The sequence below is a fragment of the Vigna unguiculata genome, chromosome 7 (assembly GCF_004118075.2).
Source record: "Vigna unguiculata cultivar IT97K-499-35 chromosome 7, ASM411807v1, whole genome shotgun sequence".
Taxonomy (NCBI): domain Eukaryota; kingdom Viridiplantae; phylum Streptophyta; class Magnoliopsida; order Fabales; family Fabaceae; genus Vigna; species Vigna unguiculata.
In genome coordinates this window covers 27,690,083-27,828,782 of record NC_040285.1, presented here as the reverse complement: position 1 = coordinate 27,828,782, position 138,700 = coordinate 27,690,083, and the positions used below count along the sequence as shown (strand labels likewise).

The 138,700-nt window shown below is 34.2% G+C and overlaps 12 protein-coding genes and 1 pseudogene across 20 annotated transcripts; 9 read left to right on the top strand and 4 right to left on the bottom strand.

Moving 5' to 3' along the window:
* Positions 1–11,975: 11,975 nt before the first annotated feature.
* Positions 11,976–12,335, top strand: LOC114191353 (glutamyl endopeptidase-like). Its single transcript, XM_028080522.1, has one exon. It carries the CDS (start codon positions 11,976–11,978, stop codon positions 12,333–12,335), a length of 360 nt encoding a protein of 119 aa, XP_027936323.1.
* A 5,060-nt stretch (positions 12,336–17,395) lies between these two features.
* LOC114192238 lies at positions 17,396–24,606 on the bottom strand (annotated as a pseudogene).
* Positions 24,607–41,793: 17,187 nt separating this feature from the next.
* On the bottom strand, positions 41,794–44,865 carry LOC114190008 (probable mitochondrial import inner membrane translocase subunit TIM21). The gene is made up of 6 exons (XM_028078745.1): positions 44,540–44,865; positions 44,294–44,475; positions 44,131–44,179; positions 43,756–43,875; positions 42,925–43,113; positions 41,794–42,268 (listed from the first exon to the last, which is right to left on the bottom strand). Exons 1-5 carry the CDS (start codon positions 44,705–44,707, stop codon positions 42,940–42,942), a joined length of 693 nt encoding a protein of 230 aa, XP_027934546.1. The 5' UTR covers positions 44,708–44,865; the 3' UTR covers positions 41,794–42,268; positions 42,925–42,939.
* Positions 44,866–51,939: 7,074 nt separating this feature from the next.
* Positions 51,940–56,325, top strand: LOC114192411. 2 transcript variants are annotated; one of them, XM_028082123.1, is made up of 7 exons: positions 51,940–52,207; positions 52,477–52,616; positions 54,397–54,614; positions 54,698–54,926; positions 55,040–55,125; positions 55,426–55,511; positions 55,833–56,325. In XM_028082123.1, the coding sequence occupies exons 2-7, from the start codon at positions 52,515–52,517 to the stop codon at positions 56,111–56,113; spliced, it is 1,002 nt and encodes a 333-aa protein (XP_027937924.1). In that variant the 5' UTR covers positions 51,940–52,207; positions 52,477–52,514; the 3' UTR covers positions 56,114–56,325. The 2 variants fall into 2 exon arrangements, with proteins under 2 accessions (XP_027937924.1, XP_027937923.1); XM_028082122.1 differs by lacking the exon at positions 51,940–52,207 and adding an exon at positions 52,231–52,306.
* A 445-nt stretch (positions 56,326–56,770) lies between these two features.
* LOC114190757 (testis-expressed protein 2-like) lies at positions 56,771–64,831 on the top strand. Of its 2 annotated transcripts, none has more exons than XM_028079763.1 (7): positions 56,771–57,080; positions 57,577–57,794; positions 58,282–58,891; positions 59,745–60,096; positions 60,636–60,730; positions 62,895–63,089; positions 63,806–64,831. In XM_028079763.1, the coding sequence occupies exons 1-7, from the start codon at positions 56,877–56,879 to the stop codon at positions 64,478–64,480; spliced, it is 2,349 nt and encodes a 782-aa protein (XP_027935564.1). In that variant the 5' UTR covers positions 56,771–56,876; the 3' UTR covers positions 64,481–64,831. The 2 variants fall into 2 exon arrangements, with proteins under 2 accessions (XP_027935564.1, XP_027935563.1); XM_028079762.1 differs by having other exon boundaries at positions 56,772–57,080; positions 59,745–60,111.
* An 824-nt stretch (positions 64,832–65,655) lies between these two features.
* Positions 65,656–67,274, bottom strand: LOC114190364 (probable aquaporin TIP-type alpha). The gene is made up of 3 exons (XM_028079213.1): positions 66,997–67,274; positions 66,599–66,849; positions 65,656–66,333 (listed from the first exon to the last, which is right to left on the bottom strand). Exons 1-3 carry the CDS (start codon positions 67,127–67,129, stop codon positions 65,953–65,955), a joined length of 765 nt encoding a protein of 254 aa, XP_027935014.1. The 5' UTR covers positions 67,130–67,274; the 3' UTR covers positions 65,656–65,952.
* Positions 67,275–73,253: 5,979 nt separating this feature from the next.
* LOC114192807 (UPF0426 protein At1g28150, chloroplastic) lies at positions 73,254–75,449 on the top strand. The gene is made up of 3 exons (XM_028082628.1): positions 73,254–73,447; positions 73,525–73,683; positions 75,091–75,449. Exons 1-3 carry the CDS (start codon positions 73,403–73,405, stop codon positions 75,265–75,267), a joined length of 381 nt encoding a protein of 126 aa, XP_027938429.1. The 5' UTR covers positions 73,254–73,402; the 3' UTR covers positions 75,268–75,449.
* A 169-nt stretch (positions 75,450–75,618) lies between these two features.
* On the top strand, positions 75,619–77,476 carry LOC114192806 (NDR1/HIN1-like protein 6). 2 transcript variants are annotated; one of them, XM_028082627.1, is made up of 2 exons: positions 75,619–76,293; positions 76,488–77,476. In XM_028082627.1, exons 1-2 carry the CDS (start codon positions 76,281–76,283, stop codon positions 77,228–77,230), a joined length of 756 nt encoding a protein of 251 aa, XP_027938428.1. In that variant the 5' UTR covers positions 75,619–76,280; the 3' UTR covers positions 77,231–77,476. The 2 variants fall into 2 exon arrangements, with proteins under 2 accessions (XP_027938428.1, XP_027938427.1); XM_028082626.1 differs by having other exon boundaries at positions 75,619–76,302.
* Positions 77,477–78,937: 1,461 nt separating this feature from the next.
* On the top strand, positions 78,938–82,343 carry LOC114190389 (coiled-coil domain-containing protein 12). The gene is made up of 4 exons (XM_028079247.1): positions 78,938–79,279; positions 79,359–79,482; positions 79,585–79,699; positions 81,932–82,343. The coding sequence occupies exons 1-4, from the start codon at positions 79,134–79,136 to the stop codon at positions 81,991–81,993; spliced, it is 447 nt and encodes a 148-aa protein (XP_027935048.1). The 5' UTR covers positions 78,938–79,133; the 3' UTR covers positions 81,994–82,343.
* Positions 82,344–83,160: 817 nt separating this feature from the next.
* Positions 83,161–91,975, bottom strand: LOC114190388. 2 transcript variants are annotated; one of them, XM_028079246.1, is made up of 13 exons: positions 91,606–91,975; positions 90,688–90,746; positions 89,950–90,296; positions 89,793–89,867; positions 89,650–89,708; positions 89,378–89,513; positions 88,515–88,611; positions 88,346–88,412; positions 85,732–85,830; positions 85,059–85,148; positions 84,622–84,776; positions 83,903–84,004; positions 83,161–83,774 (listed from the first exon to the last, which is right to left on the bottom strand). In XM_028079246.1, exons 3-13 carry the CDS (start codon positions 90,200–90,202, stop codon positions 83,630–83,632), a joined length of 1,278 nt encoding a protein of 425 aa, XP_027935047.1. In that variant the 5' UTR covers positions 90,203–90,296; positions 90,688–90,746; positions 91,606–91,975; the 3' UTR covers positions 83,161–83,629. The 2 variants fall into 2 exon arrangements, with proteins under 2 accessions (XP_027935047.1, XP_027935046.1); XM_028079245.1 differs by having other exon boundaries at positions 89,950–90,221; positions 91,606–91,974.
* Positions 91,976–109,264: 17,289 nt separating this feature from the next.
* LOC114192348 (dof zinc finger protein DOF4.6) lies at positions 109,265–111,182 on the top strand. 4 transcript variants are annotated; one of them, XM_028082046.1, is made up of 3 exons: positions 109,265–109,483; positions 109,818–110,677; positions 110,909–111,182. In XM_028082046.1, coding segments are annotated over exons 1-3 (885 nt in total). In that variant the 5' UTR covers positions 109,265–109,459; the 3' UTR covers positions 110,910–111,182. The 4 variants fall into 4 exon arrangements, with proteins under 4 accessions (XP_027937847.1, XP_027937845.1, XP_027937844.1 ...); XM_028082044.1 differs by having other exon boundaries at positions 110,774–111,182; XM_028082043.1 differs by having other exon boundaries at positions 109,818–111,182.
* Positions 111,183–125,354: 14,172 nt separating this feature from the next.
* LOC114190585 (transcription factor bHLH157-like) lies at positions 125,355–129,781 on the top strand. 2 transcript variants are annotated; one of them, XM_028079534.1, is made up of 10 exons: positions 125,355–125,675; positions 125,799–125,888; positions 126,032–126,128; positions 126,234–126,275; positions 126,482–126,541; positions 127,035–128,534; positions 128,689–128,790; positions 128,887–129,042; positions 129,131–129,256; positions 129,368–129,781. In XM_028079534.1, exons 1-10 carry the CDS (start codon positions 125,557–125,559, stop codon positions 129,500–129,502), a joined length of 2,427 nt encoding a protein of 808 aa, XP_027935335.1. In that variant the 5' UTR covers positions 125,355–125,556; the 3' UTR covers positions 129,503–129,781. The 2 variants fall into 2 exon arrangements, with proteins under 2 accessions (XP_027935335.1, XP_027935334.1); XM_028079533.1 differs by having other exon boundaries at positions 126,032–126,275.
* Positions 129,782–133,513: 3,732 nt separating this feature from the next.
* On the top strand, positions 133,514–136,419 carry LOC114190535 (aluminum-activated malate transporter 10). The gene is made up of 6 exons (XM_028079461.1): positions 133,514–133,961; positions 134,044–134,184; positions 134,271–134,543; positions 134,641–134,765; positions 134,898–135,041; positions 135,694–136,419. The coding sequence occupies exons 1-6, from the start codon at positions 133,637–133,639 to the stop codon at positions 136,192–136,194; spliced, it is 1,509 nt and encodes a 502-aa protein (XP_027935262.1). The 5' UTR covers positions 133,514–133,636; the 3' UTR covers positions 136,195–136,419.
* The last annotated feature ends 2,281 nt before the right edge of the window (positions 136,420–138,700 follow it).

The following is a 138,700-nucleotide window of genomic DNA, read 5'->3' as shown; positions in this document are numbered from 1 at the left end:
CAGACATGCCCGATAAACCTAACATGCCTGATGATACAGATAAGCCCAACGACCGAGATGGTCCCGACGACTCAAACGGGCACAATGACCCGGTCGGTCCCGACGACCTGGACGTGCTCGACGAACTTGACGAACCAGATGGACCTGACAACCCACTTAGCTCGACGACCTAGACAGGCCCGACGACATGGACACATCCGATGACCCTGACGGGCTCGCCGACTTGGACGGATTAGACCATCTGGAAAGGCCTGATTATCCAGACCGGCATGACGACCCTAACGGGCTCGACGACCCATATGGGCAAGACGACCCGAACGGACCAAACGACTCAAACGAGCCCGATGACTCAGATGAGCCCAATGGGTCGTATGGCCCGTCTAAATCGTCGGGAACGTCGATGTAGTTTAGCCCGTACGGATTGTATGGCCCATCGCGTATGTCAGGCCCGTCGAAGTCATCGTGTCCATTGGGTCGTCAGGCTCGTCCGTGTCGTCGCGACCGTTCTGGTCGTCAAGAGCATCCGGGTCGTCGGGAGCGTTCGGGTCGTCGGGTCTATCGAGGTCGTCGGGCCCATTCTAGTCCTCGTGCCCCGCCCGATTAGGGTGTCAAAATCCACTCCTAAAGGCGTAACTTCTCCTCATAGAATTCTCTTAATACAACCCATAAAACCCGGTCCCAACGACCCTGACGGTCCTGACAAATCAGACGCGCCTGATGACCCAGACGGACATGACAAGCTAGACAGCCCATGACCCAAAGGGCCTGATAGCCCTTACGGGTCACCTGACTTTGACGGAACAGACCATCCAAACAGACCCAAAGATGCAGACGTGCATGACTACCGGACGGGCACGACCACCCGAACGACCTCAACGACTTGACAGACCCCTGTGACTCGGACGAGCCAGCTTACTCGGATGCGCCCAACGACAAGGACGGACAAGACTATCTGAACGGACAAAACAACCCTAACGGGCTCGATGACCAGTAGGAGCTCGAAGACACGAACATGCATGACAACTGGACAGGCCCGTCTAAAACGCTAGACACGTCGGGGTAGTTTGGCCAGAACGGGTCGTAACGCCCGTTTGGGTCGTCGCCCTGGTCCAAGTCATCGTGTCTATTCGGGTTGTCAGGCTCGTCCGGTGTCGTCGCGACTGTCCTCATCGTGGGAGCATCTAGGTCATCGGGAGTGCCTTGATCGTCGAGCCTGTCCTGGTCGTCGGAGCCTATCCAAGTTGTCGGGCACGTTCTGTCGTCAAAACTTGTTCAATCTCGAGCTTTTCTGCGTTGTCAGGCTCATCAATGTCGACGGGCCCATCTGGGTCGTTCAGGTTCACCAGCCCGTCCTGGTGACGGTCTCATGCAGGTTGTCAGGCCCTTCTGGGACGTCGGGTCGTTTCGTGTCGTCGAGTCGGACAAGCCCCACGAACCGAACAACCTGGACCTGCCGACAAACCTAACATGCCTGATGATACAGATAGGCCCAACGACCCTGATGGTCCTGACGACTCAAACGACCCAATGACCCGGTCGGTCCCGGCAACCTAGATGAGCCCGATGAACCAGATGGACCCAACAACCCCCAGGGCCCGACGACCTAGACAGGCTCGACGACATGGACATGCGCGATGACCCTGAGGGGCTCGTCGACTTGGACGGATTAGATCATCTGGACAGGCCCGATTATCCAGACCGGCATGACGAACCTAACGGGCACGACGACCCAGATGTGCAGAACGACCCGAACGAACCAAATGAACCAAACGTACCAGACCACTCAGATGAGCCTGGTGACCAGGATGAGCACGACGATACGGACGGACAAGACTTTCTGGACGGGCACAATAACCCTAACGGGCCCAATGACAAGTAGGGGCATAACGACCCGAACGGGCCTGACAGCTTGGGCAGGCCTGTCCTAATCATTGGGAACGTTAGGGTAGTTTAGCCAGTACGAGTCGTAAGGCCCATCGCAGTCGTCGCGCCCGTCCAAGTTGTCGTGTCCATTTGGGTCGTCAGCATTGTCCATGTCGTCGTGACAGTCCTGGTCATCAGGAGCGTCTGGGTTGTCAGGAGCGTTCTGGTCGTCTAGTCTATCCAGGTCGTCGGCCTCGTCCATGTTTTCGCGACTATCTTCGTCGTGGGAGCATCCGGGTCATCGGGAGCGTGTGGGTCATTGGGCTTATCCCGGTTGTCAGGCCTATCGAGGTCGTCGGGCACGTTCTTGTCGTCGGGCCTTGTCTGGTCTTCGGGCTGATCTGGGTTGTCAGGCTCGTAAGTGTCGACGAGACCACCTGGGTCGTTCAGGTCCACCGGCCCGTCCAGGTTTACGGTCCCATGCAGGTCCTCAGGCCGAACAATCCAAACAGGTTTGGGTCGTCGGGTTGTTCCGGGTCGTCAGGCCGAACAATCCCAAACAATCGGAAAAGCAAGACGACCCAAATAAGCCAAACAACCCGGACTTGTCCGACGACCCGAACGGGCCTTACAAACCTAACATGCCTAACGATACAGATAGGCCCAACGACCTAGATGATCCCGATGACTCGAACGAGCCCAACGACCCGGATGGTCCCGATGACCTGGACGAGCCCGACAAACCAGACGCTCAGATGGACCCGACAACCCACTTGGCCTGATGACCTAGACAGGCTCGACGACCCTGACGGGCTCACTGACTTGGACGGATTAAACCATCCGGACAGGCCCGATTATCCGAACCAGCATGACGACCCTAACGGGCACGACGACCCATATGGGCAGGATGACCCAAACGGACCAAACGAACCAAATGGACCAGACCACTTAGACGAGCTTGGTAACCCGGATGAGCCCGACAATACGTACGGACTAGACTTTCCGGATGGGCACAACAACCCTAATGGGCCCATTGACCAGTAGGTGCCTAATGACTCGAACGTGCCTGACAACTTGGGCAAGCCCCTCCTAATCGTCAGGAACGTCGGGGTAGTTTAGCCCATACGAGTCGTAAGGCCCATCCCGATCGTCTGGCCCGTCCAAGTCGTCGTGTCCATTTGGGTCGTTAGGCTCGTCCATGTCGTCACGACAGTCCTGGTTAGCAAGAGCGTCTGGGTCGTCGATAGCGTATTGGTCGTCTGGTCTATCCGGGTCGTCGGGCCCGTTCTAGTCTTCGTTCCCCGCCCGATTAGGGTTTCAAGAATCCACTCCTAAAGGCGTAACTTCTCCTCATAGAATCCTCTTAATAAATCCATAAAACTCGGTCCCGACTACCAGAACGGGTCTGACAAACGAGACGGGCCCGACAACCCGGACGGACATGACAACCTAAACGGCCCGACGACCCAGAGAGGCCCGAAGACCCTTACGGGCCAGCCGACTTTAACGGACCAGACCATCCAGACAGGCCCAAAGATCCGGACAGGCATGACAACCTGGACGGGCACGACGACCCAGACGGGCTAGGCAACTCAGATGAGCTCGATAACCTCGATGTGCCCGATGACACAGACGGGCAAGACTAACCGAATGGACAAAACAACCCTAACGGGCTCAATGACTAATAAGAGCCTGATGACCCGAACGGGCATGACAACTTGGACAGGCCCGTCCAAACCGTCGGGCACGTCGTGGTGGTTTGTCCTGTACGTGTTGTGACGCCCGCCAGGGTCGTCGCACTGGTCTAAGTCATCATGTTCATTCGGGTCGTCAGGCTCGTCCGTGTCATCGCGACTATCCTCGTCATCGGAAGCGTCTGGGTCATCGGGTGCGCCTGGATCATCAAATCGTCCCGGTCGTCGGGCCTATCCAGGTCGTCGGGCACGTTCTTATCGTCGAGCCCTGTCCGGTCTTCGGGCTGTTCTGCATTGTCAGGCTCATCAGTGTCAACGGGCCCATCTAGGTCATTAAGGTCCACCGGCCCATCCAGGTTGACGGTCTCATGCAGGTCGTCAGACCCTTCTGGGTCGTTAGGTCGTTCCGGGTCGGGCCGAACAAGCCCAACGAATCGAACAAGCAAGACGACCCAAATACGCCGAACAGCCCGAACCTGCCTGACGACCCTAACATGCCTGATGATACATACAGGCGCAACGACCCAAATGTTCCCGACGACTAGAACGGGCCAGACAACCCGGTCGGTCCCGATGACGCAGATGGGCCCGACAAACCAGACGACCCAAACGGACCCGACAACCCATATGGCCCGACGACATGGACAAGCCCGACGACCCTGACGGGCTAGCAGACTTGAACGGATTATACCATACAGACAAGCACAATGATATGGACCGACATGACGACCAATGAAGGGCACGACGACCCATATGGGCAGGACGACTCAAGCAAACCAGACGACTCAAACGAGCCTGGTGACCCGCTTGAGCCTGACGATACAGACGAGCAAGACTTTCTGGAAAGGCAACACAACCCTAACGGGTCTGATGACCAGTTGGGGCCTGACGACCCAAACTGGCCTGACAACTTGGACAGGCTCTTCCAAACCGTCCGGCACGTTAGGGTAGTTTGGGCCGTACAGGTCAAAAAACTCGTTTGGGTAGTCGCGCTAGTCCAAGTTGTCGTGTCCATTCGGGTCGTCAAGCTAGTCTGTGTCGTCACTATTGTCCTCATCGTCGGGAGCGTCCGGGTTATCGGCAGCGTCTGGGTCATCGGGCCTTACTTGGTCGTCAGGCCTATCCATATCGTCGGGCATGTTCTTGTCGTCAGGCCCTGTTCGGTCTTCGGGCTGATCCGGGTTGTCAGGCTCGTTAGTGTTGACAGGCCCGTCTGGGTCGTTCAGGTCCACCGACCAGTTCAGGTTTACGGTCCCATGTAGGTCGTCAGGTCGTTTTGGGTCGTCAGGTCGGGCAAGCCCAATGAACCGAACAAGCAAGACAACCTAAATACGCCGAACAGCCCGGACCTACCTGATGACTTGAACTACCCGACGACCCGGTCGGTCCCGACGACCCAAACGGGCCTGACGAACCAGACGACCCAGACAGACTCGACAACCCATATGGCCTGACTACATGGATAGGCCCAACGACCGTGACTTGGACGGATTAGACCATCTGGACAAGCCCGATTATCCGGACCAGCATGACGACCCTAACGGGCACGACGACCCAGATGGGCAGGAGGACACAGATGGGCTCGACGACTCGAACGGACCAGATGACTCAAACGAGTCGGATGACCCAGTTGAGCCCGACGATACAGACGAACAAGACTTTCCGGACGGACACAACAACTCTAACAGACCCGACGACCTGAATGAGCCTGACAACTTGGACAGGCTCGTCCAAATCATTGGGCACGTCGGGGTAGTTTAGCTCGTACGGGTCGTAAGACCCATCGCGGTCGTCGCGCCTATCCAAGTCGGCGTGTCCATTTGGGTCGTCAGCATCGTCCATGTCGTCGCAACCGTCTTGGTCGTCAAGAGCGTCCGCGTCGTCGCGACCGCCCTGGTCGTCAGGAGCGTCCGGGTCATCGGGAGCGTCTGGGTCGTCGAGTCTATCCAGGTCGTTGGGCCTGTTTTGGTCGTCGTGCCTTGCTCGATCTTCGAGTCACCTCTATTGAGGATAGAGTTGTCACAAGTTTCTAACCTCTCGACATGTGAAGCTGGAAGATAATAAGCTCGACCATGAGCATTATGTTGAAAGTTGGGGTCCCTTTGCTAAAAACAACTCTCAATTTCTCAAACATGAGGCAGTCATTTTGCTGAGTGGGATCTACGTCATCCATCTCGCAAGGGCTCTACAAGATGGGAACTTGGGTTCAGTATAGAGGAAACCCCTCTAACAATGTAGGGTTGTGAGCGTGTTTAGGGTTTAGGGTTTATGGTTTATAGTTTATGATTTAGGGTTTAGGGTTTCAAGAATCCGCTCCTAAAGGCGTAACTTCTCCTCATAGAATACTCTTAATACACCCATAAGTGAAAGGGTGGACGCATTGCTTTTTACATAACCTAAAAAACATGCTCCTTGACCTGCTCGACGACCCCGACAAGCACGACGACCCGAACGAGCCTGACGGGCACAACGATCCTAACATGCCCGACGATACAGACGAGCCCAACGTCCCAAATGGTCCCGACGACCCAAACGAGCCTGACGACCCGGTCGATCTGGACGACTCGGTCGATCTGGATGACCCGATCCGGACGACCCAAACGGGCCCGACAACCCAGACGAACCTGACAATCCAGATGGCCCGACGACCCAGACAGGCTCGACGACATGGACGAGCCTGACGACCCTGACGGCCCGTCGACTTGGACACACCAGACCATCCGGACAGGCCCAAAGATCTGGACGAGCATGACGACCTGGATGAACACGACGACGCGAACGAGCACGATGACCAGGACAGGCTCGATGACTTGGACAGACCCGACAATTCGGACGAGCCCGTTGACCCGGATGGGCCCGATGACCATAGGGGCCCGACGACCCGAACGGGCGTGACAACGTGGACAGGCTCGTCCAAACCGTCGGGAACATCAGGGTAGTTTTGCCCGTACGAGTCGTAAGGTCTGTCTGGGTCGTCGAGCCCGTCCAAGTCATCATGTCCATTCGGGTCGTCAGGCCCGTCCGCGTAGTCTGGCTCATCCGTGTCGTCGTGATCGTCCTGGTCTTCGAGAACGTTCGGGTCATTGGGAACGTCTGGATCGTCGGGAGCGTCCGGGTCGTCAGGCCTGTCCGGGTCGTCGGGCCCGTTCTGGTTGTCGGGCCCTGTCCGATCTTCAGGTCGATCCGGGTTTTCAAGCTCGTCAGTGTCAACGGACCCGTCTGTGTCGTTCGGGCCCACCAGCTCGTCCAGGTCGATGAGCCCGTCCAGATCGTCAGACCAGTACGTCAAAGACATACACTTCATCCACACAAAAACTCCCACAGCCACATAATAACCAAAAATAACATACCTTGTCCCCAAAAACTCTAGACCCACACCACGAAAGCCCCAAAATGCAGGACCTATTCCGAAGCTTCATAAAGCATGCAAATAAAGGAAACTTAGGCATGAACCACAATACAAGTCAAGCAAGAGGCATCCAAGACAAATGAAAGTAACATACCTAAGACAAAGCAAAGTAGCATCCAAGACAAATGAAAGTAACATACCTAAGACAAAGGAAAGTAACATACCTGGAAAATGAAGGACACTCGAAGGAAAAAATGCAATAAGAACACCAGGGAGTGCAAATGCAATGAAAGGGGGAAAAGAGAAGGGACAAGTAAGGTGAAGTGTTTTTGAAATGCCTGCAAAAAGCGAGATAATCCAGGCCTTACACACTTCAACTTAAGGATCATCATTAGCGTACATGTGACAGGATAGGTGAGGACTAATGATGGTCTTGGGAAGTTATAGCAGTTTTTCAACGGTTAAAAGGCAACCTCTCGAATCCTAACATGATCTAGGCTCAAGGTTGGAGGACTATGTACTATTCAGGTCCCAAATAGGTTAACAACCCCCCTTATCTAGAGCATAATCCTACTTTTGGGTCGTCGGGTCGTTCCGAGTCGTCGGGTCAGTCAAGCCCAACGAATCGAACAAGCAAGACGACCCAAATGCACCGAAGAACCCGGACCTGCATGACAAACCTAACATGCCTAATGATACAGATAGGCCCAACGACCTAGATGGTCCCGACGACTCGAACGGGCCCAATGACCCGGTCGGTCCCGACGACCTGGACAAGCCCGACGAACCTGACGACCTAGATGGACCCGACAACCCACTTAGCCCGACGACACGAACGGGCATGACAACTTGGACAGGCCCATCTAAAATGCCAGACATGTCGGTGTAGTTTGGCCAGTACGGGTCACAACGCCCGTCTGTGTCGTCGCCCTGGTCCAAGTCATCGTGTCCATTCGGGTCGTCAAGCTTGTCCGTGTTGTCGTGACTGTCCTCGTCGTGGGAGCATCAGGCTCATCGAGAGCGTATGGGTCGTCGGGCCTATCCTAGTTGTCAGGCTTATCGAGGTCGTCAGGCATGTTCTTGTCGTCGTGCCTTGTCCGGTCTTCGGGCTGATCCGGGTTGTCAGGCTCGTCAGTGTCGACGAGACCGTTTGGGACGTTGAGGTCCACCGGCCCGTCCAGGTTGACGATCTCATGCAGGTCTTCAAACCCTTCTGGGTCGTCGGGTCGTTCCGAGTCGTCGGGTCGGTCAAGCCCAACGAATCGAACAAGCAAGACGACCCAAATGCACCGAAGAACCCGGACCTGCACGACAAACCTAACATGCCTAATGATACAGATAGGCCCAACGACCTAGATGGTCCCGACGACTCGAACGGGCCCAATGACCCGGTCGGTCCCGACGACCTGGACAAGCCCGACGAACCTGACGACCTAGATGGACCCGACAACCCACTTAGCCCAACGACCTAGACGTGCCCGACAACATGGACACATTCGATGACCCTGACGGGCTCGTCGACTTAAACGGATTAGACCATCTGGAAAACGCCCAATTATCTGGACCGACATGATGACCCTAACGGGCACGACGACCCAGATGGGCAAGACGACCCGAATAGACCAAACGACTCAAACGAGCCCGGTGACCCAGATGAGCCCAACGGGTCGTATGGCTCGTCCAAATCATCGGGAACGTCGGTGTAGTTTAGCCTGTACGGGTTGTATGGCCCATCGCGTATGTCAGGCCCGTCCAAGTCGTCGTGTCCATTGGGTCGTCAGTCTCGTACGTGTCGTCGCGACCATTCTGGTCGTCAGGAGCGTTCGGGTCATCGGGAGCGTTCAGGTCGTTGGGTCTATCGAGGTCGTCGGGCCCGTTCTGGTCGTCGTGTCCCGCCCGATTAGGGTTTCAAGAATCCACTCCTAAAGGCGTAACTTCTCCTCATAGAATCCGCTTAATAGACGCATAAAACTCGGTCCCGACGACCCAGAAAGGCCTGATAACCCTTACGGGTCACCCGACTTTGACGGAACAGACCATCCAGACAGGCCCAAAGATGTAGACGTGCATGACTACCGGGACGGGCACGACCACCCGAACGACCTCGACGACTTGGATAGACCCTGTGACTCGGACGAGCCAGCTGACTCGGATGCGCCCAATGACACGGACGGGCAAGACTACTTAGACGACCCGACGACCTAGAGAGGCCTGAAGACCCTTACGGGCCACCCGACTTTAACGGACCAGACCATCCAGACAGTCCCAAAGATCCGAACAGGCATGACGACCCGGACGGGCACGATGACCCAAACGGGCTAGGCGACTCGGACAGACATGACGACTCGGATGAGCCCGATGACCTCGATGTGCCCGACGACACGGACGGGCAAGACTAACCTAACGGACAAAACAACCCTAACGGGCTCGATGAGTAATAGGAGCCTGACGGCCCGAACGGGCATGAAAACTTGGACAGGCCCGTCCAAAATGTCGGGCACGTCGTGGTAGTTTGTCCTGTACGTGTTGTGACGCTCGCCTGGGTCGTCGCGCTGGCCCAAGTCATCGTGTCAATTCGGGTCGTCAGGCTCATCCCTGTCGTCGCGACAGTCCTCGTCATTGGAAGCGTCTAGGTCACCGGGAGCGCCTGGGTAGTCAAGCTCGACCCAGTCGTCCGATCTTCAAGCTGTTTTGCATTGTCAGGCTCATCAGTGTCGACGGGCCCATCTGGGTCATTAAGGTCCACCGTCCTGTCCAGGTTGACAGTCTCATGCAGGTCGTCAGACCCTTCAGGGTCGTTCCGGGTCGTCGGGTCGATCAAGCCCAACGAATCAAACAAGCAAGACGACCCAAATACGCCGAACAACCCAGACCTGCCCGATAAACCTAACATGCCTGATGATACAGATAAGCCCAACGACCGAGATGGTCCCGACAACTCAAACGGGCCCAATGACCCGGTCGGTCCCGACGACCTGGACGTGCCCCACGAACTTGACGAACCAGATGGACCTGACAACCCACTTTGCCCGACGACCTAGACAGGCCCGACGACATGGACACACCCGATGACCCTGACGGGCTCGCCGACTTGGACGGATTAGACCATCTGGAAAGGCCTGATTATCCAGACCGGCATGACGACCCTAACGGGCTCGACGACCCATATGGGCAAGACGACCCGAACGGACCAAACGACTCAAACGAGCCCGATGACCCAGATGAGCCCAATGGGTCGTATGGCCCGTCTAAATCGTCGGGAACGTCGGTGTAGTTTAGCCCGTATGGGTTGTATGGCCCATCGCGTATGTCAGGCCCGTCGAAGTCATCGTGTCCATTGGGTCGTTAGGCTCGTCCGTGTCGTCGCGACCGTTCTGGTCGTCAAGAGCATCCGGGTCGTCGGGAGCGTTCGGGTCTATCGAGGTCCTCGGGCCCGTTCTAGTCCTCGTGCCCCGCCCGATTAGGGTGTCAAAAATCCACTCCTAAAGGCATAACTTCTCCTCATAGAATCCTCTTAATACACCCATAAAACCCGGTCCCAACGATCCGGACGGTCCTGACAAATCAGACGCGCCTGATGACCCAGACGGACATGACAAGCTAGACAGCCCGATGACCCAAAGAGGCCTGATAACCCTTACGGGTCACCTGACTTTGACAGAACAGACCATCCAAACAGGCCCAAAGATGCATATGTGCATGACTACCGGGACAGGCACGACCACCCGAACGACCTCGACGACTTGGACAGACCCTGTGACTCGGATGAGCCAGCTTACTCGGATGCGCCCAACGACAAGGACGGGCAAGACTATCTGAACGAACAAAACAACCCTAACGGGCTCGATGACCAGTAGGAGCCCGAAGACACGAACATGCATGACAACTTGGACAGACCCGTCTAAAACGCTAGACACGTCGGGGTAGTTTGGCCAGAACGGGTCGTAATGCCCGTTTGGGTCGTCGCCCTGGTCCAAGTCATCGTGTCTATTCGGGTCGTCAGGCTCGTCCGTGTCGTCGCGACTCTCCTGACGACTCGAACGACCCAATGACCCGGTCGGTCCCGACAACCTAGATGAGCCCGATGAACCAGATGGACCCAACAACCCACAGGGCCCGACGACCTAGACAGGCCCGACGACGTGGACATGCGCGATGACCCTGAGGGGCTCGTCGACTTGGACGGATTAGATCATCTGGACAGGCCCGATTATCCAGACCGGCATGACGAACATAACGGGCACGACGACCCAGATGTGCAGAACGACCCGAACGAACCAAATGAACCAAACATACCAGACCACTCAGATGAGCCTGGTGACCAGGATGAGCACGACGATACGGACGGACAAGACTTTCTGGACGGGCACAATAACCCTAACGGGCCCAATGACAAGTAGGGGCATAACGACCCGAACGGGCCTGACAGCTTGGGCAGGCCCGTCCTAATCATTGGGAACGTCAGGGTAGTTTAGCCAGTACGAGTCGTAAGGCCCATCGCAGTCGTCGCGCCCGTCCAAGTTGTCGTGTCCATTTGGGTCGTCAGCATTGTCCATGTCGTCGTGACAGTCCTGGTCATCAGGAGCGTCTGGGTTGTCAGGAGCGTTCTGGTCGTCTAGTCTATCCAGGTCGTCGGCCTCGTCCATGTTTTCGCGACTATCTTTGTCGTGGGAGCATCCGGGTCATCGGGAGCGTGTGGGTCATTGGGCTTGTCCCGATTGTTAGGCCTATCGAGGTCGTCGGGCACGTTCTTGTCGTCGGGCCTTGTCTGGTCTTCGGGTTGATCTGGGTTGTCAGGCTCGTAAGTGTCGACGAGATCGCCGGGGTCGTTCAGGTCCACCGGCCCGTCCAGGTTTACGGTCCCATGCAGGTCCTCAGGCCGAACAATCCCAAACAGGTTTGGGTCGTCGGGTTGTTCCGGGTCGTCAGGCCGAACAATCCCAAACAATCGGACAAGCAAGACGACCCAAATAAGCCAAACAACCCGGACTTGTCCGACGACCCGAACGGGCCTTACAAACCTAACATGCCTAACGATACAGATAGGCCCAACGACCTAGATGGTCCCGATGACTCGAATGAGCCCAAGGACCCGGATGGTCCCGATGACCTGGACGAGCCCGACAAACCAGACGCTCAGATGGACCCGACAACCCACTTGGCCTGATGACCTAGACAGGCCCGACGACCCTGACGGGCTCACTGACTTGGACGGATTAAACCATCCGGACAGGCCCGATTATCCGGACCAGCATGACGACCCTAACGGGCACGACGACCCATATGGGCAGGATGACCCAAACGGACCAAACGAACCAAATAGACCAGACCACTTAGACGAGCTTGGTGACCCGGATGAGCCCGACAATACGTACGGACTATACTTTCCAGACGGGCACAACAACCCAAACGGGCCCATTGACCAGTAGGTGCCTAATGACTCGAACGTGCCTGACAACATGGCAAGCCCCTCCTAATCGTCAGGAACGTCGGGGTAGTTTAGCCCGTACGAGTCGTAAGGCCCATCCCGATCGTCTGGCCCGTCCAAGTCGTCGTGTCCATTTGGGTCGTTAGGCTCGTCCATGTCGTCACGACAGTCCTGGTTAGCAAGAGCGTCTGGGTCGTCGATAGCTTATTGGTCGTCTGGTCTATCCGGGTCGTCGGGCCCGTTCTAGTCTTCGTTACCCGCCCGATTAGGGTTTGAAGAATCCACTCCTAAAGGCGTAACTTCTCCTCATAGAATCCTCTTAATAAATCCATAAAACTCGGTCCCGACTACCAGAACGGGTCTGACAAACGAGACGGGCTCGACAACCCGGACGGACATGACAACCTAAACGGCCCGACGACCCAGAGAGGCCCGAAGACCCTTACGGGCCAGCCGACTTTAACGGACCAGACCATCCAGACAGGCCTAAAGATCCGGACAAGCATGACAACCTGGACGGGCACGACGACCCAGACGGGCTAGGCAACTCGGACGAGCTCGATGACCTCGATGTGCCCGACGACACAGACGGGCAAGACTAACCGAATGGACAAAACAACCCTAACGGGCTCAATGACTAATAAGAGCCTGATGACCCGAACGGGCATGACAACTTGGACAGGCCCGTCCAAACCGTCGGGCACGTCGTGGTGGTTTGTCCTGTACGTGTTGGGACGCCCGCCAGGGTCGTCGCGCTGGTCCAAGTCATCATGTTCATTCAGGTCGTCAGGCTCGTCCGTGTCATCGCGACTATCCTCGTCATCGGAAGCGTCTGGGTCATCGGGAGCGCCTGAATCATCAAATCGTCCCGGTCATCGGGCCTATCCAGGTCGTCGGGCACGTTCTTATCGTCGGGCCCTGTCCGGTCTTCGAGCTGTTCTGCATTATCAGGCTCATCAGTGTCGACGGGCCCATCTAGGTCATTAAGGTCCACCGGCCCATCCAGCTTGACGGTCTCATGCAGGTCGTCAGACCCTTCTGGGTCGTTAGGTCGTTCCGGGTCGGGCCGGACAAGCCCAACGAATCGAACAAGCAAGACGACCCAAATACGCCGAACAGCCCGAACCTGCCTGACGACCCTAACATGCCTGATGATACATACAGGCGCAACGACCCAAATGTTCCCGACGACTAGAACGGGCCAGACAACCTGAGGTCCCGATGACGCAGATGGGCCCGACAAACCAGACGACCCAAACGGACCCGACAACCCATATGGCCCGACGACATGGACAAGCCCGACGACCCTGACGGGCTAGCAGACTTGAACGGATTATACCATACAGACAAGCACGATGATATGGACCGACATGACGACCAATGACGGGCACGACGACCCATATGGGCAGGACGACTCAAGCAAACCAGACGACTCAAACGAGCCTGGTGACCCGGTTGAGCCTGACGATACAGACGAACAAGACTTTCTGGAAAGGCAACACAACCCTAACGGGTCTGATGACCAGTTGGGGCCTGACGACCCAAACTGGCCTGACAACTTGGACAGGCTCTTCCAAACCGTCTGGCACGTTAGGGTAGTTTGGGCCGTACAGGTCGAAAAACTCGTTTGGGTCGTCGCGCTAGTCCCAATTGTCGTGTCCATTCGGGTCGTCAAGCTAGTTCGTGTCGTCACTACTGTCCTCATCGTCGGGAGCGTCCGGGTTATCGGCAACGTCTGGGTCATCGGGCCTTACCTGGTCGTCAAGCCTATCCATATCGTCGGACACGTTCTTGTCGTCAGGCCCTGTTCGGTCTTCGGGCTGATCCGGGTTGTCAGGCTCATTAGTGTCGACAGGCCCGTTTGGGTCGTTCAGGTCCACCGACCAGTTCAGGTTGACGGTCCCATGTAGATCGTCAGGTCGTTTTGGGTCGTCAGGTCGGGCAAGCCCAATGAACCGAACAAGCAAGACAACCTAAATACGCCGAACAGCCCGGACCTACTTGATGACTTTAACTACCCGACGACCCGGTCGGTCCCGATGACCCAAACGGGCCCGACGAACCAGACGACCCAAACAGACTCGACAACCCATATGGCTTGACTACATGGATAGGCCCGACGACCGTGACTTGGACGGATGAGACCATTTGGACAAGCCCGATTATCCGGACCAGCATGACGACCCTGACGGGCACGACGACCCAGATGGGCAGGAGGACACAGATGGGCTCGACGACTCGAACGGACCAGACGACTCAAACGAGTCGGATGACCCAGTTGAGCCCGACGATACAAACGAACAAGACTTTCCGGACGGACACAACAACTCTAACAGACCCGACGACCTGAATGAGCCTGACAACTTGGACAGGCTCGTCCAAATCATTGGGCACGTCGGGGTAGTTTAGCTCGTACGGGTCGTAAGACCCATCGCGGTCGTCGCGCCTATCCAAGTCGGCGTGTCCATTTGGGTCGTCAGCATCGTCCATGTCGTCGCAACCGTCTTGGTCGTCAAGAGCGTCCGCGTCGTCGCGACCGCCCTGGTCGTCAGGAGCGTCCGGGTCATCGGGAGCGTCTGGGTCGTCGAGTCTATCCAGGTCGTTGGGCCTGTTTTGGTCGTCGTGCCTTGCTCGATCTTCGAGTCACCTCTATTGAGGATAGAGTTGTCACAAGTTTCTAACCTCTCGACATGTGAAGCTGGAAGATAATAAGCTCGACCATGAGCATTATGTTGAAAGTTGGGGTCCCTTTGCTAAAAAACAACTCTCAATTTCTCAAACATGAGGCAGTCATTTTGCTGAGTGGGATCTACGTCATCCATCTCGCAAGGGCTCTACAAGATGGGAACTTGGGTTCAGTATAGAGGAAACCCCTCTAACAATGTAGGGTTGTGAGCGTGTTTAGGGTTTAGGGTTTATGGTTTATAGTTTATGATTTAGGGTTTAGGGTTTCAAGAATCCGCTCCTAAAGGCGTAACTTCTCCTCATAGAATACTCTTAATACACCCATAAGTGAAAGGGTGGACGCATTGCTTTTTACATAACCTAAAAAACATGCTCCTTGACCTGCTCGACGACCCCGACAAGCACGACGACCCGAACGAGCCTGACGGGCACAACGATCCTAACATGCCCGACGATACAGACGAGCCCAACGTCCCAAATGGTCCCGACGACCCAAACGAGCCTGACGACCCGGTCGATCTGGACGACTCGGTCGATCTGGATGACCCGATCCGGACGACCCAAACGGGCCCGACAACCCAGACGAACCTGACAATCCAGATGGCCCGACGACCCAGACAGGCTCGACGACATGGACGAGCCTGACGACCCTGACGGCCCGTCGACTTGGACACACCAGACCATCCGGACAGGCCCAAAGATCTGGACGAGCATGACGACCTGGATGAACACGACGACGCGAACGAGCACGATGACCAGGACAGGCTCGATGACTTGGACAGACCCGACAATTCGGACGAGCCCGTTGACCCGGATGGGCCCGATGACCATAGGGGCCCGACGACCCGAACGGGCGTGACAACGTGGACAGGCTCGTCCAAACCGTCGGGAACATCAGGGTAGTTTTGCCCGTACGAGTCGTAAGGTCTGTCTGGGTCGTCGAGCCCGTCCAAGTCATCATGTCCATTCGGGTCGTCAGGCCCGTCCGCGTAGTCTGGCTCATCCGTGTCGTCGTGATCGTCCTGGTCTTCGAGAACGTTCGGGTCATTGGGAACGTCTGGATCGTCGGGAGCGTCCGGGTCGTCAGGCCTGTCCGGGTCGTCGGGCCCGTTCTGGTTGTCGGGCCCTGTCCGATCTTCAGGTCGATCCGGGTTTTCAAGCTCGTCAGTGTCAACGGACCCGTCTGTGTCGTTCGGGCCCACCAGCTCGTCCAGGTCGATGAGCCCGTCCAGATCGTCAGACCAGTACGTCAAAGACATACACTTCATCCACACAAAAACTCCCACAGCCACATAATAACCAAAAATAACATACCTTGTCCCCAAAAACTCTAGACCCACACCACGAAAGCCCCAAAATGCAGGACCTATTCCGAAGCTTCATAAAGCATGCAAATAAAGGAAACTTAGGCATGAACCACAATACAAGTCAAGCAAGAGGCATCCAAGACAAATGAAAGTAACATACCTAAGACAAAGCAAAGTAGCATCCAAGACAAATGAAAGTAACATACCTAAGACAAAGGAAAGTAACATACCTGGAAAATGAAGGACACTCGAAGGAAAAAATGCAATAAGAACACCAGGGAGTGCAAATGCAATGAAAGGGGGAAAAGAGAAGGGACAAGTAAGGTGAAGTGTTTTTGAAATGCCTGCAAAAAGCGAGATAATCCAGGCCTTACACACTTCAACTTAAGGATCATCATTAGCGTACATGTGACAGGATAGGTGAGGACTAATGATGGTCTTGGGAAGTTATAGCAGTTTTTCAACGGTTAAAAGGCAACCTCTCGAATCCTAACATGATCTAGGCTCAAGGTTGGAGGACTATGTACTGTTCAGGTCCCAAATAGGATAACAACCCCCCTTATCTAGAGCATAATCCTACTTGAACCAGCGAAAACTAGGTCAGAGGACGACCCCCCAAGAGCGCAACTCAACTCAACCTAGTAGCCAAGTCGGAAGACGACCTTCATAGGTCGAGAGATGGGTGGTAATAGACTGAATCCAAATCCAAGAGCCCAATCCACGTCATCAGATATAGGTCTGAAGTTAGTGGTGAGAGAGTATAGCAAGGAACTGTATCATCATATAACTGCCTCATTCCCGTTTTTTGACGAAAAATATCCTCTTTAAATCCCTATAAATATAAAGAGTGCTCTCTAGTATAGACACTTGGTTTTTCGGGCATTCGCGGACTCATTGCTTTCTATTTGGTTGTAAGTCGGGCAACTTCTTGAGATTCCTTCTTGTTTTCGGTAAGAAATAACCGGATTCTATTTTTTTACCGGAACAGTGACCAAGACATGAATGTCGTCGTGAAAGTTTTGAGCAAAATATCTCTCTTCGTTACATTTATTAGTACACCAAATGGTGGGCTATTCACATCATATCATATCGTGAATACTATTTACAATTCGGAGAACAATATGATCAACATATTAAAAAGTCACTGAATAAAGAATATAGATAATTGAATCTAGCCATCGACAATGCTCTGATCCATACTTGAGTCTGTGCCCGAATGATGGTTCACAGAAGTATAATCTAGAGATGGTGCAGTTAAGGACGTAGCTGGTGTGGATTCATCATCTCCATGTTCAGAAGATGAGCTAGCAGCGTCCATCTCCTTCCCTGGACACTCATCTTGAACACATTCAGCAACTTCATTGTTGTAATTTTCAAAATCATGACTCCTGTTTAAGGGTGTCACTGTTGGGTTTTTAATAAACTTAAATGTATTAACCACTATAGGTAATTAGTCGTTGTAAGAAACTAGCCATTGTGAGTGGTTAATGCACTAGCCGTTGGAGTCTAGGTAGTTAATGAGTTAGTCGTTTATAGCCGTTTATAGCTGTTTATAGCCGTTGAGAGTACAATGATGAGGAAATGTGGGTCTATAAATATAATGTATTGTAAGAACAACAACAACAACAAGAGGTGAATAAAGTTTTTTCACAAGATTATAGAGTTGTTGTCTAACGAAGTACTAACAAAGTGGTATCAAGAGCCAGTTAGCTTGAGTGTTTGAGTGGAAAAAAGAGAGAGCTAGAGAGTTTGAGTGTTTGAGAAAAGAGAGCTAGAGACCTAAGTGTTTGAGAAAAAAGAGAGTGAGATGGCCAGTCTTACAAATAGTGTCTTCCTACCCAAGTTGACAAAGGCTGTCAATTATGACAATTGGAGTCTCAAAATGAAGACCCTTCTCGGATCCCAAGAAAATTGGGAGGTGGTTGAAGATGGTTTCGATGAACCAGCCAACACTACATGTTGGTCAAATGCCCAGTTGAAAGTGCTGAAAGACGCACGTGTGAAGGACAAGGCAGCTTTGTACATCCTGTACCAAGTTGTGGACGAGTCTGGCTTTGAGAAGATTGCAAGTGCAAAATCTTCAAAAGAAGCGTGGGACATATTGGAGAAGGCGTATAAGGGAGATGACCGAGTGAAGCAGGTGCGACTTCAAACACTTAGAGGCGAATTGGAGAGCATGAAGATGAAAGAGACAGAAGGAGTAGCCGAGTACATTACTCGGGTTGAAACTGTGGCGAATCAACTTAGTAGAAATGGAGAGACGTTGCCTGCTAGTCGAGTTGTGGAGAAGATCTTGAGGTCTCTAACGGATGACTTTGAGAACGTGGTGTGCGTGATTGAAGAGTCCAAGGACTTGTCAATGCTCACGGTTGAAGAGCTTGCCGGGTCCCTTGAGGCGCATGAGCAGCGGAAGAAGAAGAAGAAGGTTGAGCCACTTAATCAATTACTCCAAACAAAGATGTCAATTAAAGATGAGAAAGCTCAGAACACTCAAGGTAGAGGACGATATCGAGAAGGTATAAGAAGCGGTCCTAGTGGTAGAAGCCGAGGACAAGAAGAGAAAGAACAATCCGGTCAACAAAATTGGCACGGAAGAGGACGAGGTCCATGGAGAGGAGGTCAATCAAGCAACTCAAATGTTGAGTGCTTCAAGTATGGCAAGTATGGCCATTATGCAAAGGACTGTTACTCAGGCAAGTGTTTCAATTGTGGTAAATCTGGACATTTTGCCAAAGATTGTAGATCTGAAAGTAGAAAGGAAGAGACGATCAACCTCACAAAAGATGTTGAAGAAGAAGCGACATTGTTGATGATGGCGCGTAGCTCGGGAGCCGAGCATAAGCAAGTGGTGAACTCGGCAAGAAAACCGAGTAGCATGGAGAATTCAGCAAAAAAGTTGAGTATAGTCGATAACTCGACAAGACAGTCGAGTAGTGTGGATAGGTCAGCAAGACAACCGAATAGGTTGCATAGGCTGGTGAGACATGTAGATAGCCCAAACAGGGTGGTGGAGCGTGTAGATACCCCAGACAACATGGTGGAGCATGAGGCCAACTCAGTTAACTTGGTGGAATGCCTACATAGCTCGGATAAGTTGGTGGAGCAAGTGGATTACTCAAATAGCTCGGTGGAACATGTGAAAAGCTTGAATATCTCAGAATTTGAAGAAGAAAAGCTTCTAATCGAAAGGTTGGAGATTGCAAAAGGAGACTTGCAACAGAGTATTGAAAAGGAGATTAAAGACAATTTAATTCTACAAGAAAGCGTAGAGAGAAGGAAACAGGCTTTGCAAAAGCGGCACTTGGAATTTGAAGAAGATGTTTCAAGTTTGCAAGAACATTTACAAGTTGAGAAGGATCTGAGAGCTGCACTCGAAGTGCAAGATGAGAAGTGGCGAATTGAAATGGATGAGGAGATTGAGCACAACAATATGTGGGTGTGGTCTAACCTTTCAAAAGGAAGTCAACCTATTGATAAGAACTCAGTTAACGACAAATCGGCCACAAAGACAAAGAACCCAATGAGTAACAAGTCGGTCAAAGAGAAGAACAAGTTTGCCAGTAAGGATGCAAAAACTGAGAGAGCAGAGAACAAGTTAGTCAGAAGGAAAGCGAAGTATAAGTCGACCATAGATAAAGTGAAAGGGAAGTCAGTCATGAAGAAAGCGAAGAACTTAACTATTCATGAAAGGGACAAGCACAATGTGAGAAGAGTTATTGCACGTTGGAAGCTGTGATGAAGAATAAAGGAACAAAGATGGAGAATAATAGAAGCATTTAAGTTTAAGGGGGAGTTTTGTTGGGTTTTTAATAAACTTAAATGTATTAACCACTATAGGTAATTAGTCATTGTAAGAAACTAGCCGTTGTGAGTGGTTAATGCACTAGCCGTTGGAGTCTAGGTAGTTAATGAGTTAGCCGTTTATAGCCGTTTATAGCTGTTTATAACCGTTGAGAGTACAATGATGAGGAAATGTGGGTCTATAAATATAATATATTGTAAGAACAACAACAAGAAGAGGTGAATAAAGTTTTTTCACAAGATCATTTGAATTGTTGTCTAACAAAGTGCTAACGTCCTCTTTCTTCACAACATTAAACACAATACCATTATGGATCCTTTCAGGCTGCAAAAAATCACCCGCACTCACCAGTATGCGGGACCCATACACCACCCAGTTGCTAATTTCCCTTAGCTCAGATTCTGTGCTATCGGAGTTCCTATCCAGTGTTGTGAGCCTGGGGCTACGATAATGAAAATCATTAGTGTTAGCATGACTCACTAAGCCTTTATTTGGTTCAGTGTCAACTTCTAAGTTTTGCAGAAAATCAATGAACATATTTGTCGAAGTAGTTCTCATCAAAGGTCCACCAGATCTTGTCCAAGAGTTCAAATCAACACTTTCAGAGTCACTGTCACTTCCCTCGTGTATGCCACGGTGGGTCTTCCAAGTTTTACCACTGGCCACATTAGAGCTGCTGCTAATGCTTTGATGCAATGAGGAAGAAACATCAATAAGGTCCTCTAGGGACCCTGTTGAATTCTCTCGTGCAATGCAATTCCATGAAGGAATTCTTCTTGAAGCACTGAACCTCACAGTACTGGACAAACCATGAGAAGCAGTAGCAGCTCTCTCAGCAATTCTCCTTAGTCTTCTCATATGATTGAGAATCACAACACACTCATCAAGAGCAAGCTCAATGCCACAATTTGCTTTAATGGCTGAAAGTTTCTCCCATGTACATCTTCTCCCTTGGTTCGCCGCCTTTTGAAGCTCTCCATAAGAAGGGTTCTGTATAATTTTGGTGTACTGAAACAGGACACAGGAAGGACAATGGTCACAAGTTAATCACTAACTAACAGAATGATCTTTTAGTAAATGATGCATAAATAAACACCTAAATCTTTAGCAAAAGTTTACTATTAGAGAAAGAACAATTATTACCATGATGCAGTGTTTATCTCTATTTTCTCTACTTCCTTCTTTTGCATTGAACTCTCCGTTGTGGGAATCAACATATGATTGAAGCACCATTTTAAAACACTACCAACATGTTTCTTGCTGATTAATTTAATATGACCTATCCCAATCACAATTCTTTTATGCAACCAAATATTGTGCAACATCTGTATGCTTGCAATCATAAAATTCTTTTATGCATTCACCTTTTTCAAAGTCGTGATTAAATTTTTCTGTGCCAGGCTATTTAATGTGTTTGTTGTTGTAGTTCAATTGTCTTTTTGATTCCCACAACAGAATGCAATACAAAAGAAAGAAACAAAAAACAAAAAATGAAATGGAGAAAACAGAGAAGAGAAAGACATGGTTTCATTACAAATTTCATAGTTTGTCACATTCCTCTATTTTCTAACAAAGGCTTAGAAACCCCTAGCACTTTCATTTGAATTGGTATCTAGCTGAAGTTATTTTGTCCTTAATTATGTAGCGGATATTTTAATGTTCTGTAGGTACATATACCTGAGCAAGAGTTGCAGGCATAACAACAGTCACATCACCTTCCTAGTCTTGAGCAAACAACTTGGCAAGTCCACCTAATGGAAAACCAAGTTCCAGTATTTGATTACACCTATGTTTCACCTCCATCTCCACAAGATGCGCAAGCTGAAAAAAATAAAAATCCATATTTGGTAAAACCATTATGTAGTAAGAGTGGTTAACAAGTTATAAATGATGAGTGGATACTGGCAAAAGGATACAACCACTTCCTAGTCAGGCAAAGGATAACCATCACTAATCTTCACACTATATATTTTGAATTAGAAATTCCTATATATGCTGCTAACATCCAGACTAAAATGCATGTCTGTCACTGGAATGAATCGCAACCAACAGAAGTGAGGGAAATTTTACAACTGTTTCAACGCATAGCTTATGCTACAAACATATCCTGTAACTATACATTCTTCAATTAAAAAATCCAATTGCACGAAACTGGCAGCAAAAGGATTAACCACTTACAAAGATGAGACAATATTGGGTGATATTGCAAACAGGTGAACAATGATCTCTTATTGTGACCATTCACAAAACTTTTAGCAAACTGTTTAGAAAGTAAGTCCAACAGTGATAAACTATCAATCACATCAACTCAGGGCCAGGGAAGGGGAATGGTACAGAAGTGACAATTCGCTTAAGAAGCAAATATACACAATGCCAATAAACATAAACATGCAAATGAATGTAATATGAATTGTGTTTGCACAAAAATCCAAGTCCATTAATATGTACCTTGGCAGCAAAGTTGCCTCCGTGAGTCCGCACAAATGCTTTCAATCTCAATAATGGTGCAATATGAGGGTTGGCCTGGCTAACTATAAAATGGTTGACATTGAATAGTTCTTTCAACTGCATCATAGGTAAATCAATCTCCAAGCTACCATCCCTCCAACGGCGCGCTGGTGTGGAACCCTCTTCAGGACCTAAGTTAAAAGGAGGATGGTAAGGAATAATTTCCCCACTTCTATCCTTTGCCATCAATTCTTGAGCCTCAAAAAGGCCAGGAAAGGCACAAGAAGCAGTGACTGCACTCCATATAACCACATGGGGTGAAGTCAAGTAGTTAAGACATCTAGGTGGTTCGTGCTTCCTTGGGGAACAAACTGTAATCCCGAGAATTCTACCAGTCATGTCATAAGCTTCTTGAAATGTAAGGTTGCTTGTTAGATGCCTCAACATCATTTGCAACTGTCTGATCTCATGAACAGCACCAAATGTGGCGACTCTCTTAACAACTGTGAAAATCCCACCCATTTGATCAAAAAATTGCAGTGAGTGCCATGAGTCTTCAAAAAAGCTCTGAAGCTCAGGCCAAGTCCTGGTGGCAACAACGGCACACATAATGGATCCCACACTTGAACCAGCAATTATCCTTGGCAGGAGTTTATGTTCTACCAGTGTTTTAACGACACCCACATGAGAAGCTCCAAGAGAAGCACCCCCACTTAACAGCAAAGCTGTTCTGCCAAATGCATGCCTAGTTTCATGCATGAAAGCAAGCTTTTCTTCCAATGATAGCTCCTCTGAATCAGAATCACAGACCATTTTCAATTGAGTCGTTACTTCATCAATGTATTCCTTGATTAATCTGGGCACCTGAAGCCTGCCCTTGTGTAATTCAGGATTACACATATTACCTAAATTTCTCACAAGATCGGCACGCATACAAAATATTATATCTCTAAGAGATCCCTCTTGCCGACGGTGGCAGAGCTCTTGGAGCTTGTTCCTCACCAATTCGACATCATAAAGGTCTGATTCATTCATTTTTGTTGTCTCTCTATCAAGCATCTTAGCTGCATGAGCCCATTCCTCATAGGTCAAAGCAGATCTCATCATGTTTCTCCAAAACTTCCTCCTATATGCCATTTCAGCCCTTACTTTCACATTTGTATATCGTTTCAACAAGAAAGCAATAATTGTCATCATTGCCAGTATCCCCTGAGGATTCCTGGGATGCAACCATGATATGTACCAAACCCCCATTAAACCTATAGAAGAGATCTAACAACACATGAAATATCTGGTGCTTAAAGTGTGACATGGACTTACAAAATAGAACCCTGAAAGCAATTGTTCTACCAAGAATGTCTGAAGGACCAATCGGAAAACGGTCTACTCTAGCCTCATTACTAATATGATCCATTCTCCCAGGATCAAAACAAAAACAATGTCCTTCTCACAAATCAAAACTAAAAACTACCAACGTAGTAAATAATATACAATAAAGCCAGTATACCAAGAACTGTATCTTCGATGTTAGAATCAAATAGTACACAACTGAAAAGGCAAGGCTGATGAAAAATATTACAAAGAAAAGAATCCACACTAGGATCTCACAAAAATGATAAACGTGTGTGTTTCTCCTGTGTTTAACTCCAAAATTCAAAACGGAATCAAAAAAGGAAAATGTGTAGAAAAGACTATGCAACAGAACAGTACTATAAGTTGTTGTATTTCTTCCGACCCCAAGAAACCTAAGAACCACGATCGCAACTCTAAATCAGATACCCAAAATCTTTCAAATAAAAAAGATGAAAATTTAATCAACCCCAGGAACCAAATCGTTGATCTTTAAAAACAATCTTTGTGAAGAGCCAAAAGGGTAGCAAATTTTTGGTCTTATAATTAAGAATGGGTGAGACTGGGAGAAGGGTGGCATCGGAATCTGAGAAGAGGGGATAAGATATCCAGACGGTGACAGGGAGCCTCGTCACGAAAATGATGACGTGGAATGAAGCACATCCTTATGGTTCGTTATAGAATTGACTCACATGATAAAGGAAAAAGAGAAGCTGACAGAGAAATATATAGTTTTTTGCTTTAACCACATTTTTTAAAGCATGGATTTACATTGAACTTTATTTAAGATGGTTTAAAAGTTGTTAATAAAAAATAATGTTAATAGAAAAAAATTCATAAATTAACTAGTTCATGTAATAATAAAACACATATAAAAATATATAAAAAAATTATTAATTTGAATAAAAATATCAAATTTAATAAAAATATTTGTATAATATTTATATAAAATTAATTTTTTTTTCAATTTGAAGAGGGAAAAGATTGGTAATTTTTACAAAAATTATGACTAAATTGAGACAAATTAAAATAAAGGGACTAAATTGAGACTAAGGAAATGATACCTGGCACGTGTCGCTGTCACTGCCACGTGACATGATGACAACTTGACACGTGACAATTTTTTGATTTTTTTAAAAAAATTCAAAAATAAATAAAAAATAAAAAATATAATAATAAAATAATAAAAAATTCAAAAAATTGAGGAATTGACACGTGGCACTCCCTCTAACGGCGTCAACTTTGACTTAACATAAAGGGCAAACGTGAGACGTTTTAACAAAAAAGAGGACCAATTTGAGACTTTTAAAAATTTGGGTATCATTTTGAAATTTTGACTCCAAAATGGGGACCAAAGGCATAATTAAACCTAAATTTAATTTTGTTAAAAATATCAACTATAATAAAAATACCATTGTAAAATTTATATAAAATTTAAATTTGATACGGGATGAAATTGATTCAGTTTTAACAAAATTGAGACCAAATTGAGACAAAATAACAAATATAGGGACTATGTTGAGACTTTTCACATCCAATAGTAACACGTGGCACTGTCACTACCACATCACATTGTCTCTGTAATGTCAGCACGTGGAAATTTTAATTTATTTTAAAAAAATTAAAAAAATATATATTAAAAAAATTAAAAAATTAAAACAAAAAACAAAAAAATCACGTGCTGACACGTGGTACATAATTAACACCATTACTGGACAACTAACGGAAAGGAACCGATTGCAACGAATTTTGAAAAATAGAAACTCAATTTAGTCAAATAAAAATGGAGGGACCTACTTCAGATTTTGCTACAAAAATGGGGACCTCTCAAATGATTTAACCTATATATTATGTATGGTTTATGTGATAGTTATTCTATTAAATATCATACATATGTCCATGTGTAACATATGAAACATTAAAAGATAATAATAATTATATTGTTCTATCTGACATATAAGAATTTGATTCTAGTACATGATCAGGTCATTTTGCATAATGATCCTACAAATATTGTGCTGTAAAAAATTTCCTAGGATCCTACCATAGGAAACTTCATTCTTCCTTCTTGTGCTCCAACCCTAGTTATGCCGTAAAATATAGACTCTAAGACTCTTAGGAAGTACAATTTTGATACACACTTAGCACATGAGAATGGAATATGAGACATAAGTCTTATTTGTATTCAATTTTTTTATTATTATTTTTTTAGAAATTTAGATGTGAATTTAAGTTTTATATTAAATAAAAATGAAAAAGTTAAATAATATATAAAAGAAATTCATAATTTTTTTAGGTTTAATTATGTTTTTGGTCCTCATTTTGGAGTCAAAATCTCAAAATGGTACCCAAATTTTTAAAAGTCTTAAATTGGTCCATTTTTTTTTAAAACGTCTCAAGTTTGCACTTTCCGTTAAATCAAGGTTGACGCCGTTAGAGGGAGTGCCACGTGTCAGTTCCTCAATTTTTTTATTTTTTCTATTATTTTTTTTTTATTTTTTTTAAATCAAAATATTGCCACGTGTTAAGCTGTCATCGTGCCACGTGGCAGTGTCAGAGTGATGTGGCAGTAACAGTGACACATGTCAGTATTATGTTAGGTGTCATTTCCTTATTCTCAATTTGGTCCCTTTATTTTAATTTGTCTCAATTTAGTCCCAATTTTTGTAAAAATGAGCAATTTTGTCCCTCTTCAAATTGAACCAAAAATTAACTTTATATAAATGTTATACAAATATTTTTATTAAATTTGATATTTTTATTCAAATTGATATTTTTATTATATATTTTTAACATAGCTAAGTTTATTTAAAATTGTGTTTCACATTCAACTCTACTTAAAATTGTTTTCAAATTTTAAATTTATATGTATTTTATTGTTACATGAACTAGTTAATTTATGAATTTTTTTCTATTAACATTATTTTGTATTAACAACTTTAAAACAATTTTAAATAAAATTCAATGTAAAATATTGTTAAAATCATATTTCAACATAAAAACTATAGAATTTTATTTTATTTAATCATCATGTTTTTATTACATTAATTAACATGACTACATTATTAATATTGTCATAATACATCTAACATAAGCTATTAACTATATACTTTAGATATTAATGCTTAAAATACTCTAATATATTGTTGTGATTTGGTAGAGTTTTGTTTTGAAATTATTTCATTTGACAATAATAAGGAAAATGATATATCTCTGTATTATATCTTTTAATAAAAAATTCAGAATAAATACTATGACATAATTTACACGCAATAGTAGTTTAAAAAACATAATTATAAATATGCTTGAATAAAAATTTAATTCATATATATATATATATATATATATATATATATATATATATATATATATATATATATATATATATATATATATATATATATATATATATATATATATATATATATATATATTCAGTAGTACGCATCTTTCTGTAAGGTTTCATTAAAACCTATGAAGAGTAGTTAGAAAAAATGACTAATTAATTGTTTCTAAAACATAAAAGGAGTAATTAAAGTAAAATAAAATGTTCTTACAAATTAAAATTAATTTATAAACAAATTAAAGGTAAGAATTTAAAAAATTTTAAAAGAATTTGTACAAGTTAATTCGTACATAAATTATAATATTTTTAGAGAAAATCATTTTAAGGTTTTTTTTAAGCTTCCAGTTTATAATTCATTGGGCCTGGTCTTTTCGTAGGCCCAAGGCCAGTCCAATAGTAGGACCCCAATACCTTGTCCAGCTTTTTCATTATCACTTGTCTCCTTTTCAGAAACAGTTTCTTTCCCCCTTCTTGTCTCCTGCAAGGTGTTCTGCTAGGGCACAAAGTTTGTCTACCTCCGAGCTAGCGAAACCCAGTCTATTTCTAGGTAAGTTGAGCCTTAGAGTTTCTAGTTCGTTTCTTCCCCTTTTTCTCACTGTTTGAGCGCATTGGTCAAGTTAGGGTTAAGTCTCCTAATCTCGTTTTACACAGATCTTCATGTTTCAGCTCTCTAGTATAGTTCTTGGAGTTGTGATACTTTCAGTTGCGGGTCTGTTGCCTTTGATAGCGCCTAAGCAAGGTAAGGGAAGCTAGGTTATTCGTTTTTGGAAATATGTTGCTTGTTTCGCCACTGTTTTATGTTTAAAATGATTTGAAAATGCTTGTGCTCGTGTGAGGTTAAACTGTAATGCTTGGTTGGTTTGTTTCTGGTGCTGCATGCGTGGAACAGTGGGGGAGAACTGATATTCTCGTCCAAGCGAGCTCGTCTCTCCTAGGCGAGAATATCAAAGGCTCGCCTAAGGTTCTGCCCCGAGTGCTCGCCTAGGCGACCACTCACGTTTTGAGCGACACGTTGTCTCGCTCAGGCGAGAAGGTCGCGAGAATTCGTGAAAATATCCCAGGGCCACTGTTTGCAGACTCGCCTAAGCGAGAGCCTGCAACTTAAGCGAGGCAACCTTCCTCGCCTGAGCGAGGGCGCTTAGCTTGAGCGAGACTGCTGCAGGGGGTGATCTTGGTTCTGCTTTCTTTCCTGTTTGGTTGGTAGTTGCGTGATTGGTTTAATTATCCCTTTAAAACCTGAAGTATGTGAATATACATGATTGTTTGATTCCTATGGACTGAAATTGGTATGTTGGCATAAGTAATACATGGATTTTGGTTGGTTGATTGAGAACTTGCATGAGAATTGAATGTTTGAGATAAAGGTGGTGGTTATGGTATGAAACATGATCTTGGTGTGAGATAGACGTAATTCCATGAGTCTCGTGGGGAGATCTCATGGTGGTGTGTAGTGTATATATTAAGATAAGGATTCAAGTAAGGATCGCATCCGAAACTCTAAAGGGTCAGTGAGTCTCAAGTAGAGCAAACTGACCCAAGTGGTGAGAGTAGCGGAAGGCCCTAGTCTCTGGCAGGATAATGGCCTTTGACGCTTAAAGGCTAACCTTGTATGTGGTAAGGTGAAACTCATTAGCAATGGCTCTACAGAGCAGTAGAGGCCACCATAAGTGCAAGCGTCCAGTGAATCCAATCTTAGTATATGTATCCGGATAATTGAATCATAGTGTCCTGCTTGTTTGCTATAACATGATTCTCTATGCCTACTGTGTTGAATGCTTGGACTGTTTAAGTACTTATATGTTATACCATGATAAAATTTAAATTACACTAGCTTACCCTTTCAATTTTTATGTATGTTCTTGTCTTATTTTTCTCTTTTGCGATGATCACCTTATTGGTGGGAGCGTATGGGAATAATGCGAGAGATAGGCCTGATAGTGGCAGCGGCGCGTTTTTGTGGGAATGTTGTATGTGACTCTCGGGAGTGATTTTGTGGCCTTAGTGTCTATTGTAATTCCTTGCTTTAGGAGCATATCTTTTGCTAAACTGTTTAACTTTTGGATTCTGTTATGTCTATGGCATTGTAGTGTGCCTAAGTCTCCTTTAAAAGTATTTTATTGAATGACTGTAATAGTGAATTTCTTACGTGCACTGTTCATCAGATTGCTCTTGCAATTTTATAATTATGCGATGTTTTTATTTAATAGATTTGATCTATTTAAAGGGGATGTCACATTTTTCATAAAATTCCTTTTCAAAAAAGTTACCTAAACACACTTAAAATAAATAACTAAAACAGATTAGAAAAAAATGAGAGTTAAATATACTGTGTGTGATGTAAAAGTAAATGTAGCAGCATCATAGTATTGTTATCATTGAAATGGCTATATCACCGTACCTCAGTGTACTTTCATCTAAAGAATATCTTAATATTTATTTAAATCTAAATAGTATGTTTTGTATGTATTTGTATCGGTATAATACAAGTATTTTTTAATTATATTTAATATTTAGTAATGAAAATAAATTTTATAAAATTAATTAATTTTAATTATTATATTTTAATTAAAATAATAATAATTAAGGTAAAAAATAATTAAAAATTTATAAATATATTGACTGTATATTAATTTGAATTATTATTATTTTTTATAATGGTTAGATATAATTTAAAGTTTTAAATTTGAAATAGATTAAAATAATAAACAAATTTATTTATAATAAATAATTTAATTTTTTAAATTGATTCAATAATAAAAATAACATATAAAATCATGTATAATAATATCTGTAATAAATGATAATTTTAAATATTTTATGTTAACTTATATTATAAACTTCATATATGTTTATAACGTTCAAAAACTTATATTTCATTCAATAAACAATTTTGGATTTAGATTTTAGAAAACAAAAATAAGTAATAATTAAATATAACAATAATTATATTGGATAAGTGTTATCATGTATACATATCTTTCAAATATTTATTTGTGCATCGAGTTGTATGAGTTACATTTCCATTTTTATCAAAGATAAATATTTCTAATTATTTCTTTGTTTTCACTCCATAAGCAATATATTATAGTTGACAGTTGTGAAAGATAAACGTAATTAACCTTAGATCTTATATATTGTCGTAACAGCAAAGACATAAAAATATTGAAAATTGTCTTAGATCACATATATTGTCACAATAAAACATAGAAATATAAAAAAATTGTCTTCTTTTAAATTTAAAAGAATTTCAGAATTACAATAAAGCAAATTCATTTTTGAAATAAATATATTTGACATTATCATTTTTTTTCTGTGATGACAATAAAAAAATAACCTTTACCAAAATCATTAACTTTTAATCTTTTATTGTGCATAAATAAAATTAATTTTATAAAAATATATTTCAAATTTAGTATAAATATTTTATTTTAAAAAAATTGAGTAATAACAATTATTAATTTTAAATTAAAAATACATTTAAGTTATTTACATAATTTCTCAATAACATACACTTCATAATATAATTATTTTAAATAAGAAGTAATAATTGTGTCCAAAAAATAAATAAGTCAGATAAATGTTCATAATCTCGTTAGTTTTGTACGTTTTCTTCCGTTGTAAGCTTCTATATCTAAAAGGTTTCATTTTGTTCCGGTAATCAAAACCTATAGGTTAAATTCACTGCGTGTGGCGAAAAACTAAATATGGCAGCATCGTGTATTATTATCCATTGTGATCGTTAATAGAAAAATAAGTTTTTGAAAAAAATTAATTTAACAAACTTGACAAATTTTTTATAAAACAAAATTAAAAAAAAATATTATTTTTTATTTAATTATAATTATTATATATATAAAATAAAATAATAGATAAATAAATTAATAATAATAAAAGAATTATAATAACAATTGGATATAATTATTAATAATATACATGTAAATTATAATTTGAGAATAATATATTTTGTAGTTATAAATATTTTAAATATTATGAAAAAAAATATTGGAAATAGTTAAAATTGTAAAATCATTTGTTATTTTTTTAAATTTTCGTATTTTGGAAAATAAAAATTTATATAATATCACAAATCTATCTCTATATATTTTTTTAAATCATTGAAAGAAAACACAAAATGCGTTAATAATCCATCCACACATATTAAGGGCTTGTTCGTTTGAGGGAGTAAAATTGTTTATGTGAATTTGGGAGCGAAGAATTGTTTTTCAAACGTATTTCAGTGATTTGAAAGGATATGGGAGTGCAGATTTGAGGGATTGGTAAATTATTTCATCCACGATGAAAGGAGAGATAGGCAAGTATTAGGAGAGTCTTTACCAAATTGCCCTTGCATTTTGTTTCTTCCCAAACCATGTGCAAGATTCCTGAGCAGATTTTTCCTCCATTCTTTGACGAAGCTCAATTTAAAATGGTTCAAGCAAGTTGTGACCGGTGCTTGTTTGGTTGTTTGTGAATGTGAAGCTTGTTTGTGAATGTCAAGCTCATCCGCATGAGAGGTGAGTTATGGTGTGTGATTGTTGAGTGCGAAGGGGGAAGGAGATGCAGTGGTTGGGGATGTGGTGGTGGTCGTGAGAGGTGTTGCGATGGTGTTGTGAGAGGTGTTGCAGGGTTGTGTTTGGGGATGGCACTGGGATGGCACCGGTGTCCGGTGTCGTGTTAAAGTTGGGATGACACCGATGTTGTGTTGTGTTGTATGAGATAGACCGATGCCTTATTTTCAAAGGAGCGACACTAGTTACCACACCAGTGTCATGATTATATATATATATATATATATATATATATATATATATATATATATATTTCATTTAGTTGCGTTTTGTGCAGGTGGAGGTGGAGGAGTTGGTTGAAGTCGTCGAGCTGGCGGCTGCTGGATGTCTGCAGCACTGGTGAAGCTGGACAGCCAGACCTGGTGCTTTGTTCGCCGGAGTGAGTACATTTTTGACGTTTTTTTGTTTGTTTGCAGGTGGAGGCACATGGTCTGTTTCTTCTGAAAATGGCGAGTGGTCTTTCGGATGCGAGAAGAATGTGCATGAAGAACTGGGATGGGGTTCTGCTGGGTTTTCTGTTCATTATATAGCAGCACAAGCTGTTAGGTCATTGCAGATTGCAGAGGATGCAAATGAAGCAACAATTCTCTTCTAATGGAAATGTTGAAATTGCATTGTTTGTGTTATTGTTATCAAATTAATTTCTTAAACAAAAAACTAACAAAAAATTTACATTTTCTTGTATTATTTTTTGACATTAATCAAAATTCATTTTTTTTCAAATTTCAAAAAAATTAATTTATTTTTTACTACTAAAAATAACTAATTTAAAAATTATTTCAAGAACATCAATTCAAAAATTCATCTCTTTTTACATAAGGGTATTATGGTAACTTCATAAATATATCTATTTTAACAATTAATCTTATTTATCACATCAATCAAATCTTTCACTAATTTTCATAAAAATTGTCTCGAAATCCACTTTACACTCTAAATTCACTCATAAAAACATAAATATCTATCAACCCAAATCTACACAAATTCATCATACTCTTCTCATATCCATCATCATTACAAATAAACAAATCCTAATGAATTTGTAAAATATGTTCTGTAAAATATGTTCAAAGAAACACCGACAAGCTTTAAAGTATTATTTTTTTCTGAAATAAAAGAACAAACAAAACACACCTAATCAATTATAATTAATTTTAGTTATTTATAGAAAATTGAATATAGAATGTGTATATAGCTTCTGATATAATTTACTCGTTTAGTCAATGCTATATAATTAATAATCACTCATTCATCTTTAACATTATATCCATGGGTAGGTAACTGTGGTCCCCCATGGACCACTCATGTACGGTAGAATTTACTCACTGAATTAACATATTAAAAATTAAAAAAATATAAGAGTAAAATAAATTTATAATAATGTTGAATCGTAGAAAAATCTAAACATATGTGGGACCCGGGTTCCAAATTCTAAATTACCCGCTAAAATTGGTTCCACGTTATGGATATTTGTCTTCCAACATTTAAACTTCACACTCGTGCCCTGACACCACTGGACATTTCATATCAGTTGTCAGACTGCCTTCCACAGGCTTCGGAGCCATAGGACCACTACCATTTATTATAATAAAAAAAACATCACAATCAATGTAGGAATTAAAGTGGTATTTTTCAAATTTTAAGTAAAAGAATATGAAAAAATAAGTAAAAACGTGTAAATAAGAGCTAGAAAAATTGGTAATACATATTATTCAAGAACCGTGAAGCAACACACACTTAAGCAGAGCTTATGAAATAGTGATTTCTACCATAATCCAAATGACGAGGAAATTGACCAAGTCTGGAGGAACCAGAGCAGTTGAGAACGGTGCAATAAGTTTGCAGAGCCGTAAAAGCCAGAAACAAGAGACCTCCAATGGCTGCTAAGAATGACCCAGATGTATACTTGGACACAACCCTTTTATGCTTCTCTTTACTGTCGAACATGGCGTTAACTTTGTAAATCACTTTATCCAAATTCGGAGTCTTCGTAGCCCTAATCGGTTTGTTCATGCTATTGAAAATCTCCGCCATCGCTTCATTCCTCAACTCGCTCTGAATGATTTCGCTGTCAACCAAAATCTTCACATCCTCACCAGTGTCTATAATCGCTCTCATCAACTCAACGTACCTCGTGAACACCAAAGGGGTATTGGATTTTATCAACGTCTCGTAAGCCACAAGGTTTCTGATTATCACTTCTGAGTTCACATCCAATCTGATGCAAGGCAAGTAAAACACGCACTTCTGTTCATCGAAATCAATGGACGAGATGCCACTTTCAGCCGGTCGGAACAAAATCCCAGCTTCGTGGAGTTCCTTCACAGATGGAATCATCACTACACGTGGAACACCTGAATCTGATGATTCAATCGTTGCCGTGATAACTTCAAGACGTTCAACCGCTTGCGTCAAAGGTTTCAAGAACGGATGGTTAACTTTACCTTCCAACTTGGTTAGGGCAGCGTGTAACCAACGAAGCGCAGGGTTTAAGTGTTTCCCCAATGCCACTAACACGCCCCATAGAGGGCGTAATGCCCTTAGAACCACACTGAATAAAAAACCTAACACCCGTTGAATCACATGGAATATAGAAGTTATCAACCATAAGAACAGCTTCAGAACGAGCGTAATCATAAACCAGATAACAATGCATGTAGCCACCAGAACTAGCAGTATTCTGTGGCATACGGAAAAACATGTCACTCTATTATCCTCGGACTTGGTCTCGGTCTCAGCCGGAACTTCAACCTGACCCTGAGCCGGATGCTCGGCCGGAACCTGCGGCTCGTTCTCAGGTTGATCCTCAGCCTCAACCTTAGAGTCCGGCTGGGATACAGGTTCGGACTCGTGGTTAGGAACAACTAAATGGTACATGAGGTCCAACAAATGATTATACCCTTCTAGTGCAACACGATCAGGGAGCACTTTTAAGTTGACAAATGGACATTCTTTTTTACAGAAATTTTGCAAGTTTGAAGCGAGGGCGAGACTCATAGAATCTGAATGAATTTCGTTGTTGTTGACTCCACTGATCTGCTTGAAAACATAAAAGGGAATTTGGGTCTCGAGCTTGAAAACCTCTCTGATAAGAGCGTTGACGTTGAGCTCTTGACCGGCGGCGTTAAAGAGCGGCATCCCGAGTTTTCCGGTCAAGAAGTAAGAGAAACCCGATTCACGGTTTTCACCGTTGAGAAGCGTGACGAAAGCCAGGACGAACAAGCCATCGACGGTGAGAACGTAGGAGAGGGTGGGGACATTATACGTGGATGCGACATCGGGGTGGAAGAAGGTTTGAATGTGTGTGTCAAAGTTTGAGATGCGGTTTTGGAAAAGGTCGATGCTGTTTCTGGGGAGGAAGTGGCGGAGGACCCTTCTGGCTGCGGCCAACTTGTGTTGATCGGTGAAGACGAGGCCTTCTCGGAAGTGATGGTAAGGGCCAAGCCCTACAAACTGAGGGATGTAATCTTCCCTCATGGTGGCGGTGAGGGATTCCGGCACTTCGCAGATGCAAACTGGGTGAGAATCTTTCAAATCGAGTTCGGTGGCGGAAAGCGCCACCAGCGTTTCACAGATGTCCACCACCCACTGTCCATCGGTGTATTTTGTTGAGTTCGTTCTGCTCATCGCCATGCCTTTGCTTTCTTCTCTCTCCATGTGCGCTTCTTTCAGCTCTCCTTCCACACATTGTTGTTATATCTTCAAATTTTAAATACACTTTTTTTTTAAATATATTTTTTGGTTATTATCTTTTCATTTTCATAAAAATTAGTATCGGTTTCTCTTCAAAAATTTTAAGTTAATTTACTCTTTTATTTTAAAATGTATGAATTTAATTTTTTAATTACATGTTATAAATTTATTTAATGTTTGTAAAAAAAACTTATTGTTTATACCATTCACATTTTTACTTTCATGTTTTAATTGAAATGTTATTTTAAAATAAGTTCGAAATATTAAATAAATTTAATAAAATATTATTAAAATAATTAATTTTATATGTTTTTAAAATGAAAATATACTATAACTCATATTTTTTAATTTTATCTTTTTACTCATTAATGTAATTTAATGTATTACTATTTTTTTTATTTTTTCTATAAAATAATTAATAACTCACGTTAAATTATGTTAAGAATTAAAAAATAGAAATCAAGTGATATTATAATTTTTTTTATAAAATTAAAAAATTAAATTGGCTAAAATTTTAAAAATAATTAATATAATTTTTTAATTTAAAATTTAAGGATTAAAAAACATATTTAATTTTTTTTACCTTTAACATTTTCGTTTAATGAATGAAAAATAACTGGTTATTAAAATTGCGAGATTAATGTAGTCGTGTCACATTTTGTTTTCACAGTTAAATTTATTTTTAAATTCTCCATTTAAACATGGCTCAACACTATTTATATCGGTAGACCTCTGTACTTGATGTGATCATAATTATGACCTTCATTATTGGTCCATCTCAAAGCTGGTAAAGCAGTTGGAAGTGGGATCTCCAAAACTAAATTTATATTTTTTTTTAAATCAGAAATTAAACTTTATTTATATTTTTTTTAAAATCAGAAATTAAACTTTATTGGAATTATCGAATTAATGTACGGATCTCAATTTTACTTTATCAGCATATGTCCTTTAAACTTCACTCCAGAGATCATGAAAAAGTGATAAACAACTTTGCAGAATCGCAGTACGGACATTGTTGAGTTACTGTACAAAATTTTAGTTTTACGAGAGGTGGGTTAAGAACGAAATTTTAAACTACTCAAATTCATAAAATTTAAAAGGTGATAAAATTATTACAAAATAGTTTATTATATATTTATATATCACAACCCATAACTTATTGTTTTACTTTATAAATGTTGAAACTGTTTTTTACAAGATGGAGATACTAATTAATAAGTTATCGAATGTTTTAAAACATGTTGAATTATTCCCCTTTGTGTATATAAATGACTCTGGTAGTGGAAATTTAATTAAATTAAAGTGTTATGCTTCTCAGCTGTGTGTAGGTTCTAGGTGTGGTACATAGTAGAATGAAACTTAAATATTATTCCAATTTCACACTTATCCTCTAATGTAAGGCCATCGTGCCTCGTTTCGCCAGCCCTTTACATAGTTGCTGGAAGGTCCTATGGAGGTTATTTTTTCAGATTTTGTTAAGGAAATATATTATAGATTTGATTCAATTTTACAAAACTTACTTATAAAGTGATTATTGTTTTCATTCATATATTATGAAATTTACCTATATTATGAAATTTACCTATATTTAGTTGATATGTAATTTTTAACACACTTGTATTATGTCGAATTATATACATTTCGAGTAAAACGACATTAATAAGTAGTCCGATAGTGGATAAAATAATAGACCCAACATACAATAATTTTTGTTAGAATAAATTTTAATAGATAATTTTGATATCATTTTAAGAAGTGGACTTTAAGTCTAACTCAACCCTACAAAAATGTTTTGTAAGATAAGATTTGAATCCACTTATATACTATGAAATTTTTTTTTATCTCTAATCGATGTGAGATCTTCAACAAATTTGGTGCAGTTTAAAACACAAAATAAGAAAATGAAAAAATTTTAAATTTACTATAAGTTTGAAGGTAAGTCATACACTAGGCAAGTTACATTAATTAAAGAGTACAATGATATTTTGACTACTAAATTTTGACAATTTATTTTACAATATGAGATGTCATCTTCTAAGTGGTTTTGGAATATTGAGAATTAGAAAATGAAAAAATAAAAAATCACTTAGAAGATGACACCTAAGATGGTAAAAATCGTGTCCCACGCAGACAACTTCCAATTTATATTTCTGAAAATTATAAGTCATCTTCCAAAAACATGAATTTCATGTAAAGTGTGAACTAAACTCGTGGGAGAAACAAACGACTTCATTTTTTTAGGTTAAATTATGTCTTCGATCTCCATTTTTGTAACAAATATCGATTTGGTCCCTCTATTTTATTTATCTCAATTTGATCCTTATTATGGGAAAATTTGATGCAATAAGTCTTTTTCATTAATGGTGTGATAACAGCATTAAATAACAGTGTCATGTATCATTGTTACTGTCAGGTGTCATTTTTTCATTCTCAATTCGATCCTCTTATTTTTTTACTTGTCTCAATTTAGTTCTAACTTTTATAAAAATTGAACAATTTTATCTCTCTACAAATTAAAATCAAATTTAATTTTTATATAATTTTTAATTTCCTAGACTATGCTAACGATTGCCTTGGAAAAAAAAAACAAACGTATAAACTTTATTCTTCATCCGTTAAAAAAGTAACGTGTAAAATGTGGAAAGCAAGCGCAATGGGTCAAGTTTAATTCACTAGGAAGGAACAATTGACTTTTTGTGAAGGTATATGTAATTTGTGGCCATAATGCAAAGCTATAGTTGAGTTAATAATGTCTAAAGCAAATGTGTGAACCTCGTTTATTCTGCACTTGGACCAACTTCTTCAATTGAACTTTAAAAGCCACATAAAAAATTATTAAAAGCAAATATATATTTTATTTGCTGAAAATATGTAACTAATTTTGGCAGATGTAGCTGAGAGAACTGGATGGTCTAATGGAGTAAAATATATTGATGTTAACACTGTCCCATCATTTTTTTCTGTATTATTCTTGTTCTACACGTTTACAAGTGGCTATTGATGTTGAAATTTGTGATAGAGACGCCGAAGGAAATTTGTGAAGCGTAATTTAACTTTTTTTTTTCAATTTAAATTTAAAAATAATATCTATTTTAAATTTATAATTGATTTAATTATGTTTTGAGTCGTGATAAATTTAGGATCATTCTACAGAGTTTCTAATAAAAAAAATTTGTCTATTGAGTTCTTAAAAATTTAAAAATTTTTAATTAAGTGTCTATAACTAGGTGTGGTGGTTAACTTTGTGATATAATAATCACTGTTACTTCCTATAAATGTCATCACATAATATATGACATCTTTTCTATGTGAGACTCCATTTTTTTGTGTTAAAGAGTTGGGCCAACTTTGGTACACTCAAACTTCGTATTTTTCCGTCCTTTTCGATTTAGTTGCGTTGGTTCTGTCTAGGATTCATCCTTATAACCCTATTCTCATTCTTAGTGTGCATCTTTTCAATTCATTAGTTTGTTCCTAGAGTTGTGGTGTTGTTCCTATTAGAACAATTGTTCCTGTTAGAACTCTTCTTCCATAGTTTACTCTCAGTTTTGAAGTAAAGGGTGCTAGAGTTTTCGCGTTTTTGAAATATATTGCTTGTATTTGCTTTTGTTTCATGTTTATAGATTACTTGGACGATGCTTGTGTTGGTGTGAAAATAAACTACTTGTGTTTTGATTTGGGATTTTGTTTCTGCATGCACGAGTGCAAGTGGGGATCTGCTTTGCTTGCCTAAGCTAGTGGTTTTTCGCCCAAAAGAGATGCTCTCGCCTAAGTGAGAATAGCATAAACTCGTCATTATTCTCTATCTCGAATTGTCGCCTGAACGAGAAGTTGTGGTGCACACTGTTTGCGATCTCACCCAGGCAAGAGTTCCTGGCTTGAGCGAGAGACTCTTATCGCTTGAGCATAGTTGTTTGAATGCTTGTATGCTCCCATTATTGATTTGTTTACCCTCTTTAAATCATGAAGTATGATGCCACGTATGTTTTATGCAATGTGATGATACGGTCATATGTTGTGCTTGGCATGAGATGAGACATGAATTGGTTGGTTGTTGGTTGGACATTGGTATGAAATTATAATGCTTGAGATAACATGTGAACTGATGTGGGTAAAAGAGTTTCATGGGAAACTCTTGGTGATAAAGGAAGGTACCCTGAACTTTAATAATCATCCACACTCACAGAGTAGAATGATTTTGTTAGAAAATGATTACTCAAAATAATACTAGTAATAATCAAAATATGAAATAATATAATAATAATTATTAGAGCAATAATAATAATAATGACATATATCTAAATCAAAGAATATTAATCAGAGATATAATACTATTAAGGGTTAAATATGTTTTTGATCCCTTTAAATTTCAATGAATTTTGGAATTAGTCCATTTCAAAATTTTGAATTAATTTAGTCATTCATTTTTTGAAATACGTGGATTTAGTCATTTTAATCAAATTTTGTTAAATTTATTTGTCATTTCAAACGTATTTCATAATAGTATTTAACTTAATATTAAAGTAAAAATGTGTCAAACCTTATAAATAACTCTAATACAATCTTGAAATGTATACGAAACATCTAATAAACTTAACTAAAACTTCTGAACGAAAGCGGGTACTATTTTACTAAATTAAGTCATCAAATTATAAAGGGTATATAGTTTTTAAGATATCAAGAGTGAATAGATGGCTACCTACTACAGAAAGTTCTATCATGTTGGCTACTAGCTGGTAGTCAAATATTCTTAGAATTATTTTATAATTATGAGTATTTACGGATACTTATACATATTTTTATTTTTTTAAAATTCAAATGAGATTATTTAAATATCAATATTTAGGATATAAATTTAAATAAAAATTGATCTTTAAATATAATCTAAATGAAGTTACATCATAACATATTAGTATAAATTTTTTTTTTTTTAAATGAGTGAAATGCTTATTATGAGTTGGATCTCTTGCAACCATGAATGGGAACAATTAGGATAAAAACATAGGTAAGGGAAGGGAGGACATAATCCATTAAATATATTCAAATTACGAATTTTAGTCCTTAAAATTGTAATAAATCATAGAATTGGTCCTAAAAATTTATAAGTAAAGTAGTCCCTAAAATTTACACCATCAAACAATTTTTTTCTTAAAATTATAATGAACATTCAAATTGATTCCAAAAGAACTAGAATATTGAAATGGTTGTTGTGATCATAAGTTATTAATAAATTTAGTACTTTAAATTGTAACAATAAAGCAAAATAAACCTTAATTATATAGATTTAACTACATTTGTCTCTTGATGATATGTAATGCAAGTAAGGAGAAAAAGACACATTGTACCAATGATACAAAGGGATTTCCTAGAATGAGGAGCTACTATGTTGACATGTGAAATTAGTCTATTATCTTGGTTTCGAGAAAAAAAAAACTGAGACATAAATAAATAAATTGAATGTTTAATTATGTAATATAATAAAAAAGATGAGAAAATATAAAGAAATAATATTTATAAAATATATCATTTGATTGATTTGTAAAAAATAAAATAAAAATAAACAAAAAATAGCTAAAAAACATTATTGCACCAAATTCTACTCTTTAAAAAATCATTTTCTTTATAAACAAACGATATTCACTACTTCCCTCCCTCACTTTCCTCTCCATCAAAAGAGAGAAGCAAAACTTTTCAAAAAAGTAATTATCATTATTACCCATTCAACTCTGCAATTTTGCTACATTGGTTTTCTCTCTCTCTCTCAATGCGCACAAAAATCCTTACTTTTCATTTTTATAATCTATAACGATAATAAATAGTTACTTATTAAAAAGATATTGAAAGATAGAGATGAAGACAGTTATTTTAAATAACTTATCCCTTTATTACTCCCTCTGTGTATATTACACTCAAACCTTTAACTTGCAAGGTTCAATGATTTATAAATCCCAGTTCATGTCTCTATGTATTATTACACTCGAACCTTTTACTAGCAAAGGTTCAATGCTTTATAAATCAAAGTTCTTGTCTGTGTATATTACACTCAAACCTTTAACTTGTAAGGTTCTGAGTTATGATTTATAAATGACAGTTCATGTCTGTGTATAATAAATTTTACCCAATAATCTCCAAGATCGACAATGTCCACAAAACAAATATATTTTACAGCAAGTGAGAAATGCATGGGTAGCAGCTTTTAAATTTTCTGATTAGTTTATTAGCACATACTGATTCCTGTTAACGGGTCAAAGTAGTTGAAATCAGTCTAAACAACCTTGCTGTCTCCACGCTAACAATCAACAACAATCACATATGATCCATATCAATTTTCATTTTTGGCTACAATCCCCTTATATATTCGTCCTTAAAAATTTTGCATTCTACAACAAGCAACTCAATGTACTACACAGACCAACCCATGTGGGAATTGTCAGCAATAACAAAAAATTGGTGGATGGAATGCTCAATAGCGTCAAGGAGACAAAGTAATTGCTATGGTTATCGTTACTAAGATCCTTGCCCAAAACTTTTCCTCAAATCTGCAGGTTCTAAATGGAAAAACAAAAATAACGAACCTGAGACTTTGAGGTTCAGTTTCTCACATTATTTGACTTTCTTTAATCCTTTTTTTTTTCCTTCTTTCAACTTTCGTTCATGAAACATGGACTGGCTATGGTGGTCAATGCTGATAGCTGAAAAATGCTGCCTCCAGTAATGGACCAAATAGTAAACAACCTGCATTTAGTATTTTAGAATTCTTATGATTCTTTTAAGTTTTATTGAATGCATGGAAATATGAACTTCACACGAACTGAACTATAATACCAACAGATGAAAGGGTTGCTTTCACTTCTAGCATGCAGTCAGAAATTCAGATTTCTTATGATTCTTAAGTTTTCATTTGCATATATGAAAGTATGAATTGCATACTTAATGGATTATAATAACAACGGGTAACAGGAATTTTTCCTTCTGGTAATTTGGAGTATATATGCAGTCGGAACAAAGGAAAAAAGTATTGCACGGTGCATATAGCCTGATATTCACAAACAAGCCAATGTAATAAAGAGCTCAAGTGAGATAAGGAGGCATTATTGATAGAAAATGGCTGCATTCAAGGTAACATAGAAACAAAGACAAACACACGCACATATGGCATGTCTAACATCTGCAAACAGTTAATGGAATGTGCAGAACAGAAAACAACGATGATAATAACATTATGAAACCATGCCTCTCCATTTTCTTTATCTGGGAACTTCAGAAGTATAATGCACCGGGTTATCATGTATAATTTGAGTTGTGAAAAGTAGGATCTCAATATCAAACAGAAACACAAATAACAATCTAGTGACTACAGAGAATAATCCAAAAATGGTATAGAACAAAACCTTTTCTCAACTAGGCTACTTGGTTGCATTGTAAGATGGAATGTATGACTCCAGAATTAGTTGTGCTGTAGAAGGTGCTCTAATCTCAACAATCAAGTAAGTAAACTTCCATTCATTGTCAGCTGAACCTTTGAACATCTCACAGAATACTTTGCCATGTCCATGGGGGCCCCGGATATAAAAATTAACCTGTAAGCCAAATTAACATATTTGAGTGTGAATCAAATTTTCAAAATAAATGACACAGCTACTAAACAATAAGTAACTTCCACCATAGACAAAAATTTAAGAATTTGAAAGGGCAGAGGGATAGAACCTGATAAGGACAGAGAAGAAAATATATGAAGAAAAGAGATAGCAATTTCTATTAATATCAGTACAATTGTCTGGTACCAGAACCAAAAATGAATTACACTAATGCTCAGGGCAGGGTATTCGAGAAACCCAGACATCTCCCCCATTCCACGAGTTCCAGTCCAACTTCATAAGATACCTCTTCTCTCTCAACTCCTTCTCTTATTTATAGACAACAGGCCGTATTTTTCTAATTATCCCAGACCAGATAATTTACTAATATACCTAACAAAAAAATAGTCAACTAACCTATTGTAACCAATTATTAAGGGGGTTACCTGACACAGAGGAACAATACAGCAATATATCCAATGAATTCCTACTCAATACCTTACCTCTTTTCTCCTTTCTTCATTTTTGTTTCAACCTTTCTTTTAATCTTTTCTTTTACATCCCATGGGTGTATCAAAATAGTTCCCATAAAACGAAATGTAAATACATCAACAAATAAATTTGAGTAAATACTAATATGTTTACCTCTACATGTTCAACACCTTCTTCATCGGTCCATACCCTGTGAGGAATTCTTTGGCGAGCAGCTCGATTTCTACTCTCCTGACCATAACCAGTAATTGGAGATCCAATCCTCACGCGTACCTGGTAAAAAAACAAATCCAGAACAAGTGAACCTAAAAGCACAGTTACTATACATTACCCGTACCAACAGGTTTGGTTTGGCATGCACAAATTTTAATTACAATTCATTTTGCAGTAAATACAACATTGTTCAAATGCATGCCTAATTTTGGCCTGAAGCTTTCAAATACCCAAGTTCTCTACCTAGTGTAAATGCCTTATTTTATATTTTTTTTCATGTTTATAAAAGTGGGAATGTGAGAAAACTTGACAAACCTGACCGTCATCTTGAATTCTTTTGAGAGCCTTGCTATAGATCTTGTACCTGCAACCAGCTCCCAACAATTAAATAAACACATGCTTGAATATTACTTAAATTACACAATATGCAACATTGCAACATTTTCATTGAAGAAAAAACGAGGAAGAAGGTGATTACTCTTTAGGTTGAAAAATAAGCTCCTTGAAAACAGCATATCCGGCCGCAGCTGCGATTCCAAGCCCCGCGAGAATGACAACACTGTAGGACGCTCCCTCCACAAAGGTCACAGGCTTCTCCGGAATGTTATACGTAGGGGCACTAAAGGGATCCTCCTCAACACTGGCTATGTCCTTTTTGGCCTACAAATCAAATAGATCGAAATTAGGTTTGGAAGCAGTAAATGACGCATTCATGGACTCTGACCTTATTGCTAGATTCGCCGTGTTCGTTGGATTGGGATGTTTTGGAAGAAATGGACCTTGATCCTCTGATTGGGAAGGAGGGGGGAGGGACATTGGGGGAGCGGCGAGTGGCGAGAGAGCGCGTGCATGCCGAGAGTGCGCGATGGTGGGATAAGATTCTGCGGAACATGGCGGAGTGAGGGTGTCTTTTCGTCTTCCACGGCGTTGAAGGGCTTCGAAGAGTGCGGAACAGGGTTCTGAGTTGCAAGCAAACTTCGCTTCAAAACGGCGCCGCCTCCTCTGTTATCCTTTTCTTCTTCCTCGTACGCTTCTTTTAGTTTTTTACCACTATAGTTAAACAAAATTATGTTGGATAAGTTATAATAGTTGGTTAAATTGTAATTTACTCATTTTTAAAACGACTTTTGTTGTTGGAAATCTTTAATTAAGCTAAAAAGATGTTTTTTTTTTCAATTTTTCGGATTTATAGGTTAGAGTAACTATTTAACTCGGGTTTTTTAACCTCTAATATTCGATTTTGTTTGATTTTTTTAAAAACGTACACTTATATATTATATTCAATTTTACATATGTCAAGGCTAAACTTTTCATCATTATTTCCAATTTTGTTACGATTAAAGACAAAGTTTAATTTACTTATTTTATTCGATTTATTTTAGAACTGTCAAAACATATAATTCAGTCTGATCCGGCTCGACGCATCACAAGTTGATCACTAAGTGAACCAATTCAATTCAACTCACTTATTAGCAAGCCACAAAAAAAATCGAACCTGACTTGGTCCACCACGAATTGGTGGATTAAATGGGTTGGCTCACGAGTTCACTTAATTCAAAAAAATACAATTATTTTATTTTTTTTCAGTCAAAACTAAATTATAATTCTAATTAAAATCTAAATAAACTGTAATATAATTCATACAAACCAAAATCACAAAAATACAAATTATCTATGTGTTGGCTAAAAACACTTGTGTGACCCTTTATTTGCGGGTTGGTGAATCAACTCGGCTCACCACAGGTTCAACCCAGATGAGTCGGGTTCTAGGTGAGCTGGGTCAAAAATTAACCTGTATTAAAATTTGTAAAAAAATTTCAACCCAACCCGGCCCGAACCCGTGGTAGACCAGGTTGGCTCGCGGGTTTCAACCCATTTTGACAGTTGTAATTTATTTCATTATTAGTTTTATGGTGTATTTGGATAAAGTATTTTAATGAAACAATTCATTCTTTTGAAGAATTTAGATTTCTTTGTAATGAAATGTTTTTTTTTTTTTTATAGAGAAATTAGAAAGCATTTAAAATGTAAGCATTGTTTTTTTTAAGCATTTCAATTAGTTAAATTAGTAGAAATTCAAATACCCTCAAAATAGGTGGAATTTGAAATTCTTCTCACTCAACCTCACACTCTTGACTCAACCCCAAACGGACCCGACAAGCCCAACAACCATGATAGGTTAGGATGGTCATACGATTCAAAGGGATCGGGCTGGCCTGACGACAAAAACGGGTCGGGCAGGCCCGACTACCCAAACGAGCTTGACGACCTAGACGGAGCGAGCGAACCCGATGACCTAGACAGACCGGGGTGGCCCAACAAAAATACGGGTTGGGCGGGCTTGACGACCCAAACAGGTCGATCAAGTCGGACAACCCATACGGGCAGGGTGGGCCTGATGACCAAGATGTGTTAGGTTGGGCCGACGACCTAGACGGATCGAGCTGGCCTGACGACATAAATGGTTCAGGTAGGCCTAACGACCAAAACAAGCGGGGTGGGCTAAAAGACAAAGACATGTTGAATCAACCCACACGAGTTGGGCAGGCCGAACAACCAAGAGGTGTTGGACGGGCCTGACGACCCAAACGTGTCAGGCATGCCCAACGATAAGTACGAGCTCGACCTACCCAACAACCTATATGGACTCTATCAGCCCATTGAACTGACAAGCTTGACCGACTTGACGACCTAAACGGGCCTGACCCAGTCCAGCCTATATGGATCATTAGGCCGGGCCAGCCAACCCATTTGGGTTTCCCAGGCACCCCTCTTTCCCAACTTGTCTTAGTTTCCCAATCGACCCAACTCGTCTAGATTGTTGGGTCGGACTAACCTGATTGGGTTGTCGGGTCGGTCCTGCCCGACCCATCTGGGTCGTCGAGCCTGTTTCCAAATTTATCATAAACTCAAAACATAATTAAGCCTAAAATATATATTATTAAAATGAAATTTCATCTCACAAGAAATTTAATTATTTTATCCAAACAAGAGATTGAAATGTATGATATTTTAATTTCTTTATTCAAACAAGTTATTTAGAAAATGAATGTAATTTAATTGCAAACAATTCAAATACAACACATTTCAATTTCTCAATATTGTTGAAATGCTTTGTCCAAACATAAGGTTAAACATTTTTTCATGCATGAGATTTTTAAATTGGTTTGGATTTAAATTACTCATTTAAGTTATTATTTTCTTATTATGATAATGTACTCATGTTCACTTGTCTACTAATTATTTCTATTCTCGTTACCAAATTTAGCTTCTGTTCTTTTTCTTCGTCATTATGCACCATAATAAATTTTAATATTCTAAATTTATTATGTGAAATTAAATTGGTTAAACTGAACATTCATTATGTTGGTGTTGGCTGATCGGAGTGTTTGTACACACTTTGAAAGGTGTGATGTGCCTAGAGATAGTATTTGGTGGTTTTGAGAGTGTAGAGCATTTGGTGGCCGGATTAGGTTCCTGCATGGGATGGGTAGATTGCACTCGTAAACTTACCTTTTGTTGCAACATAAATCTGCTTTGCCATTTTTAGTTTAACTTTTGTGGTATGTTTGGATCAAGGAAAATAAATATTTAAGCATTTCAAATAGTGAGTGTCCATTGTGTTTGGTTTAGCAAATTTCAAATGATTTATAAGTAAGAATTTGCAAGTAATCCTTATCTAATTACCCTCATTGAAAAATGAAGAGAAATAAAAGAAAAGTCACATCACACAATTTAAATTACTTTTCTCAACCTAAGGTAATTATGTGTAAGGTAATTGATTTAAAACACTAATCTAAATTAACAGTACATAAAATATACACCACTTAAATGAAGTCAACAATACCATTTAAATAAAGTTTATCATTAAATTTTACGTAATACTGAAACTTGAATATTTTCATAATAGAATCGATCAATTTCATCTTTCTATCATTTAGAACCTTCTTCTTCCATGATATGATATGTAAAAAAATACATCTAATTTAATAAATAATTATTTTGAAAAAAACACTCAAAATTATATTCATAGCAAATAAATACTCGCAATAAAAAAAATTCAATAAAAATCAATTTCAAAAATTGACCTTTGCTTACCTTTGGTGAAGATAAAAATCAATACCATATAAAATTTTCTTTAGCAATAACAAAACTTGCAAAGTTAAGATATTAAATTTCATCCCAACTCATTAAAAATCTTTAATCGAAAATATTGATCTCCACATAATAGAGAACATATATAATGCACGTCATTTAAATCATAGAACTCTTCAAACTCATAAACTATTAACTTTTAAAATATAGTTAAATATAGTTCTTGAAGTTAATTTAATCTTTTCAGCACCCTCATCAGGTGCGTGTTGAAATTATGAGGGTGTAGAAAAGAATGACTTGCAAATGAGCACTGTTATTAGGCTGACTCATACTAAAAAAACTTATTTTCTCATATGAAATAAAGCAGGACTAAAATTGAGATAGATTCTTCCTGCATCCCCATATATTTCTTCCCATATCCCATATTTCTTTTTTAAAAATGACTTTTGAATTTCATAATCTGAAAGTAAAAAAAATGATTTATGAACTGTGCAATTGAAAAGTCAAATGACTTTTAGATACTGTAATTTTCAGAATGTGTAATGTAAAAATCAAATGATTTTTAAATCGTGTAATTTAGAAAACAATTTTCTTAAGAAAAAAAAAAACTTTTGAATAGGGGTGCAAGAAGAAAGACATGATGAGGCAAGAAGAAACTGTGTAAAATAGATTGCACCTCTAATTTTCATTTTACAAAATACAATGTGTGAATTTTCTATATTATTGTGTTTCATAACTCGTAATTTATTTTAAATTTTTGATTTTTTTATATTATCAAAATGAGATTATAATAATCTGAAATCCATATTTTGATATAAACCTGTTTATGGGAGAATAAATTCGTTCAACATTACAAAATTATTAATATTTCAAAATTTCTGTTTTTCCTATTCCAAATAGTCTTTGTAGGATGTACTTTTTATATTTTGAAATGATTATTTAAAATTGGATATATTATTTAATATTAAATTTTGGAGTGTTTATCCTGGAATATATATTTTCATTTGAAAACAGACATTTCAAACGTAGTTTTTATATCTAGAAATAATAATTCTAAAACTAAGAGCATGTCATTTTATATTATGAAATGGTCACTTTTACCAATATATTCAAATTCTTCTGATAATATATTTCGAAATTAACATTTGAAGAAAACATGGTAAAACGTTTTCATATTATCATATAATTTCTTCTTCAAAATTTGTAACTTCATCCCAATCACAAGAACCAAATCTAATGAAGCAAGTGAAGGAACGAGGTTCACTTTCACAATATATTCACCCATAAAAAAAAGTTTTATTTTATCACCAACAATTTAGCATACACATTTATTATTTTATCCTTCAATCTTTCTCTTTCTTTATAAATATAAAAAATAAATTCTTTTAATGACTAAATTACTCCTGAGTTGTCAAAAATATATTTAAGAAAAAATAAAATCGAGGAGTAATTGATTGATTGATTAAAAAAATTATAATATAATATTTCAATAAGAAAAATAGTTATAGAATATATATGTTAATAATGAACATGGTGCCAAACTGTACCTTTTGAGAAACATAAAATATTTTAGACCAAGGACATTTATACAGTTGTAAGAGAGATCTTTTACCTCTGATAAATTCTATACTCACTTTATATTTATTATTTTACTTTTTTTATAAATATAAAAATTCACATTTTAATAGATTATCAGATATGAGATATCAAAATATTATTTGTTTTTGGTGATATGAAAAATGAAGGTCGAAAGAAGCACAATTTAACATAAAAAACAGCATCATGTATATTGTTTAAAGAATAAAAAATAAAGTAAGACGGATATAAAGTGTAAACAACAATATGAATGCATTTGAAATTGTTATGCATTTTTCTTCGATAAAACATATATTTCTCGGATGGCACTATATTTTACAATTATTTTAGCGTGAAATTTTTTATAATTGTTTATACAGTAACGGGTTGTAATTGAGAGAGGGCAAAAGGAAAATGAAGAGGAAGATTTGAAAGGAGATGTTAGGGTATGCAATGAAAAGAAAAAGAGATTTTTTTTTTTGAATTTATGAAAAATAATAAAAGATGGTTTGTAAAGAATGTAGAGAGGGTTTGCGATAAGATGTGGAGGGAATCCTTGGGATTCATTAAAAAATCCTCTAATACTTAAAAAATCTTCACTATTGGTATAAATTCCTGGAGGTTTTATAACCTCTCTTAATAAACTCTAGTTAAAATTAAATTATCTGAATCTATTTTTTTACTTAAAAAATTATGTACAAAATACATAAAAAATAATTACCATAAAATTATAAAAAATGTTTATATTTAATTCTATAATTATCTATATCTATACTAAAAGAATGCACTTTTTGGTGTATATATTTTTTTTCCTATTTTATCATTAATAATATAATTCTTAAGTTTGTTAAGGATAATTATACAAAATTGTCACCGGTTTCAATTTAACACTTTTTTAAAAATTATAATCCATTTTTTTCTTCATCTTATTGCTTGTTTTTCATCTTTACATGCAAGTATTTTTTACTATTGTCATTGTATTTGTTCATTTTTAAGTTATTGTTCATGCTTTTTTTCATTCTTTATTATGGTTCACTTAAAGTCGGAAACATGAGAAGAATATTCATATATGAAGAGGGAAAAAAACCAATCCTGAAATTTAAAATGAAATTTCAGTATAAGTTAGGAAGAATTTAAAACCATACACCTTTAGATTGAATAGCACTGAAATACATGTCAAATAATGTCCAAATACGTAGATTTGCAAACACAAGAACATGAATGACAGATTAAAAGTTCATTGTGAAGAAACAATTGTAAGATCCTGAGTCAGAAGACTGAAGACAGTTAAAAAAAACATAAAATAGAGTAAACAAGTATAATTTACTGTATTTTCAAATTTAGATTAAAATTTTGTACTTCCAAATTTGGATTAAACTTTTACTACATTTTATTTTATTTGATATTACTTTTGTAACTCACATATTTTCAACTTTATAATTTAATTACTTTTATTAATTTAAAACTTTTAACCTAGCTTATTTATTTCATGTGTTCATAATTTTGTAACTCTAAAACTTTGTATTTTCTTTTAATAATTTCATTAATTACTTATTATTTAAATATTTTTAACATCTCATTTTATCTTTTATAAATCACATTATTTGAAAAATTATAATCAAAGAATATTTAAAAATGCATTCGTAGTAATAATAATAAGAATAATAATTTTATTAATTTTTATTATCATAAAAAAAACACGCGGTGCATGTCGTTTCACTAGCATATATTAATTACTTAATTAATACATTAAATCAATATTACTTTTTGGAATTATGTTGGTATACATGTTTCTTTTTACAATTTTATCTTTATTGTAATAATTATTTTTGTTTTTTCTATAATAACTGTTGTTATGTCGTTTCTGCATTTAGACCATTACTTGTTAAGCGAAACATATTTTAATATTTGACATTAATACAAATTTGTAACTACATAATCTTTTTATTTAAAATTATCTTCATTATCTTTCCACTCGAAACATCATAAAATTGAATGATTCATAAGTGATTGTAGCACTCTCACAATATCAAATCTTTAAACAAACACACCTAAGTTTTTCAAAAACAATTCTCACAAAAAAATTACTTAATTTTTAAAGTTTCTTTAAAAATATATTATTTTAGTGTAATAAAAACAGGGGCATTCAGAAGTGAATGGACTAAAATAAGAAGTTTGTGGAGGAGAAACGATGAAAAACGAGGTAATTGATTTTATATATTTTAATAGAAGAAAAAGAAAATAATTTGTGGAACTTTTTCTTACTTTTTTCTTTTACGTTTTATCATTTCAATTAAATTAAAAAATTAAACATGTTTTTTCACTCTATAAACAACTACTAAACATTTATTTATTTTCTTACCAATTTTATTCTCTCAATTTATATATTATTTATTTTGGTTCCATCTGTTTATTAGGGACACTGACGCAGAAAAAACAAACGACCCATGAGGTTCATAAGCAGGAACAGTGAATACTGACACTGTTCTTCGTCACACGCGGCGAACCGAAATCACACAATCTCGCCAGAAACTACTTCGTTTTTCTTTCAATAATAATTTATCTTTTAAGGTTGGAGAAACTCAGAGCCTGTTTTCTTTCTCTCTCTGTAATCCCCAATCTGGTTCTTTTGCGTCGGGAATAAGAAAAATAAGAACCATTGTAAAGAACATCAAGATGAGAGACCAGACACTGAGTTACGATTCCCACTGTAACTAATTGGGTGAGTTTGTCTCTTTACCCCTCTTTTCTTCTTTCTTTTTCTTTCTTGCATTTATTGACGTCAATGCCATCTCTCACATTCTAATGCACTCACTCGAAGGTGAGAGAATTTATGAGCTTTCTTTTTTGTTTTCATTCATAATTTTTACGCCACTCACTCTTCTCAGCCTTTTTGAGAAACAAATTCCCAGATGGAAAATTCATCCTTTTAGAATTCAACTCATATTTCTTCTGTATTTACTCATCTGTTTCTGCTGTTCGATCACCAAGGGTTTCTGGGGATTTCTTGTCATTTTCTCGGGAAAAGTATGTCCTCCGCATCTTCTTTGGCTTTTCCCGGAAAAGCTCTCACCAATCTTGAACGCTTTCTGATATGCGTCACTCCAGATGTTCCTTCACTCTCTCTTCAGGTATTTCTTTAATTTTTTTTTATTTAATCCAATTTTTTAATTTAATATCGTTTATCTCTCTATTCTCTTGTGTCTTCGATTCGGGACCTAAAATCCAGATTCTGTTTTCTTTCTCCGTCGGATCGATGATTGAAGTGGATAATGATATAATTATTATTTTCTTATGTTTCTGCGGTTTCTTTGAATTATGCGTGTTATGAGAAATTATGAGAAATCATAACGACTATAAATTTCAGTTTGAGATACCAAAAATAATAAATGGATTGTTTTTTATGTTTTAAATGAATTATTAAAGAATTAGTTATTCACATAGCATGATACCAAAGAGTTGATTTTATTTCTCTATCAGTCAAAAGTCAAAATTTGATCTCAAGAACAAATGACCATGATGAAGTGTGGGTCAAACCACTAGAATTTTACGAATCCCTCGATGCCCTTGCTTTGATATACACATGTTTTTATGCCCATACATTAATTTTATAGTATCTTTTATCCAATGTTTTTTCTGATTTTCTGAGAAAACTACGATGTTTTGTAACAACTAAAGCATCTAAAACATTAGTGAACTGAATTGTTATCTAGTTAGGACGAAATGAATCGTTGCAATTGCAAACTGAGGCTAATTTGTTTTAGAAGTTGCATGCTACGAGATTCTCTCTGCACATGTGTTCTGAACAGTACTATGATGTGGCTAGAGATGGTATAGTACTCTGCACAGTGTACGACTAACCTTTTTATTTCATATTATTTAAGTCTCAATTTCAGATACTATTTTCATCCTTATCTCATAATTTTACCTTGGCTGCATGTTTTTACCTTGGATTAATTGTTATCAAATTTTGATGATAGAAAAATTTAACATTAAAAGATTAAATACAGTAAAAGACTTGACTTTCTTTTAAGAAAGTTTTAATTATTTATTTTTACATTTATATATTATGTATTAAAAGTAGAAAATCATAACTATATTAATTAGATAAGGATAATTTTGACTGCCAAAAGAAGTTAAGGATGATTTTATTACTGATACAAAAATCAAAAGAGGATGATTCTCACTCCATTTCACTTTAGGAAGAATATTTTTGTACACGTTTCTCCTCCTCTCGTGAAATCATTATCGAATGTTACTTCAAGTGGGTCAGCTGGTCCTACAATCATAATAAAGGGTATGCCAGCTTAAATTATTAGGTAGTTATAAATGATATTTAAAATATTTTGTATAAGATTTTTAAGAGATAAAAAATGATATCTTTATAAACTCTAATTAACTTATATGCGAATTAAAAATATAAATTATATACTTTATACGAGAATTTTTATAGATTAGTTTGTATGGAAAATAATTTTAATTTTTTTTCTTCTTGAAAGTGCGTATATAATAGCTCCTTCTAACAAACTCTTAAAAACTATTTTCATTACAAGCTTCTAAAGATGAAATCTTAAATGGTAACAACATATTTAAGACCCAATGATAAATTTTACTCAGAAGTTGTTCTATAATATATATTCTTTTTAACTTGTTGAAAGAACAATTGTTTTTAAGATAAAAAACGATTTTTTATTTTTTATAACTCACGGTCAACAAAAGAGTTTTATTAGGCCTGAATCTTAGATTTATGATCCATGCATAATTTTCCAACCCAAGCCACCCCTCCCCTATGTCGGGGTTTGCACCTGCAATGTACCAAGAAAACAATTCAAGTTCATTGCAGTAAAACATAGAAAAAGCAGTTTTTTTTCTTCTTAATTTTTATTGCATTTATTGTGTATTATTTTTCAGGGCTGTTGTAGTGATCCAAATGGCCAATGTGTACCTCCTGGAAAAGACACAGTTGAATACTTCAATCTGAAAGATCTTTGGGACTGCTACTATGACTGGAGTGCATATGGTGTTGGAACTCCTATGATGTTTGAAAATGGCGACACTATGCAATACCATGTTCCATATTTGTCTGCCATCCAAATCTACAGTAGCAAAGCAGTTGCAGCAGCTTCTAGGTATGCAGAAACAACACAGTTGTGCTTATGCACTGAATATTTCAAAAAAAATGGTGTGAGCCATCTTATTGTTGTATATATAGGCTTGGGAGAGAGGACAGTGAAGGAGCTGAATCTGATTCCTGGAGTGAGGACAGTGGAAGTGATAAGCTATCTAGAACACTGAGTAACAATTCTAGCAAAGCATGGGATGTTGCTTCTTTAGATTCAAACTCTGATCAAGTGGGTTCTTGGACAGCAAGGGATAATGAACTTTACTTACAGTACAATGAGACCTCTCCATATTGGCAGAGAGTTCCATTTTCTGAGAAGGTAGTCTCTCACTTCAAGTGGTATGGTATTCTTAAACTTCTTATCAACTACAAATGACATGTTTTTATGTTTTGTCTCACGTGCTGGATGTCTGTTGATGTTTCTTGTTTCAGATAGCTGAGTTAGCCAGAAGCCACCCAGCATTGATGACATTGAAGAGTGCAGATATTTCCCCAACCAGTTGGATGGCTGTTGCTTGGTGAGCAGACATAGTTGTTTTTGTTGTCCTGAAAATTTGTTGTTCTTGAAGATGAACTCTGCAACTTGGAAGTGAAGAAAGCTTTGAACTTTCATTTTGCTTTATTTGAATAATTTTCTTGAGATTTTGATTTCATTCAAACATAACTCATGGTTGATAAAAATCACTCTTTCTCTGAATTGTTGTGACGTGTCTAAAAAGTTCATAATCAATTTGTTTTTTCGACCTTTTTGTGAAGTTTATATTTACTCGTAGTTTCTATTTGATTCCATGATAGAAAATCTCACATTGTCTGAATAGGTACCCGCTTTATTCCGTACCATGTCAGAAAAGTAAAAAGGACCTGTCAAGCTTCCTCACTTTCCACACATTGTCGTCTTTCCAAGGTATCTTACGTAGTGAGTTGTCTTCCTTCAGTCAATGGATAAAGAAAATTAGAACATATATACTAGTTTGAAGCTCTTGCTGTTTCCTTTGGAGATTCTAGCATCTGTCACGTGTTCAGAGAACTGATTTTGCTTTAATTTCTGCACTTTTCTATTGTATTTCACAAAGAAAATTATGTATTCTTTGTGCTTTTGATCTGTGTAACATAGGCTTGACATTCTTCTGCATTTATTCATCTTCAATACATCCATTGCATTTACCATTTCGAAGAGGTGACCCTGATATCATTCCCACAACTACATTTTGATTTTGTTTTGCAGATTTAGCAAGAACATATGATGAAGTTGACACAGGGAGCAGTACATGTTTTTCAGGTGGGTGGCGAAGAATAATAAGAGAAAAATGCAAGAAACAAGAGGGTGGTTGTATATCTCTCTTTCCATTTGGACTAGCCACTTACAAAATGCAGAAAAATATTTGGTCAAGCACCTCTAATAAAGTGGTGTCCGATCTATATAATGCTGCAGACTCGCGGTTGAAGCTTCTCAACGCTGATCACCATGACTTCAACTTCTTCACATGCCAACCCACTTGTACCTAGTACATTGTTTGTTTCATGTGTGTTCAATGTAATCCAAACATCCTAACTCACTGCCCTTCACTTAGTATTAGTATGCTACTTTGACTTTGGCACATGTTAAGGAATTTTTGGTAACCAGAACATTGACAAAAATGTACATTTTTGTTTAGTAGGTCTTCTTGTGAAGTGATTTTTCTTCTTTATCCAAATTTTTTGGTTTGGTTACTTTCATATATATATGACTGTCAAATTTTAGGCAAACTAATTGTTATCTCTTTTCTAGTACAGTCTTTTCCATCTTTAAATACTTTGCAAGTTTTTCTGCTTCACTACAACGTTGGGGGATCAATTGCCGTGAAATCTGGAGACATGAGCTAAAATAATTGACATGAAATCAGCCTTTGGTAAAGTCGGGTTGAGTCATAGGACCACAAGAATAAATAAACTGTATCCATCAAGTCAAAGTATTACAAAAAAAAATGGACACATTTGTTTTTAGAGTAACCTAAATTAGATTTTCTGATTTTTTAATATAATAAATAATATGGAAATTTCACTATAAATCTAATCTAATATAAAATTCCTGATATTTCTTTACTTTTACGAGGAGCGTGTCTTCTTCTGGTAATCGATTTTTTTTTTTTAATTTTTGAAAAAGGTGAAGTAACTTAGATTTGAAAATAACTGGTGAAAAAAGGAACGTGCTTCTGTCACATCAACGCGCTTGCAAGAGACTCGACTACGTACAAGTTCCCATTTTCACTTTGCTCTTCGTTGGTCTGAAATGGCTACGGTTTTGGGTTTGGTTCTGGTGGGGTTTGGTCTCGGGGTGTTGGCCGTTGTTGCTGCGGAAGCTCTGGGGTTGTTATGGATCATGAAAAGGTTGCGGCAGAAGAGCAATAACGACGAAGCCTACTTCTCCTCCAAGACCCTAACTACTGCGCTGCTTGATCCCCAACAGTCTCTGGATTTTGCGTTTAGAAAGCAGGTTGGTGCTAATTGATTATCGCTTCGGGTTGAAAAGGCCCAAACTGAGTATAATGAGTGCGATCGTTCACTTGGGTTTTAATATTACCGTGAAATCCAGAATGGAATTGGTAATGCCTTTAAGGTTAGCTTATTTCACGGGGAGAGTGTCATGTTTACAGTGATCTATGATGAAAAAGCTTCAGTTATAATAGTAACACGGCTTAGTGAAATAATTAATTTTGGTGACTTTATGGTCTATTCACTGATTATTACGCAATTAGTTTTTGCAATCACTTAAAAAATGGTTGAAATATTTGGAAAAGGAAGTTTGCTACCAAGTGTGGGAAATTTCCAGGGTATTTGTATGGTTTTGTGTTATATTCTAATGTTCGGAGTTTCACATTTATGAGCTTTGGCTTGGACAACTATGTTTATATGTATGGATGAGGATTGGTTTCTGGGAAACTATGTATTTGTTTACGTCTGTTACTTTAAATTTTTAGTTTTTTTTTCAGGGTGTGGTTTGGGTTCTGGAATCTGGAAAAATTACAAAACAGTCCAGGGAGCAAAAAAGGAAAAATGATCTCTTGGAGGTTTCCCCTGTTAAGATGTATGGACAAATCAAGGGCCAATCGCTTATTCTTGGAGAACCTGATGGTTTGCACACAACGATTGAACTCAAGGGCTGTGCAGTACAAGCCGTGTCCGCATCAATACTTTCTTCAAGAAAATGGTAATGTGGTGTGGAGGGCTCTTCTATTGGGGTTATTATTTGGTATGCATTGACAGTGATCATTACCGTAGCCAGTGACCGGCTTTTGACTTTTAATGGTTGTGCATTATCAAGGGCGTTCCATGAGTTCCCAAAAAAATGGCGGGGAGCATCTTATTTTCATTATGCTCTGTGGCAAGTGCTACCGGCATCATACTTTTTCTAAGATGCTCTTTGTTGTTAGGTGAATTTAGTGTGTGTATCTTGTCCTTTAACCTTTTGCTTCCACTTCTTCTATTACCAACACTTTTTCACTTAGCTCCACATGTATGTATGAATGAGCCTTAATTGTACGAATGTGAAAATCATCGGTGTCAAAGTTTTCTAAACTTCACTCACTTCCTAGCTAGGAGCTAATGTAAAATTTCTTTCAATGTTGAACTATTATGCATATATTGAGGAAGCTAGATGTTTAAAGTTCTTATTTATTTGGTGATGAATCTTGCAGGGCAAAGAAGTTTCCTATCAAAGTGGAAAACAAAACCTCTGTCATATACAATGGAAACAAAACTATTTATATATATCTTGACACTTCATGGGAGAAAGAAGCATGGTGTAAGGCCCTCTATCTGGCTTCATGTGATAAAAAAGAAAAAATCAAATGGTTTACCCAGTTGGATGATGAGTTTCATAGTTATCTGACTTCCTTGAACTCTGTTTACCATTCTTTCATGAAACCATCGGTTGGATCAAGTGTTGAAGTGATAGAAAGGGCTGGTAAGCCTGATGGTTCTTCCTCAAAGGTTCGGCAATTTTGGAGAAAGGTTTCTAAAAGAACATCCCGAGTTGGTTTGGAAAATATATCAACTCGATCTTCACAATCAGTTAGTGAAGGGAAAAAGACCACCGAGAAGCTTCGGGCTTGCCAAGATGCAATTTTGGCTACTAGTTTGTTGAAGTCTGCTTCAACATCAAAGCTTCTAAACAATTCCATAGTAGACAATGAGAAGTTTGGCATTGATGAAGGAACATTATGTTGGAATTTGTTAATTTCTCGGCTCTTTTTCGATGCCAAAGGAAATGAGGAGTTGAAGAGATCCATACAAGCAAGGATTCAGGTTTAACCTTTTCCCATTTGACATTTTACATGTTTGAAGTTAGTTTGTTATGCGAAAGAAGTATAATTTGACTAGGTATCAAGTTCTAGCGACCTATCTATATTAATTTGAATTTCTTTAATTGATCATATTTTCTTATTTGTGTTGGAAACATGCTATTTTTATCTTGTATAATGAAATCCTTCCCATTACTTGTAGTTCATAAACCACAAGTTTACCTAAGTTAATGAATATATAAGATCCTGTACTTTCTAAGTCACAAGCATGACTCTGTGAAGCTTAAAAAAATTAATGAATATATAAGATCCTGTACTTTCTAAGTCACTTACACAGTAATTTTGACACTTTAATTGATATGGTTGATTTAATATCAGATTCTCAATCAGCATTAGTCATCACAAGTGGTAGCCACTTGTGTCTCTTTACCAAGTTGTTTAAGGTTCGAATCTTGATGATACCACTTTGGATAATGATTAAATCATGTTGAAAGAGAAATACCCACAGTATGTGTGCTCAAGGTCCTTTCCCTTATTTGTCATTCCTTTCAGTCATGAATAAACCGTACCAGTACCAAGGTTATAAAAAAAATATGAAACTATCAAGCAGTTCGAAAGGAAGCTATCCCATTATCAGAGTTGTTTTTCTTAACATAAGTAGTGATTAGTTGATTTCAACATTTTTTTTTTTTGAGGGGTGCTTATTTATGTAAACATGATTTACCCCTCTGCTCCATATTTATTCCTTTATAGTTGTTTTAGTATGAGGTAAATATTGATTACTTCTGTGTGTATACTGAGAACTCTGCCACAGAAAACTTCTGAGATAAACAAGTCTCTTTTTCTCATTTTTTCAGAAAACATTGTCCAATATGAGAACTCCTGGTTATATTGGTGAAGTCATCTGTACCAATATCAATACTGGGAATGTTCCACCTTGCATTGTAGGAATACGGGTTCTTCCTATGGAAATGAGTGAAGTATGGGCAGTAGAAGTTGACATTGAATATTCTGGAGGTGCACTATTAGAGATTGAAACAAGGCTTGAGCCTCGTGAACTAGAGCTCGATGCAGGAACAGAAGACTCAAATCCACAGTCAAACAATGCTGGAGCTGTCCCTTCAGATCTTATTGAAGATTTTGAATCTTTAGAAGAACAATTGAATATTGCAGAAAGAACGAATGATTTACAAGAGCACAAAGAAGAAGGTGATTGGAACTCTGGTCAGTACACGAGTCTTCTAAAGTCCAATTATATTTGAACTTTGTCTTTGTCTTTGGAGTCATATCAAACGTAATAATTTATCCTCATTTTCTTATTTCCTGAAATCTATCTTGAACTTAATTGGTTGCCTCAGAGGATGTCCAATGCCACTAAGGGTCAAGTTTATTAGCACATCCATGATTTACTCATTTGCTGTAATTTTCACAGATTATAAACTAAGTACACTTTATTGAGATTATGGCCTGGGGTTTCCAAATCTTATGCCGCACCACCTGGGGTGCTTTTGATGAGTTTAAATATTTTCAAATTTAAATAATGCAGAGAAGTTGTATGCTTTTCGTAAGGACTCCCCCCTCCCTTTACGTATGGATCTACCTTTCGTTTTATCCACTTTTTCTTGTCTTCTTGATGATAAATTGTAAACTTCCAAAATGAATAGGAGAGAATATTGCCATCTCTATGTAGTGTTAGATAAAGTATTTAGATTGATATTGTGATGTGTATCTTGTTTTTATCTAAGCAGATGTTTCCAAGACCTTTAAGAGCAGTGTGCCTTTGTTAAATCATGGATCAAGATGGAAATCTATATTAAATTCCGTTGCCAAACAGGTTTCACAGGTATCCTCTGTTTATTATTCCTTCCTCTATTCCATCAATTGCTTCTTGCACTGTTCATTTTCAGTCTATATCTTCATTATTGAAATTTTATTATTTTGATAATGTTGTGTGGATGCATAAAATTGCATTCCTCTTTCCCGTCTCCTCGGTTAAGTAGTATGAATGGCTTGTTGTTGAAGAACCACGTTAAGCCTGACCTTAGTTGCAACTTCAATTGTTGTCACCTAGTCCTATATCGAATAGAGGCATGCCCTAAATAATGCATATAAAGCTGACAGTTTTCACTTTACAAGCTAATAATTTGACTTATACACATCATCTAATAAGATTAAACCAAGTTACATTTCTTGCTATCATATATTTTGGTGAGCAATCTTCTAGTGTGGTTCTAATTTGTTTGAAGACCATAGCCTCCTTTAGATTTTTTTTTCCACAAACGTATAATCCTGGGAAAAATCAACCTGAAGGGTTAATAACATTTCTATAATTGTTTAATTGTACTTTTTATCATTCAACTATTGTTATTTTTCGAGTTTTGCCATCCAAGTTGTTTTTGTGCAATTTACCATCAACTTTTCAGTTTTTTCAACTTCTATATATTTTCGATCTTGTTGGTAACAAGTTGACATTGTTTTGTGAGTATTGATGATAAAATGACGTTGATTTAGGGACACATCAATATATTGTTATATATTTAATAGATTGGTAAAATGCACGGAAATTGAAAACATAATGGTAAAATGTGTTTGGAAAAACTTAGGTGATAAAATGTGCAATTAAACTTCTATAATGAAGTAAGAATGTGATAATAGTTGTTCTTTCATGTTCTTGAATTTCAAAGGCTTTGTTACAACTGAAACCACTGTACCTTTCCACTAAGGGCCTGTTTACGTTTCTTTTCATTTCATTTTGCACTTTTTAAATATAAAATTGACAGTTCGTTTTCAAACAGTTCCGATTTCTTAAGATTTGTACAAGAAATAGAGAAAACTAAAAATAGTAGTTTTCAGTATTTCCTTTACAAATACGTGTGAATAAAATCCAAAACAAGGTGATGCTTTTGTAATTAAGAAGAACTAGGAATGAAAACAAAAGTAGACCCTCCAGGGGCGTTTGGTGTTTGAAAACGTTTTCCATTTTCATTTTCAATTTGCTAAGATCTTGCAAATTTGTCTAGTGTTACTTCTTGTTTTTATTTTCAATATCGTGTGGCTTACGAAAAATTGTGGTTGTTCATCCACCACTACTCCCTCACGCTCACCTTTACATCTAGCACCACCCCTTGAAATTTGCTAGCCTCTGAATAGAAGTTTATGGCCACTTTGACGGCGCCAATTTCATCAGATGTCATCGCTAACAGCTCCAAAGTCATCAAACGAAAACCACTATCTAGCTGATTTGGAGGGAGTGATGATTTGGTGGGTGTCTGGTAGCAGTGATGAAGGGTTCTACTGTTTTTTTTTTTTTTGTTATGAAAACAGACAAGGAAAAGAAAAAGTCAAAACAGCTTAATTTTTTGTTCAAACTTTGGTCTTTTCAAAAATTATTTTCTATGAAAAGGTTTTAAATCAAATATATTTTTGGGTTCACATTTTGTTCTCTTTAAAAATGAAATAAAAAAGGCTCAAAGTAAACACCCTCTTAAGTTTTCTTTCATATTTCAAAAACAACGCAACCCACAAGGCATTCGTATGATTCAGGGGACAAATTGGCACTAGATACCAAGAGCTAACAGCAAACACTAATCTTATGCAAAAAGGAAACTTGGTTGAGTTTGCTTTTAACGAGTTTTGTTTGATTTGTCTCTTTCAATTTCTTGTGGATTAATGTAATTGACATGCATTGATCAATGTTCTTAACTCTTATTCTGAATGTTGTCTTTTTTTTCAGTTTTTCTGTTTGCATGAGTAGTGTTTGAACTCTTTGGATTTTTGATAATTTGCTAAGCCACTGGAAAAGTCCAGGATTTTCGTACTGTTTGCATGTGTAGTTTTTAAACTAATGTTGTCTTTGATGAGTATTTTCGTATTCACACAGCCAGATTCAAATATCGATAATGCGTATTTGTTTCCTATTTCCACTTTCTACGTAGTCAACTAGTCACCAGTTCATAAACAAAAAAGTTGTCTTGTTCTCAAAGTAACTGATTATTTCTTGTCAAAAGGTTCCTCTCTCCTTGGAAATAAGAGTGACTTCCCTTAGAGGGACATTGCGCTTGCATATAAAGCCTCCTCCCTCTGATCAATTGTGGTATGGTTTCACATCAATGCCAGACATTGATTTCAACATGGAGTCATCTGTTGGAGATCGTAAGATAACAAGTGCGCACATTGCTTTATTCCTGGTCAACAGGCTAAAGGTAGGACTTACTCCCTTTCTATTATGATTTATAAATTTTGTAAAGAAGTATTCTCCCCCTGCCATTTTTATTGATGTTTTCAAATTTGATATATTTTATTCATTTGCATGTGAATTTTTTTAACTATTTAGGAATACTTTATCATCAATATCATTAGCTATATATGCAAAGATCGCTAAATTCTCTTTTCTTTCCATCTGTCAATATATAACTGCTTTCCTTCTAACGTTTTCCCATCATAAAGGGTTTCCCTTTATACAACTGAACTAATTCTCAATTTATCAAATGATAACAAAACAAAACTAGTGCCCACTTTTTACTCTCTACCACCCAACTATTGTTTTTCTAAAGATACGTGGTTTCTTTTTTTTTTTTTTTTGGAGTTTGGTTTAGAGGTGTGCGGAGTGTTTTTCCTCTGTTATATCCTTTCTTCTCTCATAATATTGACAGAACTATTGACATCCTTATCATGGGCACACTTGTAACTGACTGAGAAATGTGTCTAACTTCATAACTCTTTAGAAAGTGTAACAGCAGCACAATGTCTTTAAACTTTTATCTCTATAGAAAAGATAAGAGCAGCTTTAGAAATGTGTCTCACTTCATAACTCTTTAGAAAGTATAACAGTAGCACAATGTGTTCAAACTTTTATCTCTCTAGAAAAAAGATAAGAGCAGCTTTTGCTTGCAAGCTGAATTTAGTTTTGCTCCTGCAGACAGGAATTCGGGAAACTTTGGTGCTCCCAAACTGTGAAAGTGTATGCATCCCATGGATGCTAGCAGAAAAGGATGATTGGGTTCCTCGAACTGTTGCTCCATTCATATGGGTTAACCAAGAATTTAGAAATGAGACTTCCACTTCAACTTATACCAATAATCAACCTTCCGGTGGAGTGAAAGCTAGTGGTGCTAGCACCTCAAGTAATGATTCAGAACACAAACAACATAATTCAACTAGTGCTGAATCTAGTGAAGAAGCAAACAGGAAATCATCAGATTCTCTAGCACTCCCATTAGATTCCTCTGATTCAGTAACATCAGAAAGCAACAGGAGTTTGGAAGGGCCGGATGCACCATCGTTAGAGGATGACAAACCTCAAAAGACTACAGATTTGAAAGAATTTAAGACATCATCGTTACAAAATGACAAACCACTTGAGACTAATGAACAGAATATGGAGAATAATTCTGAGTTTCTGTCAGAACATAAAAGTGCGGTGATGGAGAGACGAAATCATTCTATTGAGAGGGAAGATGGACTGCCAAAAAAAATGGGGAGAAGGGAAAGGATGCTTGATTTGGGAAAGAAGATGAGTGAGAAATTGGAAGAGAAAAGGCGTCACATTGAGGAAAAGAGCAGACATATTGTTGACAAGATGCGAGGACCATAAGAGTAAGAAATATTATGATCTGTTGTTTATGATCTGTTCATATGAAACACAAGTGTTATCCGTATGGCTGTTGAGTGTGGAGTATCGGATATTGTTTGATTCAATGAGTTTGAGTTTTATATTTGAAGGTGCTCATACCATGAAAATTGAAATGGAATTAGGTACATACAACATATTATCCCAGTGAAGTAAAAAATTGTTGATTCTTGTAATTGTAATTTTGTCATAGCTACATAGCACATTGGAAGATTAATCCAATGTTTTATAGATTCATGCTCACCCCTATATGTGAGAGGAAGATCTTATGAGTTTGTATATTACTCCCCTAATATTACCATTGTCATTGGTCAACTGCCTCCAACTTGAATTAGGAAAATATTAAATAAGTATATATAACCCATATAAATGAGAAAAAAAATGAAAAGAAAAGAGAAAAAATTATAAATGTAATGAATGACATGATAGAAAGAGGAGGTAAAAAGAAGAAAATAGTAAAAAGTCAGTTGTAAGATATGTTAAATGTATAAATGAAATTACTCCTTCAATCATTTAGTTTAATCCACGAAATGAATATCCTACTTCCCTCTACTTTGTCTTGATTATTACGGGTGTTGCTCTTTGTCACTACTAGGCCAAGTAACTTGGCTCTCAATAAATAATTTTAAATATATGAATTACACTATAATCAAAATTCACAAATTATATTATAACTGACATTTATAATGATTTAATATTTTTTAGGCAATAAGTTGTGTTTTAGATTTAACAGAAACAAATTATATTATAATAAAAATTTAATTATTGATTTATTTAATTAGTAAAAATAAACTTTTAAATAGGAGGATAAATTAAAATAATTAGGATGTTAAGTAAAATCATAAATAATGCATAGAGTATTATCAATCCATATAATGCATTATAATGCAAAATATATTACAAATCATTTAATTAGTAATAGAAGTTAAATTTTTTTGATAAATCAAAAATAAACTTGCAACAGAAAATAGATTTTTTTTGGGTTTAATTTAAAATAAAAAAAATTAAAAAACTAGGTTCTAGCATCCATCATCCATGATGAACTAAGTGAACTGGGAGACAGAGAAAGTGTGATTGCAGAAGGAGTTAACTGAGAGATGCACAGACATTGGTACTGAAGAAAGAACAAAAGAAAAACATTGAAACTAAGGTGCCACAAATTTGCTTTCATAGACAAAAGGCTCAAAGATGATATCTTTGAATTGTCTTTATTTTGAAGCATGTAAGTGATTAGGGATCTCACTTTATTCATTCAGCATACTGATGGAGTAAAACATCTACACACTAAACAAGTTCTTAGTGTTGATACTCCAAAGTCCAAACCAACATCAAAGAAAAATGCATAAAAGCAGTGATAAACTCATAAACACAAGAAGAAACAGTAATAGAGGCATGAGCTTAGGTTAATTAAACCTATTTCATAACACCCAAATGAACTAGTACTCTTCAGCAGGCAAAGGTTGATGAGGAGGAGGCTCAATTGGGATAACAACGAATTCATACAGGACTGCTGCTAGGGCTGCCCCAAGTAATGGACCCACCCAGAAGATCCAGTGGTTCTCCCACCTCCAGCCCACCAATGCAGGCCCAAAAGCCCGAGCAGGGTTCATGCATGCTCCATCAAAAGGTCCACCAGCCAGGATGTTTGCTCCTACCACCAGTCCAATGGCTAAGGGTGCAACTGTGCTGATTGCACCCCTTTTAGGATCCATAGCAGTGGCATAGACAGTGTACATCAGACCAAATGTGAGACCAATTTCAAGTATAAGACCATGAAGTGCTCCAACCCCAACTGATAAACTGAATCCCTCTGGTCTCTGCAACACCAACCACAGTGCAGTCACTATTGTGGTTTCTCATATTTTCAGTTCTTCGGTTTTTATAAAAAAAAAAAAATGTAAACAAGATATAGCCAAACATTTCTTCAAAAGATGATGTTTTTTTTTCTTTGTTTTCTTTTTGTTAAAGAGATAATTTACTTATTAAATTGGTTCTGCATTTGAAACAAAGATTAGATTAAGAATATGACAATGCAACAGACAGCAACATCAGAGAGGGAAAGGTGAATTTGATGTAACATACCATGTTGTTAGTGACAAGTCTCAACAAGAGAGCAGCAACAACAGAACCAAGGATTTGAGCAACCCAGTAGTAAATCGCTTTAAGGACAGAGATCCTTCCACCAAGAAGAGCACCAAAAGTGACAGCAGGGTTCAAGTGTCCACCAGAAACATGTGCACTTGCAGCAATAGCAGCAAATAGAGCAAAGGCATGAGCCACTGCAATTACCACTAGCTCAGCTGCTGATGACCCTGGTTCCTTGTAAATTTGTTCTGCAATCACACAACTCAATCAAACACTCATCACACCACATAATATATATTCACAATCATGTATATATAATAACATTCATGTAATGAGAGAGGCTATAATATAAGTTTAGAGTGTGTATGTGTATAGTATATATCTGAGGTACAGACTCAAAGCAAGGACTGAGCCTTCTCCAACAAAGACAAAGATGCAAGTGGAGATGAATTCAGCTATGGTTGCTCTGATAGAGTCTGGGTGACTAGCCTCATTGGTTCCAAACTCATATCTTCTGGTTGTTGCCATGATCCCACAAGGAACTTTTCTTTCTCAACTGGTGAATGAGATTTGGAAAAGCTTAAGCAATTTGCAACACTATTCTTTCTTCATTATATGCAACTTGAATTTTGAGGCTTGGAAGAAGGTGGGGTCACTTACCTTGCATGGATGAAATGTGGAGTGCGGTAGCTTATGTGAGCCAAACAAGGGTTGGAGCTGTAAGGGACACCTAGGTTTGTGAAAATCTTAACGATCGGCACGTGGAGATATGTTTAACTCGCCATGCAAAAATTGATCCTTTTGCATTCATATGTGATTGTGATTCTTATGTTAGTTTGCGGTGTGTTTATGCTCATCCCTTTTATCCTTTGCCGAACACGCCAAATTTGTGCAGTGGTTTCAATAATGGCTATTTTTTATGATAAATAATGTTGCATTCATCAAATCCAGTTAAGAAAGTAATTTAACTTATAGAATAATGGTTCTGTGAACTTCATGTATCATACCAATTTCCACATTAATTATATTTTTTGTCAGCACTAAAATAAATTATATAGATGCATTTGGAGTTCTTCAACCTTATAATACCACAGTTTAAAAGTTACTTAGTATTTGTATTTAAGAAAATAAATATCAAATAGCCACCTAAATAACAAAAAGGAATTCAACCAAAACTTAGTGCACAAACATGAACAAGATATCCTCATTTAAGCATATTAGACTTTAAAAAAGTTATTTATTATGTTTTATATAAATTATCTGTAATGTATTGATTTTAAATCATAATTTTCTTACAAGATCATACATATCATCCACCAGCTTCTAATAGTTAATTAGGTCTTTAATCTTTATAATCTCATAGACAATTGTTTTTGTCTTTTATATATATATATATATATATATATATATATATATATATATATATATATAGTGATTATGCTTTATATAATAAATGTTAGGTGATATTTCATTTGATACAAATCTTTATAAACTTAATTGGTAACTTTGTAAGAGGTTACCTCATGTGAAAAAAAATATATATAAATAACATAATAATTCGATATTTTAATAGTATAATTAAACAAAATCATTTGATATAAGCTGGTTAGTCTTTCGACTAGTTTGTTAGATCGAATACAAACAATGTTTGGGCAAGGATATAATTTAGCAGAATTTTGATACTTTTGAATTTTAACTCTTGTTCTTCATTTTTTTTTTCTTCAAAATGATGCTTTATATAGGCTTGAGAAGAAGTAATCGCTTTGAACTTAGTTGAATGATTTCGTAGAGAATCACTAAATGTAGTTCATGCAGCCTTTATTGGTTCTCTCTTCTTTACATAGTTCTCTTATAGCTGAAACTCCTTAACTCCCTAGATGTATAGTTTTTTACTTCTTTGATTGATAAAAACACACCATAGCAGATAAGTTGGTCAAAATTTACATGCTTTGTCAAATTATTTTAGCTTTAGTTCAAATCCCAAAAAATATTTAAATAAAGCTTAAACTTTGAACACAAATATCTTGATAACTAATAATAAAGATATTCTTTACTCAGTGAGTTTGAAGTCTTGGTTTTGTACTTATCTTTTGATTAATCTTCATTTGTTAAGTTGAACTTGACATGATGTCCATGGTTTGTCAGACAAAGTCTATGCACACATAATCTAATTGACTATCAGACCTAACTTTTTCAAGTTTCAAGCTTTAAGTTTTATTGTATTAAAGCACTTAATCAAAACATCGGAGGAGTTGGACTTTTATTCAATAATCATCTTCATCATCATCTTCACAATGTTGATCATCATTAAACTCTTCCTAAGATGAAAATTAGGGATCTATGTTGGCAATTATCAAGATCAAGTACATCTAAAGTTGGATCTCCTGCTATTCCATTTAAGTGAACATTTTTACCATTATATTCACCTTGAGTTTGCTCAATATCAATAACATCTCCCTCTTCGGTTATTCATTCATCATTTGACTCAATATCTTCACATGGGAGTATAGGTGTCAAGGTAAAACGACCTAACTATCACAGTTTGGCTTATTAAGTTAAAAATTAGTCAACTATCAACCCAATTCACTTTTTTGTAAGTAAAAAATTTTATAACTAAACTCAACGCACTAAAAGTGAGTCACTTAAGCATGTTTGTTATCCCAAATTATTCTATATATTTTTTGTAATATAATAAAAATAAATTGACTCAACTCTTTTATTTATAATAGTACAATTAAAATGTTCGTCCAACGATGAATCTTCAAAAATATTTTTGTTTTCAAAATTTTACCTCCATATCAAAATTTAAAGGGACAAATATACTATAATTAAAAAATATTTTTAGTTATATATAAATATTTATATATACAAAAAACATTTTAAAACAATTGGGCTCAACCACCATAAAGCTCTATTCTTTGTAAATCTATTCTACCAATTACTATTATAAAGATAAAGATAATAAATGAAAATCAAAGTGTCTATCTATGTAATTGAGCAAACAAATAAATTAAGTATTATTGAACAACATCTTAGTTTTTAGAAAGATTAAATATTTAACCTACATAGAAGTCGTAAACAATTATAATAAAAAAAATGATTAAAAAATGATAACAGATTGTTGATGGTGGGTTAATGGTCAACCCATCCCAACTTAGTTTGAACCTATTTAATCTCTTGTTTGAGTGAACTGGGTTCGATTTGACTCACATTTAAAACAATAATATTTTTTCTAATGCAACCTGATTCAAATTTGTGGTGAACCGGATTGACTTACGAATTTGAAATCACTTTAACACTTATGAATGGGAGAGCGATAATTTGTTATAATTTGTTTATTTTCTTAACTTCAAGTTATACATTACATAAAAAAAAATTATGAATTACAAATTACTTTAATTATCATTTCAAATGAGCTTCATTACTCTCACGTCTACAAAACAAGTCAAGCTTAAAATTTGAATGATCCAAGAAGTAGTACTTTTCTATATTCCTTGAAAAATAACAAATTACATTATTTTTTTCTTTATGCAACATCCTTAACCAATATTCTTATGCATATATACTGTTGGAAGTCCCACATCGACCAAAGATAAGGTCAATTCACAATATATAAGTGAGGTGCAAACCTCACCTTACAAGCCGGCTTTGTGGAGTTGAGTTAGGCTTAAAGCCCACTTCTAACATATACAACTCTAATTTTAAATCATCAAGTTTAAAATTTGATTGGTAGTGAAAGTGAAGGTTTATATAATAGACTGCTAGATCCAAATGATAACAATTTGATCTTTCATTAATTAATTTTCCAAACATCTTCATTACATTCTATACCTATTGCGAAATTATTTCACAAATAAGTAATTAAATTTTGAAGGAATCAAGGTTTAGAATTTTTACTTTTTCATAGTATTATTAAAATTGCACCTAACTTTCAGTTTTGCACAATTCATCTTCCCATCTAAATTCTATTATAGGTTTTATATCTAAGTCCATGACCATCATAAGAGATTCAAGAACTTTGAGGCATATGGTAATATTAGGATGACAATGGGTCGAGTCAGGCACGGATAGTGCCTACCCGCTACTCGACCCGCAAAAAAAAAATCGTACCCGTTATCCATCCTATTATTCATTGGATATCCACATAAAAAATATTTATGGATATTTTTCAACCCATGGGTAACCGTTGGATACCTGTGGATATTTTAAAAAAATTATTAGTTTTCAAATGATGTTTACGAAAAAAAAATTTAAGCATCCATTCGAATAAAAGTTAATGAACAACTAAATAAAAGTTAAAACACAAATTCAAATTAATAGTACCTAAAACATACATTCAAATATAAGAAATTTAAAAATTAATTCTTATAAAAATAATAGTCTAAGATCTATGTTTCCTCTCCAATATCTTCATGTTGATCACTAGATTCCTAAAACAACATAAATAAGTCATCAATAAATGACATAGTGACACTATTAGTAAAATTAGAATAAAATATTAAAAAGAAAACTACTAACATCATCATCAATTGTCTCCTCTAGTATTAAACTTCATCTTGCCCACTTTCAATTTTGAAGAACCTGAAAAGGAAAATCAATTCATTTGTCATAGTCAATCATTTGAATGAATATAAATATGTAATTTGAAGTGCTAATTTAATTACCTTCTATGTCAGTCCATAGTCAATACTGAACATACATCAATGCCTCTGAAGTGTCTGGGTGTAATCTATTGCAATGTGAAGTAAGAAATCGACCCCAGTACTAAAATAAGACTCAGAAGCAACTATTGAGATATGAATGACTAGGAATGGCTAGAAAATCTCTTATAATCATTTACAAAATTGGATAGTTTTTTAGCTCTTATCACAACTTCCAATTTTAAAGAATATATCTCTCAATTCCTCAGATTCAGAAACGACCTTAATCAGACAGGAAAAACTTATAAGAAATAATCAGAGTCATGAGCAGTTCAAGTTCATGTATTAACCTAGAACTAAAATAAGAGATAGAAAACATACCCCTTTTAAAGCTTCACCCGAGATTTGAAGGATTGGAAGACGACCTTCAGAAGATTCAGCACACGAGAAAACTGGGAGCAGAGAATGAAAGGAAAATGAGTTAACAAAAAGGATAATACCCCAAAAGGGGTTGTTGATTAAAAACAGTTATAGAGAGAGCTAAGAACAATTTTTTGGAGATGAATGTTAAATGTGTAAGAAAGAAAATGAAAGGAAAAGCATGGATTTACCTGTTCGAAAATCCCAAAGCACTTGGACGACAACAGTGAACAAAAAAAGAAATGAACTTCAGCATTAACTTAATATCTTATAATCTAACAGGGACAAATATGTAATTTCATTTTATTAACGGGTAGTGAGTACCCACAGATACGATTAGTATGATATCCAATCCTGACCCGTTAAGAAATGAGTATTAAATTACATGCTATCTACAAGTATCTATTATCCATGGATACCAACTATCCATCACAAATTTTATCCGCATCTACATGAGTGCGAATTTTTTTTCCATAACATCCTTCCAAAACTAATTATCTAATGACATTTTTAACTTTTTTACTCTGTTGTGAAGTTACAAACTTGTCTGTTCGACACTCTTCAAAACTAAACATGGTCAAAAGATGTTTTCAATTCATAAAAACAAGATAGTCAAATAAGCTATTTCCTCATGTCATATCTCACCGTATACAGGTAATTAATTTTGTTTTGTAGGTGTCTATCTTTTTTTTCCTTCTTAATAGCAATTTAATGGATCTTTAAATTTTTTTCAAAATCTTTAATGAACAAATAAATACAACAGACAACACATGGCCCCAATTTGCAACAAACCTCCGGTTGCCTTGATATTTGTATCATTTACTAATATTTGGAATTTATATACATACATAAACTTTGGATCTTACTAATTAAGGACATCGAATAAAATAATTAATATATCTTGAATTTTAAAAAATCATAATTAATTATAATATTAAATAAGATCTAGTTATTATAAATGTAATTATATTTTATTTAAAAGATAAAGTTAATATAAATAATATACAATTCTAATTAATAATTTATTTGATACATATTTATAAAAAGTTAAAATATAATTAAATAATAAAATAGTTATATTTTAATATTATTAAAAATAAAATATAATTAAAAGTAAAAAATTAATTAAATTGAAAAGGTGACAAAAAGATGTTATGAAAAAAAGAGATTTTTTTTCACAAGAATGTGTAATATAATATTTTTATCACAAAAGCTTTTAAAAAAATATATAAATTTTGAAGAGATTTCTTTTTCTTTTGAAAAAATTAAAGACAATATCTTTTAGACTCAAGTGTCAGATAAATAACTTTTTCTTACATTTTAGTAAAGACATTAAAAATTCTAAAATGTTTATTTTATATATTATTTAAAAATTTTAAAAGACATTTTTATTTTTATAAATCTATTATATAAATTTATATTGTTTTAATTAATAAAATTAATTATTTCAATTTTTAATATAAAAATTGATATAATAAATATAATTAATTAAACATGAATATGATTAGCATTCTCACTATTTCTTTTTTATGTTATATTATATCTGATAAAAAACTTATAAAAACCTATTTTTCATAGGATAATAATATATCGATCCTTGAACACTTTAAGACAGTGCACTGTTAATTTTTTTCAAGACAAATCGGAAAATTAGAATTTCCCAACTTTAGTTTTCCTAATTGTGGAGAGAATCTCAATTGGTAGTGAAGGATCTGGACTCTGAAGAAGAACAAGCATAGCTATGTCTCTCCTTAAATCTCCTCTGCTGTCGCTGCCATCTACTCAGGTTCATTATCTTATCTTCTTCCTCTCTTCTTCCGTTCCATTTCACTTCCTCATTCATTTCGATAATTTGATTCACAGTGCTTGAAATCGAAGCAAGAAGCTAGGTTATTGTCACATGGGCCAAACATAGGAGGAATCAGCAGAACCATCCGTAGAACTGGGAATAGGAATGGAAATGGGGTTAAAGCCTTTTTCTTTAATCCTGAACAAGACCCCATCGTCAAAGACGCTCTCAAGGTATGAGTGTCTCTTCTTCTCACCACTCGTATATATCTCAGACTTATATTGCTTAATTCAGTGTTTTGATTAACTGTTACTGTTTCATGTCACGTGGCATGGCATGCATGAAATGAAAGAAAAAACTTTTCTTTAAGTGAAATTGACTTTAAAATGAATAAGCAAAGGTGTATCTGTTCTTCAGATTTAATATTTTATGATGGGAATTCACTTTAAATTAAATCAAGGATGCATGTGCACTCTTAAAGGAGCCATCATCTTCATCTGCAATTGACTTTAGAAATGTTTGTGACTGTGAGCAAGAGTGATACACTTCTTTAGTTAGACTAAAGATTTTTCAAACAAAGATAGAAGTATCTCTTTTAACACCATGGCTACCCTGTAAAATACGATTGGGATTTCAAACTGTGCTTACATTTTACTATCTAGTCTCATGATGAAGAGCCAAGTGGTGGCGTACATCTAGGGAGACCAGAATATTGATGACCCTGCCACCTGGAATACAAGAACCTCTAGTGTAGCTTAATCCAAGTCAGACATTTGTTTTGGACTTGTATGAATGATTTTTAAACAAAAAATTCATACAATAATTTGTACCGCGATATATTTTTGTGGGTCTCTCTCTTGCAAATCATATAATACATGTCATAATTATGAAAAGAGATAGACACAACAAATAATGTTGTATAAATTGTTTGTGTGCTCATATGTCTAATTTATATAGAGCTGAAGGTCAAATTGTTAAGCTTTTCGTTTTGTTTGGGGGGAGGGAGTGAAAGATCCATTGATATTGTTGAATGTTTGTGGTTTACTGGTGGGACTATATGGCATGATTGTAAAAAAGAACTGATGCTATTCCAGAGTTGTGTCATGTGACCTTTGCTTCCAATTTAAGAAGTGAGGTTAAGCTTAATTTTGCCCATAGTCTAAGACACTTGTATCACTGGTTCGTAAACAAATGAGTTGTCAATAGGCTGGTGGTGGGAGATTTTTGAAGCGAAGTGCTTATGGAGAAGTTTTCTTCAAATAGTTCCATACAATTTATGCCTTCATGAACATGCCTCCTGTGTTTGAGTAAATTTTATGACACAGCTGAGATGCAATTTACTGTGAAAACGTCGACTTCCTGCTCAGTTCATGGGTAAATATTTTATTGATTTTCTGTTTTGTCCACAAAAAACCATACAATAAAAAGTTGGTTTTATATTTTCTGACTTGAAATAGTGAAACCTTATTACTTTGTTAAAACCTACGGCCAATAATCTAAAAGCATTGATTAGCTGTAGTATTCCTTGACTCTTGACATTTACTTGGATGTTGCCGCAATACTGTAGACTGAAAAAGCATTCTGTTGGCATTGAAAATTTGACGTGCTTTTATCACCCTTTGTCATTGCTATAATTTCAGGAACCAGTGGCATTTTTGGGTGGAATGTTTGCGGGTATTTTAAGGCTAGATTTGAATGAAGACCCTCTCAAGGAATGGGTAACTAGGACTGTGGAAGCTGCAGGTATTAGCGAAGAAGAAGTGAATACAGAGGAGTCAACAACTGAGGCAGCTCCACTAGAGATTCAGATTGAATAACAATTACAATTGTTTCTTTATTATACAAATTTTATAAAACTTGCGTTAGATTATTATGCCGACATAGCAATGGAAATTGGTTCAATTGGTCATGAATAATAATCTTTGGATCTACATATGTGAAATGAAGAACATCTCCGCTCCTGTCTCTTCTTTCCTTAAAGATGGTAGACTTTTTAGCATTTGAATTGGTGTGATAACTTGCTTGATTTGGTATCATAAGGTATCTGTCTACTGTTATGCCAGCTAAATTTTATCCTCAAGCAATTTTTAGAAATCAAACACATGATGCTTGACATTTTTGATATTTAGACACCATTTGTTTTAACCTGCTATACAACTTCCAAACTATTTTTTACGTAGCTTTATCTTGATATAATAGTAAAACAAGTTGTTTAGTCTCAAACAGTTTGCTGAAGGTGTATTGAGAATTCTGCGCACGAGGTCTAAACTACCTCCCTAGGTTCGTAGTTATAGACACTGTTTGTTTGGTTCTAAGGAACATCCACAGACCCCAATTGAAGTCAACTAATAGCTTGGTTAAGTTTTCGTTTAGACCTAATAGTATTTACCTATATACCATAATGTCCTTTTTGTAAAGTGTGAAAAAGTAGCCTTAATGGGCAAGTAAGGTTTCCTTTACTGCAAAGCAAGTTTGAAAGAACGTCAATACGTCTATCTCCTCATTTGTTGCAAGAATTACCAGCTCTTGCCATGCATTTCTTACTGTCGAAATGATCATGCTTGCTGCATAAAGCATTGTGGCAAAATCATGAAAGTGCAAAAATTCTAGAAGAATAACAATACAATTAAGTAATACCACAATTACAAAGGTTTGAAGTCTGTATACCGTTATTATGGCTTAATGCTCACGTGTCTGTCAACATGCATCTTTACAGATGTCGTGGCCTGGTTGAAAGAAAATGTAAAAGGGAACTCTTGTATCTGACGCAACACAATACAGCAGAGTCAATATGCAGATGAACTACCACTGATCTATTTCGGTAAATAACATGCCGTTTGTAGGTGAGGAAGGTAACCACACCACTGTACCTTTTTACAGGCCAATCAATCCAATTTCCAATAGCATTTTTCATATTTAGAAGTCAAAAAAGTGTGTTTATATAGGAGCAGCAACACGAGCTAGAAATAAAACTGTGTTTGCCATCACAAAATTTGAGAAAGAACACCACTCAGTAAATAACTCCTATTCATGGCAGATCATCAGAGACTGAGGATCCACCCTATGGAAGGGGAAGCACCAGCTCCCCCAACAACCCCATTGGTACCTCCAGGCTCCTCAAGATCAGAAAAGGGTATCCCTTTACACCATCCTCCACTGCTACGTTCTGTGCCAGCAGTATACTCTAAACCACGGAAAAGAAGCTGTTTTTGCAAGTGCATGTGTTGGACAATAAGCGTGTTTGTTCTCCTCCTCATTATCTTGGCTGCAATTGTTGGAATCCTTTACCTAGTCTTCAAACCAAAACTTCCAGATTACTCAGTTGACACTCTCAGGATAAGTGATCTGAGGCTTAACTTTGACATGAGTCTGTATGCAAAGTTTGATGTGAAGATCACAGCAAACAACCCAAACAAGAAGATTGGTATCTACTATGAAAAGGGTGGAAAGTTAAGTGTGTGGTACACAAACACAAGGCTTTGTGAAGGGTCACTGCCCCAGTTCTACCAAGGTCACCAGAACAAAACAGTGCTCGATGTGTCTTTGAGTGGTCAAGTGCAGTCTGGAAGCACCTTAATGACGGCACTGCAGCAGCAACAGCAGACAGGACGCATTCCATTGGATCTGAAGGTCCATGCGCCAATCGCCATCAAACTTGGGAGGTTGAAGCTGATGAAGATCAGAGTCTTGGGAGAATGCCTGTTGGTGGTGGATAGCTTATCATCTAATAATCTCATAAGCATCAAGGCTAGCAACTGTAAATTCAGAATGAAACTTTGATTCCATTCTGAGAGAGTTTCCCTTGCTTCATCTCATTTGTTTGTATTCTTTTTTTCTTTTATGATTGAAAGACTTCTGATTCTTTCATGGATATTTTGAGTTCTAGATTTTGGATACTCCATGAAACGAAGACCCAATGTCTTTATATCACCAGCTATTATCTCTGTATTTTTTTTTCTTCTTCCTCTTTGAGAGTGTCTATCAGCATGGGGTGTCCATCAAAGATTTTTCATATTTCTTACACTATATTATTGCAGCAGTTCATACAATTTTTTTATTTTCTATCTTTTATCATTCTTGATTTTGACATTATATTAATGAAGTGGATAGTCGTTTCAAGATTCTGTGACAAGAACTTGCTACAAAAATAAAACATAGAAAGTCAAATCAAACTTCCTCCAAATGAAGGAAGAGAAAAGGAAGTAAAATAACTACGACAGAAAATGTTACAAATATCATAACATGTTTGGTATATTTAAGATATTTTTAAGAGTAAAAGAAATACTTATATAAAATGGAAAATTTTTCATTTGAAACTTAATTACAAAATTTCATAAATGTTACATTAATGGATATTTGTAAATATTTATATAAAATATTAGAATTTAACATTCCCAATGAAAGATTAATCCTATTGATTTTTTTTTACACAACACTCATATTTAAGAAAAATAGATCACATTAACCAATTTAAAACTACTAGATGTATGCAAAAATAATTGTTCCAAATTGTACCAAAAAAATGACTGCATGTTGATTTTTTTTTTTAATATAAAAAAACACTCCCTAATGTATACTTAAAAAATTCATGCAAATTATTCAAATTACTTCGTTTCATATTTATCTTAAAAACATTGTATTACATTATTTATAGGTTTAAATTCCTTTTTGGTTCTCATTTTCGTAATGTTTGTTGCGGATGATCCTCATTTTGACAGAATGTTTAAAATGGTCTTCATTCGTACCGAATGTTTAGAATGGTCCTCATTTTCGCAATTTGTGTTTTATTTGATCATTTTCTGTAACGTTGTTTAAATCATTAACGGAGCATTGTACAGGTAGCACGGTTTGTATTAGGGTTTGTATTGTACTGTACAGATGGGGTAATTAGATATTTGGGGATAAATAAGTAAGTTAGGGTTTTAGTAAGGAATGTTGGGCAGTTGGTGAGTTTTGGCAATTTTATTCCTCCATTCTCAACTAGTGTTGCTGCAATCTTCTTCTTCTTACAATCTTCTTTATAATTGGATTGCAGAAAGAAGAAGATTGTAACAACACCAATTGGGAATGAGGAATAAGATTGTCAAAACTCACCAACTGTCCAAAGATCCCTTACCAAAACCCTCGCCACTTATTTATCCCCAAATATCTAATTATCATACATGTAACACACCCTGATACAAACCACATGTAACACACCCTAATACAAACTATGCCACTTGTACAATGTTCCGTTAATTATTTAAACGGCGTTACAGAAAACGACCAAATAAAATACGAATTACGAGAATGAGGAACCATTATAAACATTGAATGATGATCATTTTAAACATTCTGTCAAGATGATGACCATCCGCAACAAACAAAATGAGAACCAAAAAGGTATTTAAGCATTTATTTATATTATTAATTATAGGTTCAAAATATAATTTCTTTATTACATTCTTTTAAATTATAAAATAAAATACCGATATAAAGAAAAAACGGAGACAGGTGAATTGAACAGTAGGCACTGGGTAGGAGATTGGCGATTGCATTTGAAGTTGTTGATGTTGTGAGTGTGGAGAAAGATTAGGGTTTTGTGTACAGAGTAGAAGAAGAATTAGGGTTTGTGTATACGCAAATACACAGAGAGAGAGAGAGAGAGAGAGAGATTGTAGAAGAAATTTTGATTGAGGAAAAAATGGGTAGTGAAGAGGATTCGATCGAGCAAAGCGTTGCTTCCCGTCGCGAGAGACTCCTAGCTCTCAGAGCCGCTCAGGAGTTGTCCAGTGTTCCCGAACCAAAGGACAACGACGATGCTGAAGAAGAAGAAGATCAACAACAAGAGTGAGTATATGTCCACCTTCGATGCTTCTCTTTCTCTGATACACAAAAAACACTTACGGTTCTTGAAATTGCGTTGCAGAATGAAGTTTCGTAACTACGTTCCTCATGACAAGAACCTTCAGGAAGGGAAGCTTGCCCCGGCGGTGCTCCCAAAGTTCGAAGACCCTGTCGATGTGCCTCCACCCGAACCTCAGGCTCAGGAGGTACTACTCTATTGCGTACTCCGTTGGTTAATCCGTCATTATTTTTCTTTGTCTCTTCGTTTTGTAATATGTATTTTTTTTTTGCACAAAAAAAAAAATTAGGATCCGTTTCTGAATATTGCTCCGAAGAAACCTAACTGGGACCTGCGGAGAGATGTGCAGAAGAAGCTTGATAAGCTGGAGAAGCGAACTCAGAAGGCTCTCTATCAACTCATGGGTACGTTTACGCATGCCCTTATTCCCTAATTGTGTTGTCCGGTGATAGATATCTACTGTGTGGTGAATGGTTATGGGTACTTTCCCTTAGTTTTGTTAATTTTCTATGACACCTTGTTTCATGACTTGAATCTTCATGCAATCTGAAAATACTGTCCGATGGTTTTCCTTGCAAACTACTGATTAATGCTGGAAAAGTATGCTATCTGTCCCTGGTGTTTGCTTTTGGTTTCCTTGTTTCTTTTATTTGTGTCTTCACTTTTGCCCAAAATGCTAAATTCCTGTTGAAAGATTAAACAAATTGTTTGTGATGATATTTGAATCATAGTGCTGTAAAACAAAATGGTGTTTATTTTGTTTTCTTTCCGTCAATTTTTTCTTTTTTTGTATCGAAGGCGCTGCTTCATTTAGGAAAGCATTTTTAGTTCACTGCTGCTGGCTACTTTTTACTTCGCTCCTGTGGGTTGATATTTAGAAAAATGGTGGATCGGTTGGTGAGCATTATGATAAGAGATTATTTCGGTCTCCTAAACTTGCTAAAGGTTATGGAAGGGAATGACAGAAGGAAGAATAGAAATACAATTGATGTCTTTCTCTTTTCCAAATAGGAAGACCCAAATGTTTGTCTGGCAAGTTCTTGCCACTTGTGTGTTATGTAGGCAATTTATGCTAGTCAATGAAATAGAGTTAGTGTTTAGGACAAGGTGATATTTTTGCTAGCTACAAGGTTTTACTAAAAACAAATAGAAGTTTTGGAAGTAGGACCGAAAACTAAACATTTGTTGAGGCTAACTTAAAAGACTGAAATGGAAGTGCATTCTGTCTCGATTAATTATATTTGGATCTTTATTTCCTTAACATTTGTTGAAAATAAGTAGGACTAGCTCGTGTTTAAACTGAGGTTATCAAATCACAATTCAAATTGTATGTAAATCAATCACCATTTGATTTTTGAATTGTGGTTGTTTGACTAAAGTAGCACTGCTTTAAAAACATTTTACCAAAAAATATCAAAAAACAAAATATATGATCAAATAGGTTGATGGTACGACAAGCAAGTTGTCATTCCATGTAGCAAGGAGCCAAGTAGAATAGCACCTTCGATGAGAATGCAACAATGACACATGCATGTATTTGTTTAATGGTACATAATATTATTAATGCACTCTTATATAATAAAATAATCTTCTCTCTTGAGAGTGAGATACGCACCCAAATTAACCAGCAGATAAATGAATGACAACTCAATCAGGTGCAAATACAACGATAATATTGTATTTTGTGTGACCTGACCTTCTCAATCCCGTTCTCAAACCGGGGCCCTTCCAGTGTGTTCCATTTTATTAGCGTGCATCGGCCAGCCCGTTGACCCCAACCTGGTACTAACCCCTATTACCTATTGATTTTTACTAATTTCCCCATAGCTCATTTTTTCGATTTTTAAAAGAAGAATATATAGCTGACCCAATCAGGTCATTGCTGAACCCAAATTATATTAGGTTGGCTCAGTTCTGTTTGGATTCATTTTACCCCAAACTCAATCGGAAAGAATGGCAAACAACCAACTAGGAGACATCGAGTGATTGCCTGCAGAAAATTGATAACAAAGCCAAATAATGGGGCCTTCGTTGTGCTCCTTCAATCTCTTCTAACAACTTAAACTTGAATTTTTACTTTCTGAAAGAATCATGTTGAGTCGAGCAATTCATATCAACGATATAGAATCACGTCAACTCATGCACGTATTGCATGATTGAAAATCGTTTGTGACTTATCAAATGATATGAAATTATGAATTATTTGCTTGCTAAATCGTATCACATCATGCAATTTGAATCACAAACGTTAAGAATCTATTAACTTTAACCTAAAGAATAAAATTAATACATTAAAAACTAAAAGAAATCTTATTCCACTAGGTGAAGTTAGGTTGGATACATAGATCACATGAGACACGGTCACAGGATGCCATCTAGGTACTATGTGAATCTAGTATATGTGACTACTAAAATTAGTTTTATGAATTGCAAATCTTATAGGGTCTTTCGTTTACGCTGGCCATAAGTATGCAAATAATTTATCCATATTCTATTTAGTTGAATAAGAGAACTGCTCTTAATTTTTCTATCGTCTGTGTTAGTTTTATTCTGTAAATACTACGTCATCTGAATTACTTGTGTAGTCTTGTGCCTTCTAATGAATCTGGAGTCACTACAATGCTTTTTTTGAACAGTGGAACAAGAGAAGCAAAAGCAATTGACTGAAGGAGATGATACAAATGGCACAGCAGAGTAGATTGCATTTTGTTACGGCAGCTGAAAGATATTGAAGCAATATGTTGAGAACTTCTCTCCCATTTAACCTTCTTATTAACACATAAAGAATAGGAATCTAACAGATTTAGAAGTGTATCGTGAATTTCGTACCATTCAGTTCTCTTTCGATGAACAAGTATGAGTATATTAGATCTGTTTCTAGAGGTGAAAAGTCCCTGGATTCTGATAGTTGTATCATTTAGTTTATATACATAACACTACTCGAATATGGGAGATTTAATTTATTTTCCTCTTTTATGTTCCCTGGCCATTGTGGAAATAGGGATTGTTGATCTTTTGGGCAATAATATCCGAACCTCAAGTGAATTATGTTCAGCATTGACGATTGTTTTTTTTTAAATTTCCTTTTCTAACAAATATTTGCCCAAATAACCCCAAGCTTAATATTTTTTTTATTCCTAGATGATTCAATGTTTTTGTCTATTTATATTTAACTCTCCGTATATTTCTTTAAAAAGATTAGGTCTACATATTTTTAGAAAAAACTCATTTTGTCCTTGTTATTGGATAATGAAGAGTGAATTATTCATTGTCATTTTAAAACACAAAGGCCATTAAAGGAAAATAAATAGAAAAAAAAACATTGAATCATTATTATGATTATAGGAACAGAAATGCTATTATATATATATATATATATATATATATATATATATATATATATATATATATATATATATATATAACCTTATTCGGTCAGTGAGAAGTCTACAAACAATACACGGTACATTGGATTAAACGGCAATTTTTATTTTATTTTTTCTGAAAGTGGCAACATCTTCAAAGGTATAGGCCAAACTCAGTGAGTATTTTTGAAGGCGATAAAAAATAGTATAGTTTTCTTAGCATCAGATGGTGTCCAAGAAAATAACGTTTCATTTAAGAAAATTACGTGACAAAGTGAGTTACAACTTACAAGGTAGAATTAAATCTATAAAGGTTCAGCTTCGAAATTGATATATTTCTATTCTTATTTCATTAATTTTAATTTTTTTAAAAATAATACTGATCAAAATAACGCATCTACATGGAGGGCTTGATAGACATGCCACACCAATGTTTGATAAAATGTCAAGTTCATATTGTTAAATTGTCAAGAATGCTACTAACATATCTAGATAACCTGTTAACACAGACATAAATTCCCTTGCATTGAAAATTCTTTCGAATTTTAACACAAGCAACCATATTTTCTCTGCAATGCACAAGTCTATACACACAATCAGTTGTACAACTTTGTTTGACAAATGGAGGATTTGACAGATTTGACGCAGAACCAAAACAGTAATGTCCATAATTATTTGACAAGGAAACCCTTTCTTTTCCTAAAGTAAACAATTTACATTAAACGCAACTTGAAGCTCTATTTCCACTTGCAGGCCTTCTTTTTTCAAATATTGTGGAGGAGGGAATCAATTTATGGAGAAAAAAACGAGGGAAAAGGTTGACACAGTCAGAAATAGTTAATTTTCAACTATTGACAAAGCATTGGAAAATCACCCTTCTGAGCTTGGAGTTGATGTGCATCCTTTTTTCTGATAAGCTGGCATCTGAGATCTGCAAATTTATATGGTTTAATCAATTTTCATTTGTGATCATCCATTGAGAAGATCTGTGGCACCACTTTGTCCCCCTTTCACATTTTCTGTTCTCCAAGAGGAATCCACCTGAGGAAGTTGATACTCATCTGGTTTTAAAGCCAAGGCAAAATCAGGCAATGTTGGTGCTGTTTCCATGATTCTGTAATAAACATTGACACAAAAACGCATGATTTTATCAGTCATCTACTTCACTTTGCATTAGTCAAAAATCATTACCAACTATGAAATTCCATTTATGCAACAATTTACTGATGCACTAAAGTTTACCTCTCATAGGTATACAGATCACGGTTTACTCGCACCTTGCTTGAAGTATCCTTAGGAATTTTCTCGAAAAGATATTTCATTGTCCCCCAAAGTGGTGGATTTCTGCACCATGACTGCCAGTTAGATGGACCATGAAAAATAATACTACAGCCAAAAATGATTTTCTCTTTTAACAGAACTTCCAAATAACGCATCGTTGTCATTACATGAAGATTTTATTAAAAAAAAATGGAAATACCACACCAAATCCAAGATAAAATTACATCACACTTTGAAAACTACTTTGAACTTCATATACCAGGAAAAAGGCAAAATTTTCAGCACATTAAAAACTTTATCATTAATCAATCCTCTCACATCCGAAAAAAGTCTTTAATTTTTAGAAGTTTTTACTTTAGAGGATTTAGTATTAGTCTTCTTCGGCCTACTCTTCTTAGGTTTTCTTGTAGTTTGAAAGATGGATGAATCAGCACCCTGGCATGACATCTCAATGATTAGGTTCAGCTCGTAGACAACTTGACGATTGATGATGTGGAATTTGAACACTCATTCAAAAAAATGGGATAAACATGGTTAAGGATGGTAACACTTTATATATTAGACACGTGACTTGTGATTTAAACATCGACTAAAAATTAGTATAACTCTTTTTTCTGAAGATAACATAACATAACAGCATAAAAACAAATCAGTTTGTTTAAGGGAATATTATGAATAACCTTGATAATGGTGGTGCTGCATGAAATGTTTCACACAGCTTCTTACTTTCTTTGAAATACTCATCAGCAGCTTGTAAAGCAGCTACGGCCATTCCATGCGATTTCTCCGTGTTTCCCTCATCAAGAATCAATCCATGATAATAATATGCTGCAGCCTATAAATCATTACAATATACATATGAATATTGTTCCTAAATTGTGCATGAGCATGCTAAAATCAAAAGAAACACCATATATTAAAAGTAGCTGAGCCGTTCAAGGTCTCATTAAGTAAGATTAAGAGCATAAAATATAAGAATAAATCAAATAGCTTCAACTGCATTTATGAGCACAAGGCAGTCAGTAACCACAAAATTCCACTCTAGTTGTACTACTATAAAGAAATTCATAAGAATTAAATAGGAAGATACAAATAACTGTGGATAAAAAACACAAACCTTTGCCTCAACATACTTCCATTTAACAAAGAGACGATGTTTTTCACCCCAACCATTTGCTAGTGGAAGGTTCATAATATTATCTTGAGCCTGCAAAATGAAAAGTGTGAATAAAGTTATGTATGCTGGTAATGATCACATATGCATACTCATACTGGGTATATAGAATTAAAGCAAAGATTTGTCTAAGGGAAAAAATGCTATTGTTTCAGAACGAAGAGAAACATGTTGGAGATCCCATCAGAAATTGGGTATGGAACAGAGAGAATAAAAGATAAATTGAGAATGAACAGTTGCAGGTTAGTTACTTGGCTTTGAAATTCTTTTGGAAAGAAACCAACAAATCTATCAACAGAACAGAAATCATGCAAGAGAACGTACACAATGCAAAACCAGAAAAGGACAACGATATTCAGTCATTTGAATTGATTAAGATTTGTAGAGTTAAAAGAACTTTAATTTATATAGAAAAGGTCACATGCTCAAGTACAAGTTCTAGCATTCTTTACACACCTTATACCCCACCATGGAAAAAAGGAAAAAGAAATTTGTATTAAATGTTCAAAAATAAAATGCACCAGCAATAAAATGACGGTTACCATAACTCCATTAGATATGTCAATGAATATTTGAAATGCATTAATTAGAACAATTGAAAACTTTGCATTTGTACCTGCTGCCAATATTTCACCATCTCACATGCAAGTCTACGCTTCACTGCGAGAGTAGCTTTGGTACTATCAATTGCCATTCCAAGTTGAATATCTACACCCTATTAAAACATAAAAATAAACAAGTATACCCAAAATAGATGTGAGATAAAATGGGTGGGAAAGGTATCTAAATCTATATATTGAACCCCTTCTCCAGTCTTCTATGCAGTGTTGTTAATGTTTTACATGGCATTACCCCCGGTAGCAGAGTCATATATACTCAACTACGGTTTTGAATTACACAAATTCTTAAATGGAAAAATGCATCTATAGATCTATAAATTTTAATCTAATATGCTAATTAATACAAAACCCAAAGCAATTTACACAATGAATTCAATTGAAATGATAGCAACCCTCATGGATTTACACAATGATTGTAATCACAAATCACAATGTCCCCCTTTTTGTCCCTTGTTAGCTTTAAATTTCACCCTCAATTCATAAAATTTTTATTTTATAATTTATATATCAATGGACCTAAGAGTTGACTTGAAATTTGAGGTAAATACTAAAATGACAAACATTTCTTTCTCAAGAACTTACCACTAGACTAAAAACTATAGTTTATAGTCACACAATAAGAACATAGTGACTTGAACACCATTATTTAATTAAGATTTGGTTTACCTGACCTCCACCACAAAACAATTCATACATCCTGTAACAATATCCCCCTCAACAATTACACCGCTAAAAATCAAACTTTTTTATTGTGACTTGCCTCACCTAACCCTACCATGGGACAATTGATGCAACACACAACAACTAAAAGTTTACTCCTTTATTTTCACCTTTGCCAATTCATTCTCCTAGATTATGGCAACAAAGGCATGAACTAATATACTTAAAAGTCAAACACATGGTTCTCAGATTCAATTACTCAACATAAGAACTTTGACTATTACTCGTCTACAAGCTTAAAATGAAAAAATTTCTATTACTAGCCTTACTATGAGCAAATTTATACATATCCACTTTCAATATTTCTATAAACATTTGTGAAATCTGCTGGACCAAAAACTTTTGAATGGCCCACCTAATGTGGAAGATTAAATTGAAGAATGGTAACAGATTTTAAGTGGAAAAAGCATCTGTAAAGCACAGAATTTTTACTTGAATCTCGATTTGAATGGTGCTCACAGTGTTGGGCAAATGTGCCTTGCTCTAAGCAAGAGCAGATTATCTTGGGCCCATAACCCCTTTTTCTCTGATTACAATGGCAGTTTTATCTTCATAAAAGAAAAGAATAGAAGAATATAGGAAGCATAAAACTAGTCGTATAATATTTGGTCATTAATTCTACTATGTTCTCATTGCATCATCTAATACAACAAGGTTGTTTGTCTTTGTATTCTCTTTACATCAACCATAACAATTCCCGTGACACGCCACTAAAAGCATCATTCACTAAAAGAAAAACTCAAGCATTGTAGCATTGTTATTAAGTCATGCAGTCTAGCAAACTTTAACACAAAGCAAATGATTTGAGCAATTTTATGATACATGACAGCATTATGAAAATAGTAAACATTTATGTACTCTCACCCAATAGCCGAAGCTTCTTGGTTAGTTGGTTTAAAATAAGATATTTGTTGACAATCCCATATTGACTACAGATATACAACTGGATGCAAATTTCACCCTACAAGTCACTTGTGAGATTCAGTTAGGCCGAAAACCCACACTTTATAAGATTCAGTTATGTCATATCACGACACCTGATATTACCCACCCATGTTCAATCCTCGGTGTGACAAAGAGTTTTGTGAGATTAAGTTAAACCTAAAACTCACACTTCCCAAGAATATATAAGGCCTATCCCACCCATGATGATGGTGCACTCACATATGTTAAGTCTAGCAAACTTCACACCTCATAAGTCAAGTTTATGACGTCAAGAATGTGTTAATTCCTTACTTAAGCAAGCTTTGGTGGTTAAGTCAAGCATAGTCCATTCTTAAGGCCAAATTAGTTTATGGGGAAGTATCAAAGTCTTAGTTTGTGACTAAGTAGTCTAGAGTTTGACCAGACATTCCCATATTCTTCTAAATATAAAGCAAATTTCAGTACAAGGTGGACTAGAGTAAGAGATGTAAAAAGTATGAAAAACATTAATGAGTCTCCTTCAAAAAACTTAAACATTTTAAGTAATGGATTTGTAATTTAATATTAGAGCCTATTTGATGTTAGGCTACCATCAAATATCCACTCTTGAAAACTCCACATCCCAAATGTCCAACTTTGTGCATAATGGGAATGTATTAAGATTCCACACCGTCCCAGAAAATGCCCAAAAGACAAAGGATCTTTTATAATGACTTGGACAAACCTTTCTTCTGAGCTATATTTGGGATCGAGTTAGGCCTGGTCCATTTCCGATTTTAAAAGCAAATATATAAATAACTTTGCAAAGCTAATTCCATTAATCATTTCCAGAAAATGCAACATAACTTCGCAAAAGAATGATGGATAAGAAGTTTGGCTCCATAAATATTTATAACATACAAGAAACATCGGTTAATGTAATGGTTATCAATTCATAATTCTTTTACAAGGCAAAAAATATAATACCTGCCCCAATGCTTGCAAACAAAGTGCACGGAGAACTCCTTCTGCAAGGTCTACTGGTAAATTTCTCCTAAAATCAAATTAACAGTGAGAAGAGTGATAAAAAAAATAAAAATGAAGATAGATTACAAAAAACTGTTCAGTCAACTGATTGTATTGCATGTGTACAAACCTGAGCTCGGCAGGCAACTGTGGAAAAACATGCCTTACAGCGCAATCAAGATACCCAGCTGCCTTTAAGAAGATATCAACAGAAGCTCGTCTGCTTTCTGTTAGTAAACAACCAAAAGTTCATACTTCCAAAAGTAATGATATACATAAAGGTAATATGAAGCAGAATCATTAGAAACAGAGTGTTGCAGCACATAAGACAATTAAAAAATTTGTTTCCATTTAATCAGCTACCACAATATATAACCAACATGTGAAAAAAGTTACAGGAAATTTTGTACTATTCTGTCAATAAGATGATGAAATTTCCATGCCAAATTATAATAACTGGACATGAACACGAAGAACTGCAATGAATTATTTGAGTCTAAATTCTCTACTGAATTTTTAGGTGTTGTTCTTTGCTGAGTACTAAAAATACATTATGTTGATACTTTAAATATCTTTTTAATATATTTTAAATTTTCAAAATCAATAACCTATTAACCATTAAGATATTTTAAAGACACATAGAGGAACAACACAAAAACTCAACAGAGAATCCAAATTCGAATTATTTACTGCATAGGCAATGAAAAAACAAGACTGAACAAAGAATGAAATAGAGAATTATCTTTCTTCAAACTTCAAATAGAAACTGATAAGTACACACTAGTCAATAGAGACTACAGATTCCATATAACCACAAAATCACAAACAAAGCAGAAACATGATTAACTGAAAACCACAAGATATTAAACAGGTGTTTCCGATTGGAATTATTTTTATCCAATGTATTTTGGTTGTTTGATGTAAAAACAATAAGATTACCAGCCAAGTTACAAGGAATATGTCGACATGTGCAAAGAAAATCTCAATACTCACCTTCTGATACTTTAGGCTGATGACCATCAGTGGACATTCTGGGAAGAAGTAATAAATTGGCCTGTGATAATGATAGTGTAGCCATCAAGTGCAAAACTGACAACACTTCATACCAGGCATTTGACATGGCTGTTTCCTGGAAAAATGCAGTTGCATCAACAAACAAACAAAAAATGGAGCAGATAGAAAATTATCAGCATTATATTGTATACAGATACAGATAAACACACAAATCAAAGCAGAAACACATGAACTAAAAACGTAGGAATTACCTCTGCATCATCCTCTTGATTCACCCAAGCAAATTGTATTTTGTATTGTAAATGGCTTCCTGCACAATAAAGATAAGCTATTAATCAGAACAAGTTGTGGAGAGAACATTCATCAAGTATGAATAGGCTAAAACATGTTTTACCATTTTCGACTAATCCTAAAAGTACTGGCAAGTAGTCTTCAAGAGCCTGCTGAAGATCAGCCAGTGTTGAACCTCCTGAGTATGAAATTGTGTGATGCATCATTAAATTTGAGCTACTCATTCACTATAAAAATGATTCATCCTTGCTAGTACTAACCATGTTGGGTGGCACTTTTCCTTTTTGTTCTCGTAATTGTAGGCCCTTCTTGACCAGCCATTACGACTATACGAGTTCTAAGCGCAGACAAGCGTTCCACTATATTCTTGGACAAGTAATCACCAAGTGACTGGGCAAAATCAACAGGTTTAGGAATTCTTAGACCGGGAACATACACAGAAACCTCCCCGATACTCCCTGGTCTTCTTCTATTTCCACTAGAATCCTTTGGAGTGGAGACGAAGCAGCCCATATCCTGAGTACTAGACCAGCTGATACAAGGAAGACACAGTGAATCACCACCAAAAATTTAGTGTCTCTGTGCACACAACGAGTTTCTATTGTCTCTGACATTAAGACACACAGAGATACAAGTATCACAGTCTCAGATATATTCTAGAAACAAAGATGACTATTCATCAATGAAAGTTCAAAAAGCTTAGACAAAACTCAAAACTTAGAGGTAAACTAACAGTAAAAAGCCACTAACATGAGTAATTAAATGTCAACCAACAAAGAAGTGGTAGTAGGTTACTCACGAGCGGCAATACATTTTAAGTTGTACCGGATCTCTCCAATATTATTTTAAAACTGACATGTACTTTATTTGACAGCATTCAGTTTTTTTATTAGGCCATTTCAGCAGCATTAATGATTCTCGTTTCTTTATTTATTTTCCTCATTCCATAATCTTAAACTCGTAATTAAAAATAAGCACAAAGGATTTATCCAACTAACCTTGTCGTTTGCCCTGGCAGTTCACTCTTCACTGGTCAGGTCAAAAGTTCTGCTATTCTCTGTTCCAAAAATTCACAGGGCCAAACGTGAGGCTGAGGAAAAAAATACAGACATAAAAGCAACTAGATCACAAGAACGGCCTGAGACATGACAAGTGTGGTCCGTGCCAATTCTCGATTGGGATGACAAGGGAAAGGTTTCAAAAGATTGCAATAGGCATGTATAGTGAATTGGTGATAGTAAAACTAAAGGTAACACTCTCCCCGTGCACCCCGTTACACCAACAACACAAACCCAACATAAGCAACAACCCGCATGAGAAATTCCTCAGGGTAAATAAACTTCAAGGAAAAGGTTTCGGCTCATGAAATTGGAGGAGATAGCAGGAGAAAAGTTAGCAAAAAATGAGAATCATGACTTGTGAGTAAAGTGTTCCCAAAGAAATCCAAACAAGCTACAATTGCAGAAACGCAAAGGAACATTGACATTTTTTATATCTCTTTCTTGCACTAATCGATGTCCTGTCACAGCTTCACACCACTGTCACTAAAGCCACCGGTAAATCAGGAAAACAGTAATGAGAAAAATAAAAGCTCCAGAGATCGAAACCGAAGGTTGAAATTCGAAACTTTTTTAAACTAACGAGAAAAATGCACCATTGTGTTAATGAAAATCACACAAAACCTTGGTTTCAGAATTTGTATTAACACCACACCTACCCCCCACCCCAAAAAAAAACTTCGTCCGAATTCATTCCAACACATAAGTTGAACTGATTTTCCAACATGATACAGTAATCCCCGACCCAGAAAAAAGCACTTGTTTCAACAAACTCCCCACCTCTATTCATCATTTCAGAAGAAAAAAAGATCCACCTTGATATCTTATTCAAAATCGCATGCTGCTGATGAGTCTTACCATGAACAACTACAGTGGCATGAATTCGGCAAAGCAGAGTGACACACCCAATTGCAATCCAATTGAGAATCAAAGGAACCCTAAAAAAGCAGAGAACTTTAGAGGTGCCCAGAAGCAGAAATTAAACTTGAAAAGAATGTGATCCTTAGCGATTCCTTCAGAGAGACGAACAGAGACAAAGACAGATACAGAGACAGAGACAGAGTCTTCTTCTGAGAACAAAATTACAAATATATTTTAATTATTGTGGAACATTGGGATATTGCTTGTTTTTATTCATGCATACCAATAACATAATAAGAATATGATATATGTGTGTCTGTACGACACTGCCTACAATGTTGTAAGTTGTAAGCAGCCACAACTAGAAAATGGTATTAGCATTAACATTACAATTAGCATTAGGTGGCTTTATATATTATGCTTAATTACTGAGATTAATATATTACTTCCAATTGCGTTTAAATGGCGCACATTTTTCAAAACCACTCTTTTCCAAGCATCGTTGATTCTCAGTTCTACTTTGTGCTGTGCCAAGCTGGTTTTACTCCTTCCTTTTTTTCTTCCCCTTTTTTTTTTCTATTGTACCTACCTTTTTATATTAGCGTGTGTCTTAAGATTTAAACTGAAAGACGAAAATGATTAGAATAAAATAAAATAGTTATATGATTTTTTTAAATTATAAAATACTTTTATATTTTTAAATAATAAATTGTTTGATTTTGTCCTGAATGAGTGGCAGGTGACCACACTGGCAATTCCTACAGTATACACACAAAGGGATTGATTGCTTGCCGTCTCAGTCTTTTTTCTTTTTTCCCTTCTAGAAATAAATATTAAATATTAAATAATTAATATAAAAATTACAAGTGGGTATTACATAGGAAGATTAGGTCTGCAGAAATTTGAACTGCATGCAAGTGTGAGGTCATCACAAAACAAAGAGCAACCCTCGTTTATTTCCAATACCCAATTTGTTTATTTTTTTTCATTTTTTCAACATGGCTTGCTATTTTCTTCTCCAATGGTATTATTAAGTTAAACTATAAACTTGTGATAATTCTGATATAATTTGCGAAAATTAGTTTGTAAAATTTTGTTAAAGTTTCTGAATTGTACCATGTTTTAGATGGTTCAAATTCAATGGTTTGAGATTGTTTCATTATTCAAGTATATGTGGTTTTATTATTATGTCTCTCTTTAAAGTATGTATATAGTTTGTGTTCTTTAGATATTAATTTTCTCTTCTAAAGAGTTCATTTATGTGATTTTTATAACTAATGAAAGTATTGTTCACTTTTCTGCTCAATTAGGTTAAACTTGACCCTCGGAAGTGAGTTACATATACTATATAAGTATGACCTTTATTGATAGTTTTATTTACTTAAGATTTTTAAGTTTAATTGTACAACAGAATATTAGTAGTTGAGGAAAAGTTTATGGAAAAAGAGATTCGTTATTGTAATTTTAATTCCCATTGTGAATTTATATCATAAATTGAAGTTTGTTCGTATTTTAATTGAACTATTTTAATTTTAATTTGTGTGTAAATCCTTATGTATTTCTTCCTTCATTTTTTTTAGAATTTGTCTATTGTCGTCTGTGGCAGGCAGTGTGAAGTGTGTTTCTTTGAACTATTCCACAATGTTGATTCTTATGTTTAATTTTTATGAATAAAATAATAAAATTAACCAGTTTGGTGTTTGAAATAAATGGTAAAATAATTTTAAATTTGAGTGGTCAAATTTTTAACTGGCATGTATTATGAAAAACTGAAATTAAAAAAGTTGACACTGGGCAATCCACATTAATAAATTAACACGTGAATCATTTCCAAATTGTTAGATTCAAAATTACGATGATGAATGCTGAAGCTTTAAGCCATAGCAAGTCCCGTTAATCCTTAAATACGGTTTCAATTTGAGTTTATAAATGTTTTTCCAGAAATAAATAAATATTATAGTACTTTCTTCTACTCCAAAATTTGTCGTCCTTATTTTAAGAATTAAATTATAAATTTAACTTAATTTTATAAAATTAGTTCTAGAATAATATTTATTTGTACATTATAATTTAATTTTATTTTTAGTTGATGTATGATGTATAATATAAATTTTTACACTAAAATATATATATTTTGAGTATCAAATTAAAAATTAATAAACAGTTTGATAGTAAACTGATAATAAGTGACATGATAAGTTTAATAACTAAATTTTATACATATTATCATCTGAATTTAAACGATCTTTCATAAGTCACTTATATTATAATGTTCGTACTATAATTAGTTTTCTACTTATATACAATAATTTGAATTTATTTTTAATAAATATGAGATTTTCAAAATATATATATATATATATATATATATATATTATATTCACTGAATTATAAAAAAATGTTGAATAATGATATCAAAATTGTCAAGGTTATAAAAAATTGTTTGAAGTTATATAAAGATCTGTGAAAACAACGTATTAATTCAAAAGATTAGATTCTCCTCGAAGAACTAAACTTGAATTGTTCTATATAAATAATTTTTATATATAAGTCACCGTTAAAAAAAAACATTTTTCATAGATAAGAAAAGTTAAAGATTGAATAACAACTTAATTGTCACATAAATAACATTTGAATGGCATGTCCAGTTTACAATTTTTTAATTTTAATACTCTTGTCACTCACATGTAAAAACACGCAATAAACATGATAATTAATAAAGAATACATACATAATAAAGTGTTTTATTTATAATATTTTAATAGGTATTTGATGAAAATAGATTACTTATGTTCATATTAGTATTATTTATCCCATTTAAGTATAGTAATTTTATTTAGATGAATATTTTGAGATGATCTAGTTTTATGCAGTACATGTTTTTTCTCGAGCCTTTTTTTCGCTTAATAAAGTATTTCCCTTCTTTTTGGCTTACGTATTTAGTTTTGGAATATATACAATTAGGAATAACAACGGGTGGGGCAGGGACGAATTTCACTATTTCATATTCATTTTCATAGAAAAAATTTATTTTCATCTCCAAATCTAGTGGGTATCAAACTTTTTTCCCATCCACATCTTCACCAGGTAATGGGTATAATCTGGTACCCATACTCATACCAGTTTTTTTATTACTTCAATATTAATTTTAATTAATTTTTATAAAATAATAAAAAATTACGGTAAAGGAAACATAATATTATCAAATATAGGAAGATAGTTGTTTCTTTGATATCAAATACTTTGAAATAAATTATAATTGTTTACATTTTATATTAGAATACCAAATAAAATTTCATGAAAACCAAAACATTTATTAAATTTGCAAACTGCAAAAACCTAGTTGATACAATTTAAAAATATTTAAAAGATATATATAAAAAGAAAACAAATATTCAAATTAAAAATATTTTAAATGTTTGTTTACTTCAATTTTTAAAATTTTAATGAATATTTTTTTTATACACTAATGAAAGTTATAATACATCACTTGATTAAAATGACGCAAAGAACAAATAATAAACATAATAATAAAATTTTGACATAAATCTTATACCTTTTGAACTTCAATGTATGTTGGATGGTGGTAAAAAAAAATTCATGACAATTACATTAAATTTTTAAATTATACTAAATAAACGTTATTTATATAATTATAGTGAAAAATTACAGTATGATTGATAATGAGTTAGAAAATAAAAATAATTAGATAAAATATATCGAAATAATATTGTACATGATTAAAATAAACAACAAATAAAAATATTAAAATTTTAACAAATGTGTGTCTTAAAAACAATTTTAGAAATTATCGAAAGAAATCACACAAAGAAAAACAAATATATAAGTAAGGGTATGATAAGATCAAAAATACCTTAGAGATCTAAAAAAACTTTTTAAATATCCATATATACTCAATGGTTAAGAAATAACAAAAATTGTTTTAGCGAAACAAAAGTTCTTCAAATGAAACAAAAACTAATAACAATAAGTAAAGAATTTTTTTTATATATATTACCTAGTAAATGAAATGTTTATGTTATTGAACACTTAAATTGAGAGTATTAAACATTTTTATGTGAAAGGAAAATATACAATATATAAAAATATTAAAAAATAATAAAAATATTCAAATGTGACACATAAAATTTTTTTAATTGACATACATCATTTTAATATAATTACATAAAGGTTACGATAAAATGAAAAATATATTGGAGATGCGAATGAGTTTAATGATAAACCAAATAATTAGAAGAAATAAAAAATAGAATATATATATATATATATATATATATATATATATGGTTACTTAATTAATTATGAATATTTTAATAATTTAAATGGAGATGGAAATATGTTGGGGACATGTATTATAGCGGGGATATGTACATTCCCATACCTAATTGAAAAAGTTAGAGATTTTCCATACTCATACACATACACAGTCAATGTGAGAATTATCCGTTAAAATAGAGACGGATTCGGACAATACCTACAAAAACAGGTTTATTTACCATTTAGGTACAATTAATCTTCTTTTATGAACGTTGGTACCTCAGCATCACTTTTAGACATATTATCATTTGAGAAAAAAAAATTCCAATTCTGTACTAAGGCTGAAATATTTCCAATTTTATATATATATATATATATATATATATATATATATATATATATATATAATCTTTTACAGGTGAATTTGTAAAGTAAAAAATATCCATTTTAAATTGAAATCAATTAAGAATAAAAAATATTTTCACAAAACGCACTTTTAGTTTCTGACGTAGTACAACATCACATCAGTCCTTAATTAAGCTTAATGTTCATTGATTTGTATTTTTGGGTAAACCTTGTTTCCTTTTCTCGACCAATATTTTAACTAATTTAGATAGATGTTGGCCTTTTCAAATTATAAAAAATCTAGTTTAAATCATTTCAACCCGTATTAAATTTGGACAGATAAAAAACTAAACTAAACTAAACTCAGGTATTAATCCATTTAAACGGTAGCTATCAGAATACATCAGAATAATCGTCGAGTCCGTCAGCGTCGTCCTGTATGTTCGGATCGTCAGGCCCGTCCGAGTCGTCGGACTTGTCTAGGTCATTCGGACCGTCGGTGTCATTGGGTTCGTCTGGATCGTCGGGCCCGACAATTTGAAAGGGCCCGTTCGGGTCGTCGGGCTCGTCCGAGTCATTGGGTCCGTCCCGGTCGTTGGGCCCGTCCCAGTCGCTAGGCTCGTCTGGGTCGTTAGGCCCATCCAAGTTATCGAGCTCGTCTGGATCGTCGGGCCCATCTGGGTCATCGGACCTGTTTGGGTCATCGAACCCGTTTGGATCGTCAAGCCCGTCCGGGTCGTATAGAATGTGAGGTCGAGTGAGAAGAATTTCAAATTCCACCTATTTTGAGGGTATTTGAATTTCTACCAATTTAGCTAGTTGAAATCTTTCAAAAAAGTGCTTACATTTGAAATGTTTTTTAATTTTTCTATCCAAACAAAATATTTCATTACAAAGAAATCTAAATTCTTCAAAAAAATGAATTACTTCATTAAAATACTCTATCCAAACACACTCTAAGATAATTTGTACAATACTCTAATCTAGTTATTCCTACAACAAGACTCAAATTGATCTATAATTATAAGTCCATATATTTTTTAATTAAGTGAGTCATTCTGTTTAAACAATTAACCTATGATAGGATTTGATTGAATTTAATTTTTTTAGTTTATTAATAAGTGAATCAGGTTAAATTTATTTCCTAAATAACCAATTCGTAAATGATTGGGCGAATAACCCGTTTTAATTGTTCTATTAATTGTTGTATGCTTAACCAGTAATATAAAAATAACAAGAATCTTAGCGATACACTATATTTTGTTTTTAGAAAAGCAAGATAAAAGACATAAAACATTATTGTTAAGAAGTAGATCGGTTGTTTTGGTCGGATTATAGATCCTTGAGAAGATGAAAGAGTGTGAAGTTATAATTAGTAATGTGGTGTACCTGGCTATTTCCTTTTATGTTAGATGACGTGCCTTGATAGAAATGACATTGTGGATTTCCTTATATGTGATGATCCAATGAACAATGACGATAACTCTTAACAAGAATCCTGTAACTTTTTGCAACCACCACCCAAGCACTTACACTTTGGTGCAAGTTACATGTATCTTCTCACTTCATCAATAGTGATTCACTAAGATACCAACTGAAAATGCATGTATGAATCAAAATTGAAAAAGGGAATAAAGAAATCAGTGAGGGATGTAGGTGAATGTAGAGTTTCCCAAACCACACTTATTTGCGTCTTTCTTCCTAACTTTCCCTTTTATCATTCTTGCAATGTCATCCGTCAAACAATTTCATTAGTACATTTATATCATTGTTTATGTTAAGAAATATTTATATTTCGTGTTCCAACTTCCGAATGGTGAGAAAGGATATCAAAAAAATTTGTACTTAAGGGTATCTGCGGATAAAATTCGCAACAAATAGGAAATAGATATTCAAAATGGATATCTGCGGTAACAGGTACGGACATTTTTTATACCCGCTTGTTAACGGGGCGGATACGGATATTATAGTATCCATACTCGTGGATACTCATACCCGCTATACTCTAATTTAAATTAAAAAATATATATTAAAACATTAACACATTGATTTTGAATTGGTTATTTTTTTTATCGACTGATTTTAAATAAATCTACATTTATTTGTAAATTGTTATTCTACATGATTTAAATGAGTCATTTTCACTTTATTTGAAATTTATAAATGTTATGTATTGTATTTTTATTTGAATTATGATTATAATTTATTATTAAATATTAAATTTTTCTTTTGTAAATACCTACGGATACCCGTAGATACCCGTGGATATTAAAAAATATGAAAATATGCGGATACCCGCATAACGAATACTTGCACAAATATAGATACTACGAGGTGAATATTTATCTAGCGGATAGGGTACGAGAGAACTATTACCTGTGTCCTACCCGTCCCGTTGACATCCATAATTGTGAAAAAAGAAAACCCGAGAAAAATATTTATATATATCATTCAAGTATGCTATTTTTTACATAATATTACATGTTATATATATTTTTTATTTAGTATGGATTAAGAAAATAATAAAATTAAAATATTTTTTGTGTATTATTTTATGTTTTCCTTTTTTAATTCTTAATAAATGTTTAGATTTTCGACTTTTAAAATATCAAATTATTTCTTTAGAAAAATATGATTGTGGGTTTAATTTCAATCTAATTACGTATATTTAAATTAGATTTACATCTTACTAACTTATAACACCAATATCGTATGAAACATGAAAGATTATAATAAAAATTTATTCTAAAAAATATTTGTAGAAAATATGTGATAGTTTTAAATTATTTTAGATCTAAAGCAATTTTTCAAAAGATACTAATTTTAAAATTGAGATTTCAGTTTAATCATTTAGATTTAAATTTATGTTTTTTAAATATGATTCTGATTTATTTATTTTTTTAATTTAGATTAAATTTGAATCGGAATTTTAAAATTTCAATTCACGCTCACCGTAATAACTGTAGTTTACTTTATGCAATATTTTGGATAAATATTTACTTATATAATTAATTTATACTAAATAAATATTTTTAAATTATAATTTTATTTATATTTCTGATAAATAATTTGTGATATAAATAAAAAATGTTAGTAATTCATTAGCATTTTCTATATTAGTACATAATTTTCCGTGTATGTGTAGATATTGTATAAGAAAGTATACTGTAGCGAACTTTTAAAGCATGCATAACTGTCTGTGTAGATTAGGTTCTTAATAATAACAAAAGAAAAGAAAAATGTTGGAGTTAATTTTAGTAAGTGAAAAAGAAACAGAAACACGTTCAGATTTGTGTTTGTTTTTGGTTACAGGATAGTTATTATGTTGGAAGACAGAAAATAACGTGGTCTTGTGACGAGAATCCATGGAGTGGGAGCCAAATATTTGCTTTTGAAATGTAATTTTTGGTCGATCTTCAAACATTGTTCTTATTCGAAGGGTGAAGAGTGATTGAAGTTGATGTATATAATAATATAACAAGATATAAGATTGTTGTGTTGCTGTTTCGTCACCGACTAATCATGTACCATCGCCGTCCAAGAATGCAAAATGTTCCACGTGACCACCGTGACGTCACCGTAGCCCCTCGTGATGTCATCACGGCGCCGTAACCGTAGCCGGTGGCGACCACCACACACCACGACCAAGGTTTGAATTTGGAACCAGTGTCTGCGCGACGCGTGGATGAGAGAGACAGTTGTTAAGGTAACGAGTGAATGGTGGGAATCTCTGACACGTACGTAAAAGGGAACCATTGATTTAAAAGTGAAAAAGGATCTAACGGTTTAAAATTTAGGGAGACTGAGCAGCTAACTAACTCGTAAGTTCTTCGGTTTATAATAGTTTTCGTTGAAGGGCCGGCCCAATGGACTTTAATAACTTATCCCATGCCCACTTTTATGCAGCAGGGTGAAGGAAATTTTTTCCTGCACCCCCCTCTTTTTCTTTCTGCTGCAGTAAAGGAGAGAATTATAGTCTCGTTGTATTGGGATGGAGTGCAAATAGTAATAATGGAATCCAAAAAAAAAAGAGCCTCAAATGCTTAAAACAGTAACGTAGAATTAAACTGAAATTCTAAGGTCAAAACTCTGAACCCAACAACCATTCACGTCATTCATCACTCACATAAGTTCAATAACTTATTTAATATTTTTCTTTTAAGAATGTAAAAAGTATTTATAGGATGATAAATAGGAAAAACACAGGATTTCCAACACATTATTATGGTTAATGTTACTAGGTTTTTGTGGTGGGAAAGTTAGATATGGTGAATCTGACAGGTTGGAATCGCCGCCACTGGTTTTCTACGAAGCCTACTCCTATAAGGTACAGTGTATTCAATTATTTGTGGGCATTTTGGGTCTACTGTTTGATGTTGAGTGAATGGTAGCGTCACATGCGTTCTTGGTGATGTGAGAAGTGCGTTTAGAAAAATGTTGATATTGTTGGTTGATGAAGGATACATGGGGAATTGTGGAATTTTGAAGAGAAAAAGATGCAGAGGTAGGGCCATAGCATACGTTATAAGTAGTGAGGGTTGGCATGATGGGAATGTGGACAGTGGGTACTGCTTCTCCTAGTATCACAGACATATATACCTGCGCCATGTGATTGGTCACATACAAAAATTACGAAGCATGTGAAGTTTTGTGGGATGTACCCTATTCCATGGCCCATACACCAACACAATCACTCTCCACACTTCTAACAGGGCCTCCAAACAACAAAATTTTTTCTCTACCAATCCTTCTTCTCATCTTCATTATCTTTTTTTTTTCTTGTCCTTCTCGTCTTCTTGTATACTAACACTTTACTAATACTTGTTCAAGCAAGAGTTCTTTCAAGGTAAGTGTATTCCGTTAAGAATAACGACAGTACGAGTCGATGGTTAGTTTTGGTGACTGGCTCATACAAATAGTGTTTCTGTATCGAAAGTGTTTCTAGCAAAGGTTCTAGGTAAGTGTGTCACGTTAAGAAAAACGACAGTATAAGAAATGATACTCGAAGCGTTTTCCCAGTGCACGGAGCCCCAACGAGGAAGGTGTTAGTGGTTTATCATTGGGTCAATAATGCTAATCCCTCTTTTTGTGCTACTCCTACTCCTAGGGCGGGAAGAAGATAAGAAAACGCGAAGCGTTCTATTGGTTTCCCAACTTGTTGCTTCTAAAGGCTGTCCTCTCTCGGCTGGATATTGGTCCAGCCTACTACTTAGGATCCCGTATCCAGCAACCCAATCTAAAAAAAGGGAAAAAAAAGGCCTTGTCTAGGTTGGAGCTATGAAGCTTACCCTCATATTATGAAAAGGCCTTTCCTTCACGGACTTACTTAGTGCTTGTGCTAAGGTTTGAACTCGACCCGCTAACGAGCCCCTTAATGTTGTATCTTTCCAGTAAACCTCCTCCTTCGAAAAACCCAACAGCAACATGAGAAAATTAAGATAATGGATATAAACACACCTTATCAATTCTAACCATGCGAGATTCATCTTGAACCCTCACATATGTGATAGTAACAGTACAACAAAAATGTTTAATTTATGACCAATTTGAGTGACAAAAAATAATTAATTATTATAGTGACTAATTTATATATTAATTTATAAACTAAAAAAATATTGGTAACTAAAATAATTTATAGATTGGTCATTATAGTGAATTGATTTCTAATTGTCACTAATATTATCTACCAAAAAATTGATCTCTAAATTTGTATCTCAATTGGTTATTAATGGAGCAAATTTAGTGACTAATTTTTTTTTAACTAATGTTAGTGATATATATTTAAAAACCAATTTATTATAATGAACAATTTAAAAACTATTTTAGTTGTCAATAATTTATAATTTACAAATTACTATTTAAATTGATCACTACAATGTCTAAATAATTTTTATTCCCAAAATTGGTCATCAATTAAATATTTTGTTTTAATATAATGTTCCATTTAAGATTATTTTGTAACGATATCGAAAGTAATTTTACTTTAACGGATTTATTTTAATATTGTTTGCAATCATTATTAAAATAACTTTGTTAGATTTTATACAAAATTTACAATTAAATATTTATTTATAGATACTACACTAAGCAATAATAACTTATTTCTCCTCTAATATATTAAAATCCATATTTCAAAAGTGAAATTTAACTTGTTCTTAGAAAAGTTTTTAATTTTATTAATTGTCAGAAAAGGTACACAAAATTTGGTAAGTTGAAAATAAATACTAATGACAAAGTTTTACATAATTGTTGATACATAAAAGTGCAGATTTAAATCACCTAATACTTTTAAATACAAAAAGAGTATTAATAGCACACACACGTTATCTCTGGTTATTATTTTCATTAATTGTACACCAATTAGTCAACTTTAAACGATACATAAATATTTTATAATAATAATTTTCAATAAATATAAATTTAAAAATATTTTTCAAGAGTCACTAAAATAAATTATATTAATTCGAAACGAAACAAACATATAAATTTACTTTACTTTAACAAGCCTTGTACATTGCGATTGATTAATGCAAATTCATTTCAAGTACTTTTTCTTTCTTTCACCGATCAAAAATCACGTGCACCAAAGGTTTTCATTTCCACTTAACAATTCGAATGATTTCTTAAAGAATTACGAAAAATAAAAAAAAATTATTCAAACAACATTCCAAATAATTTATAATAAAAGAATTACGAAAAAAATAAAAAAATTATAAAAAGTTATCGTTGATTCCAATTCCACATTTTCATGGACGCATCCTACCATGTCTGAATTGGGCAGAGATGACGTGTTAGTGTTGACCAGTAGGTTTTGAGTGTACCAAAGTTCCACATTCTCTTAATTTCGCAGATTTTCAATTAAAGATTTTTAATTTAAATTTAGGTTAAAATCACAATATATATACACACATAAATATGTATATATTTTGTACAACGTTTAAGTCTAAAATATAAGATTTGACATAAAAGACTTAACTTAATTGGTCTTGAGAAACTACTAATCTACTGTTAAGATTGTGTTGGTAATAAAAAATGAGTAACCTATACCAGGTTATGGATATAGACATATTTAGCATCATTTAATTAGAATAAACAAAAAAAATCAGAGAAAGTAACAAAATCGTATATTATGGACGTTGATTGATTCTGGAATAGGACAATGGAGGCTAATGAAGCATATAGTTGAAAAATATGGTTATGATTAGTGCATTTTGTTTAGTTAATTATTTAAAGTGAATAAATAAAAATTGGAATAATAATAGTAATTAAAAATGTTAAAGTGGGAAAAGGTTTGAAAAAAAAGAAAAAATGATGATGAAAATGTAGAGAGTGGGAAAGACGGTCCTTTTGGGTAGCACCAAAGTCAATTAACATCATCATTCCTTCCCACCTAATGCATACAAAACCTACCCACTCACTCACTCACATTTCTATTTCTATTTCTATTTCTTTTCCTCCCAAATTCTTGTGTATTAACTTAATAAAAATAAAAAATAAAAATCGAGTATGTTAATATCGAATAATTTGTTTGAATATTAACAAATATTAATTATCTGAATATCACAAAAAATTTACATTGAATATAACATTTTCATAATGGATTAATTATTTGAATCACCGATCATAATGAACTAAATGTTATAATATCTCAAACCGGATAAATAAAAATACAATATATATTGTTAAAATAAGTTGTAAACTGGTTCTTTTATTTTTTTTCAAGAGAGTTAAAGATATGATTTTTCTAATAATATATATATATATATATATATATATATATATATATATATATATGTTGGCAGTGTGTCGGAAGCGAAGTGTGTCGATTTTGGAATATAAACAAATAAAAAATGTTACGAGGTTGGGCTGCAGCAATCTCCAGTGGTCATATCAAAAAGATTTGTTGCTTAATTATCATATTCTTAATTTTAAATACTAAATTAAGGAATTTACAAAATTGTATGTGTGCACAGGATGACAACGGGACAGGTAAGATACGAGTAATATTTGTCCTTATTCGTATTTATATCTGTCGGATATTCGTTATATGGGTATCCGTCTAGTTTTTTTATATTTGTGGGTATTTATAAAAATATTTTAAAAAATAAATATTTAACCATAACTAGTGCTTAGATCAACAAAACCACTTCCTCCGATTGATTCCTGAAAAATAATCAAATAAAAAATCACTAACAATTCATATTGTAGTTTATTTTTGAATGAAATATTAAAGAAATTACTAATTTCGCCAATGTCCACCCCTTGCAACATTGTATAAAGTTTTATGTTGTTCAATTTTAATCTAGAAGAGCCTGAAAACATAAGAAGTTCATTAAAAATTTATAACAATCACTTAATTAAAATATCTAAGTAAAAGTATTAATTTTATTAGCTTTCATGTTGGTCCATAACCAGTATTTGAGACACATCAATGCCTCCACAGTATCTAGAAGTAATATACTCCGATGTGGGATAAGGATCTGAGCACCATTACTGAATGAAGACTCATAATGTTTTTTACTAATATATATATATATATATATATATATATATATATATATATAAGGATATTTGTGTGAATTAAAGTTTAGCGGATACGAGTATCCATGGGTACGGATATTATGATACCGTACTCGCTTCGTTAATATATGAGTATCAAAAATATCCATATCTGCGGGTAGCAGGTATCCATTTTTTATATTTGTTTCCTATCCGTTGCGGATTTTATCCACAGATATCCGCGATCCGGATTTTTTTGACATCCCTAGATGTATATTACAATTTAAGTGTTCTAAATGGATAAAGAAAAATAATAAAACATTGTGTTTAAATGATGATAATGAATATAAAATAAAGTAATAATGTATTTAATTATATGGTAGCTGTTATGAATTGAAATTAATAAAAGAGAGAAAAAAAAATAGAAAATGAAAAAATATAAAGCAACTTATATATGTATTATTATTGTTAAGAAAAATATTATTTATAAATATAATATATAATTTATAAAGAAAATAAATCAACTAGTTAATACAAATATTTATATAAAAAATAAAAAATAATATAAAATTAATCACATCAATCATATAATAAGTAATCGTATCAAATTAATTGATCACCATTAATTTATATATATATAATATATCAGTAGCCGTATAAAATGGTAAAATACCTTTACTCATAGCCAGATTCTCATGAAAAGTTTTCCTTCCGGATTAGGAATTTATTCTACTTTGTTATTTAATTTATTTTAATAATTTTGTAAATAAATGTTTTTGATAGGTTGGTTTATTTTACTAACTTATAATATTGTTTTAGAGTCTCTTTATTACCTTTCCGAGATAAACTTTTTCGGTACCCTACATAGAGAATATATATCTTTTAATATTTTATAGAAAAAAAGTAATTATGATAAAAAATATCACAAATATTATTAAAAATGTGGATAAATATATTATTCTTTTACCTACGGGTTTGAAAAAAGTTTAGATAAATAAGATTTTTTTGTTTTTATCCTGACCTTATAAATAATTCCAAAAGGATATAAAACATCGTATCAGTCTCTAAAACAACAACGTTCTCTAGTATTGTGGAAGCTACCAAAATCAATATTATTTGTGCTTCAAACTTTTTACACATAGGACTGAATGATGAATTTTAATAATAATTTTGGGTTGTTAAAATGATTTTAAAATTTATATATATTATTACTAATTAATAGCGAATCTTAATCCATAATTTTAAAAGACTTAATTATTAAAAAATATTGTAACAAAAAAAAAGTCAATTTACTGGTTATAAAAAACACGTAATAGTTGATATTTTAGTCAAGTTACTAAAAAATATTGTTTTTTTATACAAAAGTAAATTGATTACAATGTAAGAACTTGAAAAAAAACAACTAACATATAATTATTTAAATTATTATAATTCAAACATTTTGCCCGCATGCAAATAAAATTATTCTATGTACGAGAAAAAGTGAAAACTCGTGTATTAAAAAACTATATTATATAAAATTAATATTTAAATGTTGAATGAGACAAGAAAAACTATTTTCTTCTTTTTTTTTAAAAAGAAAACAAATGTTAAAAATCAATAAAAACAACAAAAATGTGTTTTCCACGTTTATTTCGGTAGAAAATAGAACACACGAAAATATAATGAATGAATTTATATTTTATTATTACAAATATAATGACATGACAAATAAAAAAATAAAAAATAATTTAATTTTTTCTTTTATTTAATTAATTAGCTGATTTATTTTTATTATATTCAATTTTATGTTATAATGTTTAGTAAAATTGGAAATATATATATATATATATATAATATAAATGAAGATTAATTCTTTTTATCTTCCTTCTATTATTGTATTATAGAATCTCATACATTTAACCATACTTTCTTAATTTTTTATGGTTCTTTTTCCTCGTATCATCTCTTATATATGCCATCTCTTATATATGAAAATCTTATTCATGTATTTCTTTCAATTTTGCGATTGTATTTCTTGGCAAGCTATTTCATTTATGTTATTGTATTTCTTGGCAAGCTATTTCATTTAGTGTTAAAGATGATGGATGAAGATAGATAAACCTTGTTTGATTTAAAGGATTAGAGTTAATTTGTGCAAATGAATTTGAGAAGGCTTTTTGTATTTTTGGGTCTATTGGAAGTGAAATTTGTATAAATGGGTTTCTTCATTTTTTTTTTTGCCAAAATGGGTTAAGTCGTCAGGGTAGGGGATGACATTGGAGGTGAAGTCGTTCTTCACCCAACCGATTTATTTATTTATTTTTTCAAAGACAATGTCGTCCTTTGTGAAAACGTTTTGTGCACTTGGAAAAAGTGAAGTCGTCCTCATACATGACGACTTCACTTTTTCAGTTCTTTTTTCATAGGAAAAATAATAAAAACTATTAAATCTGAAAAAAAAGGAAAAATAAAAAGTTTGAAATATTTAAAAAAATAATGAAAAGTGAAAATTTTGAAAAAAAATTTAAAACTAAAAAGTTTGAAAAAAAAAGTGAAAAGTGAAGTCGTCATGTTAGAGGATGACTTCACTTTTCAATTCAAACAAAAGTCGTCCTCTCCAACGACGACATTACTTAAAAAAAAAAACAAAATCGGTCAGGTGGAGGACGATGACTTCACCCTGAATGTCGTTCTCCCCCATAACGACTTTACCCAATTTAAAATAAAAATCAATGGACCCTATTTTACAATTTTGTGGTCAAACAAACCCTGAAATACAAAAAAAGCCATTTGAGGAAGAATGAATTGTTTTCATCCTTTCATTGATTAAGAATATGTTCTTTTGAGATGAAAGATTAGAGGGAGAGAAAGAGATAAGAAAGATTAGAACGGTTAAAGAGTGAAATTTGTGTTGTTTATGTTAAAAGATTCAAAGGTAATTTTAAAGTGGATTAGAGAGTGAAGTTTGTGCCGCAATTGACTGATGTGACATGTAAAAAAAAATTAATAGAAAAAAAGTTAGATTACTAAAGTGTCCATATTGGTATACATAATATGAAATTATATATAAATGATTTAAAATTGTTTTTATAAATTTTATTGAATGATTAAAAATATAAAATAATATTTATAAAAAAATAATAATACTATATGTTTTATATGAAAATAAATTTAATATATAAGGTGGAAAAATAATTTATTTGCATAGAAACTTTATTTTCTTTTTAATAGAAATTTTAGAAATAATAAATTTTTATTATAACCATGATAAATTATCATTTGCGTTACTAATTTTTATTATTTTTTATATATATAATAAGGAGAATGAATAAAAGTAAAATCACTGCAATAGTTATAAAGACATTGTCTTTAAACAAAATACAATTAACATAGAATTAAAGGAGTGAAATGAAACCAGTGTTTTGGTTTTAACGGCTAAACCACATGCAACAAAAATTAAATAATTAAGGTGTAATTTGGTAAATTCGACAGTGTTACCTTTTGTTCTCACTATAGATAGTGAGATTAAATTTTGAGTGAATCCTCCAAATCATCTACTCCCATCACTTTGCATCATTTTCAAGAAAACATGTTACTCACTCCCTAATTATCGTTTTTCCATTTATTGTAAATAGTACATATACCAGGAAGAACACACGGTAAGAGATGAGGAGAAAGACGACAGCTCAACAATATGTTTCTTGTAAAAAACCTAATAATTACTATTATATTTTTATGTTATATTCATTTTAACCATGGATCAAACTGTAATCTAACAATTTTATTAATTAAAACATTATTTTATATTCATAATGTCTATCAAATCTTTCACAAATCTTATCTTATATTGAAATTTCTTCCCTTCCACCTCTCTATCTCTTATAATAAATAATCCTACTTCGTCTTCCACGTCGACTCACTCTTCCTCTTTTTATTAATTACTCCTTTTATATCTCATTTTTTCAATCATTTAGCCTTATACATTTATTATGGTATATTAGGAAGTAAATCGAAAAGTTATGTTTTTTTTTTATAAAAACTATTAAAAAATAACAATAAGATTTGATCGTTGCAAATTTTTTATTCATTAAAATGCTTAAAGTTTTCATATTTTTTATGTTTTTGAATTATATTTTTGTCATATAATTTTTTTTAATCAGGTGATATAACTGTCATTTTATTATTTTATACTAATTATAACATCCTTTTATATTAATAAAAAAATATTTTTAAGATATAATAAATAAATAAAATAAAATACTTTAATCTATTTATTTTAAAATATTTAATAGATATAAAAGTTAATAAAAAATCAATTAAAAAAATTTGAACTTAATTAAACATAATTTTTTTGCACTCTTTATTTATTTTACGTCTAAAACAGCTTAGAATGAGATTTCTAAGTGAGGCAGTAAGAAAATAATGAATTGGTTATATTAAATTTATGTACATGTATTCCCACGTTTTGTGTAACGTGTATTCCTACGCTGCTAAGAATACATGGAATATAATATTGAGAATACAAATTATATTATATTTTTCGTACCTTCCCTTATCTTCTCTCTGACTATTAAAACTGATAAAGTAGCAAAAAGTATTCGATTCATTCATATACTCTTGCACAGGTTTCTATCATTCCCTTTTTTTCTGCTTCTGCAACGAGTTTCAACTAAAATACAAAACCTTCCATCATTTCTCCTTCTTTCAACTTCACTTCACTGCACCTACCTTCATCTTCTCTTCATCCATGGACACAGCTCAGTGCCCTCAGGTAACGAATTACATCTCAAAAACTTCACTTTTGATTCCTTTTTTGCACCTGGTGCAAGTGAAAGAAACTACGTGCCCACTTATCAATTTTCTACCTTTCGCTTTCTCACTTTTTCCCTTTGCTTTTCCCACTTCAAAAGTTCTGCTTTAGTTTCTTCTTCTGCATCTTTTTCTTTTGCCATATATCATACACACAATTTCCTCCCTCTTCCTCAATGGTGAAAAGTTAGACCATTTACCTGTGTTTTTGCTTGGTATATATGTTATGTAGACCAGACCAGACATAGATAGATGCATGGTTTGATTAATTAACATGTTTGCGCATGATGTTGAAGGAGATGGTGGTGAAACCAATGGAAGATATAGTAGTCACAAATACATGTCCAAAGGTTGCAGGAGGAGCTGTGGAAAGAAAACCAAGACCACAGAAAGAACAAGCTCTTAACTGTCCGAGGTGTCATTCGATTAACACCAAGTTCTGCTACTACAACAACTATAGCCTCACGCAGCCTCGCTATTTCTGCAAAACTTGTAGAAGGTATTGGACAGAAGGTGGATCCCTCAGAAACATCCCTGTCGGAGGTGGCTCCAGGAAGAACAAGAGATCTTCTACTTTTTCTTCCACACCTCAGAACAATTCGCCAGATAATAATAAGAACCTTCCTGATCTGGTTGTAATCACACCACACTCTCAAAACCCTAAGAATAACATTCATCAAGGCCAAGATCTCAATCTGGGTTTCCCAGCCACAACCTCAGATTTTAGAAACGTGTCTGAATTGGTTCAGCAAAACAACAACAATAGTACCAACAACAACAACAACAACAACATGTCTGCTTCTTCTTCTTCTTCAACCACCTCTACCACCACAGCTACAACAACCTCTCACCTTTCTGCATTGGAGCTTCTCACTGGGATCACTTCAACTTCCACGGGGTTGAATTCTTTCATGCCTGTTCCCGTTCCAGCTGATCCAAATTCTGCATACACATGTGGGTTTCCTCTGCAAGATTTCAAGCCAACCTTGAATTTCTCTTTAGATCACGGGTACGCGAGCCTGCATAATGTTCAAAGTGGGAGGCTCTTGTTTCCATTCGAGGACTTGAAACAGGTTTCCACTACTACCACAATGGATCAGAAGCAGCAAGGAGATTCAACCGGGTATTGGACTGGGATGTTTGGCGGAGGATCATGGTAATTCATAGATATTTTATCTGCTTTTCTTTTCTCTTGCTTTCTATAAGTTAATTTTCTTTTGAACTTTTTCGGGTTTTAACGAGTTTCCTTCAGATCATGGAGACTTCTTCTTCACTTGTTTGGATATCTTCTTCATAACTGTCTAACAGTTGATAGGATCGATTCTTACATCGCTTTCTTTTCTTCTTCTGTCGATTTCTGGTGTATCTTGCTCCTCTTCTGTTCAAGACCAAGCTCGATGGGATCTTGAAATGAAGCTTATTTTATCAGGCTTCGGTAGTAGTACTCGGAAAAGTAAAACAAGGGTTACATTACATTAATTTCATTATATGCAAAGATTAACCCCATTTTTTTAGGGTTAACAAGTAGCTAGAAAGAGTTGCCCTTTTTCGTGTAATTTCTTCCATCATCATCATGAATTAGCTTACCCTATTGAAAAAATGTATAATGTACAAGAATATGTTATATTATATAATTGGTATGTCATGTTATGCTTCAGGAATGTCACAGTGTAAACATCTGGATGTGAATGAATATATATATATATATATATATATATATATATATATATATATATATATATATATATGTCTGTGGTGGATGTTGTTTGAATACTTTTTCCTCCTTTCACTTGTCTTTGTACCGTTGTTTTCATAGATTGAGGTTTAATTGAAGGTGTGTGTTGCAGCAAAGTAAAGTATATTGATGATGATATTAAAAAAAGCGTTAAGATGAAGCAGAATGTGTACTGTAATTAGCTAGAGAAGAATAAAGGCCAGGTGAGAGAGTTCTGATACGTTCACGTGACATCCCATTAAAGAAGTAGTAGTAGCATCGATTAACCATAGTCATCATAACTACAAACTATAAAGCTGCTTCAATCAAAACCCTCACCTACCGGTCTCCACAATTGCAGATGCATGAAAAATAATGAAAAATGGGTTTAAAATTGAATTATTCACTGTGATTTTTGTGTGTCTCTCTCACACACCATTGATGATTGCTTGCGTCCCACCTCTTGTTCCTTTGTTTGTGTATCTGAATTGAAAGAAGAAAAGAAAGTGACAAGGATCTGACGCATGACATACCCTGTTATCTTCTATTTTCCTCTTTCTTTTTCGATGTGGGACCCTATAAACATTCCCCTCGGCATGTGTGCTAATAAGAATAACTACACACTCTCTCAGTCCCACTTGCTTCATCAATTCATGTACATTCCTACCCAACATCTCTTCTGTGACAATGTTTGTCTTTTTCTTCTCATTCTGCGCTGTAACCCACTACTACCAGTAATCAAAATTCGTAAACAACATTCAATAAAATTTGTGGCTTTTTATATTAGCTCATAAAATTCCACATAAATTGATTTTTGTATTACTGGGTTAGATTTATAATTTTAGTATATGAAAAATTATTTAAAATATAATACCTTTTATTTTTGTTAATTAGTTGAAATAATGAAAAGAGATTATTATTTATCCTAAATTGAAAGCGCAGGGAAAGTGGAAATGGTGGGCGTGGTTGGTGTGATAGACGTGAATAGCATGTTATATTCTGACATTGTTTGACGTCTGTAACACACTTCATTTCATGTTCCTGCTGCCATGTGCCTAATCTTCCCTCTGGGAAGGAGAAAAAACAGAAGAAAGAAAAACATAAGGAAAAAGGATGTTGTTTTATTAGAAATAAATAAAACAAAAAGTTATTTATTTATTAACATTAACCCTAATAACACTACAATATGATCTTAAAGTTAGATGCATCATTAGTCCCGATTAATAAGAGAAAAAAAAATAACGTATATGTGATCTTTTACTCATTTGTGTATTGTGTTCGTTAGGTTGCAAGAAAGCCAAAATAAGGAATAAAATGGCTTCCTTTATGGAAAAAATAAAAAATAAAAAAGTGAAATTTATTATATTTATCATTAATGATACTTATAATCAATGACTAAATCAATCTCATTTTTAAGACAAGTTTTGCTATCTCATCTTCTTTGTAGAGAAAATTTTCATCTTTATCTTCATATCAAAATTCAATGGTATTAAATGTTTATCTTATTCTCATTCTATATATTCGTATTATAAATCTCTTTTATAAAGTAATAATAAAATTAGAATAAATGAAATATAATATTATCAATATTTAATATTAAATGAATATTTGTTTCTTTAATATTAATTATTTTAAAATAAAATTATAACTGTATGTATCTCAATTGTATATGTTTTAAATTGGAATACTAAATAAAATTTAATGAGAACTAAAATATTTATTAAATTTACAAACACTAATGAAACCTAGTTGATAAAATTTTTAAAAATATAAAAGAAAAATAAATATTAAAATTAAAAAATATTTTAAATATCAGTTTACTTTAATTTTTTAAATTCAAATGAATTTCTTATTTCATATATTAATAAAAGTTATAATACATCACCTGATCAAAATTAAACGGATAATAAAAATTAAACTAATGATAACTGAATTTTAACATGAATATTTTATGGTGATAAAAAAAATTATGACAATACATTAAATTATTATATTATAGAAAATAAAATTTATTTATACAATTACAAAATTACATATACGATAATGAGTTAGAAAATAAAAATAATTATATAAAAAATATCAAAATAGTATTTCACATGATAAAATAAAAAACACATAAAATTATTAAAAAAAATGATCAAATGTGTGTCTTAAAAATAATTTGAGAGACCATGGTATGAAATCACACAAAGAAAAACAAATGTATAATAAAAAACATGATAAGATAAAATATACCTAATAGATCTAAGGAAACTTTTTCAAATATCAACTTAATCGATGATTAAGAGATAACGAAAATTGTTTTAGCAAAACAAAATAGTTCAGACGAAACAAAAATTAATAATAATAGAATATTTTTTTTATATAACCTAGTAAATGGAATGTTTATACTATTGAACGATTAATTTGAAAGTGTTAAACATTCTCATGTGTAAAAAATATATAATAAATAAAAAATATAAAAAAATAGTAGAAATATTTAAACGTGAGACATAAAAAATACTTAATTGACATATATCACTTGAATATAATTGTATAAATGTTATGATAAGACAAAAATATCTTAGAAAAGCGATAGACTATAACTATTTTCATAATTTAAATGGTAAAAAAATATGCCAAAGATAAATATTATGACGGATATAAAAAGAGAAGAAATATGTACATCTTATTTCCATATGGAATTAAAAGGTCAGTATTATGATTTGTCATGCCTGTATAATATCTAATCGATGGACGAGTCTTTGCCATTTCTAATCTTACACACTATTCATGGCGTAAAGAAAATTGTTGATATCTTGGACCACAGTATTTTTTCTTTTATAATTTTAAATAAGCACTTTATTATAATAATTTTAGTCAACATGACATTTTAAGATAAAATAAGAGAAATGGGTGTTACTTTATTAAACCACACGGAAAGTGAAAGTAAAAGTGATATACCCTTTTTGTTTTCAACGAGAATGTTTTAAGTACTTTTTTTTTTCTTAATATCTTTCAATCATATTTCCTTTAAATTTCATTTTAATATTTAAAAGATATCACATAATTAATATTTTATCACGAAATCTAATATATATGTGAAAATTATAGCTTTGTTACACACACACATATATATATATATATATATATATATATATATATATATATATATATATATATATCTATATATATAGGTTAAAATACTCCTTTCATCCATGTTGTTGTTGAAAAATCTCAAATAGATCCTAAGATTTTTTTTAGTCTCAAGTAGGTCCATATTTTTAAAAATGTGTAACAATTAGGCTCATTCCGTTAGTATGATGTTAACGGTGTTAAGGATATGCCACGTGTCAGCTCCACATTTTTTTGATTTTTTGTTTTAATTTTTTTAATTTTTTTTTAAATATTCATGCCACGTGTCACGTCAATATTGTGCCACGTGTCACGTGTCAAATTATTGTCTAAATCTCAATTTGGTCCATATATTTGTTATTTTTATTACATTTCAGTCCATTTTTTAAAATTTTTTAAATATATTTATTTTAACCTTTTACAAAATTGTTTTAAAATTTTATATTTAAATTTATAAAATTGTTATTTTTAAACCAACTCTAACATTTGTATATAAATTATTTAAAACAATTTTGTAACAAGTCAAAATAAATATTTTAAAATTTTAAAACAAAATATAAAATAAACTTAATATTATTAAAATTGTTTAATAAAAATATCATTATAAAATTTATATAAAAGTTAAATTTGATCTCAATTTGGAGAAGATGGAATTAAAAATTAAAAAAAAATGGACTAAAATATAATTAAAATAACAAATATATAGACCAAATTGAGATTCAAACAATGACTTGACACGTGTCACCTTACTGACTTGACACGTGGCACAATATTGATGTGACACGTGGCATGAATAATTTAAAAAAAAAATAAAAAAATAAAAAAAAAAATTAAAATTTTTTTTTAAAAAAAATTAAAATTTAAAATTTAAAATTCAAAAAAATGAGGAGCTGACACGTGGCATGTCCTTAACACCGTTAACATCATACTAACAGAATGGGCCTAATTGTTACACATTTTAAGAAATATGGACCTAATTGAGACTAAAAAAATCTTAGGGCCTATTTGAGATTTTTCAACAAAAACATGGATAAATGGAGTATTTTAACCATATATATATATATATATATATATATATATATATATAATTTTAAAAGTTAATTACTCTAAATTGTAGTCATGTTAAATACACAGTTATTATTCCTAAAAAAGATATAAATTATTTTTTGAGAAAAAAGTACATTTTTTTTCTGCACCAACATAACTTTTAACTGCACTCCATGACGTTTAAATTGACTATTTTATCCTTTTATGACATGTTTTGGAAATATTTTGGAGTAAGTTTTCCAAAATTTTCAAAATATGATTTCTGGAATATAAGTTCGAAATAACATTTTTGGAAGATAATTCAGAACAAGCTTTTCTATGAATTGACCTTTCTGGGACATATATGATATCTATTGAACTAACTTTTTTCCAGAACGTCATCTTTTTCTTTCTTCTTCCTTTACAATGGCAGTAGTGGCGTTGTGCGATGAATAAATTAATTTTACTTCTTGTATGTTAGTATGGGAGTGCAGTTAGTAATAATGTTGGTGCGGGGAGAAGAAGCCGAAAATAGTGACCCATGGGGAGATGATTTGGGCCTTTAGCCTTTAGTAAGATGAGTCGGGTTAAAAGAGTTACTACGAAACTGAGCGGCTTTAAAAGTACATTAACTTTAGTTTTAAGAAATATACAATATAATATTTTAAACAATACTCCTTTTTATTTTATTTATTGTTTTTAAATATACTTGAGCAAGTAAAATTAACATTTAATTTTACAACTATTAAAATTTGATTATTTTATTTGACAAAACACGTCTTCATTTAATTACACATCGACGATGATGATACTTGAAATGTGAGTGATGATGGGAAAGCTATGATAACAACATCTTCTTCTTCGTTCTCACCTCTTTTAAGAGAAACCAAAAGGATAATGGAACTTCTAATCAATGCTTAATTATTCATCCGTTGGGTGGAAATTAAGAATCAACCATTGACTAAGATTACAGTGAATAACAGCTGGAAAAGTGACCACACAAATACAAAAAAATTATTGAGTTGACTTTCTAAACAACTCAATCCTCAATTAATTCACCAAATGCTACCATAATCATAACACATTAGAGGGCCCTTTAACTCTCTTTTATTTTCAATTTTCACTCACTGGATTAATTACATAACATCTATAAGTTTTTATACGTTGTTATTATAATAAAAAAATTGTTCTTTATTTTTTTTTTCGTACACATATTTGAAGATGGTTAATGATTAACATGTAATTATATATTAAGTAATTATATTATGTATATGTAGCATATGTGACGCTGTGCTGGAAAGCTGTGTTGTACTTTGGTCTTAGGTGTAAAGTAGAATAGACTTTTTCTACAACCAGTACACTGCACTGCAATGTTTGAGTAGAATGCGACACGTGTGAAAGCGGTTTTGAAAAAATGTGATTAATTAAAAATATGATTAAGACGTAATGTATAATTAAGGAAAAATGTTTTTTTGATGTTAGAAGAAAGAGGGAGGTGTGTTAAGGTTAACATGGAGCACCGTGAACCGAAAAGAGAAGAGTGTGCGTTAGATGTTGAAAGTAAGAAGAGAAAGATGTGAAGACAACATGGGAAAAGTGAGTAAGAGGAGGGTGAATGTCTCACTTTGTTGGACAATATTATTGAGATATAAATCACTAAAGCCTGTGCTTATGTCGTGAAGCACCTTGGTGGAGTGGACCTGTTCCTGTCACCTTTGTCTCTTCTTCAAACTCTCAATCTTACCTCCTTTTTCTTCTTTTAACTTTCGCTTCTCAATACAACTATTTATCAATTAAATCTCACAAATATCTTAATCAACAAATCATTCAAAATAACATTTTCAATATAATAAATATTAATATATTTGTTTTTAGTATAATGTTGTTCTCCTTGTAAAACAAATATATTTTGATTCTCTCAGTGTGTTCCATACTCCACTCTACTACTTTTAAGTCAATTTGTTTCTCTAAAGTTTAATGAAGGTATATATGTAAAAGACAAATTCAAGTCGGTTTAATGTGTGAGATGTTAAAAAATGCAATAATAAAAAAACATAATTTATTTACCTTATGTACTATGTTATTTATACAATGACTATACCTGGATGAGTCTTATTCATGTAGTTAATTACTTGATTAATTTTGACTAATATGTTTTGATCATTGATCAAATTTAATTACAATTTGTCGTTGCTAATGATCTAGCTAATATGATGTCGTGTTTGTCTGAATATGGTTAGACTAAATATATCTCATGCAAGGTGCCCGAGATGTTACCGACTACAAATGGTATAAATACAAATAATAATAATAATAATAGTCTTAGAATAAAAAAAATTACTTTTATAAATTTTGTTTGAATTTTATTTATTAACGATTGATGCAATTGAGTATATATTTAAGAAATAAATAAAATTGAGTAAGTCAAACAACTTTTATAATAAACACTAGTAATATATGATAAAAATGGTTAATTAAGATGATAATTATAAATAATTCGGATAAAAGTAGATAGAATATCGTTGTTGTAGAAAATATCCTCACTGGACATGACAAAATAATATGTACTTCTAATTTAAAATACAATAATTGAATATAGTTAAAGATCTCTAATGTTTTAAAAGAAATAAGACTTAAAACACTCTTATAAAAGTCATTTGTTTGTTATCTCCTATCTTCTTGATGGAAATATATATAAAAAAAGTGATAATAAAATAATTTTATTTTCAGTATTGTCACATGTGTTTATTAAAAATATTAGAATTGATATTTGATTAAATACATATTAATATTATTTTCTTTAAAACACATGTAATTAACAATTATTAAATATCAAATGCTAAAACACATTCCCAATTATAAAATATGTCAATTATTATATTAAGTAATTAATTATTTTTTATTTAAAAATAAATTTTAAGTCATTATTACAAGATCATTATTTTAAAGTCAACATACTTCCACCGACAACTTTTTGTTGTTAATTTTTTTTAAATGGAAAAATTAATAATATAAATAATTTACTAAAGAACTCAAATTTATCCCTTTCTTACAAGCAAGTACCTAAAATGTAATAAACTATAAAAAATAGTAATATAAATATTAAATGATGAAAGTCAAGTCTATTTATTTTTTTGAAAGCAAATATCTAAAATTTAATAAATTATAAAAAATTCTAAATTTATTTATTTTATAAAAAATGAAAAAAATATCTATTTTCAGCAAGGTTAAAACTGTTATTTTTTATGAAAATATATTTTCACCGTATTTTACCTATATTAGGATTATATATATATATATATATATATATATATATATATATATATATATATATATATATATATATATATATATATATATATAAATAAGACGAATGCTATTGGCAAGATTAATTTATTAATAAATAGCTGAGTTATTGAAGTGTGTGATTAAATTTGATATAATTATTGATATAAATGATTGTTTTATTGTAAAAAAGTTAAAACTTTTTTGTTTGAAATATTTATGGTATATTCGGTGATAATTTTGGGTGCATTAGTCAAATGATGCAAGTTCGAAAAAAAATCTACATTTAAGAAAAAAAAAACAAATTTTTAATCTCCGCAAAAATTAAACAAAAATAATTTTCAGAAAACAGTAAAAAAAGAAGAAGAAAAACATCCAAATTTTATCTTCGCAACCTATAAGAGAAAGAAAGTTGACAGATTGTCTTACATTTTACGGAAAGACATGAGTCAAAACAGTAATTTTCTTCTTTCATTTTTTTTGTGTGACTTTGACTTGAAATTTAAGTGGAATGTGAATAATTGATGGGACCAAACATACACATCTCAACTATTACCTTAATCCTGGGACGAATAACAGTCATGTTTTAAATATTTCCCATCGTATTGGGAATCAAGTTTGTGAACATATTATTTAATCTAAACTACTTACCAATAATACTTTTGCTTAATTAAAAAGAATGCTAGTTTTCTAAAAGTAATTAAAAAATTAAAATTATTAGTAATATGGCTTCTAATATTTTTTATTTAATACTTTACTGCTGTGTTTCATTACAGTGGTCATGTATTTGTTTTAAGAATATTGTTTAATTATTAATTAGCTATGAAGCATATATGTATTACCAATTACCTAAATAAATTGATATTTGTTTCACTTCATGCTTAGTTACAATTCTACATATTAAAAAAAAGGTCTGGTCTTTGTAAATAGTGATAAGTTGAGTTATGTATACATAAATTCCTATAATATTATGTTATATATATATATATATATATTTGATTAAAGTATAAAATATATAATTTAAGCCACCAAAAATAAGTATATATTATTTATATATATGAGCTACTGAATATCAATCCAGGTGAATCATCTTATTTGAGGAGAAAGTAGCATGAAAATGAAGGAAAAAAAATACATAATTAAGTAGTTGTACAATTATATAACTATCCATGCATTTATTGTAGAGATATGAGATTGGGTGATTTTAGCAAATACCTTGTTACTTTACAATTGTCCTTACTTTATTGCATATATGAGTAGAAAATAAAACATAATTAACCAATGAAAAATGACATGTTTCTTTACTATAGAAATAAAATAAATACTTTCTATTTGCTCATCTTTTTCTACGTAAATTGCATTTTTATTTCAATTAAACACTTTTCGGAAAAGATTATTATATATTCACTTCAACTTTCTTTGTAAAATTTTGGTGTGTATCACCATCAAATTATTTGAGATTAACACTAAAACTTATTATTTTAATATTTAGTATATTTTTTTTTCTTTATAATTGGTATTTACTTGACATACAAAATAATATATTTAAACCAAATATAATTATAATTTTGAACTATAAATATTTAATAACTGTTTAATGAGTGACTTAAACTTTTTAGCCTAGTGCAAGTCCTGCTAGGTAAATCCATATAAAAATAGCATTTTTTTCAACCTCATTATGACCCTACCTCAACTTTTCTGATACAATATGTTGGCAATCAACCAACACTTAAAATACAAGCAAATCCACTTCCAGATTTTGTGAACTTTGAACCAAAACCATCTCAATTATACCCCTTTTATTATAATTAGGTCAATTTTTGAGTGCAAGTAACTATTAACTCAAGACAAATTTAAGTTCAATTTAATTTTATAAAATTATTTGTAAAGTGAGATTCACGTTAATTTAAGTATTTATATGGTAAAACCAAAAACAAAAAGCAAAGAAGAAAGGAAATTGAAGAAGGAGAAACAGAATTACATGTGCAGCGTTGGAGTAAAGAGAAACATGGCACGATAATAAGTAATAACTGATCATAATACTTTTCTGTCTTATTCCAATAATATAGGACCCATCGCCCCTCACTTAAAGGCCAAACCATACAAACTTTCAACTCAGATTAAAATCAAACATTATATAGGTAAGTTGCATTGTTTGAATTCGACACATTATCATTCAAATTGAAAGGGTCAAAACAAAATCCCTATAGTTCCTCCAATTCATCATGTGTAGGACCTCATGTTGAATTAGCTACAATTTCACCATTTCAAATATTCTTTATTCAATTCACCATGCCCTTTTGTTTAAAATTTCAAAACAAAAAGGAGAAACAGAAAACATGTTTCTTGTGCCTAATAAAACCCTAAAAGGTGTGTTGTTTTTCAGTTGTCAAATATATTTAAACAAATACAAACAACTTCACTAAAAAGAGACTAAGTTTATGTATTTATGGTCTTAACTAATTTCTAATTTTAAAAATTTAAGTGTGAGTCTGGTTAGGTTTATAGAGGAGGGGAATTTACTGAGAAGAAATACAACATCAATAATGAAACATGAGTCTAACCACACAAGACATTGATACCACTCTCAATCAAAAACCTTAAGACAATGAATTTATGGGTCTTTATTCTTATATAACGCTCTACTTTCTCATTTCTAGTCAATGTGTGACTTAGATTCACACTTGGATTCTTAATAAGCCTAACTCACATATAGGAGATTGACATCACCCTTAACTCAAAACCTTAAGACAATGAGTTTATGAGTCTTTATCCTTATATGTACTCAACTTTCTCATTTTTATTCAATAGAAGACTTAGACTCACCCTTGAATTCACACTCGAATCTAAGTTTCATATTGAATAAAAAAAATAAAAATTAAGCATCTTAAAAAAAAACTATTATCTTAAAATTTTTGGTTGAAATGGCTATTAATTTTTTCTTCAAGGTGAACTCATATTGGTACGTACTTGTCTTTCAGGTAATTCTTTCTCAAAAAACCATATGCAAACAAAACTATTATATCTAAATTGATTTTGTCCGGTGCATGAAATTTATTTGCAATTACGAGATTGGTGTGAAATGGTGAAGTACACTGGTTACAATCTCAACGAACAAGCTAGGAGGCTATGTACAAAGATGAAAAAAAGAGCTTCTTCTATAGCTCCTATAAAATTGTGTGGACACAAAGAAACCCTAGCAAAATGACATGGGTACATAGGTTAACAGAACATAAACTTATGAAAGAAGCATGAATTGGAAATGTGGTTTGAACAGTGTTGGTGTTGCTTTAGTTGATTAAAAATCATAGGGTCGTTGAACACAAGAAGCAGTGTCTTTTCAACTTTCATAAGCTCTAAGAATTTAGCACTCCATTTATTTTTGCTTAGGGTTTGTGTGAGAAAAGAAGAAGAATACAAAAGAAAGGTCAGAAAAGAAAAAGAAAAGAAAGTGAGTGATTGCAAAACGCGAAGTTCCTTTAGTAGTAAGTTTATTTATAAAAATGGGTATTTTTTTTGGCATAGCTAATGAAAGTGTTGTTTATTTAGTGAGGAAAGAGGTATAATTTTGTCCCCTTCAGCCACCACACGCTTCATTATGGCTGTTCAGTGCCATGATAAGCAATCCAAAAGTTCTACTCATTTTAACATCTAAAATCAAATTATTTTTTTATATTTATATTTAAATTTTTGTTAACATTTATCAAAGATTCTATATATGATGTAAGCTTCCTCACACTCCATTATTTTGCATGTAAGAAATTAATTTTTCTGGTATACATATAATGAATTAGATCACTAGTTTATAATTGTTCATTCTACCGTATATGCATATTACATTTTTTAAGCAAAATGAACAAATACGTTTTGTTTGTGTAAAATAAACGCAATTTTCCAATTTTGTTGGTGTTTAATTATCTTATTTGTCATAAAGATAGCATATTTTTTTAATATACACAAAAGTGGCACAAATGATAAATAATTTAGGGCTGAGTTTCTAAAAAATATTTTTAGAAAATAAAAGGTTTATTAATGAACTAAAATTATAGTTAATTGAAGAAACTCTCGCGTATAATTATTCAATTTGTTTTTACTTTTATACATAAAAATTTGTAATTTGATTAACATGAAATAATAACAATTAATGCAAACTTTGTTGACTTGAAGGTGGAAAATTCTTTATATTATTACTTAATCGCATTTAAGATGATTTTAATTGATTTTTTTTTTCTGTCAAAATCTATATAATAGGTTGTGTACTCGGAGAACCATCAGAAAAGTACCATCAATTCGATGATGAATAAAATGTATACATTAAGATAAGGTGAATTAGCATCAGATATTTCTGAAAGATAGCACATTTTTTCATAAGAAAATTTTGGACAATGAGTTTCAAATATAATTAAGTTCATTTTAATTCATCAATGCAAAGTTTATTACTCTCATATAGCTCTTCTTGATGTAAAATAATTTAAAATTAATCTTAAGTATGTAAATAAATTAATATTTAAAAATTATCATTTTCTATAATCTTATTCAGTTTAAAGAAAAAATACATTCACGAATGTATAATTAAAAAAAAAAATACAGTGAAAAGTTTACACTTTAAAGTATTAGTATCCCACCCCTAATAAATTGCAATTGCTATAATAGAAAAAGAGAATGAGTAGAGAATATTTTTGGTGAGAAACGAGGAGAGAAGAAGATGAACCACAAGACAAAACCTTTTTGTCTTGGAACTAGGAAAGGACAGTAACAGTACCACTGATGCCAGATTAAAGTACAAAAAATATTACAAAAGTATTTTTTAGTTGTAATATTTATAAAATTTATTATATTTTCCTAATTCTCTTCGATATTTCATGAGCTAATATTAAATATTTTAATATTTCAGATGTTAAATATATTGAATTTTTCATTTAATACTTTTATGACATATTATAAAGGTTCATAGAGAAGGTTGCCGGAAAAAGAGTAATACGTAATTATACTATACTATTCTTCTTGTTCTACATTTGTTTAGGAAACATCTGAATAACAATAATTTTTTAAAATATTAGTTTATGTATACTTAAAAATAAATAAAAAGCGTATTTAAATATGAAATTAAAAGATTACATTTGTGATAAAAAATTAATATAAAATAGTTACCTCCATAAATGAGAATATTTTTTGGTTAGTTATTTGTAGAGTTACTAAAATTTTGTTCCATAATATAAATATGATATTAACAAAAGATTGAATAATAGCAAACTTATATCTTGTGAAACTTTGGAAGAGTTCTATTTTCTGGAATCTCTGGTTGGAAAGATAGAAGTAGCAAACGATTTAAGAAAATTAATATGTTAATTATTCATTAACCTCTGGTAAGTAAATGTATCGGTGAACCAATTACTCTCTGTTAGTATTAAAATATTTCTATCTTTTATAAAAATTTAAAGATATTAAGTGTTTTTTTTATGCTTTATTTGATGTTGGAATGACATAAATGAAGTTTCCTTTTTTTTTTTCCTATTGCATTAATGCATTGGCTTTTCCTTATAATTTCACTAATTTTATTTTTAACATTTTTTAATTTCTATTTTTTTTTTATTAGTCCATTAGCTTGTTAGCTAAGTTACTGAAATCCCTTTAATTATTGAGATCCACCATGTTTTAATGCAGAACATTAGTTGATGAAGCTAAATACCAATGTGTATATTCTCACCTATGGATAAAAACCTAATATTTTTTTATTTCCAAATATATTATTTTATGTCAATCCACTTTGTTCTAAGAAAAAATATTGATCATATAAACTATTCTATATATATATATATATATATATATATATATATATATTTTAAATTTGTTGTTTTCTTATTTTCTAGTTATATTTTTCTTCAAACCAATTTCTCAAATTTCAAAAAACCACTAATTTGTTTTAATCTATTTTAAAATTGATATTTTTGTCTCGATATATGATTCTTGTTCTTGCTTTCAAGCACTGAAAACACTGTACTATATAGCACAGTTTTGTGAATGTAGCTAGAGCGCGGGGCGCAAGAAGATACTTTACAAATGTATATAATATTGTCTATTAATTCATTATGATGTGGTAGTATGCAATGCATGGTATCAGCAACTTTTTACAATATCATAAGATTCTGAAATTCAATGCTCGTAAATTATAATTATTCCCCTCCATTAGTATTAATTATTAACAATTATGATATAATCACGAGAAAATATTTATTTATTCTCATCTAAACTTGAGATCCTACTATACATGCGTATCTGTATGCCAATGATGATCACAGCTCTTTAAATATCTGGATATTATATTAAATTGGTGGTATTATATTATGTAATATTAAAAATGATGAACATGGACGTCATATATGGAGAAGTCTTATAATAATAATATTAATAATAATAATAATTATTATTATTAAAATGAATATTTAAAAAATTATATTATGGGAATATTTGTGGGCGGTGGTGGGGAAGTTGATGTCGTAAGGTGTGTTGGAAATTGGAAGCTAGGGAAGAGGAAAGAGAGTTACAGTAATGGATGTTGTTGGTTTTTTTTGTCCCTAAACAAACACAACTACTAGCGACTACTGCTACTACTACAACATTACTATAATAATATTATTATTCGATTAAATACATGTCTATGTTATGGTTTCTTTCTGATTTTTTTGATCGAAAGTGAGAATAGGCCAAACCTGACAACATTTCTGTTCAGACTTTGCCTTTCCTTTTCGTCCTCTGTGTTTGACACATACACATTAATTTCTAAGCTTCTTGAGTGAATATTCGCTTTTGGTGGCCCTTCATTTCACCATTTTCTCTCTTCTGCTATATATTCTGCACTTTGCCTCTTCATGCATTGGTAATAACCACTTTAGTTAATGCCATTCACAATGCCTCTCACTCTAAGGAATAAGCTCAAGACTCTTTGTTCTTCTTCTTCTTCTGTTGATGCTTGGTCTTATGCTATTTTCTGGCGCTTTCATCCACGCAATTCTTTGTAAGCATTTTTCTTCTTCTTCTTCTTCTCTTCTGTTATGTTAAGCATTTTTCTATTCTGGGAAGCACAAAATTTTTTATCTTTCTCACCGTGGATTGCGTTGCATGTCTGAAATTCCTGCAGGTTGTTGACAGTGGAAGAAGCATACTATGAAGAGAATCAGGAAGAAGAGATTTCCAACATGCATCCACCGGTCCACTTGCTGGGTGAAGGGTATGGTCAAATTATTTCACTGTTTAGTTTCAGTTTTCCAAAATTGCATATTTTTTCATGAAACCAGTGAGATAAAAGTGGAGATTCTTTTCAATTGTAAAGCCTAAAACCAAGGACTGATACAGTTTACTCGTGCTACCCAGAATTGTAGGTGAAGCTGCTTTCACGGGTAAACACAGTTGGGTGCACTCAGATGGTCAAACTCATTATTGGAATCCGACTGGGCAAAATATTTGTGAAGTATTGCTTTCAACTGTTGAGTTTGTGCCATTTATTTCAATTCAACTTTGGGTTGCTCTTGTTTTTTGCCCATTTATCACTAAAGATTTTTCTTTCTTTTCACAGGATGATTCGTGTTTGCATCAACAGTTTTCCTCCGGAATAAAGGTATTACAAAGGAAGAAAATGTTTTTTTTTCTTAGTTCTTAGTTTCAGATTTCATATTTTTCCTCTTCACCTCCCTTTCAACATTCTTCCAGTCTAAAATATAATTTTTTTGTTAAAGTTACCACGATAACTCCATGCATGTTTGGTTATCTTTGTTCTTCAAAACCATGAGCAATGTATACTGATAAACTTTTTCTGCTTTGTAGACTATTGTGGTCATACCTATCAAAGCATTAGGAGTGATACAGTTTGGATCCAGAAATAAGGTTAGCATCATCAAAGAACATGAATTTGTGATTTCGTGCATAAATGAATTTGTGCTGGCAAGTTTTACTATGACAAAACAAGAACATGGCGCACAATGTGTCCTTGTTTTTTGTACTAAATTTAATTGATAGATGTCGATTTATCAGAAAGTTTTAAATGGAAAGTATGCTTTTGTTAGTAACTTTTTTCTGGTGATTGTTAGTTTAATAATAAATATTATATAGAAATCGTTGTTTCAGTAACAGAGAACCTTAGACCTTAAATTGACAATATATGGTCGTTGAATTCCGGTTTATAAGCGTAGTTATCTGCATAGTGACATGCCCAAACAATTCACTATTCGTGTTTTATTGGTTCAGTATTTGTCTGCATAGTGTGTACCTTCTCAATTTTTACTAGCTCACTTTATGTTATTTTCATCATGGATAGTTATCTACACTAGTTTGTTTCTGAATGCTATTGGATTGCAGCATAATACTTTCATTACTGCAGATTTTGGAGAGAGTGGAATTTTTGGAGCAAACACAAAGCATGCTCACGGAAATAGATGATTATATGGGTATGTTTGACATGTTAGAAAATGCAGTTTTACCACTGGACTATGACACTAATGAGTTAAATGGGATGTTAGCTTCCATTTCTTCTGCTAGTCCCAACCACCCTTTCCCTTCTCATTATAAAAACTATGAAGAACCAATGGCTTCATTTCAAGCAGATTCTTCGTATCTTGGTGACCAATTGAAAGGTATCATGGAAGCACAAGTTGTGTTGTCAGATAGGAATAACACTGATGTGCTTCTGAGGCCTAACTCTTCTACGGACAACTTAATTGCCACAAATCCCTATCTTGGTGTGTGTGATGGTGAATTATCTTCTTTTGATTTGTTGGAGCAACAATTAGTTTCCAGTGCAAGGCCACAAGATGTTGCAGATGCGTGTTTTATGAATGAAAATGCATTTCCTACTAGCAAAGTTCCAGTTCAGGATTCGGCATTGGTCCCATTGTGCAGTATGCACAAAGGGTCATTTCAAGGAAAATTGTACAATTCACTGGATAACCAATGTTCAAATCAGTCTAGTGTTGTGACAGATGTTGATTTTTCCTCTAGTTCATATGCACTGCGTGGACACTCTGAGAGCATAGAGCCAGTTGATATGTCAGAAGAAATTTTGAAGTTCAGCTCCATGGATGATCTTTGCCACTGGTTTGGTCCTTCTTCAGAGGATAGCATCTGCAAAGCGGTAATTGCATTGGACAACAACTTTTCTGAATCAACAGAGTTTAACCCCACTTCCTTTGATCTGGTTGGAAGCAGTTCTTTAAATGATGTTTTAGTAACAGGCCTAGCTGGGTATAATTCAAACACAGATGGGAATGAAACATCTGTGATTATGCAGAACACTGAGAAAGGTCCGTTGGATTTCATGGAAATTGATTTTAGCTATGAACAAGTCGATGAATGGTGGGGGAATACACTTACACCAGTGGTGAGTGGTGTTACAGAGACTGGCTTTTCTGAATGCATATCCGAGTTGAATTCTGATTCTCTGCCAGGCACCCGGAAGAGATTGTTCTCAGAGTTAGGAATTGAAGAGCTTTTGAGAGGTGGAGCAAATTACAATCCAATCAATAGTTCAGAATTTGAGTGTGGATTATCACCCAACAAGAGGCAGACAGTGGTAGAATCTTCATCTGTGAATGGAAGTACAATAGCAGAACTGATGCAACCTCTTTGTGACTTAGACAGCACAAACAATCTTCTAAGCAAGAAAGATACATTCTCAAAACTACAAGCAGCAACTTGGGTTGATGATAGCCATAGCATTAACATTAGAAAGTCTGTTCAACAACATCCTCAAAAGCCCGAGGAACCAAAGCCCACCAAGAAGAGGGCTAGGCCAGGTGAAAGCCCTCGACCAAGGCCAAAAGATCGTCAGCAAATCCAAGACTGTATTAAAGAACTGAGAGGAATCATCCCAAATGGTGGAAAGGTAAATGATATTTTTTTCCAAGGAACTGTAATTATAAGAGCAACACAATCTTAGTCATTGTGATTCAAGACATACATTTATAATCTTAGCTACAATCTTTGTGTTGTGCTGCATACTGTTTTTGATTCTGACATATGATTTCTTTATTCGACAGTGTAGCATTGATTCTTTGTTAGACCGCACCATCAGATATATGCTTTTCTTACAAAGTGTCCTCAAGTATTCAGACAAGCTACGAGAACCAAGTGAGCCGAAGGTAACTAACTGATCAAACCAATTTTGTAAAATGTTTTATTTGATAACAATTAAACATATCAGAACCAGAAATGATTGTACTTGTTTGGTTGCTTAGCTTATTGAACGGGAAAATGAAGTGGTTCTAGAAGACAGTGGTGTGGCAGATAGCAAAAACTGTGGCATTACATGGGCATATGAAGTGGGACACGAAACAATGCTATGCCCCATTATCGTTGAGGACACGAGTCCACCAGGCCAAATGCTTATAGAGGTATGATAGAATTGAGACTCTATGTTTCACATATCTATCATTTGGATTACCTACGCAAAATTTAATTCATTGGCATTACTTGTTGCAGATGCTTTGCGAGGTGCAGGGTATATTCCTTGAGATCATTGACGTGATTCGGGGTTTTGGACTGAATATACTGAAAGCCAAGATGGAAAGAAAGAAGAACAAACTATGGGCACGCTTTATTGTTGAGGTAGTAGATCAAATATTTGATTACAGTATTAGATGCTGATATATATGTGAGGTTGCAGTTTTCTTTCTCGCTTTTATGAAAAAATTAACACTGCTTTACCTTGTGCAACAGGCAAACAGACATGTTACGAGGATAGATGTGTTTTGGTCCCTTATCCATCTTCTACAACAGACAAACACCTCCGGCATTGATTCTTCCAACAAGAATTGGGATGCTGCTCTTCATGCCAATAGCATCAAATCCTAGGAATATGATCCATGTCTGTACATAAATTGTAGATTAGGATACACTTAGCAAAAAAAACACTGTAGGTGATCAATTCCCAACTAAGTTCCCAAGGAAAAGGTTGTGCAGGTGATGAATTGAAGAAATTATGTATACTGTTGAGCTTTTATCTGTTAAACTTTGTGTTTCTGAGGGCCAAAAAAGTTAGAGTAACCAAAATGAACATCCAAATAGGCATATTTTGATTCTCTATTTCATCTACTGTTCCTTGAAGATGTTTAATAAATTAGTTGGAACCCATATCTCAATTAAGGGCCAAATATAATCAACTTCTTCTGCATATCAGGCAGTAATTAGATTTATTTACAATTAGTAAGAAATTATAATTAAAAAATTTATTATATGCGATAATTTGTTGGATGATATTGTAAAACTGTTTTTACAGTGAGTTATATTCCTTTACAAACATCTCTTGTACAGTAGAAGTGGTTATAGAAAAAAGTTAGACAAAAGATCACATACTTAATGATGTGGTTCTTTAGGGTAGTGGTTAGATCCTTTTACGGAAAAGCTAAACAATATGCAATGATGAGATGACGAATCATCCAAACATTCCAACACAAATATTAATAATGGTTAACTAAAAGAAGCAGCATAGTAGCTATAATTTTGGTTAAGAGTAAAGACCAATATTTGAACTTGTAGAAAATGCTGACTCAATAAAGTTCTTTAAAGCTCCTTTGGATCGATCGTTGGATTGTCTTTTCAATTAGAATTTAGAATTAGAGTGAGGATTTAAGTGCTCTACAATGTTATGGACCCACATGCATCTCAAGATGTCTGAAAGCTTTTAATTAAAATGAAAGTTGTACTCATGACCTAATTCATTCACGGAACCTTCTTGTTAACTACGGAATCTAAGGTATATCCCGTTAGATTGTGTTTCTATTCCGCATTAGTTAACGGAACTAATGGACATCTATCTACTTTGTTTTCATCGCATCTTCAAAGAATCCAACCACCATTCATATATATACATATAAAAGCAGAAGTCAATACATAGTTGAAAATACCTAAATTAAAAGAGTTTCTAGTTAATCTAAAGAGATATAAGATTGACTTAGTCATAAAGTTGAAAGAAATGATGAGAAATGTTACGGGTTGAACTTCCCTTACATTTGGGAGATATAAGGTTAGTTTGGTAGGTTTGAAGAGAGTATAAAAGAGATTTGTGAGTTTAATTTTTTTTATATATTGTTGAGTTAAATATGTTTTTGGTCCCTCGAGTTTCAGTTAATTTTGTAATTAGTCTCTTTTTGAAATTTGATATCAATTTAGTCATTAATCTCTAGAAATGTGTGGATTTAGTCATTCTTACCGAATCTTGTTAAGTTTATTTGACATTTTAAACACATTTTATGATAATATTTGAGTTAACATTGAAGCGAAAATGTGTAAAATGGTGTAAATAATTTAAATACTATCATGAAATACGTTTGAAACGTCAGATAAACTTAACAAAATTTGGTTAAAAGGACTAAATTCATACATTTTTAAAGACTAAATTGGTCAAATTTTTTGAAGAGGAACTAATTCCAAATTTTACTGAAACTTTAAAGATCAAAAACATATTTAACCTATATTTATCTTGCTTGTTTCCACTCAGTATAGGACTCTTAACATTATACTTAATTCTTGACAATTTTTCTCTCAAGTGAATCTTTACCATAAATTGCAAATCCGAGTATTCTACCCCAAATCTTACTTATATACTACTTCCATTCCCACATAACTAAATCTTGATTCGCTTAACACCATGTCCATATAATTAAGAAGACAAGATCATAGATTCATAGTGGTAAGTATCTTACTTTTCAATTATAATCGATTTGATCAACTCTGCACAATCCAACTGGTTTCCTTACAGTAAGTTACAATTTTAGGCATAGTAGCATGTTTGTTTGCACTACGTGTGCAAAAGTTCAAACTGACAAATGGCAAATAAAAGATTACACCAATGGTAAATACGGTGTATATTTAGTAGCTGTATCCTTAATACATCTAATAGTTGTATCTTTCAACCTCTTTATTAAAAAAATATAAAATTATAGATCTAACATGATGTGATATGCATGATTCCCATGTATATCCGGACGCATGCTTTGTACGAATACTTTACAAAAGTAGGCAAATATATGTTGCTGCAACTCACAATTTTAAAACATGATTAATTAAGAACAAATTAGGACATGAAGAAAATGGTGACACAAGTAAGATATGTATATATTTATATAAGCAACTTTTGATAGTTGGATTCACTTTTCAAAAATAGTGCGCAAACAGCACAAAGGAGTTAGATAAGGGCTCTCCCATATATTTTGTAAATTCCAAGAACCCTAATTGGCCAGAAAATTGTTTGGAGGTAGAAAGTCCTAGTCATGACCTAATTCATTCCGTGTTGCTTCTTATAATTCCTAATTTTGTTATCCATATTTAGACAGCAGAAAAATGATCTGATAACCGTGCCACTGAGAATCAGGTGACGGCTTTGTGCGGTACAACAGGCAAGCAATGCTAGAGATGGTGGACCAACTCACTATGCTACTATGAGATTGCATATCAAACATGCTACCCCATATTCTGGTTTTAATTAGGTCAGGTAACGAGAAAACTGTTCCCAATAATCTCGGTACGAGGCAAGTTTCACGTCGAATAAAAATAAATAAGTTAAATGATATATAAGAGAAAAAGAAGATCGTAAATTTATTTTTTTAAGATTTTTGATTAAAAGTGGTGTTAATTTTTTTATATGATTGAACTCATATCATACATTCCCTAATAATCCTCCTTGAAAAGAAAAGAGAAAAAACCATCATCAACATTGGCCTAAAATATGCAGAAGTGCATGCCTATGTAAATTAGGAGTGGAAGTGACACGATATGCTTAATAGGTTTTTCATTAATCTTAAAATAGTTATCTTGCACATACATGTGCCAGACAACAGATTAAAGATGGACCAAAATATCATCTGTGGAATTTTTAACTATATATATACATCTGGAATGTTGTAGTTTTTTTTTTTTACTATTTAATTAGTGTCCAAATATCCTTTTGTTAAACAATATGTAGTTGCTTACATAGTTTGATGACTAGGTCAAATTTAATATGCAACATATTGCCCATTTATAGCATACATATTCACGCAAACATTTATTCTTTAATCTTTTTTATTGGTGTAGAGACATCATGAGCAATTTGCACCAACTGGTTAGTTTTTTCATCTATAGAATTTATTAGAAAAGAAACTTTACGTGGACTGCTATAAGAAAATCACTTGATGATCACAGTAGAATTTTCAAGAAACTGTAAACAATGTATGAGCATATATATATATATGTATGTAAACATATTCTGACAGCTCAAGTTAGTGACTCTTTATTAAAGTAACAATACGTAAAAAATGCTTAATTAGTCGCTGATATTGTATTAATTTGAGTGTCGGATACACTAAGTTTTCTGACATATATAGGACCCATGACTTTGCAAGAAAATATTAGTCTATTTTAATGTAAGTAATGGCATATTAACTATACTATTCACGATTACATCTTCAACACTGACGGTATGAGCTGAAAACCCTTTTAAGTTGAGATAATTCATTATCTTGGTTAGGTCAAGTCCCAGCTATTTTTGTTTGCATTGATACAACTTGCATTAAGTTACGTGCTTTCTGTGTTTCTGCAGTCACGTGCATAGTATAAACACAATAGAACATGACCATCTATGCATATATTATGCCCAACAATTTGAATTGGAACATTTTACTACTGAAAAAGATAGAACAATATACCTGAGTGGGATTGTGTCAGTGTGCTCTTACACATTATGTCTTAATAATAGAATATAAACTTACCAACTTATAGAAAGTTAATGGACACAAACCCTCCTTTTCAGTTTATTAATTTATAAATATCCTCCAATTGCGGTATCCAACAACACTTGTCCTCTTTTATATAAATACAACGTTATAGTTCTCTAGCTCCAACAAGTTTTTCTGTGGCATAAGGCATTATTTGATTAAAGCCTTAGCCACTAATATTTTCCAGAACCACTATCAAATTTAACAGATACACACAGAAACAGTGATCAAGAAGATGGCTTGTGGCAAGGAAGTGGCAAAAGAAGTAGAATGGAGGATCAAGGTAGAAGAAGAAGAAGAAGAAGACACATTGAAGAGAAGAGTGGTTGGTTGCATGTGGGCAGCTACAGCAGGTGTGGCTTTGAAGGTGTGGAGGTTTGTGAAGAAAGCTTGGGAATTGGGTGTGAATGACCCAAGAAAATTCATCCATTGCTTGAAAGTAGGGATTGCTCTTTCACTTGTGTCGCTCTTCTACTATTGGAAGCCTTTGTATGATGGCGTTGGAGGAAATGCTATGTGGGCTGTGATGACAGTGGTTGTGGTGTTTGAATACACAGCCGGTAGGTAGAAGTTTAACTGTGACACTTTTTTCTGAGATATTTTCTTCGTGATGATGTGTAACTAGTGAGAATGAAATTGCAGGTGCAACGATATCTAAAACTGTTAATCGAATGTGTGGAACTTCCCTTGCTGGATTTCTGGGCATTGGTGTACATTGGGTAGCTAGTAGAGCAGGAGAACAATTTGAACCAATAATTATAGGAATCTCTCTATTTCTTTTAGGTATTTATGTTACACACACAATCAATATTGAGTATATGTTTAATGGTTGATGATGGTAGCTAATGAATTGGTGTGTGGCTGTTCAGCTTCGGCAGCAACATTCTCGAGATTCATCCCCACCATAAAGGCTCGTTTTGATTATGGTGCTATGATATTCATCCTCACTTTCTGTCTGGTTTCAATATCGGGTTATCGGGTTGATGAGTTGCTGGCTATGGCACAGTACAGAATGTTCACCATTATCATTGGCAGCATATTGTGCATAATTGTCAGCGTCACCATTCGTCCCATCTGGGCTGGTTTTGAACTCTTTGTTCTTGTCACTGGGAACCTCGACAAACTGGCCAACTCCTTACAATGTCAGTTTTCAATGTTGTCTTTTTTCATATATTACAATTATTGATCATGTTATTTTCTTCCACCCAGTCCCATGTATAATGTGTGGCTGTGTCGCAGGTTGTGTGGCTCAGTACTTTGATGGCAGTGAAACCTCGGATGAAGAAAGTGATAATAAGGTGTCTGAGAAAGAGTTGCTAGGCTACAAGTGTGTGCTAAGTTCCAAAGCAACAGAAGAAGCTATGGTATGTACTTGTAACTCTTTTGACTTTTTTCTTTGCAAATGTTGTGCTGATGGTGCAAAGCTTAATGAATGAAAACAAAATCTCAGTTACTCTTGTATCTGTAGTGTGACTAAACTACAATGGTTACTGTAGGCAAACTTGGCTAGATGGGAGCCTGGCCATGGTCGCTTCAACTTTCGTCATCCATGGAGGCAATATGTTAAAATTGGAGCATCAATGCGTAGTTGTGCTTCTTGCTTAGATGCTCTCATTGGTTGCATAAACTCAGACAATAAGGTATTCTTCGAGTCTCATAAGAGAGCTAGCAACCAGTATCACTATGAAAAATCAGCCAAAAGCCAAAGGCACCATTTTTGATGCAATTGTTTTTGAAAATTGCCAAAATGGGATAAATTTCAAAAGAAATTATGAAAGTGCGTAAATTATGTCAAAGTGGCACGAGTCGTATAAAGATATACATATGAATTTAGTTCAAAATATTTTTAAAGTTAAAATTGTATCAATTTGACATAACTTTGGTTTGGAACATTTAAAAATGTTTTTGTATCAACTTAAACACAATTTTTACCAAAATTGAACTAAAGTCTTGTTAATTTCAAAATACAATAAACTAAAGTCGTGGCATTTTAGTATGATTTGTACTAAAATTGAACTAAAATCGTGTCAACTTGATACGATTATAATTTAAAATGCACTAAAGTCTGACAATAGCACGAATTTAACTTTGAAAATGTTTTGAAATAAATTTATGTCATCATAGCATGACTTTTAGTGAAATTATGTCATTTTGGTACAACTTACTCACTTGTAATTATTTTTGAAATTTGTCACATTTTGATAATTTTGAAAAAAAGGTGCAACTTTTTTGTGTTTTGCCCAAAAATCACGAGCTTCATCAATTAATTTATTACTTAATTAATTTGAGCAGGCTTCGGATGAGATGAAGAACAATATGAGAAGCATCTCTATGAAAGTGGGTGCCAACTCTGCGAGTGTCATAAGAGAGTTAGCAACTACGATGAGGAACTTGACAAAATCCTCTAAACTTGATATTCTGGTTACAGAGATGAACTGTGCTGCACAAGAGCTTCGAAGTTTACTAAGTTCTTATCCAAACTTGGTTAATGCATCGTCACATAATGCAAAATGTAGTGCACAAACAGAAACAACAACTTCATCTGATATTCCTCAAGCTGCAAAAATAGAAATCCCACTTATGCAAATTATTCAAGTTATAACAGTGGCTTCTTTGCTTATTGAAATTGTGGCACGTGTGGAAGGCATTGTGGAAACTGTGGAAGAATTATCAGATTTGGCTAATTTTCGACCAGAAATGTGTGTGAAATCTAAACAACATTCACCAGATAACAAGATCTCCCCAGACCAACAAATTAACGAGGAAACAGAGAGAACACTACAAATGGTGTGAAGACATAGAGACCATTAATTCTTTGATCCATGAGTATATATGAATAGTGTATATGAGATCAAAGACGTTGTTGACACGTGTAAATTTACCCTTTAAAATCCAACCTACGCTCCTTGTTATTTTGTTTGAGTCACATCATACATCATGTGTTCCTAATGGATCTGGATTTGTATTATATTATTGTTTAACAAGCATTGCGACTTTTTTAAGAGTCCAGATTCTTTACTAGATTTTTTTGGTGTTGTGCTCTATTGAGCATTAAAGATACACTATATTGGTATTTAAAAATCTTTTTAATATATTTTAAAGTTTCAAAATCAATAGTTATTGTATTTTGAAAACACAACAAAAGAAAAAATACAAAAAAACTCAGTAGAGAATCCAAATTCCTTTTATAAGCATGTTCAAAGTAAAAAGAGAGTGAATTATTTGATGTGTAACATGGCAATTCGCATGAGGTTCCAACACTAAACAAATTTTGAATGGGTTTTGAGATTTTAATAAGGACCCCAGTATTATTTTGACACCACACTTTTTTTACTGCCATTTGATATTATTCTTCATCATTATTCACTTTCTCTTTCTTTTTTAAAACTACGAAAGTTAACTTTTGTTAAGGTTATTTTATCCTTATAAAAATTGTTAAATGATTTGTCAAATGGTGTCAAACATCCTTTTTACTTTTAAAAAACAATTAAAGGATATACTGTATGTTGTCATATTTCACAAATATAAAACCATTTGCTACTTTAAGATGGTTGCATGTTGAGTTGGTGAAGGGATTAAATTCATTAAGTTAATTATATCATAATAAAAAACATAAACTAAAGTCAAAATGTACCACTATTCTTCACATTATAGCATTTAATAATTCAAATATACATTTTTTCCTTTAACTCACTACAAAAATAATTATTTTTAGTTGAAATTATTTTTGGCTGAAATTATTTTTGGCATTTTTTTGGGTTCTAACCCTCCTCTAATGACTTTATCCAAAATTCCTCCTTCTCTTCCTGAAAGGCATAACTAAGAGATTATCGAAGATTTTTAACAACTCTAATATTAACACAACTTATCAAAAGTTTACAAAACTCCTAGAATTTTGATTGAGGTTTACAAAATCCTAGTAATAACTGGGGTTTACAAAACCCTAATAATAGATAAAGTTTAAAATCTTCGATAATACTTGCAATTTAGATCAATAATCATCTTTCAATACTTCTCCATAAGATTTCAAACTCACCTTATGATTGTTACTGTCTTTTTAATAATATATAAATCTTAAGATAAATGAAAAATTATAAAAGAGAATAGTTTTAATTTTTTATTTATTTATAATGTTCCTGTAACATTCATAAAAGAATATAAAACAAAAAACAAAAAAAGTTATGCAATTTTTTAAACATTGCCATAAGATAGAAAAGGAAAAAATCTCCAAGAAGTCTTTTTAAACATTACCATACGTATTGACTTTATCACCGTGACATTTATGTTTTTATGTTTTTCAAGGACAGAGTAGTTTGCCTTAAACATGTATTTCTTGTCTTCCGGAAGAATTTCAAATTTTAATACTTAAATATAGTATTTATTGCTATGTTATTTTAACGGATTAAAAATCAGAACAACAATTTTCTCTTAATTTATTAAATTTGTTAATTTTATATTATGTTACGTCAATAGTATGTGATTTAAAAACTTATGATAAACAATAATTTCTTACAAATATATATGCTGTAATTAGTGTTCATTAAAATAACAGCAAACATAAAAGGAGAGTGTAACTCAAGTATATTTAGTGCGGGAACTTCTACACTTAGATATGAAATAGATAATTCTATTATGAGACTCTTAACGCACTAATCTTTAATTTGAAAAAAAAAATATGAGAAAAATTACTTTCAAACTAAAAATTGTTTTAATAAAGTATTTTTTGTAATTATTACTAGCCAAGTTTATAGTAATTCTTAATTTTGTATGAAAAAATTTAATCATAGTTGACTGTATGTAATTTGCACTTAATTTTAGCATGACACCACGAATTTCACCTACTTTTCTTCTTAAATTTTCTTCGTCTTATTATCTTTCTTTATTTATTTGAATGAGATGATCGTAAAAACGGTGATCAAGACACCAATACAAGGATAATGATGGACAAAGACCACTACCACTATTTTACTACATCATTTTAAAAATATAATTTTATTTTACTACAGCAAACCAATTATTTAGTTTAATATTCGATGAACAAAATTAGAGAAATCACATCATATAATTTTTTAGTTCACATAAATTTCAAATTAACGTATTTAAATTAACTGATTAGCTTAAAGAGGTGTACAATCGACTGAGAAACATAACATATAGTATTGATTTTTGTTAATATGAAAATTAAGACTGAATTTGTTTGAGAATATAAGAATCAATTTTTTTTTCACATATTTATAAATATTACGTCAATGTTATTATTATATCCAAAATTTTGATATTATTATATGGAAATTATGAC

What these genes read in the sequence shown, in the direction of transcription:
- LOC114192411 (XM_028082122.1), top strand. An exon ending in GCAGTTGCAGCAGCTTCTAG is followed by an intron (nt 54,615 to 54,697) that starts GTATGCAGAAAC and finishes TTGTATATATAG; the next exon opens with GCTTGGGAGAGAGGACAGTG. An exon ending in GAGTTCCATTTTCTGAGAAG is followed by an intron (nt 54,927 to 55,039) that starts GTAGTCTCTCAC and finishes TTCTTGTTTCAG; the next exon opens with ATAGCTGAGTTAGCCAGAAG.
- LOC114191353 (XM_028080522.1), top strand. Translation starts at nt 11,976, where the DNA reads ATGACTCGAATGAGCCCAAGGACCCGGATGGTCCCGATGACCTGGACG.
- LOC114192806 (XM_028082626.1), top strand. Translation starts at nt 76,281, where the DNA reads ATGCCGTTTGTAGGTGAGGAAG. An exon ending in GCCGTTTGTAGGTGAGGAAG is followed by an intron (nt 76,303 to 76,487) that starts GTAACCACACCA and finishes TATTCATGGCAG; the next exon opens with ATCATCAGAGACTGAGGATC.
- LOC114190008 (XM_028078745.1), bottom strand. Translation starts at nt 44,707, where the DNA reads ATGTTCCGCAGAATCTTATCCCACCATCGCGCACTCTCGGCATGCACG. An exon ending in CTTATTTTTCAACCTAAAGA is followed by an intron (nt 44,180 to 44,293) that starts GTAATCACCTTC and finishes AGCTGGTTGCAG; the next exon opens with GTACAAGATCTATAGCAAGG. An exon ending in AAGGTGTTGAACATGTAGAG is followed by an intron (nt 43,114 to 43,755) that starts GTAAACATATTA and finishes TTTGGCTTACAG; the next exon opens with GTTAATTTTTATATCCGGGG.
- LOC114190388 (XM_028079246.1), bottom strand. Translation starts at nt 90,202, where the DNA reads ATGGGCTGCTTCGTCTCCACTCCAAAGGATTCTAGTGGAAATAGAAGA. An exon ending in TCAGCCTAAAGTATCAGAAG is followed by an intron (nt 88,612 to 89,377) that starts GTGAGTATTGAG and finishes GTTTACTAACAG; the next exon opens with AAAGCAGACGAGCTTCTGTT. An exon ending in GATCTGTATACCTATGAGAG is followed by an intron (nt 83,775 to 83,902) that starts GTAAACTTTAGT and finishes TGTTTATTACAG; the next exon opens with AATCATGGAAACAGCACCAA.
- LOC114190364 (XM_028079213.1), bottom strand. Translation starts at nt 67,129, where the DNA reads ATGGCAACAACCAGAAGATATGAGTTTGGAACCAATGAGGCTAGTCAC. An exon ending in AGGCTCAGTCCTTGCTTTGA is followed by an intron (nt 66,850 to 66,996) that starts GTCTGTACCTCA and finishes GTGTGATTGCAG; the next exon opens with AACAAATTTACAAGGAACCA. An exon ending in GACTTGTCACTAACAACATG is followed by an intron (nt 66,334 to 66,598) that starts GTATGTTACATC and finishes TTGGTGTTGCAG; the next exon opens with AGACCAGAGGGATTCAGTTT.
- LOC114190389 (XM_028079247.1), top strand. Translation starts at nt 79,134, where the DNA reads ATGGGTAGTGAAGAGGATTCGATCGAGCAAAGCGTTGCTTCCCGTCGC. An exon ending in CCGAACCTCAGGCTCAGGAG is followed by an intron (nt 79,483 to 79,584) that starts GTACTACTCTAT and finishes AAAAAAAATTAG; the next exon opens with GATCCGTTTCTGAATATTGC. An exon ending in GGCTCTCTATCAACTCATGG is followed by an intron (nt 79,700 to 81,931) that starts GTACGTTTACGC and finishes TTTTTTGAACAG; the next exon opens with TGGAACAAGAGAAGCAAAAG.
- LOC114192348 (XM_028082043.1), top strand. Translation starts at nt 109,460, where the DNA reads ATGGACACAGCTCAGTGCCCTCAG. An exon ending in ACACAGCTCAGTGCCCTCAG is followed by an intron (nt 109,484 to 109,817) that starts GTAACGAATTAC and finishes ATGATGTTGAAG; the next exon opens with GAGATGGTGGTGAAACCAAT.
- LOC114192807 (XM_028082628.1), top strand. Translation starts at nt 73,403, where the DNA reads ATGTCTCTCCTTAAATCTCCTCTGCTGTCGCTGCCATCTACTCAG. An exon ending in TGTCGCTGCCATCTACTCAG is followed by an intron (nt 73,448 to 73,524) that starts GTTCATTATCTT and finishes TTTGATTCACAG; the next exon opens with TGCTTGAAATCGAAGCAAGA. An exon ending in TCGTCAAAGACGCTCTCAAG is followed by an intron (nt 73,684 to 75,090) that starts GTATGAGTGTCT and finishes CTATAATTTCAG; the next exon opens with GAACCAGTGGCATTTTTGGG.
- LOC114190585 (XM_028079533.1), top strand. Translation starts at nt 125,557, where the DNA reads ATGCCATTCACAATGCCTCTCACTCTAAGGAATAAGCTCAAGACTCTT. An exon ending in AGTTTTCCTCCGGAATAAAG is followed by an intron (nt 126,276 to 126,481) that starts GTATTACAAAGG and finishes TCTGCTTTGTAG; the next exon opens with ACTATTGTGGTCATACCTAT. An exon ending in AGTTTGGATCCAGAAATAAG is followed by an intron (nt 126,542 to 127,034) that starts GTTAGCATCATC and finishes TCATTACTGCAG; the next exon opens with ATTTTGGAGAGAGTGGAATT.
- LOC114190757 (XM_028079762.1), top strand. Translation starts at nt 56,877, where the DNA reads ATGGCTACGGTTTTGGGTTTGGTTCTGGTGGGGTTTGGTCTCGGGGTG. An exon ending in ATACTTTCTTCAAGAAAATG is followed by an intron (nt 57,795 to 58,281) that starts GTAATGTGGTGT and finishes TGAATCTTGCAG; the next exon opens with GGCAAAGAAGTTTCCTATCA. An exon ending in AGAAGGTGATTGGAACTCTG is followed by an intron (nt 60,112 to 60,635) that starts GTCAGTACACGA and finishes TTATCTAAGCAG; the next exon opens with ATGTTTCCAAGACCTTTAAG.
- LOC114190535 (XM_028079461.1), top strand. Translation starts at nt 133,637, where the DNA reads ATGGCTTGTGGCAAGGAAGTGGCAAAAGAAGTAGAATGGAGGATCAAG. An exon ending in AATCTCTCTATTTCTTTTAG is followed by an intron (nt 134,185 to 134,270) that starts GTATTTATGTTA and finishes GTGGCTGTTCAG; the next exon opens with CTTCGGCAGCAACATTCTCG. An exon ending in ACTGGCCAACTCCTTACAAT is followed by an intron (nt 134,544 to 134,640) that starts GTCAGTTTTCAA and finishes GCTGTGTCGCAG; the next exon opens with GTTGTGTGGCTCAGTACTTT.